This window comes from Trachurus japonicus, chromosome 12 (assembly GCF_045865225.1).
Source record: "Trachurus japonicus isolate A0001 chromosome 12, Traja_1.0".
NCBI classification, from domain to species: Eukaryota; Metazoa; Chordata; class Actinopteri; order Carangiformes; family Carangidae; genus Trachurus; species Trachurus japonicus.
Window position 1 is genome coordinate 17,997,108 of NC_140918.1, and position 139,745 is coordinate 18,136,852.

Here is a 139,745-nt window from a genome sequence, read left to right on the forward strand (position 1 = left end):
TATGTGTTTTATCATGGTTTTATCCCAGTTAAAGACTTTTTTGGCTATTCTATCCTCTGGCATAGAAGACAAGCGATTCCAAAGCCTAAGCATTTCCCCTTTCTGTTTAATCAAACAGGGTTCCCAGCCCATGTCACCCTGGAGAGCCAGAGCAGGAGTAAATTTATGCACACCTAGAAAACAACGAATAGCTCGACTTTGAATAGCATTCACCCTGGATGATTCCTTACTTCCCCATATTCCTGCTGCATATAGAAGAATCGGAGGAACACAGGCATCATAGAGCTTTGAGAAGGTAGCATACCCTAGGTTTTTACACTTCTTCATGTTACTTATAATAGAGCCTAATGCTCTACCTGCTGTATCAGTAAGTGTATTAATACCTTCTTCAAACTTAAAATGTTCATCCAGGTTGAAGCCAAGATATTTTCTTAACTCCCACATTAAAATTAAAAGAACTTCTGTTTACTCCATGTTTTCTGAAATGTATAACTTGAGTTTTACCTTGATTAACTGACATTCTCCACTTCCAGCACCAATTATTAACAATATCTAACAGGGACTGCAATTCCTCCTCCCTCTCTGCCAGGATAACAATATCATCTGCATACAAAAGTAAATTTAGTTTCATATCCCCAATTTGCACCCCCGTGTCTTCATTTTTAATTTGCTGGGCTAAATCATTTATAAACAAGGAGAAGAGGGTAGGAGAGAGAACATCTCCCTGCTTAACTCCCACTGGAGTAGAGAACCATCCTGTCCTCATATCATTCAACTGCACACATGCAACTGGATTTTTATATAAAACTTTAACAGCTTGGTAAAATAAACCATCTACACCTGCTGAAATAAGTTTATATTCCAGCAAATCTCTATGAACACAATCGAAAGCTTTCTGGAAATCAATAAAGCAAACAAAAGTAGACTTCCCTTCAGAAATTCTGGCTCTAATAACAGTACTCAGAGTGTAGATATGATCTAGACAGGATCTATGTTTTCTAAAGCCATTCTGCTCCTCGACTAAAATATTTTCAGTCTCTAGATATTGAGACAACCTGGTGTTTAGAATATTAGAAAAAAACTGTACTCAAAAGGCTAATTCCTCTATAATTAAGAGGGACCCTATAGGGTCATTTTTGGTTGACTTTGGGATTGGTTTGATGAGTGATTTGTACCATTCAGAGGGAACTATACCTGACCACATTTGTAATGTGTCATCTCTATGACATATTTAAAGCAGAAGTAAGTGATATATTTGTGTTAATATAAGTCTTAAATAGTTATATCTTCAGACAGCAATCACTTACATAGAGTGTTTGGACTGAAACACGGGTCTGTCAGTCACTCTGCTCTGCTCTGAGTCGAGGAGAAAACATTTATCGTATCCTACAGTTTTTATCCAATGAGGAGAGAGAACGGCATGCAGGGCTGTGTGTGCAGCCAAGGAACGCCGTGAATGTGGCGACGTAGGGACGAGGACTGTTATGGTGCGTTCAAGGAAACTCGTATTTTTCCGACCGTGAAGTCGTACCAGTTCGATCTGGTACGAGTTCACCGGTCGGAAGTTACGAGTGGCCGTTATAGTGACTTTCACCGGTAAAACAGGTCGGAAAAACACAAGTGGGTTGCCTGGAACGCTACAAAGTCGTAAGTTGTGACTTGAAGCTGTAATTTACGATTTCAAAAGCCTGCCTGGAACGCAGCATTAGCGAAAACGACCGGACCACTTACTTCTGCTTTAACAGAGGCTCATGCTGCCTTGCAACCAAAATGGGAGAGGTATCAAATAATAGACCCTGTCCCATAAATATGAAATGATGCTTCATCTAAGTGACAAAAAAATGTAGTTTTCATACGTATCCCAGCTTCTGCCGGCCCTGCACACTGCACAAGAATTGAATTTTGTCTGCTGTGTTGTCAAAGACGCGTTGTCATCAAAATCGAAACCAAAGATTATAGATTAGAAATGATACTCTCACTTTTTCATTCACAGCCGTTCAATCTCAACAGTCAGCTCATCTGGCAATTTTCACCAGAACAAAGGTGAAGCTTGGCTGTGTGACACATTTCATCATAATGATCTGCCACTCAATTAGTATGTAAGTGATATACTGCATGTGTGCAATGTCTCTTGTTGAAAGTTTCAGTAGAAAGAGGATGTTTGAGGTCAAATGGGCAACAGAAAGTCCTTGTGAAATTTAATTGTAGTCATTGTACAGTGTCAAACAGGAAGAGACCACACACACACACACACACACACACACACACACACACACACACACACACACACACACATGTCCCTCTTGCTTATTTCACCTCAGTACAACTCCAAACAAAATCATGTCTCAGGTCTCTGCATTGTTGCACTCCTTTCCATCTACTCACCTCTGACAGCCGACTCAAACCCCAACAACTCTCTTAAGCACTGCAACCTTTTACTTGAGCACTGTAGCACCTTACTACATTGTATGTTGTTTTTGTTGTTTGTGTTTCTTATTCCATATTAGCACAACTCCTGGTTCTTGCATTGCTGCACCCCAATTTCATCCATCCATCCCTGACAGTTTTTTATTGCGCACTGTAGCACTTTATCACACTGTACTATATTTTGGTTTTGTTGTGTTCCTAATCCATTCTAGCACAATTCCATCAAGAAACCCTGTCCTGGTCTTGCATTGTTGCATCCTCATCCATCTTATCCACCCATAAACAGTCGTACATAATATTATTTCAGTGTCTTTTTTGTACAATTATGTATCACATCTCTTGCAATATCTACACACTCCTGCTTGTGCAACTGTGTGTACGGGCATAGTGCAATACAATCTAGCACTCTAAACCAATGTGCACTTTGGGGCACCGTGCAATACAACTTGGTACCCATGATGCACTCCTGCACTTTAGCACTTGTCACCTTGGCCTGGCACCTTTGCACTTTTGCACCTTATCTCTCAGAAACTCTTTTGGTCCCCCTACCAATGGAAGTGTTGTCAAAATGTCAATGTTTTATTTCGTTAAAGTTGTGTGTTGTTGTCTGCATTACGTTTTTTATAATACTATGTTGTTGTTGTTCTGACACTGTACTGTTTTTATGTTTTGGGACTCCGGATGGAAACTAGCACTAGCTGCTACAATCCGGCACATTTACATGTTTTTATATGTCCATTAATGTGCATTGTCCCACCCAAATAAACCAATAAATAAATAAAAAAATATATATATATATATATATATATATATATATATATATATATATATATATATATATACACTGTGTGTGTGTGTGTGAGAGGAGGGACCCTCCTCTCAACTGAAGGTGTTGCATGTGTTACACACACATGAGCAACACTTCTTTGTAACTGCTGCAGTGAAAATAAGTCAAATGTTTTAGTGTGTATTTTGTAATGTCTGAAGTCTCCTTGGCTGCATCAGTGTCACTGAAATGAAAACAGAAGCGTTGGAAACAAAACAGCAGGTAATCCAGAGCAGATATGAGTCACTCAAATTACAAAGTACTCAATCAAATGTTGAATTTAAGAAGCCGTTTGAGGCACTTGAACCTTTATTCAGCCTGCTACTTCCCTGTTCCCCAGAGGAAACAATAGTTACCTAATAAGTGATTCAATTTTATATTGATATTTAACGTCCAAAAAGTATCAATATCATCAATATATGATGCATTATTCATTACAGGTTAAAATACAGCATCCAACACTGTTAAGCAGCTGTTAATCCAGACCAACTACAACACTAAAGTGCTTCAACCATCAATAATTATAATAATAAGAGTTTGAAACACACATAGGGGCCTTTCTGCACATCACAGTTAGTTGTAAGTAAATTGTTAATACTGTTGCCAGTGTTGCTAATACTAATACTGATTTTCTTGTAATGGAGTAATGGAGATTTTTACTCTGTAGACGTGTTCAAATTTTTGACTAATGTTTCATTTTATTCTATAAAAATTTTTTAAAAAATCTATAATTAATTTCATAATATTATCAGTATACACTGTTGTACATAATATTATACTGATGTCCATATAAACAGTAATAAAGAGAGGATTGTGCCTGAAAACTAAATTATTCCAACAGTGTATAATCATTGCTTAGCAGAGCAACAATCAGTTTTCATTCAATAAAGATTTGAGAAAATATTTATACTTGCATCACTTAAAATAAACAGGAGGTATTCTACCATGAATGATGTGTTGATCGTTTCGCTCTTCAACTACAGTGTTGATAACAAGATGATTAAATCTTCTGCCTCACTGTGCGACACAGAGATAAGAGAAGAGTTATTCATTTATTTTAGGGCTGCAGCTATCGAATATTTTAGTAATCGAGTACTCTACTGAAAATTACATCGATTAATCGAGTAATCGGATAAAACGTATTTTTGCTTGGTTAAAGAGCAATTATGAATACACAAGAGAAAATAACATATTTCACTCAATAATGAATGACCAATTGGTTTCCTTTTGTAGAATCAACTGTTTTTATTTCTTAAATTCACAAGCAAGTATTTTCTGGTCTTGAAACATTACTAAAGAGGCGACTGCTGCTAACATAAATAAGAATAAATAAAACACAAATAAAAATAAATTAAATTAAATTACTTTCAAGATATCAAAAATAAATAAAATTAAATTACTTTCAAGATATCAAAAATGTTTTCTGTGGAGATGCTGCAACATGGAAGACGTGCTGCTGTGGTATGCAAGGGCCGTGTTACAACTAGAGTGCCTATAGAGAGACATTTTCTGTCTTTTTGTCGCCTTTTTCTCCCTCAGTCAAACACCCACGTCCGCCCCCCCGTTAAGGTTTCTACCTAATCAACGGTCTCACCGCAACAGATGGTTCACGTCATGATAACTTAAGTATTTTGGCCATTCAAACTTCCACAGTCCATAGTCCTTTTCTTTGTTTGATATTTCAAGAGACTTTGGTTAAGTAGCCTAACCATGGATAGCTCCTAGGCAGGATTGTTCTGCTGTGTTGTCGCCACTCGCCACCGTCCCCCCGTCATCGCGGCCATCGCCTCGCCGCCGCCGCCGCCGCCGCCCCCCTCCCCATCTCCGCCGTCATCCGCGGCGAACGGCCGCGCGGGGGGGGGGCGTGCACGGTTACGTTCATAGGTTACGTTACGGCGCACGTTGTGCCACATTGAAAGTCCGTGCGGCCGCTTGAACTACAATTAAATTAACGATTCCTCGAGGCAGAAAAAAATCCTCGGACCATTTTTTGTAATCGAGGTACTCGAATTACTCGAGGAATCGTTTCAGCCCTAATTTATTTATTTATTCATTCATAGATTGGCTGCTGTAACGTGTAGTCAAATCAAATACAAAAATAAATATGTTTTAATATTAAAATACACATACATGCATAGCTATATAATAACAATTTCAACCTTCTTTTAAAAGCCCATTGGTCAGTTCCTTGGCATTGTGTGGTGTTTCCTTCTTCGGTTACAAACTCTGGGCCGTTGAATATCTCCAAACTTTTACATCCTTCATGTAAAACTTCATTCCTCGAGCTCACCCAGTCAGAACTGCACATTTCTACTCCCTCTTCCTGTTCATGGTGACCTTGTTTCACTTGGACATTTCTTTTTTCCGAGTAACCATGCATCATATACTGTAAATGTTTCATGTGGTTCTGCAGCAGCACCTTCACCACAACCATACACACTGTTTTCTTACACACCTGCCATGACCTCATCAGAATAAAAATCCACTTTTACCCTCCTGCAGTTTTCTGTTGTTGACAGTTGAATATAAGCTCTTCAGCAGCTGTACCTGTCTGTCATGAAACAGGTTAGACACATAGTAATCTGTATTCCTGTCTAAACATTTGCTGCATTTCACATATTGCTGATGCAAATTTCCCAGCTTGCAAAACACAGACTCCAGAAAAAAAACATTTTAAATCACATATTATCGAACAACTGTTACTTCCACTTTAGTGTCAACCTGTCGTTTTGCAGACACTGTCAGGACTTTGCTAAGTTTTCCTGCCACCTGCATTTTCCAGGAGTTAAAACTTGGTACCCTGTTCGGAAGGAGATTTGTGTTGCACCACAAGTTTCACAATCATAGCATTTCTACATTATGTAAAACACCACTCAATCACTCAATTGCTCAATCATATATAGCCTATGTGTATATATATACTATACATAAATTAAATAATAAGCAAGGCATACTGTATATGCAACATGTAGCTCCCATCATGTTGAACTAGATGTTTACTCCTGCTTTTATGTTCTGTCCTAAAAGTGCAGCCAATTTTCAAATACCTGCAGGGTCACCAAAATACCTCAGTGTCAAAGCCATGTGAACTTCAGGATTTTCGGGTGAGTTCCCACGTCTGAAGTTATGTTATAGTAAAAAGGAGAAGTTGTTTATGACATGAGTGGAGAAACAATTGCCTGTTCTGCATTTGAGGCTGCAGACACAGGGACGAAACACATTAAAGTCACGGTATGACCATTATGCAGAGTAAAATGTCTCAGACAAAGGTTTACACACTTATCACCTAGTCTTTATAAAAAATAAATACTTTTTAAAAAAGACACGTAACAATATGCACTTTAAACAATAAAACAGAGTCAGATACAGGCTCAGTGGGGAACAACACATTATTTCACAGACTAAATTATGTGGTGAAAGTTTCTTTTTGGACACTGTTGAACAGGTTTGACTGGTACATTTGTTAAGTTCCTGCTCGGAGACACTTGTGACTGTCAGGTCCAAAACCAGTGACACATCCTGACCAACCACTGCACGAGCAGAGTCGCCTCTCGCCATCACCAGGCTCAGTGTCAATGGCTTTGGTCAAGGTGGAAGGTTAAATGCAGACGCTGATGAAGTGGGCAGACATTTAACGTAAAGCCACTGAAGAATTTACTTAGCAGTTACTCCAAGGTAAATACTCTGTTAGGTATGAAGGTTTTGCATCTAGGTCATTTCAGAGGAATGAGTGCTATGTGCTACTGTAATTATTAATGCATTACTGCATATATCACTTTAATATTGCAGCAGGTACAGGTGCAGCAGGGCTAGAGAACAGTGTCACATGTTAGAGAGCTCAGTGGATTTACCACAGCATGAACTGAAGGGCCTGAAGTCCATAATGATGCAGCCTCTATATTACAGTAATACACTGTGTTCTTCCTTTAGCTCTGACCAGGATATTCTTTTCACTGTGATGGCCTTGTTTACATATTTTTCGTTGTCATTGTTCATTGACAATAGGTGTAACCAATGGTTTCTTGACAGTAATTGCACACACCAGACAAATATCCTTGTAGCCACATTATTCATGTTCATGTTCATGTTGTATTGTTTCCTGAGAAGTGTTTTGCGCTGTCTCACGTGTCCCAGTGCTCAGTCAGCGCAATGCATTCACACTCAGTCACGTCTGTTTGTACAGTGGAGGCCCGTAATTGTCACACCTCTTAACAAATCACCTTTTCTGACAATTGAACCTGCGTCTTCAGGCTGTAACTTATTTAATCTTTAATCCAGTAGTTGTTGTCACGTGCAGTATAATTACCTAGGCCTGCACACCAAAAGACTGACAGCATTCTGAAGTAATACTGAAGTTACCCGGAAAGTCCTGTTCTTCCTCTTCTCATAACTCTCTCTTTCTACTGTGTGTTATAGTACGGTTTCTGGTATGAATTTTAATTTATCTTTATGATCAGTCATTTATGGACGGGTATGTGTGTAATTCCACTTATCAAAACGGCAGCGATCTGAAGTTGGGCCAAATCCCATTTACCTCCATATAAGTCCATCGTATCCTGTGCTGCATAATGCTTTGATTTGAAGAAAATACTGATTAATTCAATAGAATGAATTACTACAGTAATAATGTACTTTAATCATCAGTTTTCATCTGCTTATCCTCATAGGCAACACGTACTGTAGGAATCAGTGTTTCTAAAATCCTGCAACATTTTTATTTTCGTAATTCAGATATTTCTGGTGGCGTTTCCGAGATAAAAACAAAGTGCAAAGGACGTCAACACAGCTCTACAAGTCACTGGGGGTCAAACAAGATTTTAACTGGCATAAAAACTAGCAAACAGCTCCAAAGATTTTTTTTTCCTGGTGTTATATTCCAACATGGAGGTGAGGCGAGCCTAAGTAGAGCTGGGACTGACAAATGTCATTGTAGACTAATGAGAGTTGTGATCATTTGAACACAAAGCTGAGTTAAGTCAGAAGTGTCTTAACCTTTAGATGCAGGAGTGACTGGACCTACACTCTTCCATGTGGGTCAAAAATGACCCGTATTAGAATCAATGTGGTTTTATGCTGCTTTTGTCATTTTGGTTAAAAATAATCATCTGTAGCCTATTATATCTTGTATTATATTTTGCTCCACACAATAAATATTAAATGTTTTAAATATTTAATATTTTTCACTTTTTTAACTTTAATGTTTTGAATGGCAACCTATTGATCAATATAAATGCACACGCATGCATGCACACCTACACACAAATACAGTAATGTCAGGTAGCTTAGTTAGCTAGCTAGTTTCACAAATTTGGAAAATTTGATGATAAAAAAACACATTCTCTTTCACACATTAGTGACACACACATGCAGTAGGCTACATACAGTTACTGTAGCTGGAGTTAACTATTAAATAGGCTAATATGTTGACATAAGATAGGGCCTACTCACATAACAGTCATGAATGACACACACAGATAAGATCAAATATTAAATGGTATAATATCAATAACATGTTTTTGAGAAATACCTGACAACAACTTTACCTCACCGGGTCATTTTTGACCCACTTGTGCATCTAAGGGTTAAGTAACATCTATTGTTTACAGCAGACGGGTCCAGAAGTCCAAGACCATTTCCCATTCAACTTATCAGGAAAGACATTTTCCGAGTATGACCCTGCCTATTTTTTCCCCCTAACGTGACTCTAGATTTATCTTTACAACCTAATTAAAAGTAGATATCTTAAATGGGTCATTCCAGTAACTGAAATCAATGTGCAGTTTGTTTCAGATAAATGAGCCGAACTGGGATTGTGTGCTGTAACACGGTGCTTCCTGCTGGGCCTACTGTGAGGTCGGTGGCCTTTAGCACACTACAAGGGGAAGTACAAACAGACTCAATGGGTTCTGACTGACAGATTCCAGGCGCCACAACGACCATGAAAGAATAATAATAGACCAGATTCCATGACACAATATGAATGTGTTTTTTACACCTTCATTCCTTCCTGCTCATCAAGGTGGTGCTTTTTTCTCTCTTTCCATTAGCTTATCTTGTGAAATGGCATTGGCGCTCTGCTCATACTTGCTTCCTCCTTACGCTGAATTTGCGACACAACCTGCAAGTTTAAAGAAGTACCCTACCTCGGGACAAATTAGTTTATTTTTTCTCCAGTGCAATTCACCCACAACACTTATAAGGAGTGAAAGCTGCCAAGGGTTCATCACTATATCTGGTCCAATCTTTGACCTTTGCGTTTATCTGACAAAGATTCCTCACATCCAACGAACCGATGCCGTGATCTGTGGGTCTGTGAGGTGTGAATTCAGTGTTGGGAGTTCAGATGGCCACATGTTTATAAGGTTCAGTAGTGAAATGTCACCTCCCCCAAAACCACAGAAAATAACGTTCAAATCAAGTTGAAGGACATGTCACCACAGTATCTGCTTGGTCACTACTGATACTGTACAGGCTGTAGCCCATTAAGTAGCTTTAATAATTATGTTTCCCTGTTTTTAAACATTAAATATATCTGTAGAAATAAACAAAAAGAAATAAAATCTGTTTATATGATAAACTAATGACACACAGCTACAAACTGACTCACAAACATCTGTATGTCCAATACACATGCTCTACTGTATAAGTCAGTGTAAGTATAACGCAGTATTTAACCAATATACATACGTAGATATATAATCTTTGTCGTACTGTATGTTTACACAATTGTTGTTCTTTGTTATTGTAATTCATTGAGTAATTGTAATGTATTGAGTAATAAGTAATTTGTATATTTGTAAGGTCTAAATGCCGTCTGTATGGTAAATCTCCAGATAAGGCTTTCTCACTGAATTCATTTTGAAACTGTCCCTTTTCCTCATAAGGTCTGTCTATTTCAAAAAGCTGACACACAGATAACTCTGTTGTTCAGCTGACACACAGCTCGGATTAACCACACATAATTTGCTGTAACACAATGCTCATTAATGCTTATGTAACAACGCCGTCAGAATGAAAAAGTGTTCCGACAAGTTTCCAGTTTTAGGAAAAAACTAGAACCAGTGTTTTCAGAATGAAACTGAAATACTTCTGACCTGTTTGTCCCAGCTCGAGCTCATAAGCAAACCTGTCATTTCACCATTGCTGCAGTGAACCAGACTGATGGTCCGATTTGGAGATGAACTTTTTTCTGCCTTATTGTCCACTCTGAGCTGATGTGTTAGAACAATTACTTTTGTGCAAATTGCATGTTTTTCTGGATGGACAGGTAAGCTCCCGTGCTTGCGTTATATTCTTATTCATAAAATGTGCATGGTTCAATAAAAACTGCAAGACAATGGTCGGTAACAGGATACGATTTCCTGGAGGTTGTAAACGTCTGTTACCATAACGAGTCTTAAGGAAGATACCGTGACTCTCCAGCACTAACAGCACTCCTTCCTTATTGTGTTTTGGGGTGAGGTCAGAATTCCTCAATGTTGTATACAAAGTGTTGTTATCATATGTGGCATAAATTACTCACTGACTCATTGTTCAAAACAGCTCTGCTTCCTGGGTCACCATCTGTGTTGAGCAACACTGAAGCTCTAAGTGGCCCAGAGAAGCTCCTCAAAACCTGCTGTTTGTTTCCTGTTTTAACTTTAAGTTTTTCAGTTTTGATCTATTTTTAAATGATTAATAAGTTCCTACTTAATTGTTACTTTATTGAGAAAGCTGAATTTCCCAACAGCCCGCGTTCACTCAATGCACATACACAAAAGATCAGCTCTCTGACCGGCGCCCTGGTGAAATGTGACTTGTTGCTAAACCCTGAGGTTGACTAACAACCTTTTTCAAAGAAGGAACTGGACAGGAATAGTGCAACTCTCCTGTGGATGTTGCAAACACAATGAGATGCTGACAGAAAAGTGACATTTTACTTTTGAGCCGATCAACCCAACACTCATTCAAAGTGAGATTAAAAATAGTCACATCTCATGCCTGAAATTTGTTATCAGTTTTAAAGTTAAACTGGTTTCGGTTCCACAATAAAACTAAATCCTCTGGAAGAGCTTGTCACTGATTTATTATAGTTTAAATATGAGAATAATATTGATATCTATGTAATATGTTCCATATAATCTGTCAATCAACAGGTAGTGCATTATGTGTGATCTAACCCAAGATAGGGAGAGGTGCAGGACAGAAATAATATACAAATAAAAAGAAGAGGTTTTCTTCACACTACAAAGTGACATTGACTCTATGGGGTGTTGCTGATTTGTTAACAACTGAACCACTTTCATTTTTCTTGAGTTAAATTTTCACACCTCACGTGGATGAAATAATGGTCAAGTAATTTTATCAGCAGAGGTCATGGCTTAATTTGCAGCCACTGTGTCTGTCAGCAGCTGTTATCTCAAATGTGTGACGTCGGTTTCCTGACACACTTTTAGTTTTAATTCAAGGATCAATTCAAGGATTACCATTGAGATTTGTAATTAATTATATAGGTGACATTAAACTCTTAGACTTTTATCAGTTCTGATTGGTTAATTATTGTAGCTCTGGTATTTCACAGCGCAGTGGATTTTCCCTGAATCTCTTTTCCTGGTCTTTTTATCATTAACAACCGCGTTTGACAGCCAAGAGGAGTTCCTTTGTGTATAACAGAGAACAAAGGGAATGGCGTGCTCGACTCTTGTGTAAAGATAAAACTGGGTGCTGGCTCAAAAATTGAAACAATGAAAAAAACTGAAATGGCAGCACTCACAAAATAATCTTGAAACATTTATTAAATGCACAGCAGTGCCTGACGGACGCGTTTCAGGCGTTGGCTTTCTTCAGCGTCTTCTTTGTGAGTGCTGCCATTTCAGTTTTGTTTTTTTTTCCTTTATGTATAACAGCCACATTGCTCCGCACCCAAACACGCACAACCCTAAACAAAGCAAACTTATATATGTATATACTGTATGTCTCAATGCTTTTCTTTTCCTCATTGCACGGCCATGCGTCACACATACAACCTCTCATTTACTGTAGGCTAAGTATTCGAGTTGCCAAGATTTGATCTCCTAATCTCAATCTGCCAAAAGACAAAATTAAAACAAAAACACATGATTACTGATTCCTGGTTTATTTTAAGGTTAAGGTGATTAAACTCCTGACTTGTTTATGACAAAACTGAATTGTGATTGCTTCCTCTTTTGTAAGATTTTCTCAAGTTTATGTGTTGTCACACTGCATGGCAACACCAGGAAACTAGTATAAAATACAGAAAAGCACCAGAAAACTGCAAAGATCCACTCAAAAAATGATTTCCCTCGATGACTATATCTCCATTTCTATCTGCATATCGCAGGTTATCCCCCAACTTCTCCCCCGTCTTTTTTCTTTAACCCTTTTACAGTTGAATTACAGTCATGGAGCCAGGAGAAAACCATAGACTATATCCATTCATATCATGAAAATAATTTCTAAAATGTGTCTGAAATGCTAAAACACTAGAATAACAATATGACCTATATATATATATATATATACACAACGTAATATACTTATATAATATAGACTGTCAACTATAACTTCACCTTCAACATGACTCTCACCGTTATTGTGGTGATTGTAATCACCGATGCCACTAGTATTACTTGTTGTGCTGCTTGCTCAAGATTGTTAAAAAAGATCATCGTTTTTATCAGTTGACCATAAAATAGTAAATGATAAGAATAAAAAGGTTCTTTCAGTGGCGAGAGGAGGAAGAAGGAACTGGTCTTTCCTGACAGTAGCTTCACCTGGACAACCCAGGGGCGAGGCTTCACTGTATATAAGCAGGAGACAGAGCTCGACACAGCATCAGTCCACTCACAGCTCCAGATCACAGAGAGCAGCTGAAATCTTCTCCAGTCTCTTCACAGAAACAGGACACAGGTAACAAGACTTAGATATTATAACGTTATTATATTATTTTCTGTTGCTGAATGATCAAATTTTCTGCATCTTGACATTTGAAATGATTTTATTCTCATTCTGACTCTGCTTTGATTATTTGTTTCAGAGATGCTTCTCTCTGTCCTTTTTGTGCTGGGCATCTGCCTGGTGCCTGCAGCTCACTCTGAAACAACAGGTAGGTTTTTAAATTTTTTTTATTAAACCAGGTAAAGCTTATTGAGATGTAGAATCTCTTTTTCAAAAGTGACCTGGCCAAGAGGCAGCAAAATTACAAGCAGTAATACAGATAAATAACAAAAGGTTGTTCACACTGCAGTAAATGTAGTAAAATACTGAGTATGATTTCAAATCCTTTGAATAATAAGGTTTTTCTTTTCTGCAGAAGAACGTCTTGGCAGTCCTTTCCTTCAGAAATGTTTCGAGGAGGCAAAGAAAATTGTGGATGACGCCTACAAGTATTCCAGAGAAGAGTGAGTTCACCTTCTTTTTTTCGTCTTCTTTCATGAAATACTTGATTTTCCTCTTAAAGGACACAGCATAGATGTATTCTGAAGAGCTGATTCTCTGGCGTGCAAGTTGTTGTGAGGAAAAAAGTTGCCAAACAGAGGCCGTAGTTTGCAGATTGTTCAACTGGGCGACTGTTTCTCTATTCCAGGAGCCTGAGGCGAGTCCGCAGGGACGTGGTGAAGCCCCATGATGCCCTCCGCCTCCTGAAGCAGCCTCGAGGTGACACCCGCAACGCCGTGAGATCTGCCGACTACATGGCTCAAACTCTTCGTCTGCTGCACGACAGGGTGCATCGTGTGCACAAGCGCTCACTTAACGCAACAGGTCAGACAGGCAGCAAGCCACACACAAACACACACACACTCAAAGTGCTCACCGTCTTTGTGACAGGTTTTGCTGGTTTTGGTTTAGTCTGAGTCTGAGATCTACTGTCACACTTCAAAGCTACAATTAAAGACCAGACGTATAAGGTAGACACAATCTCACAACAACACATCTTTTATTTTTCCAGATTTGCTCAGTGCAGAAGATCTGGAGGACCTTGCCCGTATAACCGGATGTTCGGCTCGAATCAGGAATCCACAATGCAACACCACACCAAACATCAACAAGTATCGCACAATCACCAGCGTGTGCAACAACCTGTGAGTCCCGTGCAGCCGACGACAGCAACACATTTCTAACACCACCTTGTAAAGCAGAAACACACATTTTTCACCATGTAAATCTAGGCACAGAATAAGAGTTGTAGGAAACAAAACGACACAGTTTCTCTTTAAAAATGAGTGTGTAATTCATAGCTGGTTATACAACTGAGTGGTGCCTCCATTCACATGACATGTTTTGTGAAATGCACCTACAGTGTTAGGCCATACACCACAGAGATGTGTTCACCTCTGTGGGATTTCTCAAGTAGTGTGTCTAAACTTACACGTTTGGTGTTTTTCCGCCATTTAGAAAAAACCCTCGCCTGGGAGCCTCCAACACCCCCTTCGCCCGCTGGCTGCCTGCCGAATACGACGACGGCATCTCCCAGCCTAAAGGAGCAGCCAACCGGACATTCAACAACTTCTTGCTCCCACTGGTGCGACCCTAAAACCCCACACACACGCACTCGCTCTGTGATCCGTGCACAGTGAACAGAATCATTTCTTACCGCGACTCCCTTTCACCACGCAGGTGCGACAGGTGTCCAACAACATCCTCAGCACAACAGATGCGGGCGTGGTCAACGACAGGGAGTTCACGCACATGGTGACCCTGTTCGGCCAGTGGAACGACCACGACCTCACCTTCACCCCCTTCTCGCCCAGCATCCGCTCCTTCAGCAACGGGGTGAACTGTGACGAGAGCTGCGAGATGACCGAGCCGTGCATACCCATCCCGGTTGGTGCCAAAACAGCAAACTCAAACAAAGACACGCCAGTTTTCCTCTGAAAAGCTTCTTATCATAACCTTTGACCTCTCTCCCACCTGTCAACAGATCCCTCCAGGTGACCCTCGCCTGCCCACCGGCCCGGACAGCTGCATCCCCGCCTTCAGATCCGCTCCCACCTGTGGAACCGGATTCTCGGCCTACAACTTCGGAGGAGAGCCCAACAAGAGGGAGCAGATCAACGCTCTGACCGCCTTCCTGGACCTCAGCCAGGTGTACGGCTCAGAAGACACCCTCGCTCGCAACCTCCGTGACCTCACCAACGATGGCGGCCTGATGAAAGTGAACAAAGAGTTCAGAGACAACGGACGGGAGCTGCTGCCTTTCCATCCAATGCAGGTGGAGATGTGCGCCACCCGCAGAAGAGTCACCAACGACACCAACGCCAAGGAGGTTCCCTGTTTCATTGCAGGTCAGTCATGTCTCAAATTTGCCATCAACCCCCATTGTAGGTGAGGTGTAACTTCCTGCTTTACTGCTAGAGGGAAGTTATACTTCTACAGCCGTACACAGTTAACATCTGGTGAACTCCTAATAGAAAGCAGAACCAAACAAGAATCTGAAGACGAAACCAAACCTTTTCTATCTGCATTGTCTGTCTCAAAGGTGATGTCCGTGTGGACGAGAACATCGCTCTGACATCCCTCCACACGCTGTTTGTACGTGAACACAACCGCCTGGCTCGCCAGCTGAAACGAATTAACCCACAATGGGCCGGTGAGACGCTCTACCAGGAGACCCGCAAGATCATGGGCGCTTACACACAGGTCAGCAGCGCGCACGTTTATAGATTCCCCATCTCCAAAGCTTCTGTTGTTCCCTCTAGGTAAACCTCTCTGTCTGTCCGTCTCTCCCTCTCTCTCTCAGGTGTTTGTGTTCAGGGACTACCTGCCACACATTGTGGGTAACGACGCCATGCGCAGACAACTGGGCCGTTACCCCGGCTACAATCCCAACATTGACCCCAGCGTCTCCAACGTCTTCGCCACAGCAGCTTACCGCTTCGCCCACTTGGCCATCCAGCCATCCCTGTCCCGCCTGGACGCAAACTTCAGGGAGAATCGTCAGTTCCCCAGCGTGCCCTTGTTCAAGGCCTTCTTCACCCCCTGGAGAATCGTCTTTGAGGGTGAGCCGCTCGGACGGAAACTGTGGCAAGTCTTTTATCATTCTGTTAGCAGATTAAGAAACATCAGCCTGATTTTTCAATCCATCTCTTCAGGTGGCATCGACTCCCTGCTGCGTGGTCTGGTGGGTCGTCCCGCCAAACTGAACACTCAGGATCACATGATGGTGGACGCTCTGAGGGAGAGGCTGTTCCAGTTTGTGATGCATCTGGCTTTGGACCTCGGCTCTCTCAACATGGAGAGGGGACGTGACCATGGCTTGGCTGGTACACAGCTCCTCCTAATGTTTCATCCTTTTACAATCCCCCTCTCTAATGTTTTATCAGTTTTTTTCTTAAATTGCACTCTTTCTTTTCTTCGCTGTTTAATCCTCTAGGCTACAACGGTTGGCGCAAATTCTGTGGCCTGTCTCAGCCCAGGAACGCAGCAGAGCTCGGCCGGGTGCTGAACAACAACGATCTGGCCCGAAATCTGCTGAGGCTCTACGGTTCCCCCGACAACATCGACGTTTGGATGGGAGGTGTGGCCGAACCGTTTGTTGCCGGCGGCCGCGTGGGGCCTCTGTTCGCCTGCCTCATCGCAACCCAGTTCCAGAGGACCCGTCAGGGTGACAGGTCAGTACGTGTGAAGAAAAAGATGCATGCTGTGCTGTATGTTGGACATCTGAAAGTGTTTTCCAGTTAGTTGATGATCTTATTACAAAACAATGTATATTTCAAAGTCACGCTGCGTTGACACTAACCTGCTCTTTTCTCCTCTCCTTTTGAAATTCTCAGGCTGTGGTACGAGAACCCGGGCGTCTTCACCCCAAGACAGAGAGCTGCCCTGTCGAACGCCAGGCTGTCCAAAATTATCTGTGACAACAGCGGCGTCACGGCTATTCCCACCGACCCCTTCAGAGTCATCTCAAACAGGAACCGTCTGGTCCGCTGCAACAGCCTCCGCAGCTTGGACCTGACCCCCTGGAGGGAGAGACCCTGCTCCGCGAACTCAGGTGAAACACTGGATCCAACTTTCTTAGAGCGGGAAAGACTCTCATCACCAAGTTAACAATCATTTGGTGCTCACTGTGTTTTTCATTCTGAGGTGAACCTGGTGTATTTATTTCTTCTCTAATCTCTTGAGTGGAATCGTTCTTTATACATGTGGTGTTTGATGTTGCAGGCCCGGGCTGTGTTGAAGTTGTCAGTGGAAGAGAGGTCGGTGTTAAGCACTAACATTTTAACCCTTGTGCATTGCTTGAAAAAAAACAAAAAACATTATACATCTATACATACAACATTATAGAAACTGCCATAAATATATATCTATCTCCTTTAAAGTTAAGCTTCATCCCCATCACAGTTTCTGCAATAACTGCATCGTCTCATATGGACATGCCATCACATAGACTGTCATGTAATCACACAAGTAGACGCTATAAAGGTTAAAAAGTCAGAAAAAAATGTCTTTAAGGATGCACAAGAGTTAAAGATGGAGGATTAAAATGTAAACATTCATATGATGTGACACTTCTTAACATTTGGGCATCTTGGTGAAGGTGTTCCTGACTACAAAGGAAACACTATAGTTTTACTGATACACACACATTTTGAAAAAAAAAAAAAAAAAGGCTGAAGTTTTCAGGCTCAATATATTGACGTCTACTTCTTGATATACAGGATGCGATGTTGGAGGAGGACCTGGAGGACCAGGAGGAGCTGATGGACAACGAGGTAATTTAATATCTATAGTGTGTATGGCAGCATGCTCTTATAATAATGGCATAATTAATCTCAGAATGGTAGAAGCTGAGACATAAATGGGACTTAAAAGTAATAAGCGAGTAAGTAAGAATAAAATAATTTAGTATAAGTCCCACGTTTCACCCTGAGGACACCAAGCAAACTAGTCCCTGACAAATTAACAGCAGATCACAGAACTGTTTTCCTCTGTAGACTCAGCTGAAAATGTGGACAGTTACAGTATATCCATGATCTTCTGTACAGTGTGACAGAATATTGAATAATTTATTATTTCGTATGTCTGCAGATCCGATAGGACCTCCAGGCCCCCGAGGACCCCCGGGGCCCCAAGGCCCCCCAGGCCCTCCCGGAACATCAGATGTTCACACCAATACCACACAGTCTGCCTTCTCCGTCATCCTGGGAAAATACAGTTTATCTTCCGGGAAAACCATTCGTTTCCATCAGGTCATCTCCAACAAACAGAACCACTACAACACGTCGACGGGCAAGTTCACATGCGTCATCCCCGGTGTCTATGAGTTCCACTTCGTCTGCAGGACCTTCAACGGTAAAGGGACTGTGGATCTGTGGGTTAACAACAAGCTGGCGCTGAGCAGTGTCAAGGTGTATGAAGATAATCGCAAAACATCCTCAGGGGACACGGTGCTCCGGCTGAAGGAAGGAGACACGGTGTATTTGCGTTTAAACCAAAAGACCAGCGGCCTGAGCACAAAGAGCTTCTTCTCAGGACACCTGCTCTACACTTAGCGACACAACCACATCTTCTCCCGACTGAGATTCTGCCAGTTTAGACACCACTAGTCCGTCTACTTTGGGATCTGTTTTCAGTTCTTTTCCAATTTAATCAGGTCACACTGCTTTGCCTATTATTAATACTTTTACTGTTTTATTTTTCCTCTTTGTCAGTGGCTCAGACTACGACACGCCCTGCAACTTTACATGTTTAACATTGTACTGAAAAGCGAACAAGCATTTGATAGTTTTAGTAAGTAGCTTAGAAACCTTGAAATGTGATTTCACCAAATATGTCAAATATTGTTACAGCAGCAACATATCTATTGCCTATTTGACAAAAACAAAATGATCAGCAGCCAATTTTTGAGTGTGGTATTTACCAGTATTATTATTATGAACATGCACTGAGGAAATGTAAGTGTGCCTTGATAATGTTTTGCTTAAATTGCCTTGCACGTTTCACTGTCACTTTCTTAACTGTTGTATTTTGCATTCAATAAAAACAAAAGATGCTGAGATGAAGCAAATATTGTGCTCAAGTGTTTTAATTTACAAGACATGGAAAAGTGTTTCATAAGCAAAACTTAACTACTGCTGGTATCTGAATGTCTCTGTATTAAAGTACAGGACTAATGTAGAGAGCATTACGACCAAAGCTTCACTTGCATTTTAGAAAAAGGAAATGTTTAAAAATGTTTTTGGGGCAATAAAGATCAAAGTTTAACCATCTTCAACAGTCACTATACTGTACTGTGTGTCTCCTGTAGATGGAGCCATTGTTCTTTCTGAAAGAAAATAATATATGACAGATGAAGTGACAGAACTGGTTCATTTTAAAAAACAGAACATCTAAAGTGCATCTGAAAAATGTCCTCACTAGAAAACAATCCATTGCCTCATCTCTTGTTCTCATTGTCTTCATCAGTGTCGTCGTGTTACAGTTACCAGGAGGTTGGCAGTGACCCACCATGAACTGGATGTGGGTGGGAAGTTCAGACACACTGACACTTACACCTGTGTTTGGCTTGTCTCCTCTCCAGCCCACCTGGGCCACATGTGTTTGCAGTGCAGGAGGAAAATGTCTGCAGTCCAGGAGAAACGTGAAAACTATGTACAGGAAAGAGGCTGAGATTCAAAGTCTGTTTGTTTTTTTTGCTGCGGAGGTGAAAGTGTCAACCACTTAAAGTACAAGTGACGTACACTTTGTGAACATTTGAAAAGTGAAAGGTTTCTTATTTATCTGATCTTTTTTACTTTCATGTTTTTAGTTCAGAGTTCGTTCTGTCATTCAGACTCGAAGCTACATTCAAGGACGTTGACCATAAAAACAGTATGAGGTGTTATGGGACACAGATGTACATCTGGTCGGCTGAATGTAAACTTAAAGCGTCTATTGTCGATGCTGTGCAAGTTCATGCTTCACAAGAGTTCCCTCCAAGTTCATTGCCCACATTAAAACAAATTAATTCACTTTGACAAGTTCACAGCGCAAAAAAAATAACTGTACATATTCATTTCTTTTAGTTTTTAATGAGCTGGTCAGAAAGATTATTTTTCAATATGACTCCCTCCCCAGCCCTCTAGGCATTGCCACTTTGCAAACTCAGGCTACCTTTGAAGTCCAAGAAAAACCAATGTGTTTTATTACTTTACCATTGTGCCATAAAGGAGGGAACTAAAAAGTTAAACAGATCAGTTTACAAATGTAATCCAGCTCTGTATATATTTCTATTATGAAGTAACAAGGAATACACTGTAGATGCAATTGAAATTGTATTTAGCCTGCATAAATCAAATTATTCAGCAGTTCAAAAACTGTCTGATACAAGCTGCACTACAGCGGCTAAAAGATGTGCTTCAGTGTCAGTTCACCTGCTGGGTCGCATAAATCAACAGTTCTTGTAAAGTTGCATTACGCCAGCTTTCACTTTCATCACAAAGAGACACGCTAAGTAAGTCCACCATTCACCAAAAACGGGAGCATGTTCAGTGAACTTAGCTCTTGTAGCCCTGCCACACACACACACACACACACACACACACACACACACACACACAACACTGGCTACAGGTGTATGAGAGGTGCTGCTGATAATGATGAAGCCGCAGGGAGATGTTTCCCTCGGCTCTACAAAGCTTTACAGTCTTCCGGGAGCAGCTGAGGTTTTCTAACTCTCAGTTGTTTCACTCTCACTGTTGTTGTTATTATGTTGTTATCACTTGTAAGGAGCAGCTGTGTTTAGTCAAAAGCCCACTGTACACAAACCACAGACACACAGTGGGCACTGCAGCTGGTGAGTGAACATAGTGGAGCATGGATGCAGCTAACAAGCCGGAGAGTTTTCCTCACGCGCTGGTAGAGACCAAAACCAGAGCTAAAAACAAATGAATATGGGACAAATGTTTGTCAGGTGGCTAGAAAAACAACACCAAGTGAATGATGATGTAGCCTAGTTACTACTGGACGGGTTACAACAGTTTTACGGCTTGTGTCCACTGCTCTCTAGTGGCCTAAAACATTATTGCAGGTTTGAACGTGACAAAAAGACAAAAAAACAATTTTTTAAAATCACATTTTGGACAAAACTACATTTTTCCATCTTTTTTTAGTTCAGTCTTGACATCAAAGCTCAGGTCATAAGATTATAAGATTATTTCACCAAAAAACACTGACAGGTGGTCTGATTTACGTCTTCGGCCACCTCCAAATTTTATTGTGTTATTGTCTAAGGAACAAACGGTATAAATCACCACTGCACTGCACAACATAAATCAAACAGAGGAACAAATAAATCTTTTAATCAGTGGATTTACTGGCGTCTCCCACATGTCAAGAGATACTGAGAGTGAAAAAGAGAAAGTACATCTGCATGAGTCATCACGCAACGTAAAGTTTTCTGGGTTGTGTCTAGATAAAGCGCTCCTCCTCCTCCTGGTTGCAGAGGCTACAGTGCATGTGCAGAGTGCCACGTAGTCCTCCAGACTGTGTGTGTGTATGTTTGTGTCATGAGTGAAAGTGTGTGTGTGCGTGCGCGTGTGTGTGTGTGTGTGTGTGTGTGTGTGTGTGTGTGTGTGTGTGGTGCAAGCCCCGACTTGGTGCTCCAAGAGTAATGGAAACCCAGTATTTATGAAAGAGGAGAAAATATTTGAATTGTCTGTTTCTGTCGTTGAGTTGAGCCGAGCTGAACTTCAGCCTCTGAGAGCAGCCTGAGCTTCGCAGCAATGTGGGGCGAGAAATTACAACCACCAGGAAATGTAAGAGTGTAAATCTAAGAGTGTAAAATGCTAAAGAGATAAACAGAAGGAGAGATGTTATGGGATAGAAGTGGGGTTTAAGTAGAGGGATGTGATGTGATATAAGAGCACTGGGAGTGGATCAGAGAGAGGATGCCTGGAGATGTGTGTGGTCCTTCATCTTCTTCTGTGCTGAGCTCATAATGATGACATGAAAATGAATAATTAAATGCAAATGGCTACAAAGATCATAACTGGTGAAAATGATACTTATTTTCAAACTGATACCACTGAAGATGGATTTATGTAAAAGTTTTTAAGGATATGGAGCGAACAGAGTTGCAGAAAAGTGGATTTTACATGATAAAATTATGCTTTTATGTGTGTGAAGTATTCAATTAAATATCTAAATGTGTCTTTAATCCAGACATTTCCTGCTTAAATACAGGCTTCATGTCTCAGGCAAAATGACAAGTGTCTGCCAGATGTTGACTCAGTGATGGCACAGAAAAAATTGGTGTTGGTTTTATGGTAAATTTAGCATCATGAAAGGACCGAGATCTATTTTTTCCCCCCCTTTCACACAATGACGTGTCTTATGCAGGAGACCTAGTCACTACTTTCCCTACTTATTCTACAACTCAGACGTGGATTTATTTCAAATTCTTTCAGCTCATTCGAGTGCCCAAAAATCAGGAACGAGGGCGAATTCCAGCAACGTGGACAAAAGAACTCGGCTAATTCCTTGCAGATGTGTCTCGGAGCTGTGTGAGGGGAACACTGTGCTGCCCTCGCTGGAGAGAAAAAGGGCTCTGCACGTAGAGAGAGTTCAACGAGTTATGAGCGAAAAACACTGGTGACCGAGTACAGCTGGTTCTGAGTGTCTGTCTGGTGTTCCAGGGAATAAAGACGAAGGCAGGCAACCCAGAAACACATGCACATCGTTTTCACTCTCGGGAGGAACTGTTGGTATGCAGAATCACAGAAATGTACATTAGTCATCGTTCCAGTGAAAACACACTATCACACATTGGCCAAGGAAAAAGTGCATCCATGGCTGTTTCGTACTGGAAACATAGTTGAAAGAAAACACTGCTAGAGGGCATCTCTGAGGACAAAACAGGAAACCTTTTACAAAGGAGCAGTCAAATCCAATCCTCTGATTCAGTTTGGAAAAAATCTTGTATAAGTCAAAAACTCAGAAGCTCTTTTCATTTTCAAACACTCAGAAACTGTCTAGCATGGTTATCGGCTTCCCGTGTAGGGACTTGTAGTTCATCTTTATTAATGAGAGACCTATCTGTGGGTCTTGTCCAACTTCAATAAATCTGCAGTTTGAACACATTTTCAGGAGCTCATGTAACCCCACTTGGCGCTGACCTGCCCCCGCAGCTTACACAAGCTGAAATGTAAGCTCACGTGACTGTGAGGTGATGTGTGCCCTCCGTTATCCAAGAACAATTCAACTAGATTGACTTTAATTCGCAGCACAAATTATTCAGTTCACTCTACCATTAAACTGGACCCATTCTCAGATAATAAAGTATTTTTAGTATTTTTTATGTTTGTCTTTTTCAATTACTGTTCAGGCAGAATGGGTTCTTCACATCATTTTCATTCACAAAGAGCCATCACACTATGTTTTAAAGCTCCTACAATAGTTTCATATGTAATATTTGTCTTAAACATTAGATTTTCAGAACAAAATATGTCTAATTCTAGATCAAATGTGCTCTTTGGAGGTTTTTACAACTAATAATAAGCAGTCTGAGCATGTAATGCTGCCATTGGTTTCACATTACGGATGCAGCATTACAATGAAGTATATAAAAGGTCAAGTCTGCTAACAATGATGTATAAAAAAGTTAAAACCAGTTTCAAAAGACTGGTTTGTCTATTGTTATAACATTTGTTACGCACACAACAAAAACAATGACTGTAATAAAACTCCATGGAGCACCTTTAAAGTTTGAGGGGAAAAAAACATCATAAGTTGCTATTTATGAAGAACCTTCAATTATCTGTTTCAGCAGGGCTGTGTGGGTATGGCTGACTGATAATGTCCATGGCAACACAAGCAAACAACCTCACAAGACTTTGATTAAAATATTGAGAACTCGCGGTTTGCACATAAATCTATCGCCTAAAACCTGCAAGAGTAGCAATGAGGGAAAAACAACAGCTAGAACATTAAATCTCTCTGTGTAATAATCAAAAGTCTTTCAACTTTAGCAGAAAATTGTGTTCATTATACTACTGGTAAAAGACATTAACCCAAAAAGTAGCTTTGAAACCATTAAACAGGTCTGTGATGGATAAAAGGAGAAAATGAGAAAGTTCTCAACATGAACTGATTGCGCAACCACATGTAAAGGTGTGAAGGTGTAAAAGGTTAGAAAGTTACACGGCTATTTTAACTCTGAAGAGCCCTCATTACCAGTTGCCCTTGAGCAAAGAGCTCATCCCTCATCGGTCAGCTGTTGAAGTGCAGCTGCTCGGTGGCAAACGGATCAGAGTCAGACTGTGGTCGCGCTGGGCAGCTTCTGAATGTGGGTAACTGTGCGACTGTGAACAAAGCATTCCTGGAAAAGGAAGCACCGCTCTCAACTTCAGTCTGGATGAAGTTTAAAAAACTGCTCCAAATGTTGCTACTAGCAGTTTTCCCATAGATATGTTATGTTCATAGATAGTGAGAGCTGCTTGACTCCTTTAGATACTGTCTTTAGATACTGTCAGGAAGTACTATCAGTGCTTCTCCACACTGGCGTCATGTCGCAGAGAAAAAGAGACAAAAAACAAAATCTGTGGATACAATCTAACTAAGATTGTGCAGTTTGTTTAAGGAAAGGCCATAAACTCTCACTTCCTCAGCTACTCTCTCAGGTACTGATGGGAAAACTGCACGGAGAAGTCCAATATCAACTGCAGTCATCTGCCCCCTAGTGTCCATGGATACAGGACTCTGTTATGTAGCTGAGATTAAATCACTGAGGATGTGTTGGAATCTGTCAGGAAAAGACTTATTTTGTTTGTTTGTTTTATGACTTGTAAACTGTTATGGATCTCAGTCGCAGCAGCTCATAAATCCATCCGATACGATCAACGCTGTTTGCACCCATAAAACTCTGTGATCTCAGAAGCCGTTAAATCCTGGTGAGCACTTGCTGTGGTTTAGCGCCAGGCGTCCTGCGGTCAATTGTGTCGATGCTAAAAAGAATCTCCTGGTTTTACTTGACAGAGCAAAATGAATACCTTGGATGAAGTTACCCAAGCTATGCATTATAGGCTACCTCTGGAGTTAACAGCAGGGCGGTGATGTGACTGGGCTGCAGCAAATGATCCAGATCTGATCAAAAAAAGGGACCCCGGGCTCAGTGCTGCGGATATCAAGTGTCACCACTGTCTCCTTCTGTTCGTTGCTCATAGAGACTAATTATGACCTTATAGAAGATTACTGTGATGAGTCTTCCACGTTTTTCAGTAGACAGGAGCGAGGCGCGGCCGGTGTGTGTGTGTGTCAGGGGGGTTGTGGGCAGAAAATGTTGCAGGCCATCAGAGAGTCATGTTTAGGTTTCTGAGATCCTCCTATGAGAAAAGTGGATGAGAGTGGAGACTTCTGGCAGGGAGTGTTGCAATTTGGTTGGGAGTTCATCCAACAGTCACGGAAAAAGCTATTTATCAAGACATTTTGCTGATCTGGCAGTGGGAGAAAAAAAATGAAGATAATATACAATAGTTTCTAGGAAATGGGGTCATAATATTTATAAACTATCATCAAGCAGGGTGGGTTTCACATGAAGGTTTACATCTGTGTCTCAGTGTTTTTCCTTCACACTCGAAACGAAATGTGCATGGATGAAGAAGCCAGGTTAAAATTTGTGTCCCTTAACAAACTGGGATGTTGTTTTCGGGGTCAGACAGAGCAGTTATCAAACACACTTGCCTAAGCATGATCAGACATCACGTATCCAGTATGGTTATATGAGCAGCAGCACCAGAACCAGACTTGTGTAACAGTTTCAGAAACTCCAAAAAGGCTGAACTCCTCCTCCTCACCATCATCATCATCACCATCATCATCATCTCACTGGGCGCATCTGCAGGCTGCAGGAGCGGAGCGATATGACTTTACACGGTTACACTGAAACTTAGCTTTTCTCCTCTGCTCACTGGACATCCTTCAAACAGAGATGAAGGATATTTAAGTGAGAGACAAGTGACGACTGAAGCGTATTAGGAGAAGAAGGGGAAAAAAATCAGCTTTGTCACATTCCTTCTCGTTAAACTGCGCTCACAATGGGATTACGCATATTTGGCACGCCGTTTTACGCATATGCGTGCGTCTATTTATGTGTTTTTATCCTGCAAGCTGCCCACTCTCAGAGAAATCCCGCCACACAGCAAGGAAATAACCAGAGACCGGCTCTGCGGAATACGCTACAGTGGTCACACAACGGCAAGATTTTTAGTATTTTAAGCCAGGGCTCGGAGTATCAGCCGCCGAGGCGGAGAGGCGCACCTCAGGAGCAAGTGCAGGCGCGACCTGTCACCATCATCCGGGATGCGGACGCCCAGAGCCACCCGGCGGCCCAGCAGCAGCAGCAGCAGCAGCAGCAGCAGCAGCAGTCTGCCCGGACCGGGTCCAGCCCGCAGAGCTCCGGCGGTCCCGTGCCTCTCTACCAAAGGCTCGTGAGAGGGCACGAGCACCGCCAGCATCACCGGGAGCGCACGGGGACGCAGAGCGGCAACAAAGCCAATGAGACCGAGGCGAAGGTGACCGTTAGCCCGCCTCTGCCCCGGAGAGAAGACATGATGGTGGGTGACGACCCCTACGACCCCTACAAGTCCATTGATACTGATAATCCATATTATAATTACTATGACGTTTACGAGAGGCCGAGGCAGAGATCGAGACCTGGATATGGCACAGGGTATCACCAGTACGGTAAGAGACGATGGAGTTATCAATCAGCTCATCAGCTAATCAGTTAGTGTGTTTATCTTATTGAAAGTCTGTTTCTCCTCTGTCAGTGGTGATTGGTTATTGGTTGATTTATGTGAAAAGCTTGTCTTATTCAGCCAGTATCACTATTATAATGTTAATGTCTTGCTGCTGTAGGTCTTCCTGATCTTGTGCCTGACCCCTACTACATTCAAGCCTCGGCCTATGTCCAGAGAGTCCCGATGTACAACCTGAGATGTTCAGCTGAGGAGAACTGTTTGTCAAGGTACAGACTATACAGTCAGATCTGATCCACAGCAACAGGAGGGGGGGGGGGGGGGGGGGGGGGGGGGGGGGGGCGGGGGGGGCAGAGTCTGAGTGTGATTCAGAGAGCTTTGAGCCATAACAACCACCTAAAGTGTCTGTGGGTGAGGGCTGCCCTGTGAAAGCATGAGATGAGGTAAAATTAACCCAATCCTGCCACTGATGGTGCAGAGGGGTGGAGCGGTGGATCTCTGTAAAAGTCTAATCATAGTTTGCATGAGAGGAGAAAGCCTGAATGGTAAACACATTATAGAAAACTAACCCAAACAACCATCTTCGCCCAAACTTTTTTTTTCCCCCCTCCACCCAGCATTTATTTACACATCGACTGTGACACATCGGGCTTTCGCTCAGACGCTGCTGCTCCAATCGGAGGAGGGGATGTAGCATGAAAAACAATTTCAGTGATGTCACCGTGTCCATATATGAGCAGGGCTCTTTGGGGGTTTTTTTCTGCATGCACACATATCCACTTTCTCTCTGCTTTGTGCCTGCAGCTCAGCCTACAGATCCAGCGTTAGAGACTACGACACCCGAATGCTGCTGAGGTTCCCCCAGAGAGTGAAGAACCAGGGGACGGCCGACTTCCTCCCCAGCAGGCCACGCTACTCCTGGGAGTGGCACAGCTGTCACCAGTGAGTGTCATCCAGTACATCAATCACACAGAGAGAAAAGAGAGCCAGCGTCTGTGATTTGTTGATCTCACTGATAAACCAAGGTGCTGGTTAACAAAGTATCCAGATGCCAGGGAGGATCACACAGGTGTCTATGAAACTGCACAAGATATTATCATAGAGCCGGTCCTGGATGTAAATGAGCTTCACAGCAGCACTTTTAAGTATTTGGTGCATCTTTTATAGATAATTTAAAAAATAAAATTATGTCTCATTAAATAAAAAGTATATTCAGAGATGAATAAATTGACTCCAGAGGGTTTTAATAGAGTCATGTGCAGGAAATATCCACGAATAAACAAAGCAGCAAAGAGAATTTTGCTGTGGATGAGAAATTACAGGGACATTTTTGATAATAAAACACGATCTGAACATTTACTTTTGCAAAGACAAATTGCAAAACATTTGTTAGTTGTTTTTCTTAGTACAAATATAAATAACTGACCTAGTTATTTTCCAAGAGAGACCTTCATCACGTTTGGTCCTCTCCAGTCTGTAGCTGTGGTATGGCACCCCCTGTTGAACTACAGTTGTGCTACTTTTGGCTGTGTGAGAGTTTTTGTTGGCTGGTGTATTGTTTTGTAGAGACTAGGATATCTCAGTTGACATCTTAACACTAGTTTTAGTGGTATCTTTAGACTTATTAAAGATCTAATTTTCTATTTTTACGATCTCTGCATCAAGAAAGTAAAAACCTGCTTTGGGCTTTCACTAAATGATGACCCGAACTTCACTTGACCTCTGAATTCAGTCATTTTACAACTGCAAAGCCAGACATTGTAAAATAAAGGCGTGTTGGAGATAATGAGCCAAAAGGGGAAACTGTTGGTATTTTTGTCCCGTTCTGGAGGTTGTGGAAATGTGCCTGGTTTTTCCTTGATTCCTCAGAAACTACCTCAGTCCATAGTTATGTTATGAAAGCAGCAGTCCACTGTGCTGCTCCCTGAAATGGAGCACATTTGGCAGCGCTCCAATTAAATGTTGATGTAAACGGTATAGGTTTTTTTTTTTTTGGCCAGTGTTTCAGAAGTCAACTTAAGTTTCAATCCAGGCTGTTGTTTTTTTCTCACTAAACAAACTCTGTCATTTGGAGCAAAAACCAAATTCATAATCACTTTATGTCACCACCATGTAAACGCTGAATAGAAACACCTGTAATGTTTCCAGTCAGAATGGAAAACAGGAAACGTCCGACAGAATGTATTGAAATGTTAATGAATAACGTGGCTTAGTAACAGAAACAATCCCTGGTGGGTCTCTTAACAAGACAAACACGGCTTGGTTGTTTCTAAAAAGGATCAGACTGATGTAGAAATCACTTAACAGTTCAATGCTGTGCTGTTGATCCACAGGCACTTCCACAGCATGGACGAGTTCAGCCACTACGACCTGCTGGACGCTCAGTCTCAAAGGTCAGTGGCCGAGGGCCACAAGGCCAGCTTCTGCCTGGAGGACACTTCCTGTGACTATGGATACTACAGGCGGTATGCCTGCACCTCACATACCCAGGTGTCAAAGATAACCTCTGAAAACAGAGCTGCAAATGTTATTTCTGTCTTTAATGCTGCTCATAATTAACATTTTATATCAACAGTGGATCACGACTGTTCATGTAAAAGGGTCGCACATGGTGACAAGGCCACAAGGCCACAAATAATTATTGCTTTACTGCAGTTCTTTTCACCACTATGGAGTGCTTTAGCTTCCTTCAGCTTTGTTTTGGTTAGACGACCTTCAGTGTCATTTTCAGCTGCAGTAGTAGATGACAAAGCTCTAACACAGTGTGTGTCATACACCCTCAAAAGATGGTGGAAACCAACACAGAGCTAAAGGAAGAGTGAGAGAAAAACAGAGAAACTAGTCAAATTTATTATACGGTAATTTTGCTCTAGGATGTTTTAATCAACTGTTTGCCAACAAGTTTACTTTATCAAACTTTAAGGGGTTGTGTTTACAGCATGATGCCAGCTACAAGAATAAGTCTTTCAGCTTTTACTAATCGAGAATCATTCAGCTATAGCTCACTAAAAGATGTTGCAAGAGTTCTGCTTCATACATCTCTGAAGGACGAAAAAAAAAAGCAGAGTGGAGCTAAGACAAACAAGTGCTCTCTCACCGAAGCAGCTGTCTTTTAGGGAACAGCTTTAGTATTTCCTTTTCTGCACGAGCCAGTAGTGATGGTGATTTAATGATTTCCTGTTTCTCCTGTAAGATGACCCTACCTGCCTGAACGTCTGTGATCAGTTGTTTTGCACATGTTCTCTTTTTCCATCCTGCTCTTTTTCCCCCTGTGTTTTGACTGGCTGATTTATGGCTCTACTTTTTTCTTTTCTCGTATTTTTTTTTGTTGACATTGAATCCACAAACACTTACATTACTTATTATTTTATTCTAATCATTAGATACTCATAAGGTAAAATTGCTTTGTACTGTTTGATAAAAAAGAGTCTGTTTTGTTTGTATAATGTTAATGTTGATGCTCTTCAATGTCCAGGGCCTGAGCCCAGGATGCTATGATACCTACAACGCAGACATCGACTGCCAGTGGATTGACATCACAGATGTGAAACCTGGACACTACACCCTCAAGGTTTGTTGGAATTGGAAATACGAGATGATGTTTAGCCTCCTCTTGAGACACACACTTAAAAGAGTCACACTTCTGAGGAGTCACATTACATTTATCAACTGCTGTTATCTTTGCTCCCATGCGTTTGGTTCCTTTATTTTAATGTATTTTGTTGTTGTTCTCCACAGATCAGTGTAAATCCAAGCTATCAGGTCCCAGAATCAGACTACACCAACAACAATGTGCGCTGTGATGTTCGCTACACCGGCAACTACGCCTACGTGTCAGGTTGTCATATGTCATCGTAAGTATCACGCGTCAGATGGCCAATATTTATATGAGCTACTTTTTGTTTTTTTCCTAGTTCTTCAATGTGTTTATGTTCTTTTAAATCTATTTTTCAGATACTAAGAGCTGACAGTCATTCACAGCAGACATTCTGTAAATGACATTGAAGAGGACTGCATATGAAAACATTAAAAAACATAAAATGCGTAAGACTTGCATTCATTTTTATAATTTAAAATACTCTCAGTTAAAAAAGAAATTTAGCATCTGATGTCATAGTGCCAGATAGTGTTGTTGTTCTTTTCTTGTGTGCCAAAGTAGTTTTTTTTTCCGCCTTAGTCAAAACTATATTCTTTTCTGAACTCTTCTTTAAGATTTTTTTTTTCATTTTACTTCTACTTCTATTGCACCGTACTGTATGCTTGCATTTCATACCACTTCTAAGATAGATAGATGAAATTTAGAAGCCTAAAATAGCTAGCTAAATACACACATAAGCCAGCTTGCCCTCAGTGCTGAGTCAATATCAGCTATATCACAATTTTAAAATGAACCACTTGTTTAAAGGAAAGTGTTATATTTATATGCAACGGAAGAAACTCTCTTTACTTCAAAGCTTTTGATGAAACTTGAATAAAAATTTGTGATACTGTACCACTGTTTCGAAACTGGTCCGTTTGAAAAAAACTCACAGTCTCTAGCCTTTCTTTACTTTGTCTGTGTTTTATTGTCTTTGCAACGCACGCACACACACACACACACACACACACACACACACACACACACACACACACACACACACACACACACAAGGTTTCAAACTACTGAACTATTTTCATGACAGTATGAAATATCAAAAACAAATGTCCATCACAAGTTCTTATTGGCCAAGAAAGAGGCTCTGTTTTGTTTGTTTGAAGACAAGTTTTAACAGCCAGGCCCAGTGGCCTACCATAGTCAACGGATCTTGATGTATAAAAGAGATGGAATGCCCCTTGAATAAATAATAAGTCTGTAAGTTGGAAGAGTTGGTAACTTCACTTTCAGTTCCCTTATTAATAATTTCTAAGCAGCATAAAAAACGTTAAAAACACACTAATATAGGCTATTTGTGAGTTGATGTAAAGCCCTACTGATTGATTTTGCTCCCTGGGCCCCCTACAGTTGCAGAGTGCAATTCCCTTTCATGACAATATTGTCGTAAATGCAAGTCATGAACTGAGCTCCTTTGTCCACAGAGGTCATGGATGTAGAGGCTCACGTGCATTTGTTGACAAGCTGAAGCAACATAGCGACAAATCATAGAAGCCTTGCAACCATAGCAACCAATTACTTACCATTGCAGCACCAAGATGGCGATTTCGGCGCCCGCCGTCTTGCATCCTGTCTTTTCTCTGGACTCTCGCCAACGAATAAAATCCAGTTCCAGTTGTATCCTCCCTTCTTCCCTTGCTCGGCTTCTTTATCTTCTCTTCCTTCGACATTTGGACTCGTCAACGCCGCCGCCACGACAAAAATATAATGAAACTTGTAAGTTAGCTATAGCTTCTGGTAGCTAGGCGACAGGTGAGGCGTGTGTTCCCGCGAGAGGATGTCGGGCAGGCAAGTATGACATCATCAGGCCAGCTGTGCTATCAAGTTTCAAGGTAAAATAGTTACATGGTGTTGCTGTTGATAAAATATAAATGTATCCTGAATATAGAAATTAAAATTAAAAAAAAATAAACCCAACTCTGCTTTGCACTACAATGATGAAGATAAACGATTATTTCTAAATTAATCTCCGTTAGGCTGAATATAAGTTAACATTGTCCTGTTATTTATATAATCTAATATTTGTACAGTTACCAACAGATATTTATAGAGTCATGACTCATGACGTGCCTTCACCCTCCGGTCCACCAGGCGGCGCCACTGAGGCCTCGTCCGCTTGTTTGAATTCAGTGATTTTTATCAGCGACTGCCGACTGCCAGAGATACAGGAGTAAACCACCAGCAGGGAGTGTATGTGAGGAGTGTGTGTGTATATGTTTGGGAGCGTGTGTGTGCCACAGGATCATATATTACTAAGAAGACTACACGTTTTTTCAAGTCGAGATGCATCCAGTGAAGGTGTCGATCCCGTCGTTTCGTTCAGAAAACAACTCGATCGAGAGAGGATACACGGTGAGCTGCTCAGCTATAACCTCTGTCTGTCTCTCTCTGTGTGTGTGTTTGTCGTCCTCTCAGCTGCTGTCATCAGTTTGAAATGTTTCTCGTGGTAGTTTTTTCTACCCTGGAAATATAATTACAATAACAACATTAGTTTCAGCAGCGTAAAATGTCGCTGTTTTGTTCAAAGTTGTCTGTGTGGCACCGTCTGTAGGAATTCCTCTAAGCAGCTTCACCTTGTTCATTGTAAACATAATGTTCAGCTGTTCAGATAACACACAACATAGCCTACAACATACAGGCCTCCAGCTATTAACCACAACTTCACTACACCTCTATATTGACTGTTATGAATGTATAATTGGGTGTGTAAACCGACCGGGATCGGCCCGGCCTGGCCCCGGTCACCAGATAACAGGACCCCCAGCTGTCTGACAGAAATAAAGGCTGTGAAGAGGGACATCCTGTTAAAGGAGCAGGTCACAGTTTTTCACGTCTGTCCCTCCTGAATCAGAAAAACATCTTGGTGTAGTCAGTCATCCTGTCCATTGTGGCTCCTGTAGGCACTTTGCACTTTACATAGTATGCATTAATATGTACTGTACTTTTTCTTGGTGACCGTCAGCCTATCAATGGGGGCAAATTTTCCTTTTTATCTTACTGTTTCTATTTATTCTATCTATTGTATTTGTTTATTGATTGTTTTATTAACACTGTCTATTGTCTTATTGTCCTAAGTGTTCCTGTTTGAGCTCTTGCAAATCCCTTCCCAATGTGATCTCCTTCTGCAAATGGCAGATAAACTGACTCTGACTCTGACCATTAAACTATTCATTCCTAATGTTTTTCTTTTTTTCTGATTTTCCAATATAATACAGCCCCTATCTTTGGAAAGTAAGTTAATCTGGGGTGGGGTTTCAGTCAAATTGAGTATTTTACTACAGTATGTTTAAATGTCTGTCAAACTCTATGCCTCTTTGTGCCACAATTTAGTCCTGGTTCCTCAGCTCATGATGTCTTCTGATCCGCTCTCCTGGATCAGTCCCCAGTTCCTTAATTATCCCAAATTCAAAGAAACAGCTTGAATGTGAGTCAGGTTAGGAGGAGGTTTCCATAGACGAGCTAACCAGCAGCTGGTTGTAACCAGAGAGTGTCCACAAAGGCACGAGAGTGTCCCCTAAAAAGTGAGGGGGGGGGGGGGGACTGTATACTCAGAGTATTATTCCCTTTGTGCACAGATGAATGATTGAATGGGAGAAAATCCCTATAGCACAGTGTACATGGATTTCCTAAAAGATATTACAAACCCTAACCTCATCATTTGATCTCATAATCCTTTGCTTGTTTCCACAGTGAAGAAACTGCTGTTCCCATAATAACGATTACTTGTTTGCTCTCTTTCTTTATCAGATGTAGTCATAAGTAACCAGTAATCAGAGTTGCATTAACAACACAGCCGTAAATTGAAGAGTGGATTTCCTCCTTTACAAGATGTTGGCAACAACAGTGACGTACATACATGCAGTAAGACTGAGCGTCAATGAGTCCAGCCAAGTGACGGAAGTAGAGGACACTCTGTTTAAGGACGTTAACAGAAACTCCCACAGATCTTTTTTTCTTTCTACAGATGTTTCCTCTTTGCAACTAGCTGACATCAACAGTAACTGACAGTGGCTGACACCCCACGGTCAGCTGGTCAGTCAGTCACTCCCTGACTGTTTTGAAGTGGGAGGGCACTTTTTTTTCTTTCTTTTTTTTGGCAGATGGACGGGTGATAAGTCCCAACTCCCTCAACTGACTCTCTAACAAGCAGCGCTGATATGACTTCTCCTTTCTGTCCTTCAGGTGTTTAAAATTGACGTGTTGATGAATGGCAGGCAGCACGCGGTTGAGAAACGCTACAGCGAATTCCATGCCTTGCATAAAATGGTGAGATTTCAGGCATCTGCAGAGTTCATGGTCATTTATTGGTGCGGGGAGGGAAAAAAACAGATGCAGAAACACGAACCTTCAAAAACATTTTTTGTGTTTACATAATTTACTGGTGGAAAATGGTAAAATCACATCTGTACATAAATCATAGATGAGCCGAAGAGGTTAACCAATGTTGGTTTGTGGTTGCAGTTTTATAGACGAGTTCTTCTTTCTGCTCCTCGCAGGCATCTGTCTGTTTACTTCCTGTACAGATGTTTGTAACAGCTGACACTTTGACACTTCACAGTAGGAGAAGCTCAGTTGAAAATAATAAGATTATATTATATTATATTTTATTATTGTTTGTTGATGTGTTCCTTCCTGCCATTTGTCTTCATCTGGTGTGAAGCCAAACACAAAATTCAACTCCTACTCTTTCTTTTCATCATGTTTTTGTATCCAAACAGCTGAAGAAGAGCATAAAACCACCTGAGATCCCTTCAAAACATGTAAGAAACTGGGTTCCCAAAGTCCTGGAGCAGAGGAGACATGGTCTGGAGCTCTACCTGCAGGTAATGTGACTGTGTCTTTCTGTTTTTTTACAATACACATTTTTGTCCAACCCCCAAAACTACAGTACAAAATGTAGAACAGTTACGCAAAAGCAAGCCACCAACTACAAAAAAAAAAAAAGTAATGCAGTTCAGGGCGGCCTGCTACACACATTGCAATTTGCTTTTGTTTTGTCTGTTTTGTTAGACTATAATTATGGAAAATGAGGTTCTTCCAAAGATATTCCTGGATTTCCTGAATATCCGCCACTTTCCTTCAGTGCCGAAAACAGAGAGCTGTGGGTGAGTTCAAACTGCAGCTTGTCTGTAAAATAAAAAAGCAATTTGTGGCTTTTTTTCATCTGTGGGAAAGTTTGTTCCCAGGCCGCTTGAGGGTTTTTTAACTTTTTTTTTTTCTCTCTCTTTCAAGGTCATTCGATACAGAGTCAGAGGGATCCAGGTGAGTCCTTCAGTTCCCTGTTCCAGTGAATATACTAAAAAGTAATAAATCAAACGACAGGTCGGGTTCCCGCTGTGCACTTTAACCAAATGTAGTCATTGTTTGCTCTGCACTTGAACTTCACCCAGCATGTCAGTGAGCTCAGCCTCTGTGTTCATGCTGTGAATGTACAGTAAATGAAGCACAGAGCCGCCCACAAACTCTCTGACTTCCCTTTTCTCTGACTCCTTTCAGCAAACTCACACATCAGCCTGTCATGCTGTTTCTGAGAGACCCCTACCTGCTGCCATCTGCACGTGGTGAGTTCAGGCTCCTCGTGTAATTATGGTAAATGAACTTCTTACTCGTCTTATCTTTTGGTTTTAAAACCTTTCGTGTCCTCTTACCTTGCAGATGCTTTTTCTAACGTTGTGATTGAAGGAGTGATACATGGAGTTTTCTACCCAGATCTTCAGCCGAGGTAGAGGAGCGGAGCCACGTCTGAGGAAATACCTCAACAAACAGACGCTTTGTTATTTTTCACACCATTTTAGGTGTGCATCAGCACGGACATGACATGATACGATAAACTGAGCCTCATTTATATTTCCCAAGTCATATAACCATACATTTAAAAAGAAGGTGCTGTATCACTCAATAACTCACTGACACCACATTTTAAAACATAAAAGCATCCGTTACTCTCACACCCAGAAACCGTTACATCACTCATCAGCTAAGATCTACAGTACAGTACTAAGCTGTATCCCAACAGATTAGCCTTTTCTCTTCGGAAAATAGTTGAAGTTAACAATTAAACTGTGTAAACATTGTTATGTTTTACGGCACTACAGTCAAAAATGATTTAGGATAAAATATAATCAGTGATTCTTCAGGAATTAGAGTTAATACATAGTGATCAGTGGTCATTTATTTTCCTTTTTTCCTAAGGAAACAATGTGTGAAATTCATATTTAAGATGAAAGCTGGAGATATGACTATGAGGACGATTGAAGTGGTAGAGTTAGTTTTTTGAGACCTTTTGGATGGTTCTGCAGCTCTGGCGGAACCAGCGGAGAACCGGCTCAACTGGAGGTTTTCCAGAGACAGAAAAGTGTTTTTTTGATTTGTTTTTTCTGGCCTGGAAGAACAACGCACAGAACAGGGAGTGTAGGCTGGAATCACAGCCCACAAACAGGGAGGTGCCACTGTTCAGAGTTGCCAAATGGAGCCGGTTTAGGGAGTGCAGCGGGACAACATGGACAAGTCTCTGAAGAAGGTGTTCTGGGAGAATGGAAAGCAGCGTGCCACATGGCAGGGTGGAAACCAGTTGAGCTTTTTTCAGGAGATCGAGTCAGTGATTTGGGCCTTTTTCCTTTTTTAATGGAGCATTAGAGCACTGTAGTGTGGAGCAACTCAGTCTGGTGTGATTTTGGGCAGAGAGCCAATTTGAAATGTAACCATGACAGACAGAAATATGTGACATAACCTGAGAGTGAGAAAAGACACATTCAGCTTGATATCGGCATCAGCGGAGTTGTAGAAAACGGATGTTGACACAGCAATAATGACAGAATAAGGATGACTTATCCGTGCCTCAGCTGCATATGTTCCTCCCTCGACAGTTCTTCACACACATGACATAAGGGAGGAAGCAGTGAGATATGAGCCGTTAAGAACGGCTTATTGGAACTAATCACAGGGTTTGACTATTGCTATCGTAATTCAACACTACACACGACCTCTCTCCTACTCAGACCATAAATAAAACTCAAAGTAGGACTTTTTATCTCAGTGTAGTCTGTGCAAAATATTACTTTATTAATCATTAAATCAAAAGCAGAAGTGCATTAAAATACTGATCATAGCTGACACGGGCCTGTTCCTATTATATTGCAATATGAAAACCAGCTTCAGATTCTGCTTCAGTGCAGGAAGTTTCAAATTAAGGTTTCAGTTTGTGTAACAGAAATAAGGATTGTGTTGATTTGTGCGCAGAGTAGAAAAAAGAATAATGATAACACTTGCTTAAGGCCAGTTTCTAACACTAACACCAGTCATTTTGCATTTTAAGTTAAATTTACATGATAATATAGGTCAGTTTTTCTCAGTTGTGGTGATTAGAGGTATAGTCACCCATGGTGTAAAGGGATATGGTGATTTAAAACACAACCAGTACAATACTGTGCAATATGAGATAAATGTTGTTGTCTGTGAAACTACAAACCATCATCTCCTGTTGTGAACCTGTGAATGAAGTTGTAGTGGAGCGTTATGTTGCATGTCAGCTAACGGACGGCGCTTGTTTTGACCTGCTTTTTACTGTTGTTTTCAATGTGACTGGACCTCCACTAGAGCACAGTGATAACTACACATTTACATTAAATGACTCTTGAACACTTAACCTCAACTAAACACAACACAACTTTATGTTTTAACAAAGTAAATCATTTCCTAGACATCCATCCTGTAGATTTATATGTATTTATATTATGTAACGTTGTTCTCTGATTATGTGAAAACTATCATTAATGTGCCATAACGTCAAACTACAGTGACCACTGGAATACTACTGTAGCACTTTAAAATGGACTACATGTAAAAAACAAATTAAAAAAGTACTGACACCATTAAAATTCATTGTTTCCACAAACCATCTTTGTCCGACCGAGAGTTCCTGTTGATTTTTAATGAAAATTACTTCAGGTTTATTGAACATCATAAGCTCTTTATTAGAAAAGTGACTTAAAAAAAGGCCATCAAGACTGTTGTCTTTATTACATCACATTATGGGGTTAGCATAATCATTGTAAACTTTCATGTGTATTGTGCAGTTGTAAATAATGTAGCCAGATTTTTTATTTTAATTCGAGCTGAGCATTAAAATATGTATTTTTAAAAGTACCAATAGGAGCAAACCAACCTGAACCTGTTGATGTCAGTCTGTCCACCTCTGCTTTTCATCTTCTTCCCAGACAAAGCAGCATTCATGGTTAATATGATCTTCCTGCAGATCATGGAACTGTTCTTGTCTCAGAGCACGGATTTATAAATAATCTCTTCTTTTGGTCGTATCACCCAGCCGTAACACAATTATAAAGTCCCTAAACAAACATGAAATGTAATCTTTCAAGGCAAAGCAATGCATATCTGTTAACATACAGTATTCTGGTTTTGCTGTGGCTATAACAAAAAATGTGTCCTCAGCAAGAAAGGATATTCATGGACAAATGTTATAACAAAGTTCTGGAAATAATCTGAAATGCCAAATATTTCAGAAGCATAGAAAATTAAAAACCAAAAAAATCTATTGATTTCTGGGCAGCAGTGTCCCAGTGAAGTAACAGTCCAGTAGTAATAACACACATTTCTTAGGAATGTGTGGCCCAGCACCTGGAGGCAATTCGGCAGAGTATCTTTGGCCCGATCTGTAGTTTTAAAGTTCTCCGTGACCGACTTCGTCTTTGAGTCGTTCGTCCTGGTTGGCTTCAGCCTGAGGTTCCTTAATGTTGGCGAAGGCAACCTCTCTCGTCAGCTGCTCCAGAGGAGGCAGGCCCACCGCCAGGTTCCTCATTGCAATGGCCGTCATCAAGAACCTTAAGGACAGAGAGAGAGAGAGAGAGATGAAGGAAACGAGATCCACAGAGACATTCACACATGGCTTCAGTGGAGGTTTTCTGTGGCACGCTCACCCTCTCCGTATCGTGTAGTACTTCTTCACGGCAAACCGATCCAGTCGCTCCAGTATGCCGGCTTCCCTGCGTTTCTTCACCTCCTTCATGCGCCGCTGCCTTTTCAGGAACAGACGCACAATCGGGTCGGTGGCGTTGACCTCCGCCCCGTCCGGGTTGTCTGCGGCGAGGGGCTGCAGCTCAGGAGGAAGAGGCTCGGTTTCTGTGGGATGAATGAATATCCAGTCAGCATCTATTATTTATATATACAGTATATTATTATATTATATACCATATACTGTATATCTCATTATTTATTTATTATCATCGATTATTTATATATATTCTTGTACATAGTGAATTCTTCTTTTATTTGTATTCCTTACTTCTTAACTATCCTGTACTTCTTCGCTACTGTTGCAAGTGAATTTCCCACTCGTGGAATCAATAAAAAGTCTTATGTCTTATCATTTTTGAGCTCTTGGGAGCTGAGCATAACCCTGGATCTTATTTTATATGGTTTGTATTGGACTTTTTTCTTTTTAAATCTAATATTCCACGTAAGTGTTACACCTCCTGGTATCGACATGTTTTCACCTGTCCCGTTGCGAATGCGCTCCTGGAGCTCAAACAGCTTGGTGAAGTTCTGCTGCAGCGCCGCCTCTGTAGTGTTGACATAGACGTACATGTAGCAGGAAGGGCCTTCGGACACCGTGTACACCTTATGATAAGCCCCAGCAGGTACCTACACACACAGACATGTTCACAGTATTGTAAAAGCTTCTTGTGTTCAGGTTAGGCAGTGTAATGTTAACAGTGGTGCCGGTGCGTAAGCGGAGCTGTACCTTCATCTGCTCACCAGGCTGCAGACTGCTGTTCTTCTTCTCCTCCACTATCTCCACATCTATTTTGCCCTGCAACACGTGGATGCTGGTGTTGCCGAGGTCTTCGCTCACAAAGTTTTCTAAGTGGAGACCTGGAAGGTAGCACAGACTGTCAGCTAAAACAGTAGCACATCCAGCAACAAGGATAAATAAGTGAACACAAAACAAAACCAGCTTTTTCCATCTGTATGGATTCATGGGACTTTCCTGACCTGGGAAATCGGCGATAAAGACGATCTCGGTCTGATTGTCCAAACTGCCCTCAATCTCCTGGAACTTGGTCCTCCATGGTGAGAGGTCGACCAGCAGAGGCATCAGCCATGGGTTTGGTTTGAAAGGTGACCAATCAGCCCTCACAACGTCCACACGGGGATCGAAGATCCTTAGAGAAGAATTCAGCATTAATTTGATAGATCTGGAGATCATTAATAACACTCATTAATTAACATCTTTTTGCTCTTGTACCTTTGCTGGAAGCGTTCGTTAATGGACACCCAGATGTCGAAGTAGATTTCAGGATCAGTGATGTTGTAGCGCGGCAGGAGGTGACTGAGGCACGAGGCGTACTGCTTCAACATGTCACCGTGATCTTTCCAGCGACGGCTTTGTGTGAACACCTGCAGTACACAGACAGGGGGATCATTACTTCATCAGGGGATCAGCTGCATTGCAATGTAAAAATAAAAAGTCAGAATGCTTTATGAATTGGTGTTGTTAATAACTGATATATTATTAAAGGGCAACTTCGGTTTTTTTCAACCTGGGCCCTGTTTTCATATGTTTTTCTGTAGATGTGAGTGATGGATAATATTTTTTTTGAGGTGGCTCCAGTATTGAGCCGGGCAGGCAGCCTGCAGCCCAGCTGATGCTCTTGCATGGGGCAAGTGGCTCCCGTCAAAGTTCGCCGTAAACGAGCATTTTTTTTCAAACTGACAGGCTCAGATAGTTACAATGAATGTCCGACAACATACTAGAAAGGAGAAATTAACGTATTCAGGGTTTTTTCTGGCCAAAATTTGGGTTGAGGCGGCCGCAGGGATACGTATCTCTCCCTCCGGTCAAACGCCCCGTCCTGATCCACATCCACTGCAAGGTAAAGGTGCCGCCAGCTGTAATAGTGTAACATCCGCGTTTTTACAGCTGATTTTAGGATGAAACTCTGAACATAAATAATAAATTACCATGGAGATCTATCCGGGTTAAACAGCCACCTTTGTAGCTGCAGCTCTCCGTCTCCGTCTCCTTCTCTCTCTCTTCACGCTCTGTGCCGGTGGGGTGTGTTTACACTCAGCACCAGGTTTGAACGGAGCGGAGTCTATGAGCCCCAATGAGCCCCGCCCCCGCAGGTACACAAGCAAGCCGCGCATCAACGGCATCTTGCGGTCTGGCCCGGAGCTGAAATCAAACACACCCCTCCTGCTGCGGTCGAGTTGAACCAGTTGAAAACAGCGCCGCTGAGCTTCCATACCGTAGCCTACATTGAGTTTCAATCAAGATTCCAGCGCAGCGGCAGACAATTTCAGCGAGGCCGTGCCGACCACAGGGTCTGGTATGTTGTCGGACACTCATTGTAACTATCTGAGCCTGTCAATTTGAAAAAAATGCCTGTTTATACCGCGAACTTTGACGGGAGCCACTTGCCCCATGTAAGAGCGTTAGCTGGGCTGCAGGCTGCCTGCCGGGCTCAATACTGCAGCCACCTCAATAAAAGTGTTATCCATCACTCACATATACAGAAAAACATAGGAAAACAGGGCCCAGGTTGAAAAAAACCGAAGTTGCCCTTTAAGTCAAAATGAATAACTAGTGTTACCATAATGCCTGAAACTCACCCCTGGGTTCAGATACCCTACTTCTCCAGTTTTCCCATCTCTGTAGGTGATCTTCACATGCTGGTGGCTGCGGGAGTGAACCATCATGTCCCAAGAGTATCCATACAGGCCATTGGTCCAGTTGTTGTAACCCTGCACAAGAACATAATTAGGATAATTTCATGGTAGTAAAAAAAATTATAGACATTAATAAATATTTTAACAGTTATTAAATATGTGCATGAACAAAGCATTTGAATTCATAAATAACAAAGTCCATATCTGCTTCTCCAGGGCTTTCACCCCTCTACTGACAACACCAGTCCCGGCTGTTGTTTGCTGTGGACTGTTGACTCTGATTGAGCAACTGGGGACTCACTAGCATTACAAGGCTTTAGTTTGTACACGTACAATAAACAGAAGCTAGTAGTGGTAGATATTGTTGCAGCAATTTACTTATTGTTTGCTTTTATGTAGCGTGGGGGGACAGAGCCTTTTCCATTGCCGCCCCCACCCTCAGGAACTCACTTCCCAAACTCATCAGAGACTGTACAGTCTGGCTAAAATTGGCTTTTAATGTGTAATAATTAAATATGTATAATTTCTGTTCTGCTATCTTCAAGTTTTATCTAATTTCATTTAATTCTCTTTCTGTGTATTGTCCATTGTTTCTTTATTTTAATTTTGCTTATGGAAGCAAAATGGAGCACTTCTAAAAGCGCTTTACGCAGAATTACCTGTGTGATGAAGTGGGAGTAAGGCAGGAAGAACTGTTCCATTATGTAGATTATAGAAAAAATAGCTGCCAGTTTGTGCTTAAATCTGATTTTGGGAGCTTTGGCAGCAGGTGGGGTCTCCTGGCGTTCACCGCCAGTGCTCTGGGTCTCTTTGTAAACACAGGAGGGACTGGTCTGAACGACAGGTGTGGTGAGCGGCAGGGCCACCCTGAGGAATCCTGGGAAACGGCGAAAAAATCTTCTTGGCCAGTCTTGGTAGCAGAAGATAGGACTGGTGGCGAGCATCGTGTAGGAGAACATGCCTGAGAAAGATCAACAGTCTCAGTCAGATGAAGGTAGAATGACGCCCAATGGGTGAGAGTAAAGTTTTTCAAATTAAAAGCCTGTGAAGCAAAGGGATGGACTTACCGATGCTGAAGAGCTGAGAGTTCATACAGTGGAAGTAGCTCACAAAGACAATTGCGTAAGGTCTAGTGGCGTCGAAAAACAGAAGGTAGCCGGCCGTTAGATCCAGAAAGAGACCGCCTCCATGAACCACCAGCAGACTCACCAACTCCACAGGAAGAATCACTCTGAAACATAAAGTGTGGTGCAGCAAGATCAGAGCTGGAGGTCAGAGATACCAACCATAAATATTAAAAAGTAAAATAACTTTGAACTGCGCTGCTTCATAATACCTACTTGAAAGGATCAAAAAGCCAGTGGTGTGCCAAGTATGACATAGAGTATCCCTCCACCCAGTCAGCATCCAACTTTTTGATTCCAGCGATGAAGTACACTATAAATATCTTGAAGGAACAACAAACAGACAGTTTTGACTGATCTGATACCGCAGTGTGTTAACAAATCAAACAAAATCTGTTTGACTGAAAAGGTAAAAAGTCTCAAACCTGCGTCCTCAGCAGAGTGTAGTTCCACAGAGGCACATGAGCGTTTCTTATAGACGGTCTCCGCAGGCCGTCGATCGACCTGCACACACATACACACACTCACTGGTGTCAAATATCTCCTTCTGTTCAGCTTGCAATATACACAGGACAGAAATACACAAGGATACACAAAGTCATCACAATTCATATCACCCGACCAGTATCTGTTGCCGTCCATCAGCGTGAGCTGAAATCCAATGAGGCCGTAGAGGTACGAGTGATTGTTCCAGGTCGTCTTGTCCAGAAAGAAGATGTACCAGTAGGTGGAGATGAACATCAGGCAGGAGAGACGGTAGAAACAGCCGAGCATGATGCCCAAGGTGCCTTCATTTAGGAACACCAACACATAATTAAAGGTATAATGACAATGCATGTAGTGGTTTACATTGACTAGTCTATTTTTACAAAGCAGTGCCACTCAGTGAACTGATGTTTCTGTTGGTCACTATTGATTTACTTTGTATGATTTACCATTGTATTCTGTTTGCTTTCTTGTGTAAGCTACGGGCTTTTTTTTTTTTTGTCCAAACTGTGCGGAAGTTATTTGGCTTGGGGGGGAAAATTAAAGTGGAAAATTGCAGGTCTGGTGTACCTGCTTTCATCTTTACCGAGGGAAGCCGCCCCACAGAGACCGTCTCCTCTGTAATAACTGCTTTACCCCTAAAACCTCTGTCAGCACTGAGGTGTAAACTACGTGAACTTCCAATACCCACCCAAGAACATCACCACGTACACCAGGTACATCCAGTCCATCGGGAGGGGTTGTAGGAAATTGAAGAGGGGGAAGCGGCACACGGGGGCCCCATCCAGGTACTTGTAGTCCAGGTGACTGAGGCCGCGTTCCTGTGTGACATCGATGGCCATCAGCAAACCTGCAGGAGAGACATATGATGAACGAGTGAATGAACGCGTAGTGCACTATTGTAAAAGCTGTGTAATCAGCACAGATGTTCAACCAAGTCATTCCTTTGGTCTGCAGATCTAGATCCATGTTTTTATCTCTCCAGACTGGACTCTTGCAACGCTCTTTACTCTGGGATCAGCAGGAAAAAAGATCCAAAGACTTCAGCTGACACAAACCTTATTTTAGACTCCTGCTTTTGATTTAGTTTGTAATACATGTTTTCACAGTAAAATCCCTTGTTCTTGTGTTTTTAAAGGTGCCATAAAATGAAATTATTAATATTATTTTGCAACAGATTGTTGACTATTGAATAGACGGAGGTAATAGCTGCTGGTTTCACTCACCAAACAAGCAGCGGAAGATGCCCAGTGATGCGGGGTCAGTGGGGCGGTTGAGCAGGGCCACCAGGCTCTGCCAGGAGGTCAGGTCCTCCCTCTTGAACCCAAAGAGCTGCTCCATCTTGGTCTTGGTCTGTGGTTTGTCTTTTTTAGGAGCTGCTGCCTTCTTTGCAGTTTGTTCCTCCCCATCACTGCTCAGAAGAGCACCTAGAGGTTGGACAGGGAAAATGGATCATGTTTTTTATGGTTATGAGCAAGATAGGCCTATAAGACACTTAATTTATTGTGCTTTATGTAGGCTAGATAAGCTGCAAAAGCCTGCACGGTTTATACAGCAGTCACTTATACTTATACACCCCAAACTCGGCTAAATAGCAGCTTATCCCGGGCTGAATGCAGGTCTAACTGGTTGTTATTACAGCGGCTAAACAACAACACAACGCCTCATTGACTGTCACTGCAGCCGCCAACCTCACCTGCTGCCGCGTCCCTCGACTCCATGCTGAGAAACGTCCAGAATAAAAGGGATTCGGACTCGGGACGGAGGAGGAGGGGGGCTCTCTGCTCTCCCTGCCCAAGGTGGAGGGGTCCAGGCTGGTCACGTCAATGAAACGGACAGAGTTACGTGTCACAGTCCCACACACACACACGGGCAGGTCGAGAGGAGGAGGAGGAGGAGGAGGAAGACGTGTTGGGAGGGATTGGAATGTTGTGAAACAGTCGCTCGTCGTTCATTGGCTGGTTCCTGCGAGGGATACGCCCACCAGAGGGAACACCTCATACGTCACATCCTGTCTACCCATAGATATATAAACGTAGATGCCGCCTCTGACGCTGCTGCCCATTGGAACGGATTGTCGCCGCCGCCGCCATCTTGAGGAGGAGGTGTCTAACTTTTACTTACTGTATCTACAGAGGCAGACTGAATTTTCAACCGATTTTCAAGCCGTTTGTTTTAATATAATCACTACAATTCAGCTATATAGCTCACGTTAGCAGTTAGGGTTAATGTAAGTGCCATGAAACTGATTTAATATGGCCTAGCACAATTATATAGGTAGCCTACAGTGGTTTACACTCACTCGCCGGCCTCATCACCATGGCAACCACAAACTCACAGCCGGGGGAAACAGCTGATAAGCCTAGCCTACACATACAGGCAACAAAATAACAAACTATTAATATATTAACTAACGGTATATGCACTAAATGTAACACATATCCACCCTATGATACGTTACGTTAGTTTCATTTATGTCAGATAACTTACCTACATCAAATTCAACAAGTTCATAATAGTTATATAATATAAAACAACCTATTACTTGAGAAAAGTTATTCCATGTCTCTTCGTTTTGGCGTTTCTTTCATGGGATGATCTGTACGCGGCACTAAAGTTTGGCATTTTGCCAGATTCACAGCTGTCAAACCCTCTGACTGTTGATTGCTTGTCAGGAGGAACTACTCCTCAAGATGGCGGCCGTGAGACATTCCAAACAAGCCCGAATGCGGCATCTACGTATATATATCTATGGGTAGACAGCATAGATATATATACGTAGATGCCGCATTCGGGCTTGTTTGGAATGTCTCACGGCCGCCATCTTGAGGAGTAGTTCCTCCTGACAAGCAATCAACAGTCAGAGGGTTTGACAGCTGTGAATCTGGCAAAATGCCAAACTTTAGTGCCGCGTACAGATCATCCCATGAAAGAAACGCCAAAACGAAGAGACATGGAATAACTTTTCTCAAGTAATAGGTTGTTTTATATTATATAACTATTATGAACTTGTTGAATTTGATGTAGGTAAGTTATCTGACATAAATGAAACTAACGTAACGTATCATAGGGTGGATATGTGTTACATTTAGTGCATATACCGTTAGTTAATATATTAATAGTTTGTTATTTTGTTGCCTGTATGTGTAGGCTAGGCTTATCAGCTGTTTCCCCCGGCTGTGAGTTTGTGGTTGCCATGGTGATGAGGCCGGCGAGTGAGTGTAAACCACTGTAGGCTACCTATATAATTGTGCTAGGCCATATTAAATCAGTTTCATGGCACTTACATTAACCCTAACTGCTAACGTGAGCTATATAGCTGAATTGTAGTGATTATATTAAAACAAACGGCTTGAAAATCGGTTGAAAATTCAGTCTGCCTCTGTAGATACAGTAAGTAAAAGTTAGACACCTCCTCCTCAAGATGGCGGCGGCGGCGACAATCCGTTCCAATGGGCAGCAGCGTCAGAGGCGGCATCTACGTTTATATATCTATGCTGTCTACCTTTTTGTTTCATATTCCCCTTTTTACAGTCTATGATATTCCCTCAGAAAAATCAAAGCCTAAAGTCGCTCCTTTTCTAATGAAATTAAAATCCCTGAAGCCTCTGACTGGCCCACTTGTTGTTGCTGTTTTATTTTCTCTATGTAGGCTATTTTATTTTATTCTTTTGTACCCATCTTTGACTTAATCTTTGTAATGATCTATTATGCTTTTGACTATCTGTGTTTTTGAAGTGCTGCTTTGCATCAATGGTTCTGTATATGGTACTTGCTTAATAATATAAATTTTAAAAAATCAAAATAAAATAAATAAATATTCCCTCAGAAAATATAAACTACATTAATTGGACCTGTAGGTTACAGATACAGTTACAGCTACTTAGACAGGAAAATAAAATATATGATTACAAAATTGCAAAGGGTTTTGGCACTAAAAGTAAAGGGAATATATTTTTATGAATGTATAGGTTTAATTAGGCCTACACTAAATTAACTCAATACAAAAGTTAATTCTCTTTTTCAAGGCACTTGAAAGGGGCTGAAATATGATGAAAAATGATTATCAAAAATCAGCTCAATGCATCATTTGCTCTTTAGAATATTTTGTAATTATTTATGCCAGAATTGGGCTTTTTAAGTGCCAAATAATGTAATGTAATCAAACCATTGATTCACAAAGTTGTTAAATAAAGCAGTAGTTTACATGAATCCATTATGCATCTAAGTCCTTCTTTTTTGTAGACCACTCCCATCTACTGCCTTGACTACAATACAACAGGATACCACTGGAGGGCAGTCATGTATTGTATATCTGTATCTCTTAATGCAACATTTGCTTATTGATCCAGCGGCTTTGGGAAGGGATCATGCTGCAGATTAGCTCTCAGGCCTTATTGAAAAGAGTTGCTGCATAAATCCATGATCAGTTTTGTATAGTTGAATTGGGCCAACAAGCTAACAAATGTTTTATTGAAATTCATGTTTGTTAAAAGCCTCCTCTGTCACAGTGGTAGGAAGAGTTGAGTTTTTGGTTTTCATAATTTTCTTTTGGGATCTGAAAGCACCCTCCTCTGATGAAGCCTAATTGTCTGTGGAGAGTGGTGGTGTGTTCTTTCCACTGCAGATTGTTATAGACTAAAAACACTATATCCAACTCAGAGGTTTGGCAACATGGGCTTGGGCTAATTGGACTGGTTATTTAAAGTTTTGTGTGAGTATGAGAAGGGTGTGAGCAGTTTTGAAGTGCTCTGAAAAACAGACACATAAAAGGTCTTTGTGAAATAATGGCTCAGTGACACTATCTCAGACGACCAGATGTGTAAACTGAAGCTTTGCAGTATCATAGGCAGACATGCTGTTTGGAGCACATGAGCACTGAGTGTTAACTGTGAGTCCACAGCATTTTACCCATACTAAGTACCAAATTACATAACGCTTTCCAGGAAACATCATTCACTTGCTCCTTTGTTCTCAAATATAAGCCTATTTTATTTGATGATTAATAATCAAAATATCTGATTTAAAAGTTTACTTAATCAAATAAATAAAGAGATGGTGGTAGATTTTCTCTCAAGGATTTAGTTTATCTAAACTGGTCCTCCTCCTGTTACTTTATTTATTTGTGAGTATAGTTTGTGTGTACGTATGTGCATGTATAAGTATTCTGTGTGTATGTGTGCATATGTGTACACAGGCCCACACTTGTATATTTATTGCAGAGGGTTTCTCTGATTTTGACGTGTGTAATTTTTGCTGGTGTGTGTGTGTGTGTGTGTGTGTGTGTGTGTGTGTTTTGTGTTCACTTTCTATTATGATCTTGTACCATTGATGACTGAATGCTTTTTTGTATTTTTGTTGGTAATAAGGATCCCCTCGAAAATGTGAAGGCACATCTCAAGGGGCTATCCTTTGAAAATAAAGTCAAGTGTTTTTTTCTCTTATGATAACATTTAATATTTGCACAGCTAACAGTCACAACTTTTTTTTTCTTTTTCAACAAAAACAGACACCAGATGAAACCTTGATTCAAAAATAAATATACAAAACATAAGATATAAGGGGATGAAATAAAATAAACAAACATCAAATAAACAGAGAAAAAAATCAGTGGTGGACAGTAACGGAGTAAATTTACTTGAGTACTGTACTTAAGTACATATCCAGAGGATTTGTACTTTACTTGAGTATTAGATTTCTTTGGTACTTATTACTCTTACTTGAATACATTTCCAAGACAAATATTTTTACTTTTACTCGAGTTGATTTCTAGGAAGGATGAAAAGTACTCGTTACTTTCAGGTCTGCTCTTTTTTTTTTTTTCTAAAATACTATTGGACACAAGCTGTGTTAGTCAAAGAAGGAAACCCTGACCCCTAAAGCAGCACATCAGTGCAGGTGGTTTCAAAGAGTTAATTCTCAGAAACAAGAGTTAAAAGGTCATTAAATTAATTTAGAAAAAATCAGAGTAATTCATTGATGTGAAAAATAAGAAATTTACTCTTACTCTTACTTTTACTCTTACTCTTAAATTTAAAAGCAAGTACTTTTTTACTCTTACATGTCGACTGAGCTACTTTTACTTGTAACGGAGTAAATTTTGACCAGTAGTATTTGTACTCTTACTCAAGTAGCTACTGGGGTCGAGTACTCTGTCCATCTCATGGATGTATTATATTAACATCTATGAAAATAAAGTCAAGATTTGATGTAGTTTCCGGACAGGTGACAGGTGTAATCCTCCGGTCTCGCGAGAGGCGGCGCCGCTGAGCGGAGCAGCGGCGTGTGACGTAGGCAGCCCAGCAACCAGCGACAGAAGAAGAGGGAGAAGAATAACAAAAGCAGCTACAGCAGAGTTCAGACCACACACCATCACCTACTCCTGTATTTACACCAAACGACAAATTAGAGAAAATGTAAGCGGAGCCACAGAGGGGTTTTCCGTCTGGAGGCTCGTGTGGAGGGGCAGCTGGTCAGAAGTCGCGCTGTTACTGTTTCTAGACGTGTTTTTTTGTCTGTGAATCGGCAGCTAAGCTAGCTCTGAGGTTAGCTCCTGCTCGGCTGGTTTCTGTCTGTCTGTCTGTCTGTCTGTCTGTCTGTCTGTCCGGGAGATTATCAGCCTCTGTTTACCGTCCAAAACCACCCTAACACCTCCTCTGCCTCAGCCTGCCCCGTGCTGGTCGTCAGGTGAGTTAACGCAGCCCGTTTTTGTTTTTTCTTTATCAGACTCCACATGTGGTTTGCAGATGTTGGATGAGCAGGGAGACTTTTGTATGAGCAAGTTGTAGCTATAGAAACTTGGTTCAGGTTTTGTTTTGTTGCCTCCCTGAGGCCTTACAGATGTAAAGTGTGCACTGTACAGATCTCAAAGCCTCTGGCGCTACATTTGACCTTTTACCACAGTCAGCACCACATCCAAAAATCTAATATGATCCAATGACATTTTTGTTTTTTTGAACACTTAACTAGATAATATCATTTTCAATGACGGGCTTCGTGTTCGTGTTGATAGTGGGAGACGCCAAATCGCCTAAATGATATGCATAATAGTCGTGTTGCTAAGTTGTAATGGAGTTTTATTAAAGATGTGTGAGTTGAAATTGTCAATTAGCCTATCAACAGATAATTAGCAACATAATTAAACAATGGTAATCAATCATGTAAGCGATTTGTCAAACGAAATGCCAGTTATTTGCTGGATACACACACTCACTAAAACTGTCATGTTATTATAAACTAAATATTTTAGGATTTTGGTGTGTAACAAAGCATATAGTTTGAAGCTGTCATTGTGAATATGAGCTACTGTGATCTGTTCATTAAAAACAGGTAAATGAAAACTCCAACACAAGCTACACCACAACACTGCAAAATCCAAAGTCCCTCACGGACTGTGCTCTCATCAATACATTGATCTACAAAGCGACGTTTCAACATTAAGACAGTTGGCCTGTTTGTTTCTGACAATGGCTTTGTTTTCTTCGTGTGTCTTTCTATGAGAGGGCGGAGATGGGAAGTTTGGGCAGCAGGTTCCAGTCGCCCTCTCAGGGCCCCGAGGAGGTCGCAGAGGGCACGAGTACGAGCCGCAAACACGGCTGTGAGTGTAAGAAGAGGAAAAGAAATGCCCAGTGTGACTGTGACAGTGAACAGGAGGAGGACGACGCCTTACTAGATACACCTCGCAGGCAAGTCCACTCAAAGAGCCTGTGATCAGTTCACTGTGAAATGTCTTTCAGTTATCAGTTTTATTTTATCTAACTCTGGTTTCTGTCCTTTCTCTGCTTTTTGTCTGTGTGTGCAGGAAGAAACTGAAAAGCACGTCGCGGTACATTTATCAAACCTTGTTCCTGAACGGTGAAAACAGTGACATTCGAATCTCTGCTCTGGGACAAGAGTGGAACCTCCACAAAGTTTATCTGTGCCAGGTAACGTATAATAACACAAACCATATCAAATATATTCTTATACGTAGGTTATATTTATCATTTTAAACTTATTCCTCCTCTCTTTTGTACTTCACAACAGTCAGGATATTTCTCCAGTATGTTCAGCGGCTCATGGAAGGAGTCCAACATGATGGAAATCAACCTGGAGATCCCGGACCAAAACATTGACACTGAAGGTGCGAGCACTTACATCACAGAAACCAACAGTTGACTGTGTTTGTTAATTCATATATTTTACTGATAGCTTTACGCTGCTCTATGTGTGTAGCCCTACAGGTCGTATTTGGATCCCTGTACCGCGACGACGTCCTGATCAAGCCCAGCAGAGTCGTCAGTATTCTTGCGGCGGCTTGTATGCTACAGCTGGTCAGTACATTGATAGAAGTCAGTTGTCACAAATGTATAAACTGATTTTGTGTAAATTCAATCACATGATGATTCAAAACCAAATCAGGTCTCATGCCTCTTTGTTGTCGACAGGATGGTTTGATCCAGCAGTGTGGAGAGACCATGAAGGAAAACATCAGTGCAAAGACTGTGTGCGGCTACTACGCCTGTGCCAGTATCTACGGCCTGGATTCAGTCATGAAAAAGTAAAAAGTTTTAATTAATCGAACTTATTTCAAATCACCAAAAATTGATAAGAAAGTTACTAATACTTTTTATTTGTTTGTGCAGGTGTCTTGAGTGGCTTCTGAACAACCTGATGACCCACCAAAATGTCGACCTGATGAAGGAACTTGGGTTTGTACTCCATTCACAAATTCTTTGGTTTTTACATTCATTTAGTTCAACATTCAACAAAAGAAATGGTTACTGTGTGAATTTTGGACACACCTTCTCATTCAATAGCCTGTCTTTATCTTTTATTACTTTCTGCATCGTAGATTTTATACTTAGGACATCAGAACTATAAGGAACACATATGGAGTTATATAGTAAACACAAAAGTGTTAATTAAAACAAAAGTGTTAGCTGTCACCTGACTTAAACCCAGCTGAGATGGTTTTGGGATGAGTTGAACTGCAGAGTGAAGGCAAAGCAGCCAACAAGAGTTCAGCACCTCTGAGAAGACTGTTGGGAAACTATTCCAGGTGACGACCTTATGAGGCTGATGACAGAATCAAAAGTGTGCAAAAAGCTGTCATCAAAGCAAAAGGTGGCTACTTGGAAAAATCTAAAACATATTCTGCTTTGTTTAAAACTTTTTCCATACATGTTCCTTCATAGTTTTGATGTCTTCAGTTTGAAACTACAATGTAGAAAGTAATGAAAACAAAGAAAAAACATTAAATGAGAAGGTGTGTCCAAACTTTTGACTGGTAGTGTACATCTCAATCTCCACTGTAAAGATAAGATAAGATGAGCCTTTACTGTCTCCTAGGAGAAAGGAGAAATTCATCTTTCATTGGAGAATACAGATACATACAATCAATAAATAGTTGCAGCCACACAGGATAAAAAACATGAAAGCAAAGCACAGATGCATAAAAAAAAACATAAAATGGGATGCCCCCTGCTACATCACTTACATCTCCACCTCAGACACACACACACACCCCTCATTCTGCAGCTGTCCTAACCACACTCACACTTGCAAACACACACCCATCCACCCATGCATGCTATCCCTTACTCACACACCTCCACCTCTACTCACACAGCTGCACACACAGTAACATGCATAATAATAATACATTAATAAAACCGGTACTAACATTTGTTTCTGCACTACATTTCCAGGGCGGAGGTGATGGAGCTGCTCATTCAGTCCTCAGACCTGTTTGTCATGCAGGTGGAGATGGATGTATACACAGCTCTGAAAAAGGTCAAAAGAAGGGTTTTATTTATTAACTCATATGAAGTCATTGTATAAAAACACTCGTCTAATATTTTTCTTTCTTTCTCTCTCTGTGTAGTGGATGTTTCTGCAGATCAACCCGTCCTGGGACGGCCCCATCAAGCAGCTTCTGGCTGACGCTGACGCCTGGCTCTGCAAACGCAGGACTGGTACTGTTAAAACCACGTCTTCTGAAAGAACTGTCGGTTTTGTTTTGTTGATAGCCACAAACAGATATCTTACCCTGACTTTCTTCTACAGACCTGTGTGAGAAAGAGCCCTTCTTGGACACAGATGAAGGTGCAGCTTTTCGTTCGGTGTTCAAATACGTTCGCCTCCAGTACATCATCAACGACCTGGCATCTGCACGCATCCTGGAGAGAGATAACATTTTACCCCCAGGTAAGATTTGATTTCTGCATTTAATCATTTCATCGTATAATATGCTATGCAAATAAAGACAGTTTCAGTTTCATTAGTACCAATACACTGTAAACATTTTCATACTCCAGACTGGCTGACGTCAGTGTACAAAAACCAGTGGTTTGCCATGCTCCGCACAGAGTTTGACAATGACAACGGGTGAGTATCTGTGTCATAATGAGTCGATGGATTTATTTTAACTGCTGCGGTGTGTTGATGTAACTATAAAAACTGTACAAAGAGGTTGTGTGATGTCACCGTCACCTGTCTGTCCTTAGTCCTCAGGAGGCGAACAAAGAGGAGTTTGAGCTGAGCAGCATGAGGTGTGGAAGGAAGCTGACGAAAGATGGAGATGTGAGTCAGACAGTCTCGCCGTCACAGTTACCTTTGGTCTCGTACACTTTGATCTAGTTCAGCTGCTACAGAAAAAAAAACCTTGATATTCTCCTCTCCTCAGTACTGCTGGCGGTGGACAGGCTTCAACTTTGGTTTTGACCTGTTGGTGACCTACACAAACCGCTTCATCGTCTTCAAAAGGAATACCTTGAGTCAGCCATGTGGGGGCGCTGTGAGCCTGCAACCTCGGAGGCATTTGGCGTACAGGTCAGTGGTGTGGTTCACCTTTGAACAGTCAATATACCTAAACTAAAGCATGGATATAACTGACAGTCATATCAGTCAGTTTCAAACACTGAATAAAAGATGATCATGCTAAGCTACATTAGCTGCAGCTAAGTGTTGTTTTGTTTTTTGTAATTAACTTTTTTTTTTTATTGATTCCACATATCAATATTAAATCAAGATTTTACATACAATTTTCCAACAGTATAAATCATTCCTATACTTCTCCACCAGGGAGCAGAGACATAGATAGACATAAATTCTCAAATAAAGTTACAGTAGAGTATGTGAAGAAAAAAGAAACACTTTTTCACTCCTGTCCTCATTTTCACACCTCTCTTGCATTGTCCCTTTTCTCCTCTTGGAGGGTAAACAAATAAACATATGAACAATGAACTAGTTTGTAGCCTGAACCACGGGAATCAATAATCTACCATACACAGTGTCCTTACTGCACAAAGTCTGCTCTCAATGGAGACACAAAATTAACCCAGTTTTCCCAGTAATTTTTAACAGTATCTGTTTTTAGTCTATCTGAGAAAGTCAGCTTCTCCATTCTATAAATATTGAGCATTACCTCTACCCAATCCACCATTTTTGGTGCATCCGTTTTAATTATCTTATAGGTTTAACAAGTAGTAGTAGTAGTAGTTTATTCGATCTTTTGCACAAATTGTTACAGTCAGCATCAGTCATCAATCACAAACATTCAATAATGCATTCATTAATCAAACTTTATTCATAAATGTTACATAGATCGAAAAGATGTAGGCTGAAGCTATTCAGCTTATAAGTGCCAACCCTTTAATTCTTTATTTCAGTTAAACCTTTGGAGCTCTTTATGGTTTCAGTGTAACAGAAAGTAGCAGAAATCTTATAGCTTTACTATGTTTTAATTTCTTTTTAAACTGTGTTATGTTTTTGCTTTGTTTGAGATCCTCTGGCAAGCTATTCCACTAGTCCCCAGCAAGAAAGTGAATAGAAAATGTTCAACTATTTATATAAGAGCAGTGTGTATTTATCAGCAGCATTTGGTTTGGCAAACACTGAAACTAACTCTGTTTAATATTTGTCCAGGTTACGTCTAGCCTCGTTTGACAGCCGTGGAAAACTGGTGTGCAGTCGTTCAACAGGTTACCAGCTTCTCACGCTGGAGAAAGACCAGGTCAGTGAGCACTGCTCAGATAGAGATGTAGAATGGATCAATTTTCATTTACCTCACAGACTTTCTCATGGCTCTTCTTTTGCCTTCGATCACTCAGGAGTACGTGGTGATGAACCTGGACAGCCGCTTGTTATCATTCCCCCTCTACGTGTGCTGTAACTTCCTGTATACGTCTCCTCAGTCGGACATCCGTCCAGATTCCTCAGAACAAGACAGCACTTCCCGCGGCGTGTCGTCTTGATGCCTGTCCCACCTGTTAAGCATTCCTCCGGCGACGGCGAGACACTGACACAAGCTTGTATGTACAATCCACTGCCATATTTAACACCATTTCCACATTGGACATATCGTCTGCATGCTGTGTAACTCAGTGAGGTGTGATGGGAAAAATGTTTTTGTATCTATGTATTCAAGTGTTCTGGTACATCCTGAGTTACATATACTACGTACATGGAGTTTCCAGTATGACAGAGACGCATCACGGTGGCCAGGAAGGATCAGGCCACTCTTTGCCTTCAGAGCAGCTTCACTTGTACTTGGATCTCTGTCAGGAACTGTGATGACTGAGATGCTGAGCCATTCATCGAGAAACCTCCAGTGAAAATAAAGGGGGGGGAAAAATCTGCTTTAACTCCAGAACTTTAAAGTTGAATGTCCAGACGATGTAACCACTGGGTGTGTTGTGTGTGTGTGAGTGTGTGGGAGCGTTTATCATCCTGGAATGTGGGATCATCACCAAAGGGGTGAAACTGAACATCACACCGCAGAGCAAAACCTCAAAACCCAGCGACTTCCACAAGATTAACTGGAAACCAGATCCGCTCTCGGTTATCAGGAATGTTTGGATGTCTCCGAATGTGAACCCACGTGACACAAGACGAAAGACGACTCAACAGATTGTCATTTTTCCATCACACAGAGGTCAGCGGACTGTCACAGGTCCCCTGATTAACTGCATCGCAAAGATAATTGAAGTTAATGGTGAAAAAAAACTATAATCATCGGTGTGAGAAGAGCAGTTGCTGCACCGACTTGTATGGGAAGTTCCAGGCCTGTTATTTACTGTGGGGTGTGGTCGAACACTCAACTCTGCCAGCACTTAGGAAAAAAAAGGATTTGCATCTATATCACCTGCTGCTGATAGACACCCAGCCTCGTATTTGCCTACACTTACCCTCTCCTTCACCTTCTCCGCTACATGAAAAAAGTTGCACACCAACAGGTGTGGATGAAGCGCAGCTGATGACAGAGCATCCACCCACATATCCAACTGACAGGCTGAAAATCTCGCTTTTACCGTGTCTGTTTTCCTTCTCTGTAACTCCACTGGGTCCCTGTGTTAATCCCACTTTGGGGGTCTCAGTCTTAAGTCGGTCGCTTGTCTGCACGCTTTTCTACACCAGTGCAACTTCTGTGAAGGCTTTCATACTGGAAATCTCACCAGCTCTACAGTGTTATCTAGAGAAAACAGCAGCTGTCCTTCCCGAGGACACAACGGACCTAAAACCTCAAAACCAGCATCATGAGGTCAGAAAGCCAGACTTCACCCAATAACCAATAACCTGTCTTCAGGAGACACAAGGCTTCAGGAGTCTGAAGATGTTTTGCCTCATTTACACAGTTTACACAGTGAGAAAACCTGTGACCGACACCAGCTCTCAGATGTTCACTGCATACTATAAATACCCCCTGCTATTCATTTCCAGTTTGGTTCATTTCATTATATCAACTTTGTATTGTAACAGACTGCTCCTTCACCACATGAAGTACTTTTGCAGTCTTGTGTTTTTTATGTTACGAAAAAATTGTGTGGCAATTTTGGAAATGTATATTGCCTCATGTTGTTTTGAAATCTATTAAATATGGGTGTTTTCAGACTTGTAAAGCAACTTGTAATTCATCCCAGTCAGTGTGACTGTATACCTGCAACTGTTGCTGTCAACAACTTAAAACGTTAAAGGTTTTGAACTTTTTTTTTATTTGGCATTTATTTATTTTTTACTTCATTTGTATTTGTATGGATTTATTTTTGCAAAGGAAAACATGTACACGATTCAATCAACTGCCAATAAACCTGCCCATGCACATGGGCTGTGGTGCTATCACACGATCAGTCTGTACTGCAGCAGCTCAGTTGATTCTGTATTAATGCATTTGTAGCTAATGACCTGATGGATATCGACACTTTTTAAAAAATGTTTAGCGAGTGTCCGTCCGTCCGTCCCTGTGCTACATTCTCATTAACACAGCGCCTCGGTAACGGCATGGGGAAATTTCAGATTCAAGGACGAACTGACAAGAAACAATTGATAGTCAAAGATCAAGGATATGGTGACCTCTTCCTGTGCTTCACTATGACATCATGATGTTCGCAAAAACACTTTCCTGGTCATTTTTCAACTCTGTAATTTAGGAAGCAGAGGGGGGAGGGGGGGTGTTGACCGTACCTCCTGAGACCTGACTGGTTTTGGTGGAGGTATAATACGACCACAAGGCTGTTAATGAATTTCAACAGAGTAATGTAACCCTTGGTGCTACTATTTCTCCTGTCCATGACCAGGTCTGATTTAGTGCTTGGTAACATTAATTGGAAAAGAACAGAGAGACTCATTTTTCACAGAGCTGACCTGTTGTTTTATTCCAATATTGTCGGTGATGATCTGTGATAGTCCGATCTCATATAGGGCACTCAGATTACTCCCACTGCTTGTAATTATTACCTTGAAACGATGATTAATTCTGTAATCATAAACCTCCTGTTGCATACGTGTGTCATTTTTCATTCATCAGATAAAGAACCACAGGTGGTGGAAATTTGCAGATTGAATAGATTAGAAATTCTCTCTCTCTCGCTGACTATGAGGCACTAAGAAGAACAGTTGGATTGGATGTTGTTTGCAGTGCCTTCCTGTCACAGAGGTACAAAGATCAGTGTGTAGGTGGTACGACTTGTGTTTTCAGCTGGCTCCTCTCCAGAGTCTCCTCTGGCCTCTGCAGTAAAGTTTCAGTGTAATACTCCAGTTATTTCCCTTAATAAAGTTTCTCACAAGGTAAAAAGAAAACAAAAATCAATCCTATCTACTACGTGAGTTGAGAGAGGACACTTGTTATTCCATATTGATAAAATGTAAATCGTCTATAGCTCCACATCCCACTCACTCCTCACTGATTTTATAACTAAATCTTTGGTTCCTACAATATTGATAGAAATAATTTCACTGTATCAACTGTGTGTCTCTTACTCTCAGGTTCGACGCAGTATGCTTTGTTTTACTGATCCACTGTTCAGTCCTCTTCAGCAGACAGGCTGTATAATTACAACATTTTCCTAAAGAACACCAACACTACATCAGATTTGGATCAATGAAACGGTTTGTGGGATTTATATCAGGTCAGCAACATGTTTACATCTTCCTGTGTTTTTGTTCCTGAAGTCATCATACAGTTTGGCCTCTGTTGTACTATTTCTTGTATATAATCGAGAATATTCTCTTGCAGTCATTAAAAATACATGGAATGAAAGTATCACTGGTGTTTATTATTACAAGACCTCATGTTGTCGATATTATGCAAGTAATACAGTCCAAACCCAGTTAACATCTACAGTACTTCAGTAATTCAGTTATATAAACATGTCTCATTGTGGGAGGTAAGACAATAACAGTATGACTCACAGTAAAATTACAACAAAAAAAAGAAAGAAATGAAGATGAGGGGGGTGCCGATGGCGACAAGCAATGCACATTCAAAATGATGCATAGATAACACACATCTGAATCACACTGCATGATGATGAAGTGTATACTTTGTAATGTGACACTCAGATTTGTATTGAGTATGTTAAATGTTTCTTGTTCACATACGCCTCAATGTGACATGAGATGGATTTCTCGTTGCAGATGGAGCATGATCCAACAAGACAAAAACCTGCAGCTCTCAGTCTCAAAGGAGCCGGCTCTTTGTAGATTACACACACACACACACACACAGTACAACAACGTATCACAGTGAGCAGGTGGAAATCTCCACAACACCGAAACCCACACTCACGGCCATTTAACAAAAACTCTTGCTTCATGTTATGTAAAATGTCTTTTCATGTTGTTCCAGCCCCTCTAACTGTTGACTAACCCCACATTGCTACAGCCATCCCCCCCCCCCACCCACCCAACACCCAACCCCCCCTCCTTCATCACTGCTGTATAGAGTCCAAATTCTCTTTGAGCCTACGGGTCATGCTGGGGATCAGGTGAACGTGATCGTCCACACAACTGCCCACACAGCGGTCCATCAGCGACCGGACGGCCGGCTCCTTGGCGCCGGAGTCAAACAGATCTTTTGCCTTGTCGTTGCAGTGCATCGTGCATCGGGTCAGACGGTCCTGGAGGGTAGAGTTGGGGTGGGGGTGGGGGCAAAGAGGACAGAAAAAAGGACTTTAGACTCAACACAGACAGGAAGGGAGAAGTCCAAGTGGACATGTTTATTTTTATGTCAAAGACATAGTGAGATTTAATTTGTGTTTCTGCAAACATTATGGACTGGGGCCAGGTGACGCGTCTTTCTCAGAAACTTGGATACGTCTCTTTTTTCAAGAACAGTTTTAAAAGTTTTGAGAAGTGGGATCAGATGTATGACAGCATGGACAATTATTTCTTTGAGTGGGCCTTGTATATTGCTTTTTATAAATGCATAAGCAAAAGGATGAGGTGATGATATTGATCTCCACGTGGGAGTTTTGCTTTTGTACTGTGTCTCAGAACTGTATTGTTTTTGTTCTTTTCACTTTAATTCCAAGAAAAAACCCTTGTTCTCATGGGCGATGTTGTTGATGCAGCTGTATCAGACTTAATATTTGTTTGTTTGTTTTTTGCTCTCAAGCCTAATTTTAAACTTGAAACAAATTAAACTGATTGATATATTTGGCTGCAAGGCTCAGTATTATTTATCCTCAGGGACATTGCTCAGCTTCGATTGTAAAAATCTGAACTGAATTAAATTGGCTTTGAAAAAACATAAATACCAGTACTGACTTTAAAGTTTAGGCCGATAAGGAGAAATACAGCAATAAAACCTATGTAGTGAGAATAAATGTAAGTTGTTTAATCTTACAAATCATGATTATAACATTAGAATTACAACTGTATTTAAATTGTGTCCACACATTGTTCATAAGGTTGTGGGATATATGGATAGTGAGAAATATATAGAGAAGTGTCTCGCTCATTGATTCATTTATTTTATTCACACATCTATTTAAAAAACCCAAGTGTAAAAACATTAAAGCAGAAGTAAGCGATATTTTTGTGTTAATATAAGTCTTAAATTGTTGTATCCTCCGACAGCAATCACTTATATAGAGTGTTTGGTCTGAAACACGGGTCTGTCAGTCACTCTGCTCTGCTGTAAGCCGAGGAGAAAACTTTCCTTGTATCCTACAAGCTTTATCCAATGAGGAGAGAGAACGGCATAAAGGGGCGGTCCTCTCTGTGTGTGCAGCCAAGGGATGCGCGTGAATGTGGTGACGTAGGGACGAGGGCGGGGACTGCTAACTCCATCGGCTGACAGGAAGTTAGCCAAAACCACCGGATCGCTTACTTCTGCTTTAAGTTTTGCATTTATATGTGAAATGGGACGCCCTAGGAAGCGGAAGAGTTTTTTGAGAGGGGCACAGCCGTGTTTTATAGTCAGTCAGTGGTTATACCACCTCTGTTATGTTATAATAACTAATGTCACACTGACATAGGGATGTTGTCTTACTACACTATGCAAAACGTCCACGTTTTTAATCCCACATAGCCTACTCAGTTGTGTTGTCAGGTGGTGCAGTGTTTGCTCAGTGGTGACCGTGGACAATGTCACGTCTCTCACCTGAAACTTCTCCAGCTCCGCGGTGACCAGTCCCTGAGCCGTGGCCAGCGGAGTGTGACACCTCTCGATGCACTGGTGCACCTGAGACATGGAGTCTGTGGAGCGGTCACAGCACTCCGCGCTGCACTTGAACATGCGACCCTGCAGCAGCAAGACAACGTGACATGTGATTAGGGCTGCAGCTATCGAATATTTTAGTAATCGAGTACTCTACTGAAAATTACATCGATTAATCGAGTAATCGGATAAAACGTATTTTTGCTTGGTTAAAGAGCAATTATGAATACACAAGAGAAAATAACATATTTCACTCAATAATGAATGACCAATTGGTTTCCTTTTGTAGAATCAACTGTTTTTATTTCTTAAATTCACAAGCAAGTATTTTCTGGTCTTGAAACATTACTAAAGAGGCGACTGCTGCTAACATAAATAAGAATAAATAAAACACAAATAAAAATAAATTAAATTAAATTACTTTCAAGATATCAAAAATAAATAAAATTAAATTACTTTCAAGATATCAAAAATGTTTTCTGTGGAGATGCTGCAACATGGAAGACGTGCTGCTGTGGTATGCAAGGGCCGTGTTACAACTAGAGTGCCTATAGAGAGACATTTTCTGTCTTTTTGTCGCCTTTTTCTCCCTCAGTCAAACACCCACGTCCGCCCCCCGTTAAGGTTTCTACCTAATCAACGGTCTCACCGCAACAGATGGTTCACGTCATGATAACTTAAGTATTTTGGCCATTCAAACTTCCACAGTCCATAGTCCTTTTCTTTGTTTGATATTTCAAGAGACTTTGGTTAAGTAGCCTAACCATGGATAGCTCCTAGGCAGGATTGTTCTGCTGTGTTGTCGCCACTCGCCACCGTCCCCCCGTCATCGCGGCCATCGCCTCGCCGCCGCCGCCGCCGCCCCCCTCCCCATCTCCGCCGTCATCCGCGGCGAACGGCCGCGCGGGGGGGGGGCGTGCACGGTTACGTTCATAGGTTACGTTACGGCGCACGTTGTGCCACATTGAAAGTCCGTGCGGCCGCTTGAACTACAATTAAATTAACGATTCCTCGAGGCAGAAAAAAATCCTCGGACCATTTTTTGTAATCGAGGTACTCGAATTACTCGAGGAATCGTTTCAGCCCTACATGTGATGTGGACAGCCAGGTGTAGGTAGAGAGAGCAAGACAGACAGGTAGTATAGTAGACACACAAAGCAGCTCTGCACGTTACATTTCACGCGTCCACAGGTGAAGACACCTACCTGCATCTTACGGATGTGGTCTCTCTCCAGGCTTTGGACCATCTCTTCCACCCCATTTTGCACGCGTGCCTGGTGTGCCTCTGCCATCTCTGCTGCTCGTGCTGCTCACTCACAAACTCTTCAGAAATATTGAATCCAACTTTAATAAAAGCATCTAAACCGGACGGGACTGGCGACGTGCACCTGCTCTGTTCACAGCAGTCGCCCACTATATTTACTTCTCTATACAATAATAACTAAGGTCACCTCCATTCAAGCATGCTTCACCAGAAGAGCTGCTTGTTGCGTCACTTCCGCTTTTCTTCCGTAACCGGTTTAAAAAAAATCATCTTCCGAATCCGTTTCGGTCAGACTTCCAAAGTAATTCCAAAAAGAGAAAAGTTTTTATATCCAGGCGGCTTACGGGACAATATAAGTCGTCCGCTTTTTCTTTTACAATATTAATTCATACTTTATGTGAAAAGAAGCGAAGACGACCACTTCCGGTCAGGTTCCAACCGCCCAGAGCAATCGAACTTTCAAAATAAAATAGATTTATTTAATCCCAACCTGGATTTAGCTGTTTTTTTGTCCTTGACCTTGTGTATTTATTTTTTCTTGACAGTAACACACCAACTTTTATTTAAAGGATTGATCATGACCTGTGCTTAACTTTGTTTACAGCTATACTTCAAATTGACTAGTTTGCTCATCCCTCTTGGAATAAAAAACGAAAATACAATCACTGAACCCAACAGATGTTAAAAAAATATATGTCTCATGCCAGGGCTGTTACTTAGTTGTTTAATTAAGTCTTTAAGACAGTTACACTCAGAATTTTCTAATGTTTAGCAAAAACCATTATTTCCTATTATATCTGTGCAATGTTTTCTGCGCCACTGTCCGCCACAAAATCACAAACCTGAATACTATTGCACCATCGTGAGTTTATGCGGGCTTTTATTCTGAAAGTCTACTATAGGCATGCCCGGAAATGTGTCTCAATATTCAACGACGTTCACGCTGCTCCGACATGGCTCACGAGTAAAACGAGTTTATTATTATTGAACCAAAACTTATTTCCGCTTGTGGTGTGTTACAGCGTCCGTCAAACGTCCAGTTTTTGTTTAAGTTTAGAGTTTTAAAGACTTTTAAAGTTGTGCTTTACGTGTGACGGTGGAGATAAGTCTGTGAGGACTGACTACCTCTGGATCTACGGCTGCCCTCCTAAGTGACTTGTGAAATAGTGAGTCCTCGCTGTAAGCTTTCAAAAATAACATTTATACAATAAAAAACATCAGACATGCTATATTAGACTTGCTACTGTTATTTATGTCACATTTTCATACCTTATTCTTCGCCTGAGTCGTATATTAGAGAGTGTAACCTTTGACCACACTCATAGAAACTTATTAACTGCTGTGTGTTTATATCTCCTGGACAGATGCTCCTTGGTGCTGAACTCTAGATGTCCACAATGAGTCTACGAACCCTGTCACTGAGAGCCCTGCTGCTCCTGGGGCTGTGGCACACCGGGAGGAGAAGTCTGGCCTCAGCTCCAGAGCTGCAGACCCAGCCCAAAAAGATAGGTGAGCCTGATCCCAGACTACAGTCCCCCACAAAAACAGAAACACAGCAGTGATGCTGTTTATTATTCATTCATTCAACGCTCACATCCTCTCAAGTTCATTTCACGACCCAAAATATTAGTTAAGTCAAGTCAAGTTAAGATGCTTTATTTGTCTCCCTTGGGAGAAATTTGATTTGGATGCAGGTTAGGCTTCTGCTGCATAGACAATAAAAAAACAGCCACAAGACAATAAATACACATGAGACAGTGAAACATGAGAAATAGTTAAACAGTGCAAACATTTGTGCAAAAACACAATAAAAACATACAGGAAAAACAATGTGCAAAAAACGTTGGCTCATCCTGAGCTGTGCAAAGTTGCAGTACAGGTTTATGTTTGTGCATCAATGAGCGTGACTGAAAGAGGGACAAATGAGTGTTAGGGCATTGATATCATGTTATGAATAAGAAGTGAGACCGTGTTGTAACAAGAATACAACTGCACTGACAAAAGTGGGCACATATAAGAAAACACACTATCTAAGAGCACCAGATGATCCAAAAAGGTTGTCAGACATCAAAACGTCCATGAATTGTACGTGAACCATCTTTAATCAACAGAAGAACTTTAATCATGATCAAGTTTGACTTTTAATTTTTTCAGCCTCTTAAATACAAAGAGGTCTTCTATTTTTTTTAGCATATTGAATTTGAATTTTGTATTGTTGGTCAGACAGAAACAACACAATAGTAGACTCATTTGGGATTTTGAGTCGGCGATTTTTTTCGAACTTTTTAAATACTTTTCACAGACTGAATGATTTATTGAAAATAACAAGGTTTTCTATTTCTTGTAATAATAAGATTATATTTGTTTACTTGTAGTAATACGATTATTGATGAATGAAAAAGAACATAATCATCAGTTACAGCCTGGAATTGCCCAAATGTATGATAGTAATGTAACTAATGTACAATATATGTGTTAGAATGTTAGTTAGATCACTATCTGGTGATCCAATCAGTAATACTGTATGTGAATCTAAGAGCTAATTGGTCCGTCAGATGATGTAAGCAATGACTGGAATTGAACTATTCCAGCTGAGTCTGTTGCAATGAAGATGATTTACTCATCTTACTGATGATTTACTCTACTTACTACACTAACTACTACACTATTACATAATACAACCTTATTGTTCCTTGACAGCTGTGGTCGGAGCAGGCATCGGCGGCACAGCGGCAGCTTTTTACCTGAGGCAGGAGTTTGGAGCCGGGGTGAAGATTGATGTGTTTGAGCCTGGCGCTGTTGGTGGGCGACTAGCGACAGTGAAGATCGGGGATAATGAGTACGAGACGGGAGGTTCAGTCATCCATCCTTTGAACCTACACATGAAGCACTTCATTGAAAAATTAGGTAATGTCACAGTTTCCTGAATTAACCAGACTCAGTCAGCACAAACACATGAATTGCTGAAACCATAATCAGCATGCTGTCTATGCTCTTTCAGGTATTCCTGCAAGGAAAGACGTCTCTTCTAAAATGGCGATCTTTGATGGAAAGGAGCTCACGTTTGAAGAGAGTGACTGGTTCATTATTAACTTCTTGCGCATGCTCTGGCAATACGGCCTGAACTTCCTTCGGATGCAGATGTGGGTGGAGAGTGTTTTGGATAAATTCATGAGGTAAGGCAGAAAAAACGCTTTTGATTCAGAAGTGCTGCTGCTCGCTCTGTTCTGTCTGGATAATCACTGAAATCCCATCATTTACAGGATCTACCAGTACCAGCAGTATGGCTACTCCTTCTCCAGTGTGGAGAGGCTCCTGCACGCCATGGGTGGTGACGGTTTTCTTACCCTGATGAATCAGACCCTGGAGGAAACTATGATAGGAGAAGGGTTTTCACAGATCTTCATCAACGACGTTGTTGCACCCATCACCCGTGTCAACTATGGTCAGAGTGTTCGTATCCACGGCTTTGTGGGTAAGAGTTTGTAATCGTTTATGCCTCTGGGGTCTATGATCACACTGGCGTCTTCAAAGTGCCGTAAAAAAGAAACTGTCAACTTCACTTGAAAGTGCGGATTTGAAACTCTCTCCCAGTTTTTATTTGACTTTGATAGACCCCAGAAAATAGATAGGATAGTTTTAATTTGGTAGTGTAAAAAATATTCATCCAGGGGATGGGACAGGAGGGGCAGGCGTTGCATTTCTTTTCATATATTTGTCAATTTTATAATTTTACAAAATGGGAAAAAGTGGTTGAATCAACTGACACTAGAAGTAATGAATATACCAGAGGCGTCTGATGTATTTTTTCAATTCAGATTTATTGATTTCTGTGTATTTTTGGGTCCAGTGTGTTAATAAAGTAGGTTTAAGTGAAAAAATAATTATCAGAAGATACCAAGCATGGGCATGTTAAACTTTTTTTTTCTGTGGTATATAAAGGCAAGATCAGAAGTATTAAAAAACGGCCAAAATCGGCTCAGACCCCTGAGGTGTAATGAATATTTAATAATGCAGGAGTGTTATTGAAAGGTGTGAACTTGTAAAATAACACGTATGTCTTTCCTTCAAGGGGCCGTGTCACTAGCAGGAGCAGATTCAGGCTTGTGGGCAGTGGATGGAGGTAATAAAAGAGTCTGCACCGGACTTCTGTACAACAGTAAAAGTGAGCTCATCTCTGCCAGAGTGACCTCCATAGCTGTCAAGGTTCGGCCTTCCAAGACAGGTAACGTTCACGTCCGTTGGCACAGAACATGTTTTATGTCTCACGCTTTATGTGTTCACGCTTTTTTTTTCAATTCCAAACATTTCATTTTTTCCAGGCACCACGGCCAATTTCTATGAGGTGAGTTACGTCGGGGAGTCGGGCTCAGCTCACTCTCTGTATGACATCGTGGTCATAGCGACGCCGCTTCACCAGGGAAAGTCTGACATCGCCTTCTCAGGCTTCTCTCCTGCCATCCCGTCGACCTACCCGGGGCGCTACCACCAAACGGTGTCCACGCTGGTCCACGGCAGGTTGAACATGTCCTACCTCGGGACCTCGCAGTCGGCCTCCGACTTCACCGTGTCTGACGTCCTCACCACCGACTCCAAGGGCTCCGTCATCAACAGCCTCTCCTCTCTCGACCCCGTGCACATCCCCGCCGATTACAAACGCCCCCCCGCCAGCCACGCCAAAGTCTGGAAGATTTTCTCCCCGCAGCCGCTGTCTCAGGAGCAGCTGCGGGACATGTTCATCTCCTGGGACTCGGTGTCCGAGAGCCGCTGGCTGGCCTATCCCGCGTACCGCCCGCCGCACCGCAAGACCCCTCCGTTCATCCTGCACAACCGGCTGTACTACCTCAACGCCGTGGAGTGGGCGGCTAGCGCCATGGAGATGAGCGCCATCTCCGCCAGGAACGTGGCCCTGCTGGCGCACCATCGCTGGCACGCGCAGAACGGCAAGATCGACCAGGAGGACCTGCACACCCGACTACGAGGGGAACTCTGAAGAGGGAGGAGGAGGAGGAGGAGGAGGAGGAGGACTACTCGAAATGAAAAACCAAAAGCAATAAACCACTATCAATCAAGCACAGTATAAACCCTTACAGATGCTCATGGGCACGCCTGCTGCACTGTAATAACTATCCCAACTCTCCTTCAGGTATCCGGGGTGCTCTAACTTTATTTCCTGGTTTATTACAACTTGGGTCTTATTTTTTTGCCACTTCGGACATAGTTTCAGTCAGAGTGAGCTCGGCTGAGATCTGGGAACACTCTGTCATTAGAGTAGCAGCGTTAGTCGATTAAAGGATCAGTCAGCCTTCTCAAAAGGGATAGTTCACCTAAAATTGAAAATTCACTCACTGTCTACTCACCGTCATGTCGACTAAGGGCTTGGAGAAGTTTCAGAGTCCTCCGTGGCTTCTCTGAGTTACAGGGGGTCTCGGCGTAGCAGTGCATGTCCATATAACGGTTGCAAATGGATACCAACTCTCTTCGTAACAAAAAGACACACCAAAAAACATCCAAATACCTCCATGCTGCTCGTATGTAATGTCCGTCTTGCATTGAAGCCCCGAAATGCGAAATTGTCCCGAAAAAAATTAAATAAGTCTATTTTTCATGCTTGTTTGTAGCGGAAGCTTCTCGAAGCTCCTCTTCCCAGTTCGTCCAAATTTGACGAACAAGCATGAAAAATAGACTTATTTAATTTTTTTCGGGACAATTTCGCATTTCGGGGCTTCAATACAAGACGGACATTACAAACGAGCAGCATGGAGGTATTTGGATGTTTTTTGGTGTGTCTTTTTGTTACAAAGACAGTTGGTATCCATTTGCAACCGTTATATGGACATGCACTGCTATGCCGAGACCCCCTGTAACTCAGAGAAGCCATGGATAACTCTGAAACTTCTCCCTGCCCTTAGTCGACATGAGGGTGAGTAGATAATGAGTGAAATTTCAATTTTGGGTGAACTATCCCTTTAATTTTCCCAACTTGTCATCGTCTTACATGACCATAATTTGAATATCTTTCGGTTATCAACTTCTGGTTGAAGAATTCAACATATTTTTTCGTACTTTATGGTCTTCTCTAAACCAATCAATGAATCAAGCAAACAATCCGCAGATTCATCAGTAATGAAAGTACCACTTAGTTTGGGTTAGTGGTCAGTTGGCAGACCTCGCTACGAACTCTGAAAGGGGTGGCAAGCAAACAAGAGACGGCAAACAACCAACAAACACATTTCGAATAAGAGTTTAAGCTGATTTTTTAAGATAAATCTCACGTGGGAAAACACACCACAGGAAAACTGTTAAAACTTCATGCACAGCCAGCTCAACCTGAACCAGGTTGTCACGTACACCGACCGTCGGTTTCATTTTACCGTTGACCTGCGAGGTCAGTTAAAACCTGTCTGGTTGTTTCAGCCCCTGAGCTGAAGTCTTGAAGTAAGTCTCCACTCTAAAGATCCCAGCAGTCAACTTGATCAGTACAGTGTTATTATTAGTGTTGGATAGAATAATATTAATAATTAAAAAAAAAAAGACCAGCGTTGCAATAAACAGGAAATGATCCTTTAATCGCTCCAACAGTAGCCACCATTCATTGCTCTCAGTCACCAGCAACAGCAGCACAGATCACAACAAATGGTGGGACTAGGTTGTATTTGTGCTGAACTCTGTAATCACTGTGAACCACGCTGCACTGCAGGGTCGACCTACTATGTTCCTTTTATATGTAGTATAAGTATCTTGAGCGAATTTTCTTTTAATTTTCTTTTTAAAATGTGCATTTCCACTGTTATAAACACGGTACATCTAAGAAATCGGCCTGTCGGTGCCACACACAGACCAAACCGTTGTTCCCCCTGTAGCTGAATCATTGCGTAGTGTTCACTAACATGATGATGTCCCGTCATTCATGCGTCTTCCATTGATTTTCTCAGTCTCTCTACCTCCCAGCACACTGCTGTATGTGTTGATAGTGAGTACAGGCAGCTGTCAGTAAGAGAGTTGTGCCACCGAGACGTTTTCTTTTTGTAAATTAGAGGATGTGGATGTTATGAAGGAGTATTAACAAAATTAATGTATTTTTTTTTAGTATTTAAATAGACTGTTAATATACTGTAACGTAATTGGAGAGAGTCTAAACACACTGACGAATTTTAAAACTACTGTGGTGCCTTAAGCTGTTTAAGTAATTGGCCTTTTTGTTGAGTAGATGACAAGTCTCCCAATGATTTTAGAAGTCATGTGTCCTTAGGGCTTTCCTGTGTGATATCTGCCATCAGAGCCTGACCACCAGGACCAAACGGCAGTGAGGCCGATGCGTTTCTGTATTTTGTTGTAACAAAATGGAGGTGTGTCCTGTACCTGAGATTTACCTGATGTCATGTCCCTACCCTGGACCACTTTTTCACGTGCCGTAGCTTCTTTGGGAAAGGCCGCTTAGAGTTTGCTGATCGTTTCTTAAGCACTTTTAGAGGTGTATTTTTCTAGATGTTTGAGTATGAGTCAAGACCTACTGTTGAGGAGAATATTCATTAATATTATATTATTAATATAATATATTCTATAATTAATATTTATTCATTAACATTAATTGTGCACTTTAATTGATGAGAAAAGCTTCAGTTTCATACTGAAGTCAATTTTGCCAAATGCCAAAAGAATCCCCACCAATGTGCAGTGTTATGATTGGACTGTTCTGGACAAATAAGATGAAAACTTTTAATTATGAATACCAATACTGAAAACTATCGGAACGTACTGTATGTTTTGAAAGTGTTTACAATCACAATAAAGTGATGAGACCTTGCCTGCTTTGTACTCTGACTTGTAATTTAGAGCTCATTTAGCCCTATTATATTATGCTTAAATCATTTCTTAACACATTTTGCACTCAAACAGATCACACTATTTTAAGCTTGTTTTTTAGATTAAAGCAGAAGTAAGCGATCCGGTCGTTTTGGCCAATGCTGCGTTCCAGGCAGGCTTTTGAAACCGTAAATTACAGCTTCAAGTCACAACTTACGACTTTGTAGCGTTCCAGGCAACCCGCAACTTGCGTTTCTCCGACCTGTTTTACCAGTGAAAGTCACTATAACGGCCACTCGTAACTTCCGACCTGTTAAGTCGTACCAGATCGAACTGGTACGACTTCACAGGTCGGAAAAACACGAGTTACGAGTTGCCCTGAACGCACCATAACAGTCCTCGTCCCTACGTCACCACATTCAGGCGCATCCCTTGGCTGCACACACAGCCCTTCATGCCATTCTCTCTCCTCATTGGATAAAACTTGTAGGATACGAGAAAAGTTTTATCCTCGGCTCAGAGCAGAGCAGAGTGACTGGCAGACCCGTGTTTCAGTCCAAACACTCTATGTAAGTGATTGCTGTCGGAAGATATAACTATTTAAGACTTATATTAACACAAAAATATCGCTTACTTCTGCTTTAAGCTTGTTTTTTAGATTAAATTAATTGTATTAGTTTTGTCTTGATAGTGTTATCTTCTATCCAAGTTGTTCTCTTGTTTTTATAACGTGTCCCATTTCACTATTTTAATTTCATGCCGTCATCTAACAGTGAGATTTTCCTGAATATGAGCCTTGTGACAGATCCAGGGCTCTGATATGTGGATCTCTTTGATCTGCATGATTGAGTTATAAATGTAGGAATTGTCTTCCTGAGACACATTGTGACCCATCATTCGTGTGGTGAAATCACAATTTCCACTCCCCCAAAAGGAAATGAACATTGTTTTCACTCAGTTGCAAGGACTTACATTTTTTTTTTTTAAAACCAGACAATCACAGTAGCATCCCAAATAGAGGCCCATGTGACGGAGGAGCTGACAATGGGCGCCATTGACAGGCTGAATAAGGATACGTCTGTGTGGTGATGTGCCACCCAGCTGTCCTCTCAGGTAGGGAGGGACAATGGTACCAGAGCCGCCTGTCCATGCAGAGCATGTGATGCGACTGAAGGTATAAGAGGTGGCCAAGCGACAACAACACAACACACAGTTTGGAGTGACACCCCAAAATCGTCCACAACCTACAGACCAGCAGTCAAGATGAGATTTATAGTGCCAGTGTTTGTTTTCCTCGCTGTGGCAGCGTTTCACACTGGTAAGAAGAACAAACTGTTTTTATTCTGATTTTTAAGAGAATCGGATAATCATAGATTCGACTGTGTTTCTACAGAAATAACAATCCATACTTACTGACAGTGAAATGACATTAGATTTTCAGTAATGTGTGTCTGAAGGCTGATTGATATACTTGTGATGACTTCTAGCTCTCTCAGCCTCTCTGAAAACTGCGGAGAAGGAGGAGAAAGTTGTTCAATACGGTGAGAATTAACAATTCTGTACGGCTGATGATACTTTCATGCAGCAAAATTGATTCGTTTCAATTAAATGTTATGTTTTTTTCATGCAGATGGGCTAAGTGAGCTGCAGAAAATAGGTACAGTGCATCAGTCCGGTTGAGATTCTAGCTTATTTTAAATAAACCTTTTATATATTGGATGATGTTTTATGTTCATTTTACTGACTGAATCAAGTCCAATTTCTCAAAGCCACTGGCAAGACACTTTTGTTTGTGAAATTAATATTTTTCTTTGTAGTTGTATTTAATTAATTCATATGTTTATCTGTAACACTCCATTCTTTCACTTTTATTGTTGCACGTTGTTTTTGTATGTAATTTCACCTTATTTGTCGTTTCAGATCAGATGGAGTTTGAGGCAGCTCAGAAAAATGAGGCTGCTCAGATGAATGGTACTGGTTGCCGTTGCGCTATCAGTAATATTAATTTATTACACTACTGGTTGCCATTTAATTCTGTTTCTCTTATTTTACACTTAGTTTCCTGTATTCTATCTAAATGTTCTATTACCTGTAGGCTACTTCTATTGCTTTTATATGTTTGTACTTTTATACGACTGAAGGTACATAAGAATTTCAATGTAATTACTCGTAATTATATATTTAATAAACTTGAATTTGAATTTAGTTATATTTATAATCCACTGTGTTTCAGTACATGTGTAAAATGATTTTCTGGTTCACTTTTTCCCTTTCCCTGATCAGTTACAGAGGAACAGAATGAGGAGACCCACTACCTGGGTGAGAGAGATTATAGATCATAGACCTTTGATTTCATTCAGAGCTAATAAAGTCTGATCTGGGTTCAGTTGCTAAAGCAGTTTTTCTTTTAATCTTTCACTTACAGAGGCCGTAAAGGATCGATCTGGTGAGTTAATAGTTACAATAGTTCCATATTGATTACATTTCAATATCCAGAATCACTTCTTTAAATGTTTCCAACAGAGGAGGAGCACGTCGAAGCCAAGGAAGACAAGACAGGTGTGTAGAGTAGACACATCTGGACCGGCTTTAGCACACATCATGTGATCTTTTCTTTACCTGACATTCACCATCATTGCATAACTGTGAAATCCTCCTCCGGCAGAGGGAGGAGGCGGCAACTCTGACGCTGCTGCAGCTCACGAGGGTAAGAGGTTTAAGTGTTCAAACACGGGCCTGTAGATGGCAACAAAGGACGGTTCAGAGAGGCACTGGATTAAAGGACTGGGCCTCAAATTACACTGACCTGTAAAATATCACAGTTTTGTGAGTGACCTCCCTCTTCCTTTGCCCACAGAGTCACAGTCTGAGTCCTCCGAGGAGGCAGATGGTGAGTTTGTGACATGAACAACCTATTTTCAGCACATTTGAGCTTAAATTTAAGCTTCTCTGTGTCTCTAATCATGTCCGTCTCTATTATTTTTGACAGGGAGACAGAGGCGGGGTAAGTGTTGTAAATCTACATCCACGGTTATTAGTTAAAACAAACACAATGTAAATCACTATGCTGTTTTGTCACATATTCATGAACCTCAAGTCGTATTTTAGGCTATTTTTGAAACACAGCGTTAAATAAGGACAGAGTGTTCAGAACCATCTGGCCAAATGTAAAAGTTGCTTCACATCAAACTACATTTTGATTTCTTCTCAGAGCACCAGGAGGCAGTTACAGGGACTGTGAGCTGTTTGAGTAAGACCAAGTTAAAAATGGCCATTTAACTCAAAAACTCACCATACCTACAAACCCCACGCTGTAACTTCCTGTTGTAATTCCCCCATTTTCTTATTTCTCCCCTGTAGGTGATGAGAGTCAGGATTCAACCAAGTCACAAGGTGAAAGCCTTTAAAAGTCACACAAACATCAGCAGTAATTTATCATTATAAAAAAAAAAAAAAAAAAAATCCACACATAAGGTCAAATGTGTCCTTATCTGTTTACTTGTATCATCCAGACTGTGGCCGACTTTTTTTTTTTTTAAGGCCGACTCAAAAGTACCTGCTGAGGGAAAAGATGTGGTGAACTGTTTTGAGCAATGAAAGCTAAATTGTAGGTTATGTAATCCACTGGATAGTGAAAAACAGAGCCAGTCAGAGCCAGTCTGGGCTAGACTTGAAGAGTGTCAAACATGTTTATAGTCTGGCTTCTAAATCAAGTAAATAGTAAAATGCCTCAAGCAGTAATTACAAATTTACAACCAACCAGCTTGTTAAAAAAAAAAATATATATATATATATATATATATATATATTTTTTTAAGTTTGATTTATACAGTCCTAGTTGCCCTAGATATATTAAAATCACCACATGATCAGTTTACTGCCTGACCTCAAAAATCAGATGCGAGGATTGTTTATTTGAACACAGTCCTCCTTGTATGTGAGTAAATCTAGGACAAGAATCCAGGGCACTGTGAGACGTCTGTCCCCAGGTGCTTATTGTGCTTGATTTATACTGTATCATCGGCTTCTGGTTATTTTTGGACCAAGGATGCAGCGCTCCTGTCCTCGAAGATGCTGCCAAGATTGGTTTAAGATTGATTGAATTTATATGATTCAAGGTTGTGGATGATGAAGAGATAAAAGGTCATCTGTGTCATCATCGTCCCTGTTAGAAATATATATATCGCCTGAGGAGGAAATCCCTCACGTACTGGTGTTAGAAGAGAAATTCGACCTGTTGTAGTAAATTCAAAACCTCTAGGGTAGAGTGGGCCTCGCTTCGTGTTTTTTTTTCTTCTACAACAGCACAACCACACACTGGTGCAGTCATCATTCATCAGATCACGAGCAGGGGCAGTGAGTCATATCAGAAAAAAAACCTGGGAAAGATATGATTCATACAGTGGCTCTGAAAGCCCTGGAAAACTACTGAATTGTGGTGTGTTTTCAATGTAAAGCTAGCGTAAAGGAATCCTCTCTTGTCTGTCCCTGCGTCACAGATGCACTGTTGTGAGGAAGCACCGAAACATCCCAGCGCCTACTCGCCACTCCATGCCTGAGCTGCGCTGGACTTACTGTCAATAAAAAGGGAACTATCCCTCCTATATGTATAACCTGTTGTGTCTTCTTTGATGTGTACACTGTGACTAAAAGGCTGCAGCGTTTCAGAGCTGCTCTTCAGTCTTCCTCTTTCAAAATGGGTAAGAAATAAACAGTTCAACAAGAGTATTTTCCCATTTTTATTTAACATTTGTTTTTTTTTATTAATCCAGATGTGGATCGTAGTATGTTGATGTGCATTAAAAAAAGAACAAAACAACTCTTCTTTGGTAGCTAAGGGAAAAGTAAAACAATTAAGGCAACTACAGCATCTATAGGTCTGAAATGCATTTAGTACTGCAGCCAGATGATGACCACACACTGGTGGCATGCAACGTATGTCCGCCCTCATTCAACCAAAAAAAAAGACCAGATCAACTCAACCTCAAACCACCCAGTTAGATAACTTCTAGTTTTTACGTTCCTGTTCCTCTTTACTGGAAACCTTTGATTCAGCTTTGTCAAGCTGAGGGAAACAGAGGAAAGCTAGAGCGACCCAGTTGTCGACTAGGACAGGTGCAAATGCCACAAAAACCAAAACTGGGAAGTAGCCAACACGAGGTGAACTAGAAAAGAAACGGCTGAAGCAGGCCTAAAGCATTTAAACCATCGATGATGCAATCAAGTTTCAACAGGAGACTTAAGGTCTTTGTCTGAGAATGTGTTTTTTGCATCGGTTGACATTCTGCTGTTACATTTCTCAAATTCAAGTAACCAAGGTATTTCAGGCAGTTCATTCTGCAGTGATCAAGAAGGTAGTAGAGCCTCGGGAGGTTCTGATTAAAGACCCGGATAGCAAGTTATCCATTAACTTTAACGACTAGGGCGGTGTCATTTCCGACCAGAAGTGTGCTGACTTTTTATGCTAAAGACACAGTATTTCTCAGATCATTTTGCAGGTGGTCATCCAGTGTTTACAAATTAGTGCTTCTACCTCGGAAAATTACTCAGATGATTGCGTGCCATAAAGACAAACTGCAGTGCTGTGAAAGTGACTGAATAATTCCTCGGTATGGCGGAGGGATGTGTTCACCAGCCTCTCTGAAATTTACAGTTAGGTGAAAGTCAAACTTTGTTCAATTACAAAAAAGGAAACACAACGTCCTAATTAGGGGATACAAAGGAAGCCAGATATAAAATGTGAATTCAGTAATAACAAACACTTGGAATTGGGGGAAAAACACACAAACACACCAATAACCTCAATTTTCACCTAAAATACTGCTTGTCAATCTACGTTATTTTCAGCATTATGTGTTATGACTGGAGTTACATCTGCGAAAGGCTAATACTGCATTTTAATTGTTCATTTCTTTCTAACGTGTAAAACAAAATTAAAAACAGCATGGATGTATATACATAATTTCAAAGTAAAAAAAAAAAATGTAAGAATGAGTATTAGAAAAAAAGGTTGATGATTTAAGTTTAAATCTTTACAGAATGATGTGATAAGAAAAAGCAAGTCAGAACAAAGAAATGCAAGCTTCCCACTGGAGGTGATGTGGCCCAAATGGAACGAACAGCAAATTCTAGGTTGAAAATGATGCAGCCAGAACCACAGGCCCATATCACAAGTCCTTTCAACATTTCTATTTTTTTTCTTTTTCTCCTTTTCTCCCGAAGTTGTTGGCTTGAGGTAAGCGATATATTTTGGCCTTCCAACTTTACTCCTTTTCTCCTGGTGCGCACTGGAGCGATTTCTTTCTCCTCCCCTGGCTTTGGGGGTTGCAGCCGAATGCTCACAGGATGCCGTAGATGAAGATGGCCATGATGGCGGCGCTGATCAGACCAGAGATGGGCACAGTCACAAACCAGGCCATGAAGATGTTTCTGAACAGACGCCAGTCCACTGCCTTCCTTGAACGCAGCCACCCAACTGCGACCACTGAGCCCACCTGGAAAACACAGCAGTTTGTCAGATTAACTCTTCTCCTCCAAGTTTAGAACTTCTCATGATTTGTCTGCATACTGACAAATGTAATATGGAGAAAGTTGCACCATATTTGGACTGTCTACTAGACTGTTTATCGTAGCCTCCCTCACACTAAATAGTCCCTTCCCGTGTGGCGGGAGTCTGCCTCCCTGACCGCAGTGTTTGACCAGCTTACCTTGCAGTGGGTGGTGGAAACAGGCAGGCCAATGTTAGAGGCTACCACGACAGTCACGGCCGAGGCCAGTTCAATGCTGAAACCACTGCAGGGGGAGAAAAAAATAAAAATAAACACTTGCGTCTCTGAGCATGCCTGCTAAACTCAAAGACTGGTAATGTCTGCGGAGGATGTGGTTTTATGACTAAGGGGAAACAGCAGCAGCACTGTCTGTGGTTATCTGTACCTTGAGGGGGTGATAGGCGTGAGGTCCCTGCCCATGGTCTGGATTACTCGCCGGCCCCACACCCAAAGTCCAGCGCAGATGCCCACACCGCCATATAACAAGAGCCAGATGGGTGTAGGTGCATTGGAAGTCACGCTGCTGGTGTTGTAAACCAGCCACAGAGCTACCAACGGCCCAATGGCGTTACTGTGGAGGAAAGAATGAGGTCATTTTAACGGTGACTAAAGATTCTGACTGAGATTCATTTTGTAAAAAAAACATGTCACCAGCAACAGGCCGGAGAAACCAAATGACTCACAACAACAAGACCATTCAAAAGCAGTTTGCCTACCTGACGTCATTTCCTCCGTGGGCGAAGGATCCGAAGCAGGCGGTGAGAATCTGGAGGAACTGGAAAAGAGTCGAGACTTCTGGTTTGTCCGACTCGAGCCCGTCTTCATCCAGAGAGCTTTGGCTGCTGCCGGCGTCCTCCTTCGCCATTTCTAGTGTCACCTCTCCCTCTCCCAGCCCCTCGGGGGTCGTGTGTTCTGCCACGGCGTTGCAGTAGCTGGTGTAACTGTCCATGCGCACGCGCTTCCTTCCTTCCTGGCCGCCCGAGCCCGTGCCCTTCTCCGCGTCCTCGCTGGCGCGGAACTCTCCCTCTTTGTGCTTGAAGTCTCCGTGCATGCCGATGATGGCCATGGTGTAAGAGGTGTAGCTGTTGTTGCGGCGGATGGGCCGGTCGCCCCCCTCGCCCATGCAGTCGCCGACCTTGGCCAGGTGGAGCTTGTGCAGCAGGTCCTTGTAGAGCCCCGAGTCTTTGTGGACCGTGTGGTACTGGCTGTAACCGTTGCTCGGTATCTGCGCTGGCCGGTTGTTGAACTGAACCTGATTATTGAACTGGACCTGATTGGGACTATTTGTGGACCCGTTGCTTTGTTGAGCTTGCTGGTTGTGGACTTGGACCTGACTGTTTGATTGTTTAGGAGCTGCAAACATTGGAAAAATAAATTCAGTTTCGTGTGTCATTTCTCTTTGCATTACATAAGCAATAGCCAAAGTTTTATTCCATATTTAAGTATTGCCAGTGTTGTTTCTGGCCTTACTTACCCCCATTTGAATTGCTGTACTCGCTGTCATCAGAATCTCCAATATCAAATGCCACCTTGCGCTCCTTATTATTTTCAACATCGTCAGAGTCTCCGATGTCAAATGCCACCCTGCGCTCCTCCGCAGGAGCCTGGGGCTGAGCAGCGAGGGTTTGATTGGCAGCTGAGTCGGTGGGCGTAGGTGCCTCCTTGGAAGTCTGCTTCAGGATTGGACAGTGGGCCTCCCTCAGCTCCCTCTTCTCCATGAGGGGGCTCTCAGAAGGGCTGGAAGACTTCATATCTCCTAGTAGGGGAGGAGTTGGGAAGTGAGATATTGCTTGGGACGTGTCCAAACATATACATATTCTCGCTGAGAAGTACTAGCACAGCACATGTGTTTCTCTTCAACCTAAGCTGTGGGGAATTGCAGGAGTTGCATAACTGCAGAGTCAGAAAAACCTTTGTCCTAAAACTGCAACGTTAGCCGTGTTCAAAAGCAATCTCCTGCGTTCACAGGATCAGATAAATGGATTATGACCTTACAACGAACATATTTACACTACCACTAGCAGCTTAACTTATGAAAGACGATAAGAGTCAACACACTGTGTGGCTCACATGACATTTGTTTGTGGTTTTAACGTGAATCAGATACTCAGTGCCAATATTCTCTGTGATAATCAGAGGAGCCATCTGACTCAGTTTAAACACCGTCTCCATAAATGCACAGCAAATGTCATGTGAACACCTTAAGTCAACCTGGGTTTATTTTAGTCAAGGGGGTAAAGACCAATTAGTGGATCACCAGACCCAATTAGGCCACTTGTCTGTGGGATAGAGGCTAACCTAGACAGATCATGTTTGGGCAGATAAACCTGTCGTTTCTCTGTTCAAGACGCAACACATGACAGGTAAAGCCAATATAAAAATCAGAAAATGTGTTGAATATTCTTAAACTAGGCTACGTTAAAGCTCTGTCTTAATACTGACAGCTATCAAGGTGGCTACAAGTACAGAAAACTGAAAAATCTGGTTTTGAGTTTTCAATGTTTACGTTTTGTAAAAACCTGTTTAAAAAAAAAGAAAGAAAGAAAGAAAGAGGAAAACTACATTTATAGGTCAGTGTCCTGCATTATGTAAGATACAGCTATGCTGTAATGATCCTACTTATGTATGCAAGAAGGAAATGCTAAACCTGTTATAAGACGCCTAAATATAAAGTAATTAAATAACTGGTGACAGTAAAGGTACCTACAATCCTTTCCAGAGACTGAATGCTGTTTCCTTCAACACATGAACCACACCATTGGTGTGCAAATGCAGAGGACTTTAGGCGTTTTACTTTAATCCAGGATTATAGGACAAAAACTGATGACAATATTTTTCATTAGAGTGATTCCATTATGACAAAATATCCCTGAACTCCATTTGCTGGATTAATATGAGCCCTCGCTGTGAATAGGTTTAGGTTACATGTGCAGTGCTAAATCCCTCACTTGTCCAGTGGCTTTAGAGAGGAAACCCATCATTTCAGTGGTCAGCAGTAACTGGTGACCGCTGGAATTTTAAAACTGAGTTATCAGGTTGCCAGAAATTAAAAACTTCAGCATGACTTACGTTCAATCTTCTTCTTGAGGCGAGGGCAGACAATAAACCAGACCACAAGGGCAGTCAACACAGAACATCCCAGTGAGATGAGCAGGATGCCCCACCAAGGGACATGGTCAAATCCCAGCACTGTAGGATCGCCAGGTGCCACGGACAGAGAAAGACACACAGACACACAAAGGCAAATTTAAAAAACAAGGCAGCTGGTGCTACCTTCCTGACTGGACACCACATAAGATTATACTGCATTAAAAGTGAAAAAGTGAAGTATTAAATATTACAATGAGCAGTTTTATAAATGTTGAAAAAATGATCAAATAAGGACAAAGAAACAATTCAGGGGGAACTTACATCTCATTTAAAACATGAAGGCACCAGTGAATGAAAACTACAAGGCAATAACTTGAATGACATTGGACCACATGCGCCAGAGTTTGGCAATACATGACTGACTGACAGCATTGCCTCGTTGTGCCGCGTCCAAGTTAAATAAGGAAAGCATGTGTACCCCCTAAATGTGAACAGTTACGTAACGCCTAATAGGTGAAAGAGCAAAAATGTCCCCGTGACCTCCAAGTGCCCTGCTAACAACTGCACATGGACAATGAGTTCCTTAAAAGGCCACATTACTTGGGGAGAAGGGGGAAGAGAAAGGGGGAGTCATTCACTTGAGTTGTTTGCTGTAGCAATAAAAGTCACCTCTTGCCAAGACTGCAGCAAAGCTGGTGCAGCGGAGGTGTATGTAATGCAGAACATGCTGGCAAAAAGCAGCCATTTAAATATCCCAGGGGGAAGCAGTCATCTTTGTCACACACAGACGATACAATCCAGCAGTGTGGGAGTTTAGAGAAAACAAAAAACAGGAGCTGCTAAAAAAATTCCAGCAACACCTGCGGTGAGGTAACTGCAAAAACAAAAAACACTTCCACTTGTTTGTTTGGGACTGCTTGGGAAGTTCAAGATAAACAAAAGGAAACGATGGGCCAAGGCTACATGATAAGTGTCTCAACCGCCGCGTTCATTTGAGGGCAGAGTCCACACAGTGCACTCTCTCCACTGAGTCACGCTGCAGCATGAGACTGCAGCGCACCTAACTGATGTTTATTTAGTTACGCAATGGAAGCTCACTCCCTTCAGGACAGGGGCAGGCATACAAGGAAAAAAAATACACATGATAGGTGCCTCTCTAACAGCTGAGTGTCCCCTCTCCACCGGCTCACATGTAGCGAGACATCCACAGACAGGTGTAGTGCAGCTGCACACTACTTGCAAAGTACAGTACACTTCAGGGCACTCGGTGAAACGGGACACAAAACAAGCCTTAAAAAGACAAAAAGGGGCCGGACAGCATTCACGTGTAAACTCTTTGTCCCTGTGACTTGTTTGTGGGAGAACTTCTTACAAAATATAAAAGAAAGGATTTAAAGGCTAGCCTGTGTCTAGCGGTCTGATAAACACTCCCAAACAAAGAGTGGGTTTATACCACAGCCATGCAGTGGGATGAATGGGACGGCACAGGAAATGGAATTTAACCATGGCTGCATTCCAAACCTCTCCCTGAAACCTCTGTATCCCCTGGCCTACATTACACAATAACATGTTTTTGCACAGTTATATATGTGCAGCTTGCCGCCAACCTCAATTACAATGGCAGTTAAAGTGGCAGTTTATGACTCGCCTGGCGAGAACGCCTCCCCTCCCCTCCCGTCATCCTCACTTTTGTCTAGAACTCGGTGTATCACTTACCAAGAGTATTGGGATTAAGTGACAAGTGTCAACACCGATATTCATCTGTAAGACCAACATTCACTCCTAACACGGAGTAGTATCCAGTTGATAACAGCAGCCTCTTAGGGCGCCTTAAAATTTAGTTTCACAGCCATAGTTCATGTTAAAATGCGGTGTGTACACTGATCTAAGTATCTCTTATGTTGCTGAATGTTTTGTGTCCCGAGCAACCGCCACCAAGAGTTTGTTTTTTTAGAGGGTAAGCCAGGCGGAAAATTCGTATCCAGCTAAAAGCATTGAAGTTTAATCAATGGCGCTGGTCAAAATGTACGGTCGCTATGACACTCAGCCCTGTGAAACAATTACTGGTATGCAAACAAAAAAAAAGTGTTTAGATGTGCACATGGAGCAGGCTTTGTTATACTTCCCTTAAGGCAGCAGACACATCAACAGATTCTAGTATCTGAGGTGCCTAGGAGAGCAGACAAGGATTTTTATGCTAATTTAAGAAGCCATACATCTTCATCTCCAGGCGATGAGCTTTTTAAGAGGGTTAAGAATTAGATTTTTTACTTTACAATGACTGGGTGTTACTGGTGTGGCAGCAGCTGAGTGATTTATAAGGTGTGAAGAACCCAAGTCACACTAAACCTCGTCTGTAAAGGACCAACAGCTGACCCTCAAATTCTTTGGCCCCAGATTTTTGCACATGCTGACTTGCGGTCTCTGGCACCGGTCTATATATTGAGTATTGGAATGTGCTGTGGGATGCCTGGTGTCCAATCGCACCACTACGATAGGGTGTAGATCAGGGGAAGGCCAAGTCCTAGCACAGGAGACCAGACATACTGTACTTAGCTGGATGCAGATACTACAGCTGCATTAGAGTGCACATATCAGCATCGAGCTGTTATTGACCTAGCTGCCCAGAGTAGGATACTATCCCAAACTGAGCCATGAAATATACATGGGATGTCTGACCTTGATGGCAACATACCATTTTAAATCTAATGATAGACATGAGTGAGTTGTGGTGCTTTGTGTTAAGACGTTGAGAAACTGCTTTAACTATGAGCCTGTGTGTGGTTGTAATTTGCCTACAGCAAAAAGAAATATTGGATGTTATGTTCATGTGCATTGAAAGATAAATAAATATCAATCAATATCAACACTGAACTTTAAGATGCAGTGGGGTTTGTTGGTGTCTAAAATGCAATCTCGCACCTTTTTTTTTTTTTCCTCTGAGGTACCCAAGTACAGGTCCTCATGTACAGTATGTTGAGATGTGAGGGACTTCACACAACTGTACAGAATGTGCCTGACTAAGCAGGGCTATGGGCTATGCTGGAACTGCAAGTGATCTCCTCTCAGTCAGTGTGCTGATGTGCATGCACACATCAGCGCACCATATCTGGTCAAACTCTGGCCTGTAGCAGCCATTTAATGGCCCAGGCCAGCTTGAACTGTTAGGCCCTGCAGAGAGAAAGAAAAACAAAGGAGCAAAAGTTGCTCATTTAATAATGAGGAGTAATCATCAGTAGTCACAAGTATTCAGAGCATTACTATGCTAATTCTGAGCAGCAGTACAACTACTGGCAGCAGACAACTGACCATTCATACACCCTCTTTACTTCCCTTTAGGGCTGCCACGATTAGTCGACTAGTCACGACTACGTCGACTATTAAAATCGTCGACAACTAATTTAATAGTCGATGCGTCGTTTCTTTTCTTTTTTTTAAACTTTGTTTTTCTCTCAAAACTGCTGGGGCACCTTCCACACACGCACCCACCGCTGCAGCTGCCCACCACACATACACACGTGCACTCACTCATTCAAGGTGAGTTTACAGGTGGTCTCTCTCTTTTCTCTTTCTACCTGTCTTGTCCCTCATCAAGCGGCACCGGTGTAATCCCCCGCCCCCGCCCGCCGCCGCCGCCACCGCTCCTCTCCCTCTCTCTCTCTCTCTCTCTCTCTCTCTCTCTCTCTCTCTCTCTCTCTCTCTCTCGTCATTTTAAATGAGAAGCGCTACTAGCAGCGGTACCGCCGCTCCATCGTTTTAAATCACGGACTGAAAAACAGCCGTTCCTCATTTAAAAATAAAATCGCGGACTTTGAGAGTCTGTGTTGGAGAACTAGAACGTTACCGCGTCCGGTCACAGCGTCCTGGTCACGTAATGAGCGCTCATCTTAACGAGGAAGTCTTCTCTCCCGGCGTAAAACTACGTCAATATTTTCCGGTAGCTTCTCATCACAGTCTGCACCTTGCAGAGTTTGAGCTGCACCTCAGTTTCACTTGTTTTCATTTGACAGTTTCACACAGAACTTTCTGGTGGAGTCTTTCTATGTTTCTCCTTCTGTGACAGTAGGGAACATTTAATTTTTTTCAGACAAGACGATTGTCTTATAAACTATTTGATTTTTTTTTAACAGAACGACTCCTATTATTTACACTGAGCACAAGTTATATTTGATTGATAGGCCTACCAAAACTTTATTATTGTGAACAATTCCTTAGTTTCAGGTGTCCACCTCATTTTATTTAAATGTAGCTATGTTTAATGCCAGAGACAAATGAAGGAAAGACAAAAAACCTTTAAGTATTTATTTTGGTGTTGTTTAGGCCAGTGCCTTATCCTTATTTTACTCAGCTGTTTGCACTTTATGCTACAGTTAAAGCTGCATATTTCATTAAAAGTTTAATGAACTATCATCTTAATTGTCTTTATTTTTAGTTAGCATATACCTTAAACACTTTAAGCTGAAAGCTAATGATGGTATATAAGGGCAGCTGCATGCTGGTGCGATAATCTGTATGTTTTACATTCAATTTACGTATGATCCGATTAGTCGACTAATCGAAAAAAATAGTCGGTGACTAGTCGACTATCAAAATAATCGTTTGTGGCAGCCCTACTTCCCTTTTCCTCCTCCATGTCTGAAGGACACAGACAGTGATGTCAAGAGTTTGGGTGAAATCTAATTTCCATCTCCCTGTTGTGCTCCGCTCTAAAACTTTATTCCAGCTATGACCCACATACTGTAGAACCACAAGCAAGAGAGCCCCCGAAAAAAACATGTTAAAATAAACACAGCTTCTGTGAAAAGGGTAAACACAGCCTGGTTCAGTCTGGAATATGTGTGGGCATCCAGCTGTCTGAGGGAGCAATTTATTTTTAAGCTGTGGCTGCAGACAGGCATGCAGGGCAAAAATGACTGAAACAATGATACTCACCCGGAGCTCCAGTGAACAAGATGGAGAACAGGTTGATTCCCATGGTCACGGCATAGAAGACAGGCAGGGCCCTCAGTCCGTTTGGCACGGGGTCTTTCTGCAGAGACGAGAGAACAAAAAGTCAGAGCTAATACAGAGCAAAACTGTGCCAGTTTGCTGCAAGGTTACAAATGATGACATAACAAGGGTATAATGGTAATTTGAAACTCGGTGTATGATGCAGATAAGGAACTGCATCAGAACAGGAGCTTAATTGTGGCCATGTAATCAACATTTCCTCGTATTCATTTTGAACTTCTTGTTTTACTCAGAGACATACCGGTACTCTCTATCAAGTTTATAGCGGCCGACTAACCTTGTGTAAGATGAAAACGCGCACAATGTAGAAAACAACGGCTGACATTATTCCAGACAGAAGGGGACTCAGGAACCAGGAGGCAACTGCAATATAAAGAAACAAAAAACACTGCAGTTTAGTCGGTAGTTTGATTTACATCGGCTTTAAGCTTTCTACAAAGGAACATAGTCTAATGCAACAAATTCAGAAACATTAATGTTGTGAAACCGTGTGTTACTCCTCACAAAGCTGCAAGGACAATTGCCACATGTTATCTGACAAAAGTCTCTCTCTTTCCCCATTTGGACATTCCCATACACTAAGGACTTAAAGAACAACTGCAATCATCATTCAAAACTTAAACTTGTTGATATCAAAGGTCAACATAGACAAAACACTGACTAATTGTGTTATGATTACATTGCCAGACACTGTCATTAATTTAATATAGCCCCGTGATGCAATTCTAACAATGAGGACATATCTGGGTCAGCTGATTAGAGAGTCAGACAGACTTACCGATACGGAGGAGTTCCAACCACCTGACGCCCTGCTGGCCTTTGGCAACCAGCGAGAAGCCAATAGTAGCACCAACAATGCAGTGTGTTCCAGAAATGGGGAGCTTAAGGAAGGAGGCGGCCAGCTGCCACACAGCAGAACCTAATGAGAATAAATAAATTGATCACATTAATCTCGACAGGTCGACCTGATCTCAGCTTTTCAGATTTAAAATCACGAGGCAAAACACAGTGGAAACTGGTTACAAAAAATCTTTCAAACAATGTGATTCAGGTTGTATTGCAATTAAATGATTACAGCACTTCTCTCAGGTACAATTTCACATTTAAATATTTTAGTTGCAAGGGCCGAACCGTGTCGAGACCTGTGTGTGCCAGTGAACTCTGTTCACAGTGTTCAGTGACTGCACGTTTAATTAGATGTAAGATAAACAGACACTCACCGAACATCGAGCTGACAGCGCCGGCCATTAACACGTGCTCGGACCCGTTGTACATGCCCACGTCGATGATACCCTTTCTGATGGTTTCGCTCACTTTGGCCCCCAGGAGCACGGAGCCCAGAGTCTCGAACACGGTGGCCAGAACGCAGGCCTGTCTCAAGGTGACCACTCCTGAGCCCACAGCTGTGCCAAATGAGTTGGCGACATCATTGGCACCCACAGAGAAGGCTAAGACAAAGGCGATGATGAAGCCGACTATCAGCAGCCACATGTACTCTACCAGAGCGGTTTGGGCTACCACCCCCGCTGTGGTGGCCAGTATTATTGCAGTTGCAGTTGTTGAAACCATGATTGTAGACTATTAAGGAATTGCTTCACAATCTTAAAGGGAATGAATGCCCGTCAAAAATATTTATTTATAATGCTATTTCTAGACAGCAGCTAGTAAAATAAAGAGGTACGAGGTATAATAAATAATTAGCTTCTCTTCAGGTCCACCTGTCTAAACAGGATTTCTGAGATTAAGCAGTGCAAACTTATAAAAGGTTTATCTGGGACTGACCAGAAAAGTATTAAGGTAAACAGAGGTATGAGGGCTTATTGCTATCCTGTAATTAAACTATTTCTTTTGCTGTTCTTTGGGCGCTGGGCTATCAAGCAGAGTGAGAAGACAGCCATTGTGCAAATGTAACTGCAGATGAGCAGGGGTACATCCTGAAAAGACAAAAGACAGAAAAGGTGCTTGCTTTAATAACAAAAGTGAAGACGTCGTTTCTATTTTCACACGGAGGCTCAAACAGACAAATACACATACACATAAAGAGAAACACAAGGCAGGAAATTGATACACTTCTTCTGAAAACTCAGTGAGAAGACGACGTAAGACGCGTGGTGAAGCGACTGGCGGAGAGGAGGATCTCTAGAGCTTCCTTGTCTGTAAAACCAATGGGAAGCCATTTTCGTGGTTCGCAGGAAGAAGCCGGTGTTTGAGTGACATCAACGTCCTCTAAAACTTCACCCAGATCAGTCACTTCACTGTTGTTTACTACGGCGGCTTCAATGAGCACTAACGGCCACAAAGACCGCTTCGTGATAAGGAGTTGCCCCATCGATAAGAAACGTTGTAATTTTTTTTTTTATTATTTGCGTGTGTGTGCACGTGTCGTCATCCATTCATAGAACACAGCCCAGAGCACGAGCCCCGTCCGTTCGTACTAACACACACACACTTTAAGAAAAGAAACAACTCGACGACGTTGAGCTCCGTTATGATATCAAAAATCAATCGATCGATATGAAAAAAGGAGCACATTATCTGTGGGTTTTTCCATTTTTTAATTATGTTTGACGTGGTTTTTTGACGCAACCGGATGTGACACGGTTTAGGGAACATAAACGCTGCTGCTGCTGCTGCTGCGCCAACACTGAATGACCGACCGGCTGGTGGTGGTGGGAAGCAGCAGCAGCTCTTCTCTTCGTGTGTGTTGTCGATGCACTTTCAGTGGCCAAGTGTCTGCTCGACAGACGGTCAATACCGCTAACGTAAGGTAACATTAAAGAGGACAGCTAGGTTTCACTGCGGCCACCGACCTCGCTCGCAGCCAAATGCTAACGTTACTCAGCCCTTGTGTCAACGTTACAACCGGCAGCAGCCGCTAGGCTACCTGTCCTCCTCGGTCAAACAAGATGGACAGACATGAAAATAAAACAGTGTCAGTCCTCGCTGAACAAGTCGCATCAGGAACAGATCTTATCGTTATTGTTAAAGACGTGTTGACAAAATGTTGTTAGTTTTTTTTTTTTGATTGTTGTTTTTTCACTCACTCAAGCTAACGTTAGCATTAGCTCTACGTTAACATGTGATGGTAGCGTCCAGTGGGTGTTCAGTTGATAATAATAATAATAAAAAAACACAAGAAAGTCTTACTCTGAGAAACTGTTAAATAGTAAAACTCACCACACGTTGCAGTTTTCAGTCCGGGGAAGAAGAAAGGAGCTCGTTAGACACTAGTAAGCTAATTATCGCGCGCTCCGATCGTTACCGTTAGCGCGCGCGGGACAATGCAAAATTAAACTAATAAAAAAAAAAATCTCCCCGTCGGAAAAAAAGCTGCCTTAGGTTAGAAGTGAAAAAAAACTATTGACGCCTGTCTGTCGGTTTCAGTGTGGAAATAAATCCGCCTTTTCGAATCAAGACACGACTCAGTTTGAATGAGAGTTCCGCCACCGCCGCATGTGTAAAGCTCGCTGCTTGCCGGTCCGTGGAATAAGGAGGTTTTTTTTTTTTATTGGATACACCCTTCAGGAAACTCCGCCCAAGCTGCTGTCAGTAAGCTTCCTCCCCGTCCCCCTGCCTCTCGCTTCTTCTTTTTTTTTTCAACTCGTCATGTGTTTAGTGCGTGGTCGTCTCCTCCAGCTTCTCTCCCTCACTTCAGAGACAAACAGATTGGATACACTGCCATCACTACAGAGTGACTCATTTCCCAATCATTTCTGTTAGTGATATATTCATACACATTATTGATAAATTGAATGGCTTCTTAACACAGCTGGTTGCTGTATATATGTAGTGGTATATATTTAAGTAATGATGTTATATGGTGACTATAAAGTGATTACACGTTAACATTTCCTTCAGAAATTATGTTGAGTAGAAGTATAAATGAGAATAAAAATACTCTCACTTAGTCCAGAACTTGAGTAAATATAGTCTGTTACTATCCATTTCTGCCACTACAAATAAGTGTACTATATTTCCTGTGCATGTAAAGATGTAGATAAACAGCTAAAATAAGCTTACTTTTTTAATTTGGTAAGCTTATATTATATTATATTATATTATATTATATTATATTATACATGACCTCAACTGCCACGCGACCACTTTTCAGACACTGCAGACATATTGACGTTACCTCTGGTAACCGATGCTTACAGGGAAACAATGTCACGTCACAAGGCTACAGGATAACAGCCGGTGGTGGTAGTGATGTCGATTGCATTACAGAAGATTTGACTTTCATTGAAGTGCATAGACCCGGAAATGACAATAACATTCACCCTCCAACAAACAAACCTCGCTTTCTCTAGAGATTGTCATGTTAATCAAGATTGATATGCTGAATGGAGGGACTACTACTATGCTACTCAGCAAGCATATCAAACTATTTTTGAATTATCTAAATAACAGCGTGGCCAAAACGTGCGAGAACACACCGGACACACCCCACATTTACTTAGGGGTAATGTTGCAATAACCGAACGTGTAATTATTATCTATTCATCACGAGCTCCAGCCTTTCATTGTCTCTCCCTACTTGACGTCACGTCTTTTGCGGCTCATGGAAAAATTTTGCCCTCCTCAAATCCGTCGGGCAATGTTTTGCGTTGGTCGTGATAACCTTGTAATTGCGTTTTTTGTCTGAGCCCCTGGAGGCAGCATTTCATAAGGGAAGGAGGGGCGTTTACAGCTGCTGTACATCTGTGTCAAAAGTGCCCTACTCAATCAAGGACTTTTACACTAGAAATTCATACAACTCAGACTATTGTATGTCTTTACTCCCTTGCCAGTAACCTGAGGTCACTTACAGAAAAAATCACCTCAGTTTAATCACTGACAGACTAAATTACATGTGCAATTCGTGATTATCTGGTGTTAATATTATTAATCGTTTAAATTCTAATAGGTCTGAAAAAGCTATAACACTTGAGTTTATTTGCAGGCTACTTGTGTAAAATTATACAACTGAATAGGCAGTGTGATAAAAACACTTTCCATATAGTTTACATTCCACATGCAAATATCATTGCAATTCTCTGGCGCAGTCATGGGACTAATGATTATGTGTATGTGCTTGCTCTACAGATAAGGCCTCAACTAAGAGGCACATGGTGTTTTCGCAAGGTTTTTCCAAAAATATATTGTCTTATGGTCTTGTGATCCTATCATCCTGAGATCTTCTTTCATAAACAACACACAGACAACTTAAAATACAATTGGACGACCTAATACAGGACCTAAAGGTGATATGAAGCATTTTCCCCCAGTTACACCAACTTAATCACTGTGATGACACTGCATGGTTAAAAAAGAATAAGCATGACCCCTGGTTTATTTTGTTCATGAATGTTGGGTTGAACATGGTAATTGAATGGATGGATGGATGAATAAATGACTCAATGACAGGGTTAGACTTTATATTTACATGCCTTTGCTTTTATTAACCTTTTTGGCTATAAGTGTAGTGATCTGCTCCCCAAAACCATTAAGTTTTACTGGTGTTTTTTTTTTTTTAAAGCTTTGATGGAAGCATCAGCTTCTGGCCCCAGAATGAACATCTCTAGTCACCTGCAATGGTTAAACGGCGCCACCTTGCGTACATTATCATAATGACGTTTGACTATGAATACTTCTCTTCTCTTGTAAAGGCCTCGTATTTTTCCTTTAAAAAATAAAAACATAAACAACTTCTCTTCACATCCTTCCTTACAATCATTTTTCATATGAATTGACACAACCAGCCTCTGCTCTTTTCCCTGTGACAACAAAACACAGCAGAGCTTTTTTTGTTGTTGTTATCAGAACATGGGTTAAGCTCACCAGAACATCTTTAACCCCTGGGCACAAATGTACATTAATTACATCACATAGAACAAGTATGTGCTGGCATTAAAGTGTGAGTGCTGTGTTGTGAAACAGGTCCTCTGTCTTTACAGTCTATGGTCTGTACACGTGTAGATTCTTTATGTAACACCAATAAATTCGCAAAGCTTTGGCTCCGAGAGGCACCGACAGAGGGCGACTCTGACTTCCTCTCCCCGGTGTGGGATGAGCCAGCCGTGCCGCCGCAGCCGCAGACACACTGATCCTGGATAAGGTTTTGAAAGTTACCCTCTTCTCTAAACCTAGAAAAAAAAAGGCAAGGGGAGCTCTGGTAGAGGAGTCTGGACATACGCACATGCTGACGCCCGAGCTCCCGCATTCTAAAACAGGCTTCCGCTTCAGCCAATCAGATTAGCGTAAAACCGAGCACCGACCAATGAGCGGCCGTCTCGCAGTCCGTAGGGGCGGGTCCAGCGAGTGGGTGTGTGAGAGGCAGCAGCAGCAGCAGCAGGAAGAGGAGGAGGTCAAATGCCCTACGAGACAGTTTGAAAAACGTGAGGCTGTCTTCTTCAAAGGTTGCACAGGTCGACAGTCGTGTTGGAGCAACAGCCAACGCAGCTATTTGTAATTTGGACATAGATAATAATAAGTGAGGCGGTGTCGGTGTGTGAACTGGGCCGTGTCGCGGTAAGTTAGCTGGCAGCTGGTTAACGTAGTAAACAGGAGGGATAACGGTGGCTAATGCTAACCGTTCATGTCGCGTGCTCGGAGACATCTCGGTAACTAACGTCAAAAACCTATGAGTGAGTGAAAACGATGGCGTTTGTTTGCCAAAGTTAGTATTATTATCTCTGTAGATGTAATGCACTGTATATGTCTACGGAGCATTTAGCTCTTAGTTGCGGGGTACATTAGCTTAGCCAGCTGCTGCCCTTTTTTTTTTTTTTTGTATTTTTGCATTTTGTCTTTGAGAAACTCGTGTCACGGTCACAGCTGTCATGTTTCACTCCGTGCCCCGGCGTCCGATATGCGAAATCGGTGTAAACGCAATGAGGCTTCAGAGCTGCAGCTCATTCAGGCGGACTGTCGAGGAGGGCAAAGGGAAGCTGGAGAGGGTCCCGTGGCTGGGCAGGAGCATGGGCCTGCTGCTGTCATGGCTGCAGAGGGCAGGTGCCAGCGAGGCCGCGGGGTCCGCCGGACGCACCAAGAAGGCGAAGAAGGACTTGCTCTCCATATTTGCGGACCACTGCGGATTTGTGACTGGACAGAGGCTCAGACGTGCTTGTCAGATCGGCGAGCTTTACTCCAACCTGTACTCTGAGCGCACCAGGTGGAAACTGGTGGGGAACATATGGCGCAGATTTCAGAGCAAGCACGCCCCCACCGGGAAACTTGTCGCGGCCCTGGCCGGTGTCTTCATGTGGGAGAATGAGAAGATTCAAGATGAAGAAATTCGCAGGTTGGAAATATTTCCTTTAAATGCACACATGGAGTTAATTAGGCTTAGACAAACACTAGAGTGACACACTTGTGGCCACATGGGGTCACTGAAAGGTCTCACGTTCAGCAGGTGTTATCTCTCTGTAAAAGAAGGATTGCATTGGTGCACTGAAATTATTAAGTGTTAGTTCACTCCATATGGTTTTCCCCTTCAAATTATCACCACTCTGTGTGTGTGTGCAATGCTGTATTTCATATCTAGGTATGATTGGCAATGTTTACTGTACAGTATGCTAAATAGTCTCTCCTGATATTTGCATCCCTGTGCAGGTGTGGACTTGAACTACAAGCTCTGGACGCTGTGAAACACCTAAGCACATCTGTGGGCTCTACAGTCGGACAACAGAACTCTGGCTGGGAAGTTGTGATGGAGAAAAAAGACTTCAAAGTGTGGAAGCGACCTATTCCCAACAGTCACCTCTATGAGTACAGAGGTCAGCCAAGGCACAATCTCACAAGTGTTACGTGATGTCTAGATAGGGCACCCACTTCAGTTTAATCTCCGTGATACTTTTAGTTTTATTTTGTTTGGTTGTCATTACAAAGTATGACTTGTCTGAGGAGTCAGCAACTTTTGTTTATGTTTATCTGCAGTTTTGGGCTCCTACAACGATGTCACACCAAGACAGTTCTTCAATGTGCAGGTACAGACTTTTCAGTTCTCATTATGTGCTACTAAGAATATATCAGTCTCTGCTCATGAATAGGTGAAGTGAAACCAACAGCTTTTTCTATTTAGGTACACAGAAGAATACGTAAGGAAGTGGTTCTTTAATGATAGTGCAGCAGTCTCCATATTCCTGAATTTATGAACCATGGGAAATGTTTATATCTGAAATTACAAGTGGTTCCAACTGGTTATTAAAGTATTCTGTTTGAAAGTTAAATATTTATGGCAGTGAGGCTTTCACATCTGATTATTTTATTCATGATTTGTATGTATATGACAGCTTATTTTGCATTTCCATTACGCAAGTGCTCTTGCACAACCTGCATGTTTGTGTTGAACATGTGCTGCATAAAAGCGACTGTTGTGCTATATTAAGCACCTTATCCTTGACTTGTGTTTTCCCCTTTCCCCCAGTTGGATACAGAGTACAGAAAGAAGTGGGATTCTCTGGTTATCAAGCTTGATGTGGTGGACAGAGATGCCAATACAGGCTCTGAAGTTGTGCACTGGGCCACACAATTCCCTGTGAGTTTTTGTTGGTTGCCATTTTGCATAAACTCATGACGCTGTTTGTTCTACTAATATTTGCTTTTAAAGCACTCTTGTCTTTTGTGTACAAGCTAAACATTCAGGACACTCACAATGACATTTGGTCAAGAGCAAATACTACATATCTTTATATTCATCAGTTTGTATTTGAGCTTGTCAGATGTTGTCTAATCTTGATCGATTGTCCCCTCACAGTATCCCATGTACTCGAGGGACTATGTGTATGTACGCCGCTATGATGTTGATGTCAACAACAACCTGATGATCTTGATATCCAGGTACAACCTTGAAAATTATGGATTTCTGGTGTGTTTGATATATTACTAAATGTTTGACTATAATTTTGGCTGTGCTATTTTAACTTGCATTTTTCCAATTCTGTGGAACAGGGCCGTGCAGCATCCCAGAGCCCCAGAGACTCAGGAATTTGTGCGAGTCCACTCATACCAGTCGAAGATGGTCATTCGCCCTCACAAGTCTTTTGACGAGGTTTGTGGTGACTGTGTTGCCACAGAATTAATTGAAATTGCATTTAATTCAACTTTGTCTTGTAGACACTGAGTCTGACTTTGTTTTTTTTAACAGAATGGGTTTGATTACCTGCTGACCTACAGTGATGACCCTCAGACTGTGTTTCCCCGTTACTGTGTGAGCTGGATGGTGTCAAGTGGTGAGGTTCTTTCATTGATTGAAACCTGCAAATCAGCGTTTTTGCTTGCTGTCACATTCAAATTTATGAGCATTTACAGATTTTGTGTGGTATTTCTCACATACATTTCGTGCGTGCCTACTGAGTGTGTATGTGAGCTCAGTGTTAATAAGGACATCTCTTTGCACATGGCAGGCATGCCTGATTTTCTGGAGAAGTTGCATACTGCTGCTTTGAGGGCCAAGAATTTGGAAGTGGGGATCCACGACTATGCGAGTGTCATCAAATCCGGCGACGCCAACCGTCAGCCGAGCCAGGAGCGCCTCGGCGGAGAAACCACACACACAGGTGGTCCTGGACAGATCTATGCTTGAGATGGATATTTTGGAGATCAGGAGGTTATGCTGGCGTATTTCACATCCACTTGAACCCAAATCAAACCCTCCAACACTAACTATTTGGGTATGTTGCATGAACTGCAAATGGAAGTGGCATCTACAGTAAAGAGAAATATACTGAAAAGTCCATCCATAGATGTGGGTATTTTGGTTGTAAATGAGGTGTTACAAGAGCACTGTATTGGTGACAGCAATTACTGTCATTGGGAAAAATGTTGCCATGGAAATTGTCATTGAATCCGTTGGCCTTGGCACGATTTCTACACAGCCAACCAATGCCAAATGACATTTTTTTTGCCTGATTTGGTAACAATATGTCCTCTGCAACTACTGGTAAGATCGAGGCCAAAATTCCTAATTGTAGAAATGCTTCTTGCCAAAGCACGGTTTCTCTCAGTTTAATGTTCTCCGTCTTGCCCTCCGTTGCTTGACTTTGAAGGCTGTTCAGACCTCCTCACTCTGATAGTGTCTGTGGTGTGATCTCAGCAAGAGGTCATCCAAATGGCTGCACATCACTGGACATGTAACAGTAACTACGACTCACTTCTGAGCAGCGTAATCACTGCAACACAACTTTAGGGCCAAGATTTCAGATCAAGGCCTGCACTGAGGCTCCCACAGAAAGCACTTCATAACATGTTTCTTCATTTCATGGGCTCAAAGCAACTGGTCTCCTGTTTGCTTGCAACATAAATGTTTGCTCCTCATATGGTTTGATGGAATGCATTTAAAAAAACAAACAAAAACAAAATTAAGTTATTGGAATAATTGTCCACAGAATTGAAAATGTAAAATTTAATGTTTTTTGTGTGTGTATGTTTTTGGAGGGCATTAGTTTCCCGTCAGCACAGTCGAGCTTTCACATTGCGCTTCACCGTGTCTACGTGACTGTTCGAAACTGCCAGCGTTGACAAAACAGCCTTTTGAAGATAAACCAGTCCTTCAGCATTAGGGGCATAGTGTCTTATAACAACCACGTGAATCCTCAAATACAATGGTACTAACACGCTTCTAGCAAGGCTACCGTAGAGAGACACATTTTAAATAATCAGTGCCCGTTTTAAAAAATAAAACATGGATCCCTCGTGCCACATAATCCATTAACATTTCATATGAGTTAAAAAATAAAATTTGAGTTTTTTTTTTTCAGCTCAAATAATTTTTTTAGCCTGGTGTTCACAACAGCTGTCACTTAGGTTTGCACTAATGGAGTTATGGGTGTTTGTTTTCTGTGTTACTGTAGATCTTGTACATTCATAGAGCCATAGCCTGTATACTGGAAATCCCTGTTCTCATGAGTGGAACAACCTCTGTGACATGTTTCTCCTGCTTTGTGATTCTACAGTTTTTGTTAATAATGTGGATCCTAAAATTGCCATACGATCCATCCCTCCAAATCATCATTAACTGTTTGCAGGGGTTATTATGAATGTACAGAGAGCACCACATGTTGTGGAATTAAACATCACCTAATAAAGTACACTGTTTACAGCCTGACAATCTGGTACAGATATCTTGGAATCCACCTCAAAACATCTCATGGACTAAAATGTAGTGTCACTTGTTGTAGGTGGTACATTAAAGTCAATCAGCTGTAGCAGTCAAAATAACAGGTTTGGGTTCCCACATCTAGTATTATTTGTATGCCCACTGTGTCAAAATATTTATACTCTGGAGTGAGATAGTTTCTGCTGCTGCTTAAAAATGATAGTGATAGTACATACATACATATGAGAGAGGAAATGAAATGTTTTTGATATTTATCTCGTGTGTGCTCAGATAAAACTGTGACCCAGATTTTAATGAGATTATAATGTCCCAATTGAAGATTATGCAATACTTTGTTTTCTGTTCAGCTTGAGAATGTAATAATTTGATGCTCTGTCATATGTAGACACCTGCGTGCCACCTGCAGCCGTCTAAAAAAAAAAGTTGACACATCGCTGTTTTTGCTTCTCCTTCCTGCAGGCAGTATAACATTTGTTGTGATTTGTTACCACATGTGATTTACTTTAGGAACGGTTTGGATAATTTTATGATCTGAAGCACTTGTAACCCTGTGTTTTCGAGAGCTCTTGAAATGGAAAAACGACTAATCAGATGAAATAAACAGAACTCCATGCGTGTCATTCTGTGGTCAGACGTTGATGGCAGAGAAGCCTTGGTTTTGAGCCTGGCTTAGCAGAGAAAAAAGGTGATTAGCCGCTCGTTTGTGCAAAGCAGCCACCGTAGTCTAGTCTAATGGGATAATCTGTAAACCATACATTCCTGTCTGGGCAAGGTCAGTGAGGAGCCGCACAGTTTACAGGAAGTATTGTCTGTGCAACTGATCGGCTTGAAACAACAAAAACTGTTGACATAAACGCTGATTTTATATAGTGTGTACCTCTTACTTATTGTCCCACTATTGTAGCAGTGTATAAGAATACCAGTTTAGGAAATGATAATGCATAATATTGGTTGTTAGTCAAACTGTGACTTTGGAAAGCTGCTGACAATTAGATTTCATCTAAAACGTTGCACAAGAGGCTTTATTCACAGCTCCACTACTTCCTGAACTTAAACAAGCTCCTTTATTTCCTGTCTAACATTATTGGCCAACCTGACTCTCCAGGTGTGTCTGAATTTGACCTCAGTAGTCACAACAATGGTCAGACACACCTGGATTAATCATTTTGTCCAATAGTGTAAAGAAATAAAGGATCTTGTTTAAGTTCAGGAAGTAGTGGAGCTGTGAATAAAGCCTAATAGAAAATTTCCTCGCAGAATTTTTGGGAGTGCCACACGGGGCTGCTTTCAGGGTGTGATCTCTGTCAACATGGGAATCAAACCCACAACCTGCAGGACTCCCACAATGCACACAGAGAGCTAGTCAGACAAATGAACATCTCTGAACACACATGAAAGAGCTACCAACCTGTCTGTCATGTGTTGGACTTTGACAGTAAATAAAGTGATAAACACCACAAACATCCTAGATGTCCCCAATAATCTGATTTTAAACACCTGTGTGTCAGCCTGGCCTCAGAGGTAGCCATGGTGATTTTACCATCTTTACGGAGTGAGAATCAATTGAAATGTAGGTAGCCTATACCTCTCAAACTCAGGCTTACAACTTAAATATCCTAACTACATAAAGTTGCCTGTGTGTGTGCAGTCGATTTCATATTAATGTATGGGGAAAAGGGGTTGGCAAAACAGCATCATATCAGAGAAGTCCCTAATTAATCAATTGATATCAACTGTGGCCTGCAGCGCAAAGGTTGCCACAGCAATTTGAGGGTTTACTAATGATAGACGGGCCCAAGGCTGATGCCGGCAGAAACATTGAGACAAATCTGCCACATTGGGGCTTATTGTGACAAAATAGTAGTTCCTATTAGAACAAGAAGCAGACTGTGAGCAAGTCAAGTCAATGAGCAGCTGGAAGGGAACTGGCTTCACTCAGAGACTCATAGTTCAAATTCTGTGCTGATGAGTGCCTCGGAGCGTTAGCCCCATTGCAAATGTTTTGATGTAGTGCGTCAGTGTTCATTGTGGATTAATACATTGAAAAATCATCACAGTTTCCCAGGAGAATCTGCACTTGACCACATAGAAACAGCAGAACATCACAGGTGCAAAAAAATAAATAAAATTTATGATTTTTGGAGCTTCAGTGTCACCTTAAGAGTCAATGTCACAGTGTCATGGCTTCCCGAGATGCATGAAGAGAACAGAGGATTCATAGAACACGTGTGTGTGCACATTTTATACCAATTTATTAAATGAATTCCATGACTTATATGTAAATATAATTGACTTGCACCCAACCTCATCTACAATCAGAAAGTTGGCAAGGTTACGTTAAACCCAAAGAAAGTAAGGTATTTTGGAAGGGGAAAATAAAAAAAGAATCATGATTATTTCACTCATGATAGAGAATATTAAAACAGAAGAACATAATAAATGAAGGATCTTGGTGTTCTTCACTTTTAATGACACAAGTTGAAACCAAAAAGCCATGTTCTCATGTAAAGTAAAGACTGAATTCAATAAAAGTAAGAGTGTTTAAAAAAAAGGAGTCTGGTTTCATCATTTAAAATTTATTAGTTTAATGCACAAGTTGTGATTTTGACTTAAGAGTTTCACAGACTGAAAGTCAAAATATGTAGTCAAATATAAATGGAAACAAAAGGTATTTTATTATCATTTCAAGAACTCATTTTATAAATCACCTTGGGTTGTGTGTCTATTACGCAATGCCTCATTGTTTGATTTATAGATCTGTGTTCTGTCTGCAGACTTATAAGAGTGCACATTGTTTTAATATATGACCTCTACCGGGTGGAATTATTAGCCACCGTTAAAAGCCACTGAGCACTTACTCTAATTGATCGTTTCCACAAATCTGCCATATTGAACCCAACCAGCTTGTAGAAAATGACAGCTTTATCTACATGAATGCCATAAACCCTCTGAGACCCACACTCATTCACTCACACTCTTTTTTATTTAATTCATTCAAAATGACCTTGTTGCCCGAAAAACATACGGGATGTTTAGATGATATTTATTGGTCACAATCTTTATGCATCACAAGATAAGACATCGATGAGAATAGAAAGAATACTAGTGCATGGAATTGATACATCTGCATATCATGTAGAAAAAAAGAAGAAATTAAGCAATTTGCAGTTAACAATCTATTTTTACCTTTTGCTCTCTTGCATTTGTCCTCTACAGTTTGAATTTTCTCCAGACATTAAATTCTATTGCAGCACTTAAATCTTTATTTCTTTAATATGTTTGAATGTAAAGAAGAACAAGTACATCAGTGATGTGAAAAATGCATTTCTGAGTTTTCTGCATTGCTTTGAAGTTCCCAACAGAAGGCAGACAGTGCTCCGAAGCCTCCAAGGTGCTTGGCACAACCATGGACAGAAGATGTACTGCATGGTTAGATCAAGCACAATGGGGTCCTGGGCGATAACAGAGGAAAAAAAACAAAATCCAACGCAGGATCCAGGTCAGAATTAGGCACCCAAAAAACTTGGAATATAATATGTAGCCTAAAGAAATGGTAGAAAACCAGTAAAACACAATACCGTATATCAAGCGTAGCTAACGTAATCGCTGCGAATGTGGTAAAGTATCAAAACTTGAAAGAAATACAACATGGTCAAAGTATATTCTGGGTTCTTGCAGTCGAAGGATAAGTCCCACCGTTTGGTAGCATCGACAGTCCAAGAGACGAAAAAGTCCAAAGGTGTGAGGGAGGGGATCCATGCTCATGGACTGATTGTCAAAAAAAATGGCACCACTGGTTTTAAGCAGTGATTGGGGGAAAAAAATGAAACAGTTAAGAACATCTGCAGAATACAACGATTAGTCATAGGTCACACTCACTGCGGTAAAAAAGGGCTACACCCTTCCTGCGCACAAACTGCGTCAAACCCCTCCCTCTTCGTCTTCGCGCCCAACTCTTCCAGACACAACAAAAAATAAAAAAAGAAATTAAAATTTTTTTTTTTGATACAGCCATTGAAATTTTCAACATTTTCAAGAGAAGATTCATAGCAGGCCTGAGAAATGGTGGCTTAATCAAATTAGTTGTCCATCAGTCTATTGGATGTTCTTCAACTGATCAATGGAAACAGAGTTTGGATAATTTGTCAGTGATCTTGTTAAGAAGAGCAGCATAGAGTCCACCCATTGAAATTTTACTTACAATTGACTAAGAAGAAGAAGAATCTTTGTGGCCCGTGACACAATGAACCCAAGAATGACAGTTATAGCTTTATCGCTGTTGTCCATCTGAGGACATTTACCGTCAAGATACGGCCACTCTCGGCATTTTAGTCCTAACTGTGTTAACGGTCACTCAGTGCAATGTCAAGGATCATGAAACAGTCAAACAGTCAAGCTTAGGGAGCTTTTTCTCCAAAAGGTCTAACAATCTTGTTACCTTCTCTTGTGTTTCTTTCAGCTCCCCAGGGAGGTCTTACTAAAATGAGAAGGCATGGTGCGATAATCAACTTAGAGCTCAGGCAACTGAACCACTTTGTGTGATGAAATTACACCACAATACATATTAATGCACCATGGAGAAAACCCTGTATCTGTAGTGACCAACTGGCATGAAAATGGGAGCAGTTTGGGTGGAAATGGTGGGTGGTGGCGGTGAATCCCGCAGAACAATGAGGATGTTTCAAAGTGATGCCGTTGTGGTTGATGGGATGGCGGGATGGTTTTTATGGATGATTGTGATACATTATGATGCTCTCTTACCTTTTGTTGTTTTTGGAGGTTTCTTTCTTTCTTCAGAAATTGACTTGGATGACCTCAATCAGGATCTTTCAAGAACTTCAATCTCAGAATCTATGGTAAGTTTGACTGTAGAAAATATCTTAAAATATCAGATTTAAAGTCAAAATTACATAAAATGCTCTTCAGACTAAAGACCACAGTAACAAACCCAGTAAAAAGTAAATGAAACACATCAAATATGAGACTTAGTCAGAACTTACTCTGTATTTTACTGATAACTTTCCAACTGCTGTCTTTGGAAAGTCACATCTGGTCTTTCCAAGAAACCCACCTTTCCATCCGCTGGCCCCAAAGTCGATGCTAAGTGCAGCCGGTTGAGGGGTGTTGAAGGCGGTAGGATGCTCTGAGCTGTGTCTTGGGGGTCTTTCAGCTTGCTCTACTTGAGACAGACTGTCCTGACTGCGTCCTCAGCACCCTTCAAGTCCCCGTCTCCTGCCCCTCCTTCAAGCTAGGAGGGGTTGGTGATGTTCTCTTGGGATAGGTGCACTGGCAAGGAGGACTTGGTCAGGCTGGGATTGGACGTAGGTTGGGGAGTTTGGGGGGGGCACCGGTTCCGCATTTCATAAATATTAATACAGAGTCCTCCCTCTCCAAATGGGTAGATTCTTTAATTTTGTTAGAGGGGGAAGTGCTTTATTCACTTAATGGCTTTTATTAGTGCCCGGTCTTCAACTCTTTCATTAGCTAAAGTGCTGCTATAATTTACAGGGTAAAAGGGGGTGGGGAAGAGGCGGTGTCTGAGGAGGGTTGATCCTGCTCCTGCTGGACAGGCAGCCATTACCTTCAACCACTGCAGCTTTTCCTTAAAAGTAGCTATTATTTCACTAAGAACTGTGGCGTGTAACATTAAATACATAACACCCTTATTGAACCATAGTATTGATGTTTGAAATGCTATGTGCATGTTGTCTCACTTGCATATTCACATGTCCATTAACTGGAATCCTGTTGCATAACTAAGTCCTTGTTCATCACCCAGTTTTGTTCTGAATCAGACAGTGTAACCATTAATTAATAGACAATATCAATACCACTTTTAACAATTAAATGGCTTCTTATACATGTGAGCAGAAAAAAGATTTAGTGGTTGTGCAAAACAGTTCCTCCCCATTTGCTGGATGTAATTGTAATTCAGTGGGATCCAGACTTTAAATTTCCTATTACTTTACTACATAGTAGTATACCATATATTAATAAACATACTATATATAATTTTATGTTTTCCATTTTAAGGTTGTATGTATATTGCAGATATTCTGTATTGGTTCAAAGATTTGTAATGCTAATGAGCCTACCTTTCCCAGTTTGATACATTTATGTTTAACTTTACATAAAATGTTACTGACTGGATTTGACCAGACAAACCTACTGCCACATCTTTGCAGCGTATTAAATACAATAATCACATAAACCTTTGGAAAAGCTCTACTCAACTGTCTGTGGCTTTGTTGCTCAATTTAATATAGAGTAGTCTTTATTCTTCAGATCTCCTGTCCATCATACTACAGTCATACTAAGTCATACTACAGTCTGTATTTACTCCGGTAAGCACTGGCACCATCCCCTGCAATCACTGGCTACGACCAAGTGCTGAGACACAAAATGGCTGCTCCACTTCATACAGGTTGCAACATATTGACATTAGATAATGCTAGCCTCCAGAAGTGCTCCCTGCTCTGATGAAATGCTCTGTGTTTCACTCTGTGGAGTCATGTTAGTAGTGAACAGCTGGCATATGATGTCCCCAGACTGCGTCGGAGTGAATGAACTGATTAACCTGAGTGGCCGTCCTTACCAAAGAGGGGGTGGGCCGGCAGCCTGAATAACTGCCTTCATCATCAATGTCACATAAATCACTTGGCTGGACAGGGCTTTCAAATGAGCCTTTTTTTTTTGGAGCCAGACTGAAGTGGTCGTGCTAACACAGTTGCTTAATGCAGCTGTGTTTCTGAGGTAGACCATGTAACGGTGAATGGGTTCAATGATGCAACATTTCTGCCGCTTTAGTAGCAGTCGGTATATAGCATAGGAAATAGTTTTAAATAGAAAAGTGTGCTTCTGAGTATGTGCTATGTTCATATGGACAGATCAAATACATCCATTATAAACTGGATTTGAAAAGAAAAAAGACAATAAAAGAAAGGGTAAGAATGAAGCAAGAATGCTTTATGTTTTTATTGTTCAGATTTTTATTGCAATGCCTTAACCAATATTCAATATGAACTATTCATGGTGCTTAGTACTGTATGTTCTTTTTAATGTGACACAAAGATATTTCACTGTTTTTAAATTAGAGGGGGAAAAAAACTGGGAAACCAAATGACACAGATGTTTAGATGTTTGTCGATTTACTGAGCAGCTGTACAGAACACCGTGTGATACGCAGGCCATGCAGCGAATTCAGACTCCTTTTTACTTTTTCACCAGCTGAATAACGTCTTCATCCTCCATCACGTGGTCCTTTCCCACTTTTTGAGGGTTGTGTTTCACAGACGCTCCCCACACGAGAGCACTGAAAGAGGAACAGATTAAACATGATCACCCTCCGTTTCATTTTATACCACCTTAACAGAGCCGATCGTGCAGCTTAATTACACCAGAAATGATACAATGGAGATCAATGTATTCTTTCTTTGCTGCAGTGGCTGTGCAGCATAAAGTAACCTGCAGGATACAATGACAGCTAATCCTTTAGTTACAAAGGCTCTCTAATCGCATGTGTCACTGTCTGACCCATTCATTCCCTGGAGGATGGCTAATGCTTAGCAGCACTAACATATTGACTGATTGACGATCTTGGCTCAGCCATTTGAAGATGGTGGGTGCAACACATCATCTCAGATCCTAATCCAAACCACCCAATTAAAGCTTATCTGGCAGATCTCGCCATAAAGAGGGCACTGGCTGTGATTAAAGCGACTGTTGTTTTATCCATCCGACGAACATTTGTCACTTCTGTTACAAGGTTTTTCTATCAGTGCATTTTTTGTAAAAAACCTGGCCATCCTTAAAGAAATGGGCAAATTAATTAGCCTTTGTCGAAATGATCCTCACCATGTTAAAAATCCACCATGGGGAAAAAAGAGACACATTTTTGCTGTGTTTTTTAACACTCTGACCACAGTTATTTGGCTATGTCTACTTAAAATAACATTTATTTTAAAAAAGAGGGACAAAAATAGAGCAATCGTCTGGATGTAGTGTTCAGTATTGTGAAAATGATCTGCTCTGTGCTGGTGCTCAGAGGCAGAGGTCCCTTTAAAACTGACAGAAATGAAGACAAATCTTCAGTACTTACTACTTCAATTCTTTGATGAGGTTTTTGTGGATCTTTAAGCAGAAATCCTCGACTGCGGTATGTCCATCAGGGAGTACAACAGGAGACGTGTAGTCAGGAAGCTGGCCTTTGGGTTTGGTGTAGCTGTAAATGAAAGCATCATTTCAAATTTTAGTCTGAACCAACAAAAGTCCCCCCCGGTTCTGCAGCATTTAAACCCCCAGCTGTTCGTCGCCTCCATTCACGTCCCATTGAAATGGATGAAAGGATGGATTAACAAGTCTTACATGCGCACAAGCTGGAGGTAGTCCCACATCCTCTCCAGCAGGTCATCGAAGTTCCAGCGGTGGTGGGCTGAGATGGGCACAGTGTGGGGCACCTTGTAGATGATGTCGAGCTCCTCGATGGAGATCTGATCGATTTTGTTGAGCACATATATGCATGGGATGTAGACCCTGTTGTGACAAAGAGACTGTGAGGGGCTTGCTCTCCATCTAATTGCTGCACAATCGACAACCGTCAGTGTTAAGAATTCACACCTTCAAATGAAGAAATGAAAAAAAGACATCTGATTTTCACCCTTTTACTACTGTATTTGGTTGTCCCTGTTTAGGAGTTGTCAGATTAAGTTAAGTAATCTTCAAAACATATCAAATAATCATGGCAGACAGGTGAATTTAATTTCACACTTTGATGAAGACTGTATCTCATTCGTGTGTGGCAGTGTGTATGTAGATTAGGAAGTGAATATAAATTTCTGTAGAACAATTCCTCTTTTATCATAATTAGTGTGACTGCTGAAGCAGTCACACTATTGTTCTTCTGTTTGGCCATTTTCTTCCGCCTTTTTACGGTCTTCTTCTAGTCCTTCATACTTTGTGCTATTTCAACAATTCATATATCAAAACGTGCAGCTTCTTTTGAACTTTATCGGCATTACTTTTCTCTTTTTAACTATTTATACTTTTTCAAATATTTAACTTTTTCTGATTTTTTTCAGCTTTATAATGTGTGTGTATTGCGTCTAACGAGCAGAGCCAGAGTGGTGTCAGAGTGGATAGAGGCAAAAAAACATTCTAGAGTTTTTCTGGCTAAACTGTCAGCACGGCCACAAATTAAACTCTAGACAAATTATTTTCTCCAGTTTTGTAGCCACACTTGTCTTCTGGCTAAAATTCTGGTCAAAAATGCAAAGAGACTTAGATAATAATTTTAAATATTTTTTAAATGCAGCCAGGGAGCTCTCTGCTCTCATTAAGCTCAATGCATTTTTTTCACATCAGCAGGAGAAGGAGCTCAACTTTGTAACTTGCTGTTAAGTGCTTTTTAATTCATTTGAATTCACCAAAAAATAGTCACAGGTCACAAAAAAGTCCTCTTCTCACTTGGTGTGGCTAATTTATATTAATTTATTTTTGTTTTAAGCATCATTGAAAAATCTCACATTCATCAAAGTCTCAACCTCTCTTCTTGATAACTCCTCTGTAGTGTAGGGGTTAGGGTAACTGCCTGCCAACCCTAAGGTCACTGGTTCGAATCCAAGGGAAGAATTCTTGTTATGTTATGTTGAATTCTGCTCTCCTCCCCCGCCTTCAATTGGTTACAGGTGTTTGTTATCTCCTTGATTACTCGTACCAGTTTGCAGCACATCATCACATTACAATGAATGACAACAGTCTTGAAAGCAGTGTGCTCTCTGTAGCCGAGTGGCAGAGTAAAGGTTTAGTGATCATATGGTCACGGGTTCGATTCCTGCCTCAGTCATTGCACATCATTGCTTGACTTTTGATTCCAATTATTCAGCTGTCATTGGACAGTCTTTGATTCCTCATAGTATAAAGCTCATTGTAACTCAGGTTCTCTGTGGCCATATGGTTAGTGTGTTAGGTGTTGTGCTATTTCAACAATTCATATATCAAAACGTGCAGCTTTTTTTGAACTTTATCGGCGTTACTTTTCTCTTTTTAACTATTTATACTTTTTAAAATATTTAACTTTTTCTGCAAATTAAACTCTAGACAAATTATTTTCTCCAGTTTTGTAGCCACACTTGTCTTCTGGCTAAAATTCTGGTCAAAAATGCAAAGAGACTTAGATAATAATTTTAAATATTTTTTAAATGTAGCCAGGGAGCTCTCTGCTCTCATTCAGCCCAATGCTGAGAATTCTCCACAACTCTGTCTGAAACATGCTTATGTCTGTGCTCTCTGTGGCGAAGTGGCAGAGTAAAGGTTTATTGATCATGAGGTCATGGGTTCGATTCCTTACTTTTTTTTTTAAGCAGAAGCCAGTGATCCTCTTATCAAAGGTTTTCTTTACCCCTCACATACTGTCTCTGTCTGTAGCCTAGTGGTTAGCTTGCTGGTCTGGAGACCTGAAGGTTGCTGGTTCAATTCTTGCCTCAACAACAATTATAGTGAATTATTTTCCCAGTTGTCCTCTGTTGACTTCTGATAACTTGCTTCATGTTGAAACTGCTGCTCTCAGCCTGAAATTCACAGAAATTTTCATTCTAAGTCATTCAAGCTTGACTCTCAAGCTTTCTTGATGTTGACAGTGTGCAGATCATTAACAGACAACAGTCTCTGCAACTGTGTGTGCACCGTGGCCTAGAGGCAGAGTGGAAGTCTAATGACCATGAGGTTGTGGGTTCAATTCCGACCTTGGTCAAACATTTGTATGGTGATCACTGCTTGCACTATTTGCTAATTCTGCAACAGCGTTCAGTTGCTATCAGCAGTCACACCATTTCCATTCTTGGAAATGCTTTTTCTAGTTTATAATTTCCTCTTTTTCAGATGTTCCCCAAAATAACATTACTACATTTTGTTTTGCACCATCAGAGGGTTTTGTTTCACAAACCAGACTGAGCTGAACTGCACTGGTAAATATTTGCATGTTCTTTGTGTTTTATTTCTTTACATCTGCTTTATATGTTTAGTTACTTCAGATGAAAAGAGAATGTTGATATTTTTACATTTTGATAATCTGACAATCATGAAAACAGTTTGGTGCGTATTTTCCCTTTTAAATTCTGTTAAATACATACTACGATAAATGAAAACAAATGTAATGTTTTTTATGTTCTTGTTTTTTTCCCAATGTAACAAAAACATAATCAACCATGATTTCAAAACTGCGAGTGGTACCAAATATGAATATTGTGTATTATTACACTCATAGTACAATTAATTGGCTCCTTTTTTCATTACACTATGTTCACTAGAAAAAAAACACACAATATTCAACAAATAGAAATCGTGTTAATGCCTTCTGTCTCAGCAGTTGCCACAAGGTTATGTGTTGCCATTTCTGGTGTCTTGCAGTAAAATCCAGGGATGTGTGAACCTTGTTCGATGTACAGGACAATGCAGAGTGAAACCCACATACATACCACACCCCACATTATCCATCTCCCCTAATTTGAATGCACTGGTTGAGCTCTTTTATTCAATTAGACTAAAGCCTGGTAACAGCACAGGTTACTTGGTGAGCAATCACATTGCTTATGGTGATGGCATGAAAAAAAAAACCCAGCTGTGGTTTAAACCCCATGTGGCACATAAAATGCATTTTTAAATTTATCTGCATTGGTGTAGTGGGAACTGAAATAGGATTTTCGTCTCCAACAGGCCACACCCACTGGGGATGACTAAGGAGGCCCGCTCTGGCACTTCAGCAGCTTACCGATTTCCCTCCACCACATCAATGAGGTCATCAGCTGTGGAGTCGCTGCGCAGAGTAATGTCGGCGTTGTGGATCTTGTACTCAGCCAGGATACTCTTCACCGTATCACCATCCAGCTCAGTTTGTGCACACTAAAGAGAAGAAGAGAGAGATGAGGGGGGACCAGGGGGGGTGGGGGGGTAAGATGTCAATCAACACAACAGAGCGAGAGGATGAAAGTAGAAATATTTGACACATATCAAACACCTCAACATTTCTCAGACTGCACATCTGACATTATACCTCCAGTACGTCGTCATGAAAATCCACGAGTGCAGAAATCAATTGTAATCTCTTGCATGTCCACCTGGGGGCAGCAATGTTGTTTGAGTGTTTGTAACAAGGGCGATAAGACCCGACTACATGTTGTCCACATTTAATTCTCCAGATCCCTTCAGATCTTTAAATAACTTCTTTGTACCCGCTGTGGATCAAAGCTATTTGTTTAAATCAGTGGGATGCCAGAAAAACACCCATCATCAAAATGAACTGACAGTCAGCTACAGACCACTGACAACTGAAATCCTGCATGTCAATATAAGAACATCACCACGCATTCTGATAATCCCACTCACTCCAGCCCATCGGTTGGCTGAATGACAAGTAGACATCCAGCATTTGATAACACTGTCGCTCATCCCGCAGCTAAGAACTGCTACCAGCATTACACGATGTATTTCAGTGACATTTTAAGATGTAGAAACTGTGAGAAGTTTGCATCTGCATCTTGCGCTGTGTGAGACATACTGTAGCTGTGAAGTTGATGCCTCCTTTGTCCTTCCTCTTGAACCCGATGTTGGGTGGTTGCTTGTTAAGTCGGATGCCAAAGCCCTCCAGCTCGTGCTCTATCAGCTTCTTATGAAGAAGAGGCTTCAACACATCGAGCACTATGAGGATTAGGTTGCAAGTTCGAGCCACTGAAATAGAAAAGAGCAAGAAAACAACTGAATTGAATAAGAGTGCATTACTTCTGTGGTGGATATGGTATATAGTATCTGCTAACATCTCATAATCAGGATTCTTGTGAGGTTTCGCATCCTCCTTCTATTAGTGGAGCCTGCAAAATGTCTAAAGGCAACTGTGGGACTGTAAAAGTCTAAATTGTTTGCTAAAACATCAGCTCAAAGTTTTGCAGAGACACATTTGTTTGAGTTTCCGCCTCCATAGTAATCAAAAAACCCTATGGGCAGAAATCCATCTGATTAAACCATTTCACTCCTTATTAAATTTCATCATGCTGCTTAGATGCCACCACAAGCACATAAAAGCACACAGTAATGACAAAAGTGAAGTGTCTCATTAAATGGAATGACTGGAGAAGCATGATGCCACTCTGGTATTAATATCAGCAGCACACTAATGATTTTTCCAGGAAATCCCTGCGTCAGTCTCAGCAGAAACGTCCCTGATCACATCTTTACCTGCGATGACCTGCCTGCCTCTACCCTTGCCATCCTTGGCCCCCTCAATGATTCCTGGCAGATCCAGGAGCTTAAAGGGAAGAAGACACAAACAGAAAAAAAATCAACCTACTAAAAGCACATTAAACCGAAGACACTTTGACATGTATTTAAAAAAATAAGAAACTCTTGTACCTGAATTTTGGCACCTTTGTAACGAATGACTCCAGGTACTGTTGTAAGGGTGGTGAACTCATAGGCGGCAACCTCAGAGTACACACCTGCAAGGTTACTCAGCAGTGTGGACTTCCCTACTGAGGGAAAACCAACGAAGCCGACACGAGCATCGCCAGTTTTTGCGACATCGAAACCTAAGAATGTGGTTAGAAAAATTAATCAGAATTGATAATCACAACACATACCAATGGATTGCAGAACAGAAAAGGCTAAAGATGTGTTTGTAATTTAAAAAAAAAGACAAGAGAAGTAAAAGACTAATGTGATGTTACCTTCTCCCGTTCCACCACCACTGCCTCCCTTTGGTGTGATGAGTTCCCTCCTCAGTTTGGCTAGACGTGCTTTGAGCAGACCCAAGTGGTGAGCTGTGGCCTTGTTCCTCTGCGTCCTGGCCATCTACATTTCACAGTAACAACACAACACTATGAGGTTACAAATCTATCCATACCATCTCAGTTTTATAGAGAGCAGTGCAGAAAGATTGTTTTTTTTAATTTAATGTATCCATGGTGTTTTCCCTGCCTTTTGTCCATTGCAGATATATGCCCACCATGACTTCAAACCAGCATGAATGGGTTAGAAGAACGGTGGATATAAGTCAAGTGTGACATCTAAAAACCCAAAACAAAATATACTGAATATACTCTCACGTAACATAAAACCGCAAATTTTCAGAAGTAACATCGAGAGTATTTGTTTACATTTTTTTTACTTTATTGCCAAAATAGTTGATTTTGAGACCAGAAACAAACTGTTACCGCCAGAAAGATGTGTGCACAGTTTTGTGTTCACCCACAAAACTGTGCATGCTTGACAAATAACATGTTTTTATACATGATTTTAAAGCTTTTTTTCATTATTGTTAATGAAATAAAAGACACCGGATCTGCTCCAACATGTATATAACATGTACTGACATATGTGAGAACTACAGTAAAGATGGCATTACTGAATAATATAATAGCTACTGGGGACTTTAATAAAGAGCTCTGTTGGTTTTAACTTCAGTCCTCAGTGCTGGAACTGGTAAATAATCACTTGAAACTGATTTGGAGTGTTTTCCCTTTTACCTGTCCTGTATCAGGACTTATCTTGAGAGGGGTTATTGCTAATCTTGAAAGAGTGACACATTAGATAATACTTCAGTCTGTGCTATCTCTGCTGACGGTTTTGTTTTGTTTTGGCTATGCTATAGAAATTATACGGTTTACTTATTTCATTCTCTTTCGTTCTAGTCTCAATTATCAAAGTTTAGGTAACATATTTGTAGGCCATCTAATGAGAAAAAAAACACACCATGACCAATAAAAAGGTAGATTGTCGAATAACAATGCTGTATTTTCATATTCAACTCTTTTTGGTCTTATTCTGGGTGTTTTGAGGGCTAACGTTACTGGAAACAGACGTGTCCGCGGTTACTAACGTTAGTTTGGTTGCCAGCCTGTCAAAGCCTCGACGATAAACACCCGGAGGTTGACAACGTGGTATAATTTAACATATCAGATTCATATTATTGTTACAAATTGAAAACACAGCTCCTATAAGTTAACCACTGTAACATGTCAAGGGACTGTACACATGAAATAACATGTAAAATGCGAGGCCCGGCTGTGGAAGCTAGGCTAACTATTTGCTAGCGCTAACGGCTAGCCGTTAGCTAAAACGTGACTGATTCATTGGGTTACCGCGCTGTTTATCCTCCGTAGACTTACCTCATTTTCTATCTCTGCTATTTTGGCGAGTATACTCATGATGGCGGTGCTTCTTCGCTACGATCGACGGTGCCGAAACAAGTTGAAAAGATTTTACATGGGAGTTGGTAAAGTTAGATTTTGTTTAGCATGCACGCAGGTCCACACCACGCAAGTGCCGCTCAGCGCTGCTTCGCGGGAAATCTCGCGAGAATGGGTAATAGTGGGAATCCTATGCCCCGTGTTTTGACTCCAAGGTAGCCTACCTGAAGCAATGCCTGAAGGTATCATCCTGAGCACAACACTCAGTTGGCAAAGTTGGGTTTTGCTGAATAATATTGAATTATATTCATTTCACATTTTTGTAACACACTAAGTAGTCTAAATACATTTACAGGCAATTATTGTACTTTACTTGAATATATTTTATGGTATAGTATGCTTCCACACCAAATATTTCAGAGACAACATCTCACTCCACAACATTTGTTTGAAGGCCACAATTACTAATTTCCTTTAAAATCAAGCTTTGATGAGGGTGTGTGTGGTTCCCATGCGTTTTTGGCTTGTGTGGCTGTGTAAAAGAGCACACCAGAGATTTTAGTTTTGGGGTTGTTAGTTGTCATGAAGAAAGATACATTTCCGCTCTGAAGTTCCCCAAGAGTTGAATTTAAATAACTCTCTATCTTTTTTTATCCTACTCCATGAATAATTCAAGACTAATTCTTTGTGCATCACATCTAAGCAGTCACAGCCTGCACCTTTTTTTTTTCTCTAAAAAAAAAAACTTTTTATAATTGTAGCATTTTTTCAGATCTTGGGGTACTCCAATCATATAATCTGAAAACGTATTCAGTTACTGATGGTAGCCTATACCGAATATGAGAAACACCTCCCAGTATAAGACATCACAATTCAACAGCACCACAATTCCATTTTATATAACATTGAACACTGAAATCAGTTTAGATGTCAAATTGTGATATGAATGATATGCGTAGCACCTTACAGCCTGCACTAGAAAGCCTTAAAGTAAGAAAAAATTAAAGACAAATATTAAAGGAGCAGCCTATTAATTTGACTCCATTAAAACAGTGAGTGGTTAAATGAAGTCAATTAAATCAGAAAGTGATTCGGATGACAAATTATGGTTATATGTTGATGAACAGTCTTACTTGTTTATGTGGTAAATATAAATTTCCATACAATGACAAAGTGACACAGTAAAATTGTTTATTTTTATAGTTTAATTGTTTATTGTTTAAGTCGCATACAGTATAATCTCTCATTGGTTTCTATGCTGCTTAGGTTTGTGGACTGAACATCTGTCATTGTGTTGACCTTCTGTTTGACTTGTTGGTTGGTGGGTTGGCTGGTTGAACAAGTTCAGTGCTGCTGTATTGATGAGTGACCACCAGATCTTCTCTGACCCATGCTATGCTCTGTGAATGTTGAAAAGATTGCATTAACAACTACAGTATGTTCATATGGTGAATATTACTGTCCGGAGGGTTTATAGGCCCCCTCAGGGCTTTTCACACATGCAGTCGATATACAGACACACTGTGTGAAAGGCCAAGAAGGATATTTCAATCAAACTGAAATATTTCAATTTGCTTTCTGACATCAAAACCTTTCAGCCCAAATAAAAGCCAGTCACTACAGGTAGATTTGCCAGTTCTGCTCTTCCAGCTCAGCCCACAGCATCGAATGCATTTGCTTTCAAAAATAACTGTTATCTGAATAATGCAATTTTAAAATCTGTGTACAACTAAGTTCAGAAAAAGAAACTAAATGTCTATATATGTACTGTAGCCTACTGTATGTATCTTATCTCGAGTCCAAGAAATATGAAACCATATGCTAGTTATGCTGAATCTGTCGCTTCTTACGTCCCCATTGTTGTTTGTTTTGTTGTAGGAGGTGTGCTTGTCCTCATCAAAATATATAAAAATAGGCATTTTCTTTTTAAAAGGTAGATACGGTTTCTGCGAGTTGTTGTTCAGCATTTGTTGTTGCCCAGCTGAGATGACAGCAAGCATAAATAGCACAGGAATGAGGGACAGGAGGTGAGACACAGCAAGACAAGGGCTATTTTGTGATCACTCAACATATCTCTGTAGACCTCTGCAGGTCTAAGTCAATGCGTCTTTGTGAAAAACAGAAAAAGGGCTTTGACTTGATTCATCAACACTAGCCACAACTTGAGAACTGACAATAATAAACCCATGCCCAAACATCTCAAATGTTCTTCTTTTAATGAGCAACGCATCTTTATATCATACGTCAGTCAGCATTGAAGTGCATTGATTAAAAAGTAAGTGCAAGTACAGATTTAATGCATTCATTTTGACTAGAGGATTAAATTATTTGCAACATCGCCCCAAAAATAGTCATTCTACAGGGGCACTCTGCAAAAAGAAAACCGCTATAGTTGATGCTGTTTCTAACCTAAAAGATATATGCTTTTTTTCCTCATTTCAAGCTTTTTAAGTTATCTCTGAGTGACAGTGTGTAGGAGCGATTTTCATCTGCCTTCTGCTATCAGTTCACTCCAGGCCATCAAACACAGCACTTTTCCTCAATATCACTGTCATTCTCCCTGACTGATTTCTCAGTGGTTTCTCAGTTTGCTTTGAGGAACACGGCAACTGAATCAAGCCCGCAGAAGCACAAAGTCTGTGAGAAGCACTATTTTAGTGCAATAGTTTCACACTTGGTAACCTCGCCACCTAAAACTGGCTACCTCTGCATAGAGATGGAGTAGAGTTCTTATCATAGCCCCATCGATAGGCCTTTAGTTTTTACTGAGGGAAGCGCCATTATTTGAGGTCTTGTCACCAGAGCAAGGATAACAACATCTTTTGAGGTAATAAAAAACAAATAACAGCATGAAGTTATCCATTAAAATGCATTGTCCCCAGTATCTTGGATTCTGTCATCAGAATTTGGATAATACTTATTGAAACCATAAGGCTTTACGATAAATGCAACTTGGCCATATGATGGCAAAAGTCTTCAGTGGAGGCATTCCCCTTGGACTCTAGCTGCTCTCGGAGGAGGTGGGCGGTGCTGTGGAGGACGACCTCCGTCTGGACACTGACTGTGAGCGCTCAGGGCTGTGTTTGTCATAAGGCTGGAGCTGAACCTCCAGGAAGTCCCTGTGCTGCTGGCTGATGACCTGGCTGATGAGTCCTGGCAGAGCCTGCAAGTTACTCAGTAGAGTCTCCAGCTTTGTCTCCAGCAAGGCAATCCTCTTCTCCATGTCCTCTCCTCTCTCATTCAAGTCCGATATCATGTCATACATGATGTTCTGAGTCTGGAACAAGGGAGAGGAAACACACTTAACATGATCATTTTCCAAATTGTAGTCGTTTTTGATGGGCAACCTGAAAAGAAATCTGTATCTGTCCATTAGTAGCAAACAGGTTAAAGATAAAATGCTTCTTCTACTGTATATGTCAATAAATGTACAATTTATAGACAGTTTTTGCTCAAATAAATTAGCAAATTACTCTGAAAAGAAGAGGAAAGGAAGTGGAAGAGGTTGGAAAATTAAAATCAAAAGATTCACACAACACATCCTGTTTAGATAGCAGGGAATTATACATGTTCCCATGTTTAGAGAATATATAAACATATACCAAATCTTATTAGTCATTTTTTGGCTATTGTTTGCATTAGATATTTAAATTTATGGAGCAATTTCAGTGTGAGGGATGGGTGACAAAATCCACAGTCATCTCACTGGGCAAAATGCATTGAAAAAAAAAACAAAAAACAAAAAACAAAACAACAAAAGTCGAACAAAACCCCTTTAGCCCCAGTGTCTTTTGTAGTCTGACCTTTTCTGTTCTGTTTTTTTAGTGTGAGGAAAGTCGTGTGTAGGCCTAATGTACCCTGAGTGCATGAGTCCCCCTAGCTGCACAGGTCACAGTCACTCTTTCCTATAAACACAAAGGGCAGGTGAGATGATGACAGCGGCCCGGAGTTTCTTCCACAGAAGTAACCACTAACCACAACTACAAAGCCCTCCAAAACAGGAGGAGGACCAGAGCACATGCAGGTGGACTGACCATGAGAGCCAGTGACCCACATTCAGTCGCTGGTAGACTTTCAAAACATCCATAAAAGTGTTGTTACCTGCTCTGTCAGTGTCTTTATCGGCTCCTCGTTTGTATGGAAGGTGTTCATCTAATCTAACGTCAAGGCTGAACTTCTCTCCCTGTCCACCTGTGAAGCCAAAACAGGCCTGACTCTACCAAGATGGCGGCCCCCACCTGCTGCTACATGCTCCTACTACACCCAGAATTACCTTCACATCTCCTCACTATGTAAGTAACTTCTTGGCTACGTGATGTCTGCCTTCACTGGTGATAGGCTACATAAATACATGGCAGCTTTAGCTCACTTTTTGTCCCCAGCGTTATATGAATTAGTTGAGCAAATGTTGCTTGGCTAGTTACCTTACTGCTACAACATCTCAATGCTAACGTGTGCTAACTGACTTTGCTGGACGGTTTTTGTTGGCTCTCTTGCCCGGTGTGTAACTTTATTATTGAGCTGTGGCTCTTCTTGTTGTTGTTTATTTGTTTATTAAGATCCCCATTAGCTGCAGCAACGCCACAGCTATTCTTCCTGGGGTCCAGTCTAGTGGCTTGCTTCATTGAGCTTTGTAACACTTGGCTGACTGGTAACTAGTGTTGACAGTAGGGAGGTTATGACCGAACAAGGATTTGTTTTGGTCTGAGTTGCTGTTGGTCTTGTGCAACATCTAGTGGCAGCGACAGACGTCCACAGGACTTTTTATACAGTTTTTGGATGGATATCCAGTGTTGACTAAAGCAGAGCACAAACTGATCCTAAATGGGGGAATTTTGCCTCTAAAATTTGAGACAGTGCAACTAAATTTTTCATCTAGCCTACTGAGCAACCAGTAAATTTGCTGTGTTTTTGTTTGTTTGTCTTTCAACATTGAAACGTGGAAGTGAAGATCATGAATGAAAAGTTGATGTGAATATTTACTTTGAAAGTGCGCTCCTAAATTTTTCAAGTTAGGGGCCCCTGTGCTCCTAGTCAAAAAAAGTTAGTCTGGAGCCCTGCTATTATTAAAGACTAATAGTTTGAATCAACCCTAAATTGCATTACCAAAAGGACTATGACTGTGGTTTTTGTCCCTCTAAAATATGTCTGTTAGAGGGCATAACCCTCTACAAACAGGAGAAACAATTAGCCTATAGCAAACAACAGCCCTTATGACTTGTTCTACATAGGTACATTGATGAAAGACACAGCTGACATCCTCAAGTTATCATCATAAAAAACCCAGACAACCTGACCAGTTAGATTTTTACAGGTCAAGGTAAATGCTTCTATTGTAGGACTGAGATGGCGTCTGTATCTATTTTAGCTGTTGCGGTTTCCCAGCAGACTGTATCACTGTCTTGCACTTTTTGGTGAGCAGAGGTTAAAGACACAAAAGTCAATCACACATTTTATAATAAGGCCAGAGGAACATGAGGTTAAGTTATTTTTATGCTAAATGGCTGCAACCTTGAGGACCAGCACATTTCTTGTTAGCTAAGGAACAGCTGACTTTATTGTTCAAATACTTGAGTTCATGTTCATGCCAGAGTACATTAGTCGATGACCTTGAGGAGATGGAAAAGGAGCATGCTGACTTTGCATGACGTTTTTTGATGCATCAACCATCTGTTCACAGAACTTTTAGAAATACAGTGAAACTGCTATGTTTTTTTCTTTACTCCCAAGGTTCAGTCTTCAAAAATGGTCAACAACACACTCTGAGAAATCTGTCACATTTAGGGTGAGGAGTCGGACTGTTGCTGCTGCAGGGTGGTTTCTGAGGTGTTGTTCAGCAGGGGACTAATAATCCCTGGCAGTCTAGAGGCGATGCCATCCATCACTTACCTTGTCCTCTTCTGATTTGAGGTGGCAATAATGGGATAGGAATGAGAATCAGTGAGGACTAAAGATGCTGCTCAGCCTGACAGCTTGTGGGGACAAGGCTTTTACTGTGTTGTGTTGGCTACATTAGCACTAACTTAATGCCTTGTTTCTGTGAGGATCTCTCAGTAGATTAGAAGATAAATTTAGCTTTAAGTTCGTTCACGACCACCATTAAGTGTATGGACATATATGTTATATTATAGACATAATTCTTCCTCTGATGAAGAATTTAATTGCATATAGGAACCACATCACGTATGGGCTCCATCTGTAAATCATGAAATGAAATATGATCACATTAAATAGTGATGGCATAAGATGCTAAACAGCAAGAAAAAGAGGTCTAGTAGCCTACACCAGGGGGAAACAAATATTATAAACAGAGGATGCTACTGATGGAGCAAGAATAAATGTGGTTATTATAGATCCACTTCCACCCTATGATAAAACCACAAATTGACACGATCAACCTATTTGTGGACAAGGGAAGGAGAGAAAAGGAGGGAGAAGAGCGGCAGAGATTGCAGCAGCTTGAGCGAGCAATTTTGCAATTGGAGGACATGTAATTTAGCCTGAACGGCAAAAGTGAAGAAAATGCTGTGGGGGTGGGGGTGGGGTGGGGGGACTGCATCACTTAAGTCACATTAAATGAGAAACCACATTTTATATTAGACTGTAAAGGAGATAATGAGTTAAGGGGAAACACTGTGATCTGAGGAATTTCACATTGCACTGCAGAGGCAATGCAGCTGCCAGTGATATGTTCAGCTCTATTTAGCTCCATCGTTCCACTGAGAGCATAAAGAGACTGGAGCGACACTGCCCTCTCATGGCGTCAGACTCTTATAACAATGATTAAAGAGGCTGCTGAGTGGCACTGGCCACAGGCCACCTTATCCAATGTCACATCCTGGCTCTTGCTACTGTTTTACAGCAGGAGGTGATTGGGCAATATTAACTAATACCTTTCATGACACGCTGGCTTGAATCCAGTTTGACTGTGGTGTACTTGTGAATGTCAAAGCCCTCTGCCTTTCTCTCCTTTCCTTCTCTGCCTTTACTTCTGGCTGAATCATCAGATCACAGTGTGTCTCCCTTCCCAGGTTACTGTTTCTGCTGTGTCAGGCTGGCGCACTGCCTGGTCTTTCCCTAAGGTTTGTCAACTTCTGTTTAGTGCATCTGGAGACAAATATCAGAGAATGCATTAAGTGAAAAACTGCATTGAGTTTTTTTTTTTTTTGCATAGAGAAAAGTAGCGCTTGTTAGTAATTTTCAGGAGAGCATGTCCTGGGGATAGTTATGTGAACTGGAAAATGAAATGTGTTAAGTCATTATTCCATACCCAAAGGATCCAGCGCTTAGGTGAACCAGAATCATCACACAGATTTATTTTTAATCACCCTTTGAAAAGCCTGTCTGTTTATTTGACACCTGTAGACTTTGATTATATTAGAAAACACAACTAATTCAGCGAGTGAACCAGCATGCATTGAATTCAATCACACAAAGGGAAAGAAGCTTATCAGGATAGTTGTCTATCCTAATGAACAATGCAGCAGTAGACTGTTGGTCTATCTTACCTTAGCAAGGTCCACTAGTGAGTTTGCTTGGTCATTCAGCTTGCGTTGCTCCATTTTAACACTTCTCAATCTGAACACAAGACCATTCAGAACCCAATAAATTAACGCTATGAGAAGTTCTGTTTTTTATAATCATTTAAAAAGAAAAAAAAAATGTGCACACAAAGGCATACACATGGAGAACACTCCTAGGACATGCACAAGATGTGTGTAGAGAATGCAGGGGTCAGTCTGTTTGGTTGAGCTGCATGCAAGTGGAAAGGAGACCACGGAGGGGGAGGGGGAGAGGAGGAGGTAGCTGCCACCGAGGAGAATGGGACCAGATCGACATCCTACTCAACCAATACATACGACTATGCTAAAGAAATGAGGAACTTTTTAAAATTCTCCCAACTTTTCAGTTTTTTTTCTTCTTTTTTTTAAGGTCTTTTTTTTTTGTCACTCAAAATCCCCACAGATATCAAACATTGTTTTGCATAGACCTTTTTCCTACAGCGACTTTCAAGTGTAAACATAAAAAATTGTGGCATTAGAATTGAGAGAAGTCCTCATAATTTACCTGTTGATTAAAGCTTGTTAGAAAAATTCATAAACAACATTATTCCCCCCATGACAGTTAAATTGTCACATAAAACAACTTGCATTATGACTTGCTTTTCTTTTTTCTTTTCCAAACCAAAAGTCTGCATAAAAAAACTTATACTCCATACAACATGCTTAAATAATTCACAGCTCCTGTTTAATTAGGCTTCTAGCCTGTTTTACTCATTCTCTCAGGGGGCTCAAAAACAGCAACGGTGCAGTATTATAGCGTGTCGACCACACGTGGCTTCGAGATATTAAAAGCAGGGGTGCAAACTTGTCACCTTTCGGCGAAATTCGCCGTTTTGGATCCCAAATTGGTCATTTGTGTGATTCGTGTAAATCCGCAATAAAAAAAAATTTGGGTGGGGGGGGGGTCCGGCGAGGCGAGGCGAGGCAAGCCGAGCCGAGCCAATGCACCTGTCTCTTTAAGGCGCATGCACCTTATCTGGATGACAACGAGTGGTGGCAGCACTCCTCTTCTGTCCAGCAATACACACCTGAAGCTTCACTTTTAATACAGACTAACTAACGCGACTTTTTGAGCATGGCGAGTGAAAGAGTCGGAGCAAGAAGATGCGCCAGCAGCGTTGTATAGGTGCTGTATGGGACCGCGTGTGTGTGTGATGATCGCGATCGCGGCCAATTAGCGATTAGCGCGTTTAGCTTTATTAGCTCCAGTGTCTCCTTCTCTGGAGGAGGGTCTGGCGAGCGAGACTAGCTCCAGCGCGACCTGTGCATGGATGTATTATATTAACGGACCTGTGCAGCAGCAGCAGGAGGAAGAGGAGGAGGAGGTGGACTGACTGTGGCAGGACACCTCTGCCTCTGTTTCACTTTATGTTGCTGGTAAATAATGTGGTTGTAAAAGTAGTAGGCTAAAGTTAAATTATTTAGTAAGCACTAATTAAAGGGGCAGAGCTTTACATTTTAGCTTTTATATTTTATAAGATATATTTTTTGTAAGAACCACAATTAATAAATATAGGTTATATATTTCAGTGAATATCTAATTGTTCTTAGCATTTGTTAGATAACTTTCTTTGCCCAATAAATTAAAATCATGTTGGAACTATCAATGTCTCCTCTCTTGCCACCAGATCACCTACTTTTAACCTCAGACTGTCACAATGATGTATCAGATGTCAGACTGCCTCATTCTTTCAGTTTTAACCTGAATATACAAGACATGATTGATTTTCCCAACGATCAAAGTATACCAAACCGAACCGAAAACCATGACGACAAAACCGTGAACCGAACCGTTTGCTTGAACATCTTTTAAATACATATTGCCGCTTAATATGTTTTATGTAACCTATGGCATTTTTAAGCTTCATGTGTGTTATTGGACAGAAAGAGCAGCGCTACCTCGGAGCATAGCCTACGTACAGAAAACACATTTACATCAATAAATAAATGTTTCACAATGAACCAATCAGTCTGTATTAAATTTGATTTAGTTTGAAGGCAAGGTTTGCAAGGTTCATCTGATGGACATCGAGGGACAGATTCTCTAAGTTTTGCACAGCTTTTGCTCATGCTAAACCTGCATAGGCCCTTCACATATTTCAAAACCAAACACAGAGAGACAGATTGTGCAGGTTTAACAGGAGCAAAAGCTGTGCAAACCTGAGTAAATCTGGACCCTAGTCTCGTGCTAAAATTGACTGTAAATTCACCTTTAAAGTTGGTTTTTAAAAAAATTTCCCCGGGGGAGCATGCCCCCGGACCCCCCTAGGGGGTCGCTATCTTGTCACCTTTTTTACCCCTGATGAGTTTGCACCCCTGTAAAAGAGGTTTTTATTTTTTTGCCCTCACTCACCCACATATGCGAAATTACACTGGGCAGAATACCAGAGTAATATCAAGACGGCAAGTTTGCCAACATTTTTGGTTGTCATAAATAAGAACTAAGTGAGCCATAACTGCAGTGAGAGATGATCATACGGTTCGAGAGGGGATTTCAGGGGGGTCCTTGGGGGGGGGGAGGCGAGTCTGCTAATTAGCCGAGATACACCCATTCTCATGCAATGCAAGGATCATTTCTCTGTTTCCTGAGGACAGGCAGATGTGGAGCGAAGATGACAGGTTAGACCAACAGAGGGTGCCACAGGAGTCACTACAGAAAACTACAGGCAAAGGAAGATGTCCTGACAGCTGCGGGCCAAAATGCTTCATACAGAGCAGACTCTGGAGACAAGTGCAAGTGTACTATTGCAAAACAGCACTTTTCTGCTTCAGGTAATTAAATGAAAGGGGAGAAAAAGAAGGGAGTGGTCTATCTAAAATGATGAGAGATAATAAATATCCAATGTCAAATGGTTTTGCACTTGATGTAAGACCTGTTGGAATTGTACATTTCACAGTTGGATGACCAGTAGCTGTCGAATGAGGTCGAAGCACTGGGCGGCGTGGGGTCAGGACGAGGAAGCGTACAAGCCCCGTCTTTTATAGTCGATGTGTCTCTTTGCCTCAGTCAATCACTCCTCATGGGCAGCTCTGCTTTTGAATGGACCCTTTCAATCTGCTTGCTATTCATCAGGGGAAAACGGCTACGCTTAGCTTTTCAATACCCCACTAAATCTGTTTAGGCAATCTCAGTTAGTGCTGTGCCATATTTTTTACCCTCCAGAATCGCTTTCTTTTGTCATGACCTCCGTTTACCTCACTGAGGAAAAAAAAATGCTAATTTTTCTTTGGGTGTAATGGACAGGGCGAACGTTCTGCAGCCCTATTCTGCTTTTTTTCCCCTCTTCTCTCTGCTGACAGCTTCATGCCGTCAGTCACAGTTTGCAGCCTCTCGGGCACAAACGGGATTGCTCGGAGTCTTTACCCTGACCTTCCTCTCAGGTCACTTTCCCCTCTCTCCAATCCACTGATCTCCGAGCTAACAAGCACTCACTCTCCTGCGTCTTGCTATGATTCCCACTTCAACCTTGTGGTTGGGAAGGGACAGCGTTCCCACAGGGAAACCGTGCCGACCGAGACGCTCGACTGAACAGCTGTTATGGCCTAACACATACTGCAACATCTTGCCTGTGGTGTGGGATGAGGCACCAACCAGATAACCCCAGGGGTGTTTTCTCAACTGCTTCTGTCGTTAATTCTGCCAATTCCTCTCGGAGCAGAGATGCATGACAGCTCGGTGTCCCTCTTATGATCCTGTTTTACCAGCCATGACAACCCACCGGATCGGCGTCTTTGCTAATGTGTCATCCAACAGAGAAATGGAAGAAATGTGGCTTCAAATGTAGAAACAGGCGTAACAATGGTTCCACACGCCGAAAGATGACCCCGAGCCCTGATCTGTATGAGCATGACTTCTATAGGTTGTATTGAGATACATATGTATATATATATAATAGATCATATACTTGTGCTACTGCGGGTCTGCCTCCTGTAGAGCTCTAGTCGTCATCCTTCGGTAAGTGAAAGCACAGTTGATTGGAGTTTAATCAGTGGCTTTCTGATTAAAGATCAAATTCTCATCACATCCATGCAGAAATGGAAAGAAAAACACCCTCCATCACCGATAATTGAAATTCACTTAATATGCATCTGTGGGCGTGTTCACAATGTGCAGCATTGGTCCACTGAATAATAAGGTGTAAAAGGTGTTTGCGCTGGCTATTTGAAGCTGTTTGATTGCAACACAAAATGTTGAGGATTGAATATGAGACTGTTGTGTATTCTATCAAATTGGCAGGCTACTCAGTTGAACATGATAATCATCTAATAAAAAAAATAAAAAAAACCTTTGTTGCAGTTTAAATGAATGAATCTGGCAACGTTAACCAAAATTGTGTCATGTGAAACAATTCAGTCATTGCAAACCATTTTTTTTTGTGGCATGAATTTCACTTATCAAATGAGGGAGTGTAATTTTTTTAGTCACATTATTGGGTTCAAGGACAAGCTCTCGTTAGCATGCACACAACAGGTCTGTATCTACGTGTGAGGCGAAGACTTACTTTCGAGCTCTATTTTCATTGTGTTGACACAAACAGGAAAAAAAGGAAACATGAAGTAGACAAATGAATTATTACAACATCAGATAAACATATTCAGATGGTAAAAAAAATCTGTTTGCTCAGGTCCGGCCGCTTTAACCCTCATGCTACACAGACACTTGTCGCCTCACCTCTGAACAGCAGCAGCCATTTTTGCTTGACTTGCTTCTCCCTGCAACCTGCGTGTTATCTCTGTCTCTGTTTGGACTGTTTTCTTGTAGCTGCAGCTTAGCTCGCTCTCCAAGTCTAATCCCTTTTCTCCACACTAGTGCCGGATATCAGAAATATACAAAGTACAACCTTCCCGTTAAAACGTGACGTCTGTAAACGTTCGCCATCAACACACAGGCGGTGCCTCGAAGCGTCTATGGTGCAATTTAACAACTGTTTGCACCTCGTATCCTTTGTTGCCGTGAGGGATGATGATGTCGGAGTGAGTTTGCTGCTTTGACCAGAGGAAACGGGCGCGATGATATCTGATTTGATGTTTGATATTGCCGCGTGACAGGTAAAGGACGGCTGTAGGCCTTTTTTCAGCCCTCCACTTTAGCGATCTGCTCGCTGCCAGGCAACTTCCTGTCCTATATTCATCTCAGTCCCCGAGTTTGTGTCACACACACAGATGGGCTACAGGCAATGCTTAAAAACTCTCACAGATAAGCCTTGTGAAACACACTGCGTCATGAACAGAAGCGAATCTTTATAGGAGGACAATGCCGAGACCATGCTGAGTATTTGTCCTTGCACACAGAGCTAGACGTGACTTTTTTTTCCACCGAATCTGGTTCTTTATAGATTTAGCTTTAGCTCAGAGGGATTTCCCTTATTAGGCTGTCCTAGGGAACAGGAGGTGGACAGGAGACGTTGTCACCACCGCTGCAAATCGCCTGCAAGGACATAATGACTCGACAAAGCAACCATGACAAAAGGCTATTAAACGGCACAAATCTGGATGCGGGTTGCAGCAGCAGCAGCAGCAGCAGCAGCGGCAGACAGTTTATGAGATTCTCCACCTTGTAATTACACATCCTAATGTCTCTAAAACAAAAGTGTGTGTTCAAAAGATTCATGAGCAAATCAAAGTTGTACACAGGAGAGCGAAAAAAAACCCATATAGGCTACTACATACATAAAACCACAGAAAGCATATGAGACAAACATATTTAAAAGAAACATTTTACTTGAGCAAAAAGCTGCATAACAATTAAGTCACTGTGCATCTAGTTTCTTTTTTTTTCTCTTTTTTTCAAATAAAGCTTCAAGCTGAGTTTCAGTTCCTGAAACGCGCCACAGATTAAATGTGCATGTAAGCACTGTAGGTTGAAGAAAAACAAGATGAGGCAAGGCTAAAATCAATACTGTTTTGGAGTTAGATAGCACTCTGGGGGTCCTTTGGGGATGCACTAAAAGACTAGCTGACAGGTAAGTGTCTGACCAGCCGCTAGAAAAGTAGAAACCCACATGTATCAGCTCTGAGGTCAGCCTGACACCTGACTCACAGAGAGAGAGACACACAAAAGCCAATCTGACAGCAAGAGGAGAGGGAAGAGAGAGAGAGCGAGATCAATATCATACTGCTGTGAATTCTGAAACTTGGGAATATTTCAAGGTAAAATTTGTTTTTCTTGGGTTTTTTTTTTTTTTTTAAGAAGGAATAATTCTGTAAAACAGTGGCTGCTGTAAGACTGATTCTTTCCACATTAACTCTTGGAAAATAGAATTTTTTTCCCCAAAAAACACCATCTTACACAGATAAGATATGTCTTTCATGCTGGCAATTCCTACCTTCTTTAAAAATAAATGAATTACAAGGAACCTCTAGTGTATCGGTGAATAATATTTACATAAATTTAGTCCCTTGCATATTTTTCAATTCGTTATGATGCTGAATCAACAGGCCGACTCTATACCACATCTGCAGAATTAAAGGAAGTCAAACCAGGTGAAACATGGTCATGATATACAAAGATCCGACAATGAGATAAGCAAATATTTTTTGCTACAGGTGTCAAACAATTCAGATTTCAGGTTCGTGCTGCATTGGTGAGTCATGTAAAATTCACTGTGGGAGAAGAAGATATTAAAGTGCTGAGGTCAGGGACAGCGGAGTGGTACCTACTGGTGAATGGCTTGGAGAAATTTCCTCTGGTGCTTCCTGACTCTGGCGTGGTCCATCTTCCTCACCAGTTTGGTGTTCTTGTAGATGAGCCATGTCTCCCTGAGAACATTCGCAGCTGTGTTTTTCACCTACGGAAAACAGAGACGTGTGGTTAACCCTCCTGTTGTCCTTCTGTTCCCTTCCTCCATCCTTCCTTTTTCCTTCCTTGCTTCCTTCCCATCGTCCTTACTTCTTCTTCCATCCTCTTTGATCCAATTGGCCTGATCTGTTCCCTTACTCGATCTTTCTTTCCTTCCTTCTTTCCGTAATCCTTTTTCCTTTCCTTCCTTCCTTCCTTCCTTCCTTGATTGAATCTGTTCCCTCCCTTCATCTTTCTTTCCTTCCTTCTTTCCACAATCCTTTTTCCCTCCCTCCCTCCCTTCCTTTCCTTCATCCTTCCTTCTTCCTTCCTTTTTGACCCAATCTGTTCCCTCCCTCCATCTTTCTTTCCTTCCTTCTTTCCACAATCTTTTTTCCCTCCCTCCCTTCCTTCCTTTCCTTCGTCCTTACTACTTCCTTCCTTTTTGACCCAATCTGTTCCCTCCCTCCATCTTTCTTTCCTTCCTTCTTACCACAATCCTTTTTCCTTTCCTTCCTTCCTTGATTGAATCTGTTCCCTCCCTCCATCTTTCTTTCCTTCCTTCTTTCCACAATCCTTTTTCCCTCCCTCCCTTCCTTCCTTTCCTTCGTCCTTACTTCTTCCTTCCTTTTTGACCCAATCTGTTCCCTCCCTCCATCTTTCTTTCCTTCCTTCTTTCCACAATCCTTTTTCCTTTCCTTTCCTTTCCTTCCTTCCTTCCTTCCTTCCTTCCTTGATTGAATCTGTTCCCTCCCTCCATCTTTCTTTCCTTCCTTCTTTCCACAATCCTTTTTCCCTCTCTCCCTTCCTTCCTTTCCTTCATCCTTACTTCTTCCTTCCTTTTTGACCCAATCTGTTTCCTCCCTCCATCTATCATTCCTTCCTTTCCCCCTTCCTTCTTTCCCGTCGTCCTTCCTGCCTTACTTCCTTCTTTCCCTTCATCCTTCCTTCCTTCCTTGACTCAGGAGGAAAACAGGAGGGTTAAGAGGGCAGTTCAGGTGAAATAATAATATGTGATGTCATAAAAGTGAAATCTTACTCTTTTTGTTAGCTGGGTGTCCATCATAAAATTGTGGACATGTTTTTCAGCTTTGGTTAATTCCAGTTTCTTTGCCACCACAGCCACCACCAAAGCAGTGCAGCCAGCACCCTGTGAAACAACAAGTGTGCACGGGCACAACACACAAATATGTTTTGCTGTTATCAGATCTTTCAACACTTTCAAGACAAAGAAAAAAAATTAATTTGCGTTTTCTTACCATAATGCCAGTCAGGAGGCAGACTCCTTTCCCACAGTATGTGTTTGGGACCATATCCCCATATCCAATGGTAAGAAACGTGATTGAGATCAACCACATGGCTCCTAGAAAGTTGCTGGTTATGTCCTGGTTGTCATGATACCTGTAATAAATAATAAATGCAACGGGTTGACCAACCTTCATACGCCTGCAGAAACCAATAACCCTCCAGCCTTTCTAATGACTATTTCTTAATTTAGAGAATAAAAGAATGAAGATTTAATCCAATGTAGTTTATTAGAGATTAAATTTGAGAATAGGTTAGGGCTATAATCTTTTCTCACACTGACTGCGTGTAAATCTTTCTATCTTAATGCTCAGACACAGACTGAGCTTAGAAGTGTGTACATTATTTTTATTCCTTATCTATGTTTCATGCCGAGCGGCGCAGCATAGCGTGAGAAAGTGATCCAGGCACCTCTCGCAAGCTCGCACAGTCCATGCAGCAATGATCCACAGCGAGATGGTGAAGACCAGCAGCACAGTGCCAGGACAGATGGTCATGAGGGTCTTCATCACAAAGCGTGTGTTAAAGTTAATCTTGTTGAGTGCACCGATGCTGCGGGATGAGGCGTCCGTGAAGAGCTTGCTGTGCAGCAGCATGACACGAGCGATGAGGTACAGCCGCAGGAACATGGGGATGGACAGGATGATGTCCACGTCCGCATCCGTCTTGGATGGCACGTAGGTGTAGGCCAGGCGTGCGGTCCAGGTGAAGGTGTAGTTCCCTGGGATGGGGTGGATGGCGCACACCAGGATCTCCAGGCAGATGAAGAAGATGCGCTCGTACGTCATGGCTATCCTCCAGTCATCGGCCGCGTTGTCCACCATAAATAACTGCAAGGAAAGTGGCACAGTGATGCTGACGGAGGGTAAAAGCCATCTAACATTTTCATCATGGTGACACAGCAAGCTGCAGGAAATCATTAAACCCATTAAACAATAAGTCATAAATAGCCTGAGGTCGTTAAATAACATTTTTAAGTTGCATTTTTTTTTAAAGACCTAAGCAGTTTCTTCTCCATGTTAGATAGATCTTATACAGAGTGAGAGAGAGAGAGGGAGAAATAGAATAAAAACTGAAACTGACATGATAAAGGGAGGATGGTATGGTCTTACAGGCCAAAAATGACCCATGATACGAGGATATGTGATGTTGAAACACTAAAATATCGTATGTTTGTTTGACAGAATGCATTTTCCAAAAAATACTATTGTTTAATATGTTTTTATATGGCCCTGCTGTCTGCTTATATTTCATGCCTGTTTAAAATATGGGCTAACTGATTTATTTGATGAGTTGATCTGATCAGTGGATATTTCGGTTATCAGTTTCAGTCATTCAAGTGTGAATTGTGAAAAAAAAAAATCCAAATTCTCTTGATCCTGCTTCTCAGTGGGAGGATTTACCGCCTCTCTTTGTCACTGTTTAACTGAATTGCATTTTAAACTTTCGAGTAAACAAGTAACGATAGACATCTCAGACTAAACGATGAATCAGCAGATGGATAATGAAACAATTTGTCGCAGATCTAATAAAAACGATTAGAAATTCTACAATTAATGGCAATAATTTGATGTTAAGCATGTAAATTTACCACAAGCTAAATAGTTGACTAATGCGTGATTCTAACAGGATGAAGGGATTCTGCCTCGTATGTCCCGCTTGCTCTGTTTTCTCAGACTCCCTGAATTAAAAAATAAGTGTAACATTAGCAGCGCACAGAGGCATTTCCAACTTCAAAGCGTTATCCTGATGAGAACATCTGCCACCTCCACATTAGCATTAGGTTCTGATCGCCTGGCCACCCCGACCAGAAGGTAGGCCATCTCACTGGGGATTACAGTGTGGGTGAATTTCAACACCCCTCATCACTCTTCTCCACCTCACCCTCCGTCATACTCTGTAGCTTCCCCACATGGTCACCTCTGCTGCTGCTGCTGCTGCTGCTGCTGGTCCCTCCCCCCCTCCTCCTCCTCCTCCTCCTCCTCCCTCCTCTTCATCACTCTCAATCCAATCTGCAGTCATCTTCTCTCAGAAGATTCACTGCTCAGTGTATTCACCCCGAACTAATGGCTGAGCCCATGACCACACCATCGCCGGCTAATTCGCAGTGCTCCAGTCCCGGATCATGCTTGCGTTCGTACAGTAGATGCACTATCTCAGTCTCAGTCTTGCTGCTCTCACGGAGCTGCACAGGTAGCGGATTAAATCCTATCAAACTGTATTAGCTTCTCCTCCGTTTGTCAAATAAGTCCTCTCTCTCTGACAGGCCAACGCTGACATCCCTCCACAGCTGCTCCTGTTCTTTCCACTCAATCACCTCGACGTCCTCTGCCTGTGTACAGGCCATCACGACTGGCAGAAGGTATTTCACAAAATGTTGCTGTCAGCAAATAAAAGCGAGGTTTCCTGGTCCCTGTTTTTTTTTTTTTTTTTTTTTGCCTTGATAGCAGAACCCAGAGGAAAGAAAAACTGCACGTGATTTCATTCTGTCACAACCCCCCCTCCCCTACCCCCCACCCCCACCCATACGCCTGCTAATCAATTATACAATGTCCCGTGACTTCTTGGGGTGTAAAGGAAAATATGCACATACAATGTTTTTTCGCCAACAGTTTGGCATCCTTGCAAATGGGACTGTGCTCAGGTCAGTTCATCTGTCAGCTCAGCTCATCTTTAAAGTGCACAGTTTGGGGTTTTTTGCGTGCTTCACAAATACCTGGCTGCATTGCTCATGAAGACGAATGAGGAAGAATTTAATGTGCATTTTAAAGTTAGGAACTGTGCAGAAATGATTGGGGGGCAGAGGTGGAAAGAAACTGGGGCGAAAGTTATTATTGTTTTTTTTTTATTTTGCTCAAAGTAGGGTGGTTTAAAATGTTTGAGAGAGCAAGGGGGGATTTACATTTTTCATGTCCCAGATTTATATTTTATTTCCTCCTTTTTTGCTGAATTTACCATATAAAAGAGGCTCAAAGTCCATTTTGCCACATGCAGAGAACAACTATCGTGTCTCTGCACCAGAACTTTATTTCTAGTCCAGTCAATGTGTCAGTTTTGACAAACAGGAGACATTGAATATTATCTCTGTCAAGACTGTGCCATCTCTGCACTTGGCAGTTGCTGCCTCCCCATCATTCTGCATCATAACAGAACAACAGCCCCTGCCTCGGCCCCTTCACTTATTCAGTAACACCGGTAATGACTGTTTGTGTCGTGGCTCTTGGTTCAAAAATAGAAAGCAGCTGGAGTGCCTGGTGAAAACAAAATGCACCATTTGTTTATCACGTTTTTAATCATGTACAAAATTCAAATTCAACTACTTACGCAAGATTTGGATATGTAAAAAAAAAAAAAAAAAAATTGTACCATTAAAAATAATAAGCCTGAATTAGGAGTTAAATCTACAGCACTATGCAGTGTCCAAACTAAATATTAATAACCCTGAGCAAAGTCAAACATAAAGTTCAGTCTCCTTCATGCCTTGACTGCCTAAGTATGAAATGCTTTATATGTTGTTTTATCATTCAAACATCAGTTTTAAAGCTATGAGAAATAAAATGCTCAGCACACACAGGAGACACACATCACGACTCGGCATCTTGCCAACTAGTCTCCATTTAGTTTAATTTGGAATTTCTCATTATAGAAGTAAAAAACTGTCCCAGTTCTGGAGGGCTAATGGGATCAGTGACCTAGATTGTAAATTTAGCACTGATATGTTACATAAAATGGAATCGCTGAAATAGTCATATTTCTCTCATTGAAAAGAAGGCTCCCATTCAACATGTTCGACTCAAGGACAAAGACAGCACACAGAAAAATCAATAACGCTGCACGCGCTGCCACTTTCCACCCAGACATACATGAACGCTCCACATGCTACAGTTCGACAGCTTTAAAGCCTTCGACACACAAACTTCACTGAGCCCACAACAGCACACAAAACACTGCGTACTCATTAGAGCCTCTGAGCCAATTATATGTCCAGCAGCCACTGTACAAGAAATATCAGCTGTCAACAATCTGACACATAACAACATGAACAGAGCAAGTAACAACTAACGCATGTCCCCGAACAAACGGCACAACCGCCTCACAAAAGCCTCCGCAGCTCATTTATATTTATTTAAAAGCTACAATCAAAGTTTCCGCCCCCGAAACACAGAAAACAAATAGATTAAATTTTCAGGTAGTTGTTCATATCAAATGAGTGACACCGAGCTCCTTTAACATACTGACATCTGTCAGAGAAGTGTGTAACTCTAACCACAGCTTGTCTTGTTCAGCTTTCCAAGTGAGTGTAATGTAGACACGGAAACGCAAGCTGTGACTCCTCTCTGCCACGGTTTCTTACTTACAGAATTAGGCCTCGCTGAACGCCGCTAACTCCATTGTTTACACCCACAGCACAAGCTGCGTTTTATTTTACATTTTCAACAACAAACCAGTCCTGTCAAAAGCAGTTACAAAGTTTGTTACCTCAAAACAATGTAATTAAACATTTAAACGCAGGTTACATAAGGAAAGCCTACTTGGTGGGTAAAAGCAATTATGGTAATGGATGACCTGAAATACAATACTCAAGGGCCCTTTACCTCAGAGCATCAAATATTCCATGCTAGCAGCAGAACCAGCAGTTATGACGAGAGAGGTGGGGGAAGCTACATCTCCAGTGGAAAAAAAATATTAAACTGCGTGGTTTACACCATGTCAGGATGTACGACAGGAGAACACAATGAGAGTCACGACAAGAAGACAGATGATTAGCTTGGAAACCTTTAAATTAGTTACAGGGGGCTGACAAATAATTTAAACACCCACATGTTAAAAGATTTTTAAATGGACTCATCTCAACACCCGAGCACATGTCTACAAAGGCTGAAAGCATCGCAGAAGTCTGTAGTCTGATAATGAGGCTTTGATATGTCAATTTTTAAATAGTGAGTCTTAAATGTGTTAAATTACAGTATGTGAGCCCCCACAGAGATGCCACCATTTTCCAGAGAAGCTAAAATAAAAATAGCCCCTAAATTAAAGACACTTCAGCTCTTTCAACTTGTAATTCTGCCTTTGACTGAGGCGAGGAGGATAAACAATCAATAAATAATAAAGACAGTTCCAGTAAGAGGTTACGGTCTCAGAAAATCACACCTGTCAAACTGCACAAGCCAAGACGAGCGTTGTGTTTCGAGCTGAAACTGGCCAGAATGTGATGAAAAAGGGGGATTAGTGCTTTAAGGGCGCTGACAAATGTGAGTGATTTGTTATTTAGTGACTAATTTGTCATACAAAAACATTTTCTCTCTTAACCGCCTGAGTGTTTTTGAGAGCGATTTCTTCTCTTTCTACATCACAGCAGAGGTCAGTGGGGGTTCATCTGTGCCGCTCGCACCATCGCAGAATGCACAATAAACGTCGACCTAGTGGTAGCATTAGAGAGACACTCGGGGGAGCTGCAAAGCCAGTAAGTCTTTTTGTCTGGGGAATGTGAATTTCTAGACAAAGTTTTGCAGCGACTTATCCAATGTCCTTGTTCCTTAAATGACACAACCATTACATTCAGTGTAAAGTTAAAGTTCAACAGCAGAGACACTGTTTCTTGCCTGATATAACAAACACCAAACATGGTGTCACCATCCATCTGTCTACATGACCTCTACCGTGGGGGAAAAATGAATGTTTGACCCTTGTATATTTTTTCCCCCCCCATGAATTGTTTATGTGTCCTATGTCGTCCTTATAACCTCTAATTTATTACATGGACATGCACATGATTGTGCTTTTTACATGAGGGGGACGCCTCTGTACCCTAACCCTCTTAAATGGCCAAAAACATCCTCACTGTTCAAAGTTATCTTTGGCAAACAGCAAGTAAACATCACAGCAGTCATTTCTGAGTGTGGACAAATCCAGATGGTTTTCTTGGCCAGTCAGCTTGTTTTTTTTGTTTGTTTGCTGTATAATGAAATACAGTCTAATCACTAAGAGTGCATGTTCTCTGCTCATCATGTGACAGTTTCATTCATGTCAGGTTGAGAGACGACGCAGCCGAATGTGTCCTGAGATCATTCCCCCGCCCGCTGCTGTCCCCTCCTCTATATACTGTACAGTCTCCAAGGAGCTCACCAGCGATGCTAGCTGGGTTGGTTACTGGTTTCACTACGCTCAATATAACTAATGGAGTCCAGCTCAATATTTAATCTGTGTAATGTGGAGATGGGAACATATATCTTGTCACTGAGAATGAAATCGCTCAATCTCATTAGTGAATTAGGTTGAGAGGTTCAGCCCAATTAGACATTAATGCAATGCTTTATTTATGATATCAAAGTGAGCCACTAAGAGGCCACTTTGCTGAGTAAATCTGAAGCTGTTGCAGTTTGCTTTTGTTTCTGAAATTAAGTTTCACATTTGCATATACTGTACATTCCTCTACTGAAGCAAAGTCATTTTAACCTCTGCGCCAGAATAAAAGCCTGTATAAATCTGTCTTTAGACCGCTGGCTGGCTGGCTGTTGTGTCCAAGTCGCTGACATTAATAATCTAAAGTTTGCTGCATGTTTAAAGCCACATGCCGAGCACAATTTAGTAAATGCCATCAATAAATAATCTTTGGGTTTCTGAACTCTTTGGGAGGCTGCCTCTGTCCTTGAAAGCCTGCATGTTCAGTGAAAACACTGAGGTCACCGGCCAGTGGTGGTTATCTGACTCCAGTCTGGCGTCTCAGGTAGAGGACAGATTTCACTGTGAGAAATGCAGAGCGTCTCCTGCAGTTACACCATATCTCTCACGCATACACACCACCCAGGGGCGCTTTGACAAGCACGGCCAAGTTTGGCTTTGGCAGGATTCGCTGGCAAAGCATCGGAGCGATGTGTTGTTATTTTATCTTTTCCGCAGATTGTAAAATGTAATACTGGGCGACTGTGAAACATCAGTGCTGACTTTTATCGCAAAAGTACACATCAAAGACAGGAACAGGCCCCAAAGCGTTTTGCATTAGCTTGAGAAAACTCAGCAGAACTGTCATCACAAGGTAGAGCGACATAGCAATGGCCTTAACACAAATGCCCCCCGGCGAGAGAGCCTTTGATGCGAGAAGAAGAGAAAACTTTCAAAATGTCAGTTTGTGTCTGCTCGAGGTAAAGGTGAACTCATCAAGCATCTTAGCCGTGAGATGAGGAAGATGCTCCCAGCTCATAGCTCATATCAGACTTTCACAATGACAAATCAAAGTCAAGAAGGAGCTTCAGACTCCAGCCTCTCCCTTCCCACTCATATACTGTAAGCCGCTGCCTGCCAACACAGCAAACTCAACTAAAGTAAAAAAAAAACGTCTAAAAATTCCTCGGGCGGATCGCCAGCTGTCAACAAAAGACATTACTGGGACTAAATCAGACCGATAACATTTGAAGGAGAAGTATAAAGGGATATGAGCTTCAGCATCCTGATTGACAGCAGCATGTAGAAAGGAGGATCCCATGCCTCCTAATTGTGCATGCCGGTACAATCCTAAGGACATTTAGCAGAACGTGGACACACTGTCTCTCCGTTAATACACTGGGCTCTGTGCGTCAGCCCGTCACCGCCTCTGCAGATGTGTCCCTCAACAATTGAAATGAAAGATGGTGTCCAACATCTATCCTGTCTGACCTGACCTTTTCGAGTTTTCAGTCACTCCGAGGGAGAGGAGGGGGGGAAAAAAAGTCGCGTTGTTATACCCTGTAAAAATGAGAGGGCACAGTCTTTACCGAGTTTGACAAGTAAATCAGTTTTAAGGGGCTAGAAGTGGTGGGGAAATATTTCATCATCTTGACTCATGCCTTTGCATCTGACAGGCATCTGTGAGTACACATGGATGTGCATGCATAATCTATTTCACTGCAGAAGCAAAATTTCCGACATGGAAAAGTGCACTTTAGAAAGCACTCCGCTAATATCTGAAACAATTTGGCCTCATTTAGAGTTAAAACAAAAAAACAAAAAAACAGTGAGGGTCACAAACCAGAGACTTTACATAAGACTGCAGAGCACAACACAAGTCTGTGTGGATGTGTTAAGAGCAGCCGTTGTCTGGTTGCTGTGATTCATCCAAGCGATAATATGGATAAATATGATGTCAAGTAGTCGTGGGTTTGTGTTTGGTTAAGTGAAATCCTCTGTCAAATAGCCACAACTTAAATGGACTCCACCAATTTTCAGTGGCGGAAGGAAATTAAATCCATGACCTCAACTACTTAACACTATCTACTTCTACATCATAGTGCAGAGGGAAATGTTGCACTGTTTACCCCACTGTAATTATACACCAACAGATAAGCATACAAAACATATGCAGAGCTTTTAGAACATGATGCCGTGTAAACGATATAAACCCTCAAACAAAACGAGTGAGGATGTCACTTTGAGCTCTGAGTTTCTGCGATGGATATTTCCCACTATTACCTTGTGTTTTCCAAAGCAAAGAATTCACAAGATAATAAAGATAATGAATTACTCTGGTTAATGTTGATTGCCGCTATTTATAGTTAAAAATTAGCTCCACTTACTAAAGTGATATCACCTGAATACTTTGCTTTGAGTTGAAAGGCTGCAGATATTTGATGTTATAAACCAGGAGAATAGAGACACAGTTAGGATTTGCTGCCTTTCTCTGTGAACTGAATGTCGTTAGGTTGTGAAGTGTCTATTGGTCAAACAAGACGTATGAAGTTGTCACATTGGGCCCTGGACAACCTGTGATGGAGACTTTCACCTGAAAAAGCTCATTACTGCTGACAAAAATGAATCTTAAGTTCAGACTTTTCTTCTATGGGGATCAATTTCAGTCCCCATTCAGCCCCTCATCAACCTGACACAGCGTGATATTTCACGCTTTGAGGCTAATTTCTGGTCTTTAAATTTAACACGCCACATTTCCAAATCACATTTTCAAATGAAGTCAAATATGTCTTTTTTCTTTCTTTCTTTCTTTCTTTCTTTCTTTCTTTCTTTCTTTCTTTCTTTCTTTCTTTCTTTCTTTCTTTCTTTCTTTCTTTCTTTCTTTCTTTCTTTCTTCAGTGGACATCCTTTGATCAAATTAGTTTGTCACAAAAGCCTGGACTGAGCAGCAAACTGCAGAAACACAGAGCTCGCACACGCATGTCAGCGCCGCATGTACAGTACATGTCATTAGTAAGATAGATTGAGAATGAACTTGTCCGCACTGAGTGTACATGTGCAAGCGTGTGTGTTAGCCTGGAAGAACCGAGTAATGACAGACTAGCAACAACAGGCACAAAAGCCCCTTGGGCTGAGAAGGGAAGCAGCAGCTGGTGTGGTAGAAGTTAAAGTATAAACACTATGAGCTGGATTTAAATAATAAGTTTCCAGGAACAGGATGATAGCTTGTTCCAAAAGACTTGATGAATTAGAAGACGGACCTCATAATTAACTTTAGAGTGAGTGACTAAGGCTGCAGTGACGTGATGATGTTTTCTGATTCATTCAAGTGTTGGGGCGATGAATAAATTGTATATAAATGAGTGTGGAAAGGATACGTGGTGAAAAGTGCATTGCAGTAATCAACTCTGAGGCAAACAATTGCCTTGAAAAGGTTTTTTCTAGGTCGACAAAGGAGAAAATGTCTTGATTGTGATGAGAGCGAGGGAGCTATCTGGGGTGAAACATGTTTTGGATATTGACGCGAGTGTCAGCGGAGTCTGGATCAAAGAGGTCTGAGCAGCCTTCCTGTGGGGCAAATGTGCAGCTGCTGACAAACGAAAGGAAGGGAAAGAAAAAGCTTGTTTTTAGAGCATAAGAAGGAGCGTTTGAGTTAATCTGTAATGAAGGATATCACGGTGCTTCACAGCTGCTTTTAATATGTAAAACAGAGGGTTCCATCTTTTGGGAAACTGGGTATCATCTATTGCCTGTGTTTCTGTGTGACTGTATGAGAATAAACAGTCACACAGTGATCAGAAGTATATGTAGCCTAATTCAGAGCTTAAGTATTTGACTGTAATATTAATAATAGGGATCATAAACTCACGGATGAAGCACCAATTGAACACAATCGGTTATCAAACTCAACTAAATGAAACCTGCTGTGACGAGGAATGCGCCTTTGCAATATATTAGTCACAACTGAATCATTACATCACTTAGCATCAAGGAAAGGTTGTACAAGCAAGAGGTGAAAAGGCTCAGTTCATGAATTGAATAATTTACACAGAATTAAAATAAAAGGTGCGGAGGCCGAGGGGGGGGGAGGAGTGAATATGATACTCATGCAAACTTACAGTATGCTTTCTAATTTATAAACAGCTACTGGGAGCTGTCTGCAAGGGAAACGAAAACGCTTTTGTTATGCATTGAAATATGGTAATGATGTCTGTGCATTTCTTTCATTCCTCATAAAGAAAGGTTTACAATGAGACATCTGAAGGGGGCGACACGTTTTTTACTGTTGGGCTATTTCAATGACTGATACTCCCCTGGGACTTGGAGGTCCTAAAATACCAACAAGGCTGATGAATATACCGTGACTAATGCAACCTTTAAAACAAGAGATAAAAACCCAATGTTGAACCAAATGTTGCATTTTTTTTGTTTGGTTTGGTTTCTCAAAAAGCCCACTCTACATCTTGAATCTTGACTTAATGGAGAAGAGAATGAAGATGAAAACAGATTGATCAGCTCTTACAGTTCATCTCGAGGCATTTTCAAATCTCACCAAGTCAGAAAATCCATTAACATGATTAAACAGCATAAGAAATGCTTGAGCTGTGTTTCTTTTCAAGTTTTCCTTTTAAGCTGATTTAATTTAGAGAAAAAAAAGGAAGGAAGACAGGAAAAAAAGCTTTCTGGAAACATGCGTCCACCCTGCAGAAAGTGGCGCCATTAATTTAGTGGCTGTTTAACATAGACACGAGTGCTGAGGCGCAGGAAGCTCTGTAAGTAATGCAACAATGCTCTGAGGCAGGGTCATAAAACAGTGCAAGTGTTGAAACGTCTCGGGGGAGGCTGACGATCTATATTCATCCACTGCACACTGTGAGAGGTTTCTAAATCTTATCAAAAATGTATAATGAACTATCAATGTGGCTTCAACACTACTACAGCCTACAGGGCTGAAAGCCCTTTGCAATTACAGTGTTAATTCAACTATAGAACAAACATGATGTTTTTATGATGCAAAATGAAAATAAAGTTGTTAAAGACATCCAAGATATTCATGTTGCAAATATAATTTCAATTTCATTGCCTCAGAGAGACTGAAATATAGGTAGGTTCCTCATAAGCCTTTATGTATGTATGTCATTCATACGAAATAAAAAACAATCAATCACTATAACACATTATCACTTGCATGTACATTTATAAGTCAGGAAAAGACATATTCTCTAACCTGCAAACACTTTTTCTGCAAATCTTATAGGCTACCAAACCAATCTATACCATTCTATAAAGTGCACCTTTAGCTCAATATTACTATTAATGATATGTGATGACACATAGATGGATGACCCCTTAAACAGCAGTGAAAAGGAATGAGGAAAGTGTTGCAACATTACCTGTATCTCTCTGGCATGGTATATGATAATCAGCCCCAGGAGAATGATTGTAGAAAGGCTTATCAGGCATTTTAGAGCTAATGAATACAGGGACTCCTGGAAAAGAGCAACAACACTAAAGCCAAACAACACACAGCATCATGACATAAAATCACATTCACATAATGGTAAAGCAGCTTGTTACTTGTAGCTATGTGACAGAAATCTGGGGTTAAAAAACACATGAAGAGTATATAAAGCACAATTCAGAAGGCGCACTGCAACAAATGCTGACATGATATCTTGTTTTATTATGGGGTTCCCCTTCATGGTTGGACAGCGGTGGGCCTTTTGGCCTGCATGTGACTACTACTTTATAATGAGCCCCCAGACTTGTGCTGAATGATAAAGTGACTGATTTCCTTTAACACTTTGTGACAGAAAGTTGTTTTAATCCTAAAACGACTCGCTCGCTCCCCCCCTCAGTCGCATGCCACTAAATTAACTCTAAGTCTAGACGGGACTGCTGCGCGGGCATGGGGCTCGGGAGTAAATACGCACCTTTCCATAGGCTCCCCATGAGAGTTCAGTCTCTATAACCATAACAACGATCCCAAACATCCCAAAGATTAAAGCATAGTCGCTGAGCCGCTTCCTCTTCTCAAACAAGGCCCTCCTGTGCCCGAGCTTTTCCCCAATGTTCTGGTTCTTCTTTTTCCCCGATTTGCCTCCGCTGTGGCCGCAGCCTCCCCCTCCGTCTCCCGATGCGTAAGGCATCAGGGTGG

The 139,745-nt window shown here is 41.4% G+C and overlaps 12 protein-coding genes across 16 annotated transcripts in view; 7 read left to right on the plus strand and 5 right to left on the minus strand.

Annotated features, from left to right (window-relative positions):
- The first annotated feature begins 13,086 nt into the window (after positions 1-13,086).
- On the plus strand, positions 13,087-19,259 carry mpx (myeloid-specific peroxidase). Of its 2 annotated transcripts, none has more exons than XM_085793670.1 (15): positions 13,087-13,358; positions 13,566-13,653; positions 13,839-14,014; positions 14,202-14,334; positions 14,648-14,774; positions 14,870-15,076; positions 15,174-15,537; positions 15,732-15,892; positions 15,993-16,251; positions 16,345-16,515; positions 16,626-16,863; positions 17,026-17,243; positions 17,414-17,448; positions 17,911-17,964; positions 18,281-19,259. In XM_085793670.1, exons 1-15 carry the CDS (start codon positions 13,292-13,294, stop codon positions 18,287-18,289), a joined length of 2,307 nt encoding a protein of 768 aa, XP_085649796.1. In that variant the 5' UTR covers positions 13,087-13,291; the 3' UTR covers positions 18,290-19,259. The 2 variants fall into 2 exon arrangements, with proteins under 2 accessions (XP_085649796.1, XP_085649797.1); XM_085793671.1 differs by having other exon boundaries at positions 13,292-13,358; positions 13,569-13,653.
- Positions 19,260-26,052: 6,793 nt separating this feature from the next.
- loxa (lysyl oxidase a) lies at positions 26,053-31,417 on the plus strand. Its single transcript, XM_085793672.1, has 7 exons — positions 26,053-26,911; positions 27,086-27,194; positions 27,730-27,867; positions 29,259-29,415; positions 30,401-30,496; positions 30,664-30,779; positions 30,880-31,417. Exons 1-7 carry the CDS (start codon positions 26,263-26,265, stop codon positions 30,884-30,886), a joined length of 1,272 nt encoding a protein of 423 aa, XP_085649798.1. The 5' UTR covers positions 26,053-26,262; the 3' UTR covers positions 30,887-31,417.
- A 1,317-nt stretch (positions 31,418-32,734) lies between these two features.
- Positions 32,735-36,571, plus strand: snx24 (sorting nexin 24). The gene is made up of 7 exons (XM_085793674.1): positions 32,735-32,929; positions 34,760-34,843; positions 35,296-35,400; positions 35,588-35,682; positions 35,810-35,839; positions 36,074-36,138; positions 36,233-36,571. The coding sequence occupies exons 1-7, from the start codon at positions 32,861-32,863 to the stop codon at positions 36,301-36,303; spliced, it is 519 nt and encodes a 172-aa protein (XP_085649800.1). The 5' UTR covers positions 32,735-32,860; the 3' UTR covers positions 36,304-36,571.
- A 2,332-nt stretch (positions 36,572-38,903) lies between these two features.
- ggcx (gamma-glutamyl carboxylase) lies at positions 38,904-45,742 on the minus strand. The gene is made up of 15 exons (XM_085793673.1): positions 45,569-45,742; positions 45,099-45,299; positions 44,564-44,722; positions 44,009-44,174; positions 43,812-43,890; positions 43,603-43,709; positions 43,330-43,493; positions 42,922-43,223; positions 42,206-42,337; positions 40,839-40,990; positions 40,586-40,755; positions 40,335-40,465; positions 40,087-40,234; positions 39,511-39,712; positions 38,904-39,414 (listed from the first exon to the last, which is right to left on the minus strand). Exons 1-15 carry the CDS (start codon positions 45,591-45,593, stop codon positions 39,255-39,257), a joined length of 2,298 nt encoding a protein of 765 aa, XP_085649799.1. The 5' UTR covers positions 45,594-45,742; the 3' UTR covers positions 38,904-39,254.
- Positions 45,743-50,446: 4,704 nt separating this feature from the next.
- gmcl1 (germ cell-less, spermatogenesis associated) lies at positions 50,447-56,464 on the plus strand. The gene is made up of 15 exons (XM_085793677.1): positions 50,447-50,558; positions 51,375-51,561; positions 51,678-51,797; positions 51,898-51,994; positions 52,087-52,184; positions 52,299-52,411; positions 52,497-52,562; positions 53,562-53,646; positions 53,738-53,828; positions 53,920-54,060; positions 54,171-54,240; positions 54,360-54,435; positions 54,539-54,684; positions 55,780-55,867; positions 55,965-56,464. Exons 2-15 carry the CDS (start codon positions 51,382-51,384, stop codon positions 56,106-56,108), a joined length of 1,515 nt encoding a protein of 504 aa, XP_085649803.1. The 5' UTR covers positions 50,447-50,558; positions 51,375-51,381; the 3' UTR covers positions 56,109-56,464.
- Positions 56,465-60,015: 3,551 nt separating this feature from the next.
- Positions 60,016-63,280, minus strand: timcc (TIM double twin CX3C motif chaperone). The gene is made up of 3 exons (XM_085793678.1): positions 62,998-63,280; positions 61,736-61,876; positions 60,016-60,248 (listed from the first exon to the last, which is right to left on the minus strand). Exons 1-3 carry the CDS (start codon positions 63,082-63,084, stop codon positions 60,060-60,062), a joined length of 417 nt encoding a protein of 138 aa, XP_085649804.1. The 5' UTR covers positions 63,085-63,280; the 3' UTR covers positions 60,016-60,059.
- Positions 63,281-63,966: 686 nt separating this feature from the next.
- pcyox1 (prenylcysteine oxidase 1) lies at positions 63,967-68,327 on the plus strand. Of its 2 annotated transcripts, none has more exons than XM_085793676.1 (7): positions 63,967-64,222; positions 64,421-64,565; positions 65,757-65,963; positions 66,058-66,232; positions 66,320-66,531; positions 67,129-67,281; positions 67,379-68,327. In XM_085793676.1, the coding sequence occupies exons 2-7, from the start codon at positions 64,445-64,447 to the stop codon at positions 68,047-68,049; spliced, it is 1,539 nt and encodes a 512-aa protein (XP_085649802.1). In that variant the 5' UTR covers positions 63,967-64,222; positions 64,421-64,444; the 3' UTR covers positions 68,050-68,327. The 2 variants fall into 2 exon arrangements, with proteins under 2 accessions (XP_085649802.1, XP_085649801.1); XM_085793675.1 differs by having other exon boundaries at positions 63,967-64,235; positions 67,379-68,318.
- A 3,701-nt stretch (positions 68,328-72,028) lies between these two features.
- Positions 72,029-75,574, plus strand: LOC146977425 (uncharacterized). The gene is made up of 13 exons (XM_085793680.1): positions 72,029-72,180; positions 72,350-72,403; positions 72,493-72,519; positions 72,783-72,833; positions 73,146-73,181; positions 73,288-73,308; positions 73,386-73,421; positions 73,534-73,569; positions 73,720-73,752; positions 73,852-73,866; positions 74,074-74,112; positions 74,223-74,255; positions 75,362-75,574. Exons 1-13 carry the CDS (start codon positions 72,126-72,128, stop codon positions 75,373-75,375), a joined length of 450 nt encoding a protein of 149 aa, XP_085649806.1. The 5' UTR covers positions 72,029-72,125; the 3' UTR covers positions 75,376-75,574.
- A 14-nt stretch (positions 75,575-75,588) lies between these two features.
- On the minus strand, positions 75,589-88,990 carry slc20a1b (solute carrier family 20 member 1b). Its single transcript, XM_085793679.1, has 11 exons — positions 88,688-88,990; positions 86,731-87,444; positions 86,289-86,429; positions 85,788-85,873; positions 85,433-85,529; positions 80,480-80,599; positions 78,885-79,166; positions 78,127-78,763; positions 77,796-77,981; positions 77,570-77,654; positions 75,589-77,356 (listed from the first exon to the last, which is right to left on the minus strand). The coding sequence occupies exons 2-11, from the start codon at positions 87,077-87,079 to the stop codon at positions 77,201-77,203; spliced, it is 2,139 nt and encodes a 712-aa protein (XP_085649805.1). The 5' UTR covers positions 87,080-87,444; positions 88,688-88,990; the 3' UTR covers positions 75,589-77,200.
- A 2,890-nt stretch (positions 88,991-91,880) lies between these two features.
- stard7 (StAR related lipid transfer domain containing 7) lies at positions 91,881-96,599 on the plus strand. Its single transcript, XM_085793681.1, has 8 exons — positions 91,881-92,792; positions 93,104-93,267; positions 93,428-93,477; positions 93,918-94,028; positions 94,248-94,330; positions 94,442-94,541; positions 94,638-94,722; positions 94,897-96,599. Exons 1-8 carry the CDS (start codon positions 92,332-92,334, stop codon positions 95,073-95,075), a joined length of 1,233 nt encoding a protein of 410 aa, XP_085649807.1. The 5' UTR covers positions 91,881-92,331; the 3' UTR covers positions 95,076-96,599.
- A 6,957-nt stretch (positions 96,600-103,556) lies between these two features.
- Positions 103,557-111,946, minus strand: drg1 (developmentally regulated GTP binding protein 1). Its single transcript, XM_085793682.1, has 9 exons — positions 111,761-111,946; positions 110,321-110,444; positions 110,007-110,182; positions 109,833-109,902; positions 109,159-109,328; positions 108,373-108,503; positions 104,973-105,140; positions 104,707-104,829; positions 103,557-103,920 (listed from the first exon to the last, which is right to left on the minus strand). Exons 1-9 carry the CDS (start codon positions 111,797-111,799, stop codon positions 103,821-103,823), a joined length of 1,101 nt encoding a protein of 366 aa, XP_085649808.1. The 5' UTR covers positions 111,800-111,946; the 3' UTR covers positions 103,557-103,820.
- A 2,034-nt stretch (positions 111,947-113,980) lies between these two features.
- The window catches only part of kcnn2 (potassium calcium-activated channel subfamily N member 2), a 26,567-nt gene continuing 802 nt past the window's right edge, over positions 113,981-139,745 (minus strand). The window contains exons 1-9 of one of the 3 annotated variants that reach the window (XM_085793685.1): positions 139,522-139,745; positions 138,982-139,077; positions 127,838-128,256; positions 127,381-127,522; positions 127,161-127,271; positions 126,004-126,131; positions 123,846-123,854; positions 119,290-119,359; positions 113,981-115,058 (exon numbers count right to left, since the gene is read on the minus strand). The exon at positions 139,522-139,745 is cut by the window's right edge and continues 802 nt beyond it. In XM_085793685.1, coding sequence (XP_085649811.1) covers positions 114,783-115,058; positions 119,290-119,359; positions 123,846-123,854; positions 126,004-126,131; positions 127,161-127,271; positions 127,381-127,522; positions 127,838-128,256; positions 138,982-139,077; positions 139,522-139,745 — 1,475 coding nt within the window. In that variant the 3' untranslated portion in view covers positions 113,981-114,782. The remainder of the gene's footprint in view (positions 115,059-119,289; positions 119,360-123,845; positions 123,855-126,003; positions 126,132-127,160; positions 127,272-127,380; positions 127,523-127,837; positions 128,257-138,981; positions 139,078-139,521) is intronic. The other 2 variants (XM_085793684.1, XM_085793683.1) reach the window with 2 other exon arrangements.

Excerpts from the sequence above, each read along its gene's own strand:
- mpx (XM_085793670.1), top strand. The coding sequence starts at position 13,292 with ATGCTTCTCTCTGTCCTTTTTGTGCTGGGCATCTGCCTGGTGCCTGCA. Across the intron at positions 15,893-15,992 it reads TCATGGGCGCTTACACACAG|GTGTTTGTGTTCAGGGACTA; the intron begins GTCAGCAGCGCG and ends TCTCTCTCTCAG. Across the intron at positions 17,244-17,413 it reads ACCCTGCTCCGCGAACTCAG|GCCCGGGCTGTGTTGAAGTT; the intron begins GTGAAACACTGG and ends TTGATGTTGCAG.
- loxa (XM_085793672.1), top strand. The coding sequence starts at position 26,263 with ATGGGATTACGCATATTTGGCACGCCGTTTTACGCATATGCGTGCGTC. Across the intron at positions 26,912-27,085 it reads CACAGGGTATCACCAGTACG|GTCTTCCTGATCTTGTGCCT; the intron begins GTAAGAGACGAT and ends TTGCTGCTGTAG. Across the intron at positions 27,868-29,258 it reads GAGTGGCACAGCTGTCACCA|GCACTTCCACAGCATGGACG; the intron begins GTGAGTGTCATC and ends GTTGATCCACAG.
- snx24 (XM_085793674.1), top strand. The coding sequence starts at position 32,861 with ATGCATCCAGTGAAGGTGTCGATCCCGTCGTTTCGTTCAGAAAACAAC. Across the intron at positions 34,844-35,295 it reads TCCATGCCTTGCATAAAATG|CTGAAGAAGAGCATAAAACC; the intron begins GTGAGATTTCAG and ends GTATCCAAACAG. Across the intron at positions 36,139-36,232 it reads CCTGCTGCCATCTGCACGTG|ATGCTTTTTCTAACGTTGTG; the intron begins GTGAGTTCAGGC and ends CTTACCTTGCAG.
- ggcx (XM_085793673.1), bottom strand. The coding sequence starts at position 45,593 with ATGGAGTCGAGGGACGCGGCAGCAG. Across the intron at positions 43,891-44,008 it reads ATGGACGGCAACAGATACTG|GTCGATCGACGGCCTGCGGA; the intron begins GTCGGGTGATAT and ends ATGTGTGTGCAG. Across the intron at positions 43,710-43,811 it reads ACACTCTGCTGAGGACGCAG|ATATTTATAGTGTACTTCAT; the intron begins GTTTGAGACTTT and ends TGTTCCTTCAAG.
- gmcl1 (XM_085793677.1), top strand. The coding sequence starts at position 51,382 with ATGGGAAGTTTGGGCAGCAGGTTCCAGTCGCCCTCTCAGGGCCCCGAG. Across the intron at positions 52,563-53,561 it reads GACCTGATGAAGGAACTTGG|GGCGGAGGTGATGGAGCTGC; the intron begins GTTTGTACTCCA and ends CTACATTTCCAG. Across the intron at positions 54,061-54,170 it reads AGATAACATTTTACCCCCAG|ACTGGCTGACGTCAGTGTAC; the intron begins GTAAGATTTGAT and ends TTCATACTCCAG.
- timcc (XM_085793678.1), bottom strand. The coding sequence starts at position 63,084 with ATGGCAGAGGCACACCAGGCACGCGTGCAAAATGGGGTGGAAGAGATG. Across the intron at positions 61,877-62,997 it reads ACCACATCCGTAAGATGCAG|GGTCGCATGTTCAAGTGCAG; the intron begins GTAGGTGTCTTC and ends TTGCTGCTGCAG. Across the intron at positions 60,249-61,735 it reads CGGAGCTGGAGAAGTTTCAG|GACCGTCTGACCCGATGCAC; the intron begins GTGAGAGACGTG and ends TCTACCCTCCAG.
- pcyox1 (XM_085793676.1), top strand. The coding sequence starts at position 64,445 with ATGTCCACAATGAGTCTACGAACCCTGTCACTGAGAGCCCTGCTGCTC. Across the intron at positions 66,233-66,319 it reads GTTTTGGATAAATTCATGAG|GATCTACCAGTACCAGCAGT; the intron begins GTAAGGCAGAAA and ends CATCATTTACAG. Across the intron at positions 66,532-67,128 it reads TCGTATCCACGGCTTTGTGG|GGGCCGTGTCACTAGCAGGA; the intron begins GTAAGAGTTTGT and ends CTTTCCTTCAAG.
- LOC146977425 (XM_085793680.1), top strand. The coding sequence starts at position 72,126 with ATGAGATTTATAGTGCCAGTGTTTGTTTTCCTCGCTGTGGCAGCGTTT. Across the intron at positions 73,422-73,533 it reads AGCCAAGGAAGACAAGACAG|GAGGCGGCAACTCTGACGCT; the intron begins GTGTGTAGAGTA and ends CGGCAGAGGGAG. Across the intron at positions 73,570-73,719 it reads CGCTGCTGCAGCTCACGAGG|AGTCACAGTCTGAGTCCTCC; the intron begins GTAAGAGGTTTA and ends CTTTGCCCACAG.
- slc20a1b (XM_085793679.1), bottom strand. The coding sequence starts at position 87,079 with ATGGTTTCAACAACTGCAACTGCAATAATACTGGCCACCACAGCGGGG. Across the intron at positions 77,655-77,795 it reads ACGCCTATCACCCCCTCAAG|TGGTTTCAGCATTGAACTGG; the intron begins GTACAGATAACC and ends CTCCCCCTGCAG. Across the intron at positions 77,357-77,569 it reads TTTCCACCACCCACTGCAAG|GTGGGCTCAGTGGTCGCAGT; the intron begins GTAAGCTGGTCA and ends TGTGTTTTCCAG.
- stard7 (XM_085793681.1), top strand. The coding sequence starts at position 92,332 with ATGTTTCACTCCGTGCCCCGGCGTCCGATATGCGAAATCGGTGTAAAC. Across the intron at positions 93,268-93,427 it reads TCACCTCTATGAGTACAGAG|TTTTGGGCTCCTACAACGAT; the intron begins GTCAGCCAAGGC and ends GTTTATCTGCAG. Across the intron at positions 94,542-94,637 it reads CTCACAAGTCTTTTGACGAG|AATGGGTTTGATTACCTGCT; the intron begins GTTTGTGGTGAC and ends TTTTTTTAACAG.
- drg1 (XM_085793682.1), bottom strand. The coding sequence starts at position 111,799 with ATGAGTATACTCGCCAAAATAGCAGAGATAGAAAATGAG. Across the intron at positions 109,903-110,006 it reads ACAAAGGTGCCAAAATTCAG|CTCCTGGATCTGCCAGGAAT; the intron begins GTACAAGAGTTT and ends CTTCCCTTTAAG. Across the intron at positions 103,921-104,706 it reads CTCATCAAAGAATTGAAGTA|TGCTCTCGTGTGGGGAGCGT; the intron begins GTAAGTACTGAA and ends TTCCTCTTTCAG.